The 144179-nt window shown below is 41.9% G+C and overlaps 3 protein-coding genes across 3 annotated transcripts; 1 reads left to right on the top strand and 2 right to left on the bottom strand.

Moving 5' to 3' along the window:
* Positions 1 to 22298: 22298 nt before the first annotated feature.
* rfx6 (regulatory factor X, 6) lies at positions 22299 to 35761 on the bottom strand (the record flags this gene model as incomplete). The annotated part of the gene is made up of 20 exons (XM_079215934.1): positions 22299 to 22477; positions 22614 to 22814; positions 24473 to 24828; positions 25648 to 25954; positions 26259 to 26465; positions 27071 to 27193; positions 28291 to 28408; positions 28517 to 28626; positions 29401 to 29545; positions 29641 to 29800; positions 30108 to 30157; positions 30672 to 30785; positions 30865 to 30942; positions 31240 to 31347; positions 31925 to 31952; positions 32179 to 32256; positions 32384 to 32445; positions 32796 to 32919; positions 33669 to 33828; positions 35605 to 35761. 20 exons carry the CDS (start codon positions 35759 to 35761, stop codon positions 22299 to 22301), a joined length of 2865 nt encoding a protein of 954 aa, XP_079072060.1.
* A 3219-nt stretch (positions 35762 to 38980) lies between these two features.
* tdrd15 (tudor domain containing 15) lies at positions 38981 to 46858 on the top strand (the record flags this gene model as incomplete). The annotated part of the gene is made up of 4 exons (XM_079215784.1): positions 38981 to 39090; positions 39758 to 45412; positions 46033 to 46190; positions 46845 to 46858. The coding sequence occupies 4 exons, from the start codon at positions 38981 to 38983 to the stop codon at positions 46856 to 46858; spliced, it is 5937 nt and encodes a 1978-aa protein (XP_079071910.1).
* A 3265-nt stretch (positions 46859 to 50123) lies between these two features.
* Positions 50124 to 111451, bottom strand: afdna (afadin, adherens junction formation factor a). The gene is given in 39 exon segments (XM_079215304.1): positions 50124 to 51968; positions 52757 to 52841; positions 58017 to 58390; positions 58392 to 58564; positions 61915 to 62043; positions 63729 to 63767; positions 65720 to 65899; positions 66003 to 66214; positions 66313 to 66557; positions 66728 to 67145; positions 67828 to 67978; positions 68346 to 68543; positions 68697 to 68788; positions 69740 to 69934; positions 71465 to 71583; positions 73120 to 73193; positions 73326 to 73391; positions 83252 to 83332; positions 86281 to 86387; positions 87122 to 87320; positions 87505 to 87648; positions 88003 to 88268; positions 89250 to 89344; positions 90100 to 90245; positions 92889 to 92909; positions 95563 to 95768; positions 96836 to 96903; positions 97012 to 97082; positions 97576 to 97645; positions 99939 to 100189; positions 100889 to 100983; positions 102607 to 102651; positions 105761 to 105910; positions 106131 to 106215; positions 107712 to 107869; positions 109971 to 110131; positions 110361 to 110518; positions 110963 to 111075; positions 111262 to 111451. Coding segments are annotated over 39 exon segments (5769 nt in total). The 5' UTR covers positions 111437 to 111451; the 3' UTR covers positions 50124 to 51814.
* Between the last annotated feature and the right edge of the window lie 32728 nt (positions 111452 to 144179).

The following is a 144179-nucleotide window of genomic DNA, read 5'->3' as shown; positions in this document are numbered from 1 at the left end:
TACTCTTATTTGTTTTGTATTACTGTTTTTTTTACTGTTCATTTATATTACTTGTTTTTATTTTTGCTATGTGTCTCTTGTGTGCACTTTACCCATCTGCTGCTGTAATCTTGTAAATGTCCTTACTGCGGGACTAATAAAGGAATATCTTATCTTATCTCAAATACTGTTTTATCAAGACCCATCATCGTTATTGATGTGATTGCAATTGAATGTGTCTCCCCAATCTGTAATAACGTATAACACATTTAGGTCCTCATAGCTGAATATAGAGTAGTAATAGAATACAGCAAAGATAAACAATATACATTCTTGGTATGACAATCAAACACAGATGACCCTTTTAACACAATTTAACTAAAAAGAGGAGAATACAATGGGTTTATATTGGGGTCCACATTTAAAGCACCAGAGCCCACCACTAAGAAATGTTTTATTTACAAAAGGGAAATAAATAAATAATAAATATGCTGCAGGCAATAAGTGAAAAACTTACCACCAGTCTTATTGACTAGATTCTTCAAAAGTCTTGGCGGACTTTTGACCCAGGTGGATCATGGCTGTCCTTGCTCTTGTAACCACTCGAAACTGTCCAATGTGTGCTTATTTTAACACCTACTCCATGCAAAGCCATTAGCAGCAACACAGAAACAGACGCACAACTTAAGTGGGTCTCTTTCTCTCCTTAATTCAACCTTCCATCTTTCTCTTTGTTCCTCCTTTTTACATTTCACATTCATATTTTCTCCTCTCTCCCCTCCTTATGTCTTTATAGCTCAGTGCAGTTAACATTCAACACAACTTTGAAAACACTTACTGTGCCCTAAGGGTGGAGAAAACAACTTTGCCTTCATAGAAACCATTACCAGCCCACGAGAGAGAGAGAGCTCTCTGACACAAGGCTATGGAAATGTTCTCATGAAAAGACGTGCGGTTTAGATGATTGCACACAATGCAAAAAGGCCAATTAGGTACAAACAACCTTTGGCTAATGCATAAAAAATAATGAAGAATTATTAAATAGAAATCAACTGAATAAAAACATTCAAGGAATATTGACAGCAGAGACAGTGACTGGTTGAGCGTCTGCAGCGTGCTGGGAAGTGTTGAAATGTAGCTAAGTACAGTCGTGCGGCAAGAAAATAATCACACTCCTTATGCCACATCACCTGGCTCACAATTACATGGATTACATTCAAATGAATTGCGTGCGTTATGAATCATATGGTGCATTACTTTATCCTTTTAGGAAAAGCTACAGTTCATGAGCCTGCACTCATGGGTTGATTAATGTTTAATTGTGTGTGTCATTTGGATTTTGAGTGATTGACCATAACATTTCTTGCAATGTTTAATTGAAGTTTTTTATATTATAGTAGTGTTTACATCAAGACCATACACTTGCATTATTCTCATTTAATATTGTATTTTCTGATGTATTTCTCTTCAAGAATAAAATTTAAAAAAGAGTACATTTTTTAAATTCCCCACCCAGATCAATACAGCTCATGTAAGTGCTACCCATTCTCCACATGTCTGCTTATGCTGAGGGTCCTCTCTCCTCTCACTCCGCTCCCTCGCCTCCACGTCAGGCCCCTGGGTGCTTTGCTGCTCCTGTTCTGGGTGCTGACAGGCCCAGCTGTCTCCTCTTTTTTGCCCTTGGCTGTCGCTCATTAATTTCCACCAAAAGCCCCTCAGCGACAGCTCTGCTTCATAGTGACCATACTTGGAAAAGAGGTGCTCAGAGGACAAATAGACACACATACCACACACAAGTGTACACAAACACACATGGAAAATAAGGGTACACTGGGGATACAAATGGATAGACATGCGCATGACAAAACTGGACTTTTGTGCACAGATATAACTAAAATGAACAAAATTACCAGAATATCTATCTTGTAAATCTACAAGCGAAAGACATTTTCTGTTAATGCTGTAATAAACATGAAATGTGCTTCTTTTTGACCACCTGACGCAAGTTATACAGACATAAACAATACCTGTAAGCACCTACAGTGCTGTAATATATTTCAGTACAAGATATGAGTGCATACATGGGGTACAAATTGTCCGCAGCTGTAAATTCCAAATATAATGTTGTTAAGCTATCCTTGATATTATTTGCAGCAGTCAAAACCATCCACAACGCAAGAGTGTCGAACTCTACCAATATATTGTTTCAAACTACTGTGTGTGTGTGTGTGTGTGTGTGTGTGTGTGTGTGTGTGTGTGTGTGTGTGTGTGTGTGTGTGTGTGTGTGTGTGTGTGTGTGTGTGCGTTGGTGTTAATCACAGACCCTCTGCACAGACACGCGCCCCTCACTGCCTCCTCGAGCAATGTAAATTAGATCTCTTAATGAATGTTTTCTTTCATCACATACAAGTGCAAAGTAAGTATGCCATCTATGCCCACCTTGCCTCTCCGTTTACCGCCCCAGTGTGCCAGGCATTCAGACTAAATGAAAATATACACAGGCACAACCATGCCCGGCATCCCCTTTTAACAAGCTGCAGAAACCCTGCAAAGCACGGCTGCTATGCTGCAGGGAATCTTAAGAATCTCCCTGCTTAGACCGGCGAGCTTCTCCCTCGGCTTTTGCTGTTATCGAGCTGATCGCCTGGTTTCTATCAAGCAGCAATTTCAGTAAAATGTGAAAACAAAAAACTGACGTAAATGACCTTTTCAATCAGCTTCATTAACATCAAGAGACACCTGTAAACTTGACAACTGAGTATTCCAATATTGAATCATAGACAGCAATTGTTCAGCTGATGTTGGCTTCATATCATGATTTCTGAGAACAAATGATGTTCATACAAAATGCATCAGAAGCAGACAACTTGAGATAGTATTTCAAATTATGCTAAATTTGGTCCCGGGACAGAGGATGTTGTATGTGTACATATTGTACAACACAACAGGAAGGTTTACAGGAAGAAGGAAGAAGAAGAGTCGAAGGTGAGAGAAACAAACCTCCCTGATGAAGACGCAGTGGAAGTTTATTCATCAATATACCGGCAACATTGACTGATGTGTACACATTTTTGTTTTGTTGGCCCTATATTGTATTGTGTTAAGTTTTGGAACAACAATCTCCCAGGGACTGGTCTGGGTTTGAGGACGGGATAAGCTGAATGGATGGGTTTGTTTCTGAAAACGTAAAGATAGTCCAATAATAATAGCAGAACCAATAAACCCCAAAGTGTACTTTTTATTAATACTTTAACAGACAATTCCAACCACCAAACAGTTTCATTTTTATGTATTTGTTGTTTTTAAACAAAATATTAAGTAGTAGTGCTTTTTTTTATTAATCAAATAGAACAATTAGAAACACACACAAAAAAGAACCCACATGACCTGACAACTATAAATCAGGTAGTACAAACAGGACAATATTAAACCAATTGATCTAACCAAACAACGTAGAAAAAGAAAAGACAAAAAACGGGTTAAGTACTGTAAAGCCAACAGTCAGACCGGAGGTTCCAAATAACATATTAACATGCTATAATATGAGAAACCCTGCACTGTTCTGGAGGAAATATAGATAATCCATTACTCACAGAGATCATTCAGATCATAGGTAGTTATGTGGTCCTAGAAGAACAGAATCATCTATACCTTCTAATCAAGATGAGGCCAGTTTTGTTTCGGTGTCTAAAATACGTTTTGTTAATCGTTTGTCAATAGTTAGTTTTGAAGCTTGCTGTTGTGTGCAGTCTCTCCCTCGGCCTCTTGCAGTGGCACAGTCCATATCCCTGAAACGGTCACAGCTTAGCATTGATTTAGCAGCAGTTGGTGTAAACTGCAGCAGAATGCAGACGTGCGTTGGGCTGGACAGGAACCTCAGCAGCAGTGTTAAAACTGTGCCGCATTCATCGGATTGTGTCCCGCGTGACACGGATTCCTGACACAAATCCTCCGTTGGTGTCTCCATAAAAAGTGAACAGCGTGGTCCGCAAACGAGGAATTCTGATGTAGCAGCGAGCGCGAGGAATTCACGGCTTGTCACATTTCATTTCTGCACGAGAATACGAGACACTGAATATTCCACGCTCACTTGTTCCAGATCAGTTTGATTGTGTGGAGAGATGCAGCAATGCTGTGGAAATGTCCCCCTCGTATGCACTCATGTCCAAACATTGCCACACATACCGATACTTAATCATACGATTTGGAGAACTTCACTATCTGTCAAAAATGAATTGTATTCTATTATGTTGCTGTTTAGTTAATTCTGTATTTTATGCTTTTATTTGTCATATTTTTCTTATTTAATGCTGCAGCAGCCAGATTTACTGACGCTGATCCAAATGGTTTAAGTAGAATTAAACTGTAATACTATGTACAATACTGTATGATACTACTGTACTGTATGTCAATACTGTTTACAAAGAATATATAATATCCACATGCTTATTTAAGTAAATTAAGGTAAACTAAATACAGTTGAAGTTCAAACACAGACACCATTTAAAGAGATTTACATAAACCACAAAAACACATTTAAACACAATCAAAATAAAAATCAATTAAAGGTGAAGCTATTAACATAATATACAATCATCGCACGTCATTCAGGATCCGTCTTGTCTTTGGGGGTTACTTGTCTCTGAACTCAGGGCTTCTATTATTACCGACAGCCTATCGTTTATGTAACCCCACCTCCTGCTCTTCAAGACCAACACTTTATAAATAATCTCCTCATCCGCATAATCCTTTTCACTAAACAGAGACACGCTCCCTCTGGCTTGCAAAATCAAAGCACAACAATGTATTTTTTTCAATCTTTTATTTGTGTAATACTCATTCTTATTTAGCTACTTTTGGTGTCTCCAAGCTGGGGCATTTTGTGTTTGTTGTACTTTGTTCGCCACTGCTGTGAAACAGCTTTGTTGTTCTTGCTGTTCGGGTGTCAATAACAAATGTAAGAGTTACAATCATGTGATGTTGGTCAAATTACCTGTCAATAGACTGAATCTTTTTGACCTTCCTTCATGTGTCTGTAGCAGTGAAAGCTGTAATGGTAAATTGCAGCACCCATGGGCGCTGATGGGTGCCAGTGAGTAAATGGTTGTAACAGAGAAAACAGAGGAGGCATCCATCAACAGGACGAGTCATAACTTTTAATATGATATTGTAGCTTCGCCAGCTCGATCAGGTTTCAACTCAGTCTTTAGAAAAGACCTTCTATATCAGTGTGTGTGTGTGTGTGTGTGTGTGTGTGTGTGTGTGTGTGTGTGTGTGTGTGTGTGTGTGTGTGTGTGTGTAACGCTTGGGTCCTGTGACTCTTCTGCTAGTCATCCAACCACCATCTTGCAACGTTTAAGGATGAGGTCAGAATCCCTTTTTCTCTATTGTGTGTGTGTGTGTGTGTGTGAGAGAGAGAGAGAGAGAGAGAGAGAGAGAGAGAGAGAGACACCTGCCTCCAGTGTGACAGCTCTATGAGCGTCCTCATGAATCACGAGTCATGTGGTTGCCCTCATCTCATGTAGCCGAGTTAGAAATGTTCCTGAAATCCGGCCCTCTGTGCGTGCATGTGTGTGTGTGTGTAAGAGAAAGAGAGAGAGAGACTGAGAGAGAGAGAGAGAGAGAGAAAGAGAGAGAGAGAAAGAGAGAGAGAGAGAGAGAGGGAGGGAGACAAGCACTAAGTTAGAAGCAGGATTGAAACCTTAGTAGGGCAGCAGAGGAGCACGGAGGAAAAAGGAAGTGGAGGTTGGAGGAGAGTTGTGCGTGTGTGTGTGTGTGTGTGAGAGAGAGAGAGAGAGAGAGAGGCTGAGGTCATGTGAAGGTTGACAGTGAAAAAGGGAAGATCAATGGTTGACTCAGGAAGTCACTATGCACAGTTACTGTCCTTGTTTACCGAAAACAGAACGATGAAGGGAAGTTCAGCTTGAGTACAATTTGATGTCCATTAATTAATTCAATTATTGGAAAAAACTAGAAAGGTGCAGAGAGCTGATCTCCGTCGAGTGCGTCTGCAACAACCATTGCTGTATTGTTTGATACAGACTGAAAAACAAGTGGAGACGTTACACAAGCAATGGGCTCAAAGTTGTCATTTCATACACTTATTCCAAAGCCCGAGCTGCCTGCCCGCTAGTGGTAGAGCAGTGGGCTCACTGGTAGCTCAGTTAGCTATAAATATTGTGCGCTTTGCTGCAGCAGAATGCGACCAAAACACATAACCTCTCCCAAAGTTTTACGGCTGAAGACTGCGGCATTAAACCCAAAGTCATGTTTTATTCAATTATATTAAGTAGCTTGAATGGTGGTCAAAATACCGTTTTTTTAGTTGAGTTTAGCTGTGTGTTCAACATGTTCTTTTAGCTAAAAATTAAATTAATATTGGATGAGTTTGCACCGAACAATTTACATCCAGTGTCAACAGCCAGTGCATTACAAACTGTGTGGAGGTGAGGATGGTGGGTAAGCAGTGTGTCTTGACTTTCATTCACAAGGGACGAGAGTTCATTGTTGTCTTATTGCCTGTTTTACAGTCAAACACCTAAAGAAATGATGTTTACTATCATATCGGATAAAGAAATGCATCAGATTCTGACATTTGAGAAGCTGGAACCAATAAATGTTTTGCTTGAGAAAATTACAAAAACGAATAATCGATTATCAGAATAGATGCCGATTCATTCTCTGTCAATGAATTCATCTGCGTAGCTCTAGTTGAAACAACTAATTAGTTGGATTGCGGTGAGGCTACTGACTTAGCCAGAGAGGAACATTGTACTGTGTCAGGGCCATAAAAACCTCCTTGGTTGTTTTAGATTATTTTCCTGCTGCATCGTCCAAAAAACACCCAGTTCACAAAATATGAACGTGAGCGCCTTGTTTTTATCTCTCTGTGATTATTTTATTATTTTATCTGACTTTTAATGCTTTGCCTTCATCCAAATTAATATATAACTTTATGTTCGAACATTGCTATTTTTTGTCATCATAAAGTGACATCTATATAACTATAAGCTGTTACAGCAAAACGGGGAAAAAAGATACGCCGTGAACACATTAAACAAACTAATTAGGCTAATGAGGATGCTCTTTATTTTTATTTTTTTGTAGATTCCTGATTGCATGAATGTTAAGTATTCCTCCTGCTCTACATCTCCTCAGCCCGCCCCTGTCTTTTCTTGCTTTCATACCCTTCTACCTGTCGTTGATTAGCTGAAAGGGTCTGGAGGATAAAGGCAGAAGGGGCAGCGGCTACATTCTTGTTCCTAGGTGTCAGGAACACCTTTGGCGCTAGAAGAAACGGGCTCAACACTTGTTGGGGGAAATATATTCCATCACCCGGGAGTCCTGCTCTGGCAACCGGCGCTAAGAAGTCATCCAAACCATTCAAACGGCACAAAACTGGTAATTATGCAAAGCACACACAAAGCATTTGATAAACATTTCTCGCATTTCATCTTTGCTTCCTTCTGCAGTCTGGCATGCTTAACTGAAGAAAACATTTTTTGTTTCCCCCAAGTCCCGCTTCTCAGCATCACCTCGTCACCTTGCAGGATGCTTTTAATTAGAACCGCCTTGTTAGCTATATCTTCATGGCTCCTTCATTAAGAAGAATCATCTTCACCCTCTTTTCATTGTCCAGCTTTGAAGAAAAGCAGCGTTGCCTTTCTTGTCATTTACTCGTTTTTTCTTTATGATAAGATTCTTTCTTTTTCTGTTGAAGGTTTTCTTTGAATTGGCAGATAAAGAGGGAGAGGAGAAGAGGGAGAGGCTGGGTAATGAAAAGACCTCCGTCACCAAGGACCTAGGAGCCACCTGATAAATTGGCTTGTTAAGAGGAGAAAGATCACCATGTGGCATATTCCTCCCATTCACTCCCAGCAACACAGGTGCAAAACAGACAACAGGCAAATGGGAATCAATCAAAACGCGCTATAGCTGGTGCTTGTATTGGTTTACAAACGCCGACGGCCGCTCAGGTGGGGGGTTGTTCAATTCGATTTTTAGTTGTATAGATTCAATTCAAGTGATTGTCGCATGTGCATAAACACATGTAGGCAGAGGGCAGACGGTAAAAATCCAATGTTTTATAGGGCAAAGAGGGCCTAACTCGCATCCATCCCAAGGCCAACGTCTCGCACCGTGTGAATGAGAGAATGGGGACAATGAAAAGCTGTGAATAAAGAGTGTGTGTGTGTGTGTGTGTGTGCACGCCCTATTACCCAGACACCACCAACATTGTATGGGAGGACGACTCGGTGCTGTGAATACTAGAGGACAGTGAGAGCATGTCTGATATCTGAAGGGACAGACAGAAACAAAGACGGGTTTGAGAAATGGAGGTAAATTGGGGGGATGGATGATGGGTGTATGGAGGGGGAGGAGGGCGGGGGGAGTATATAAAGGGTCGGACAGCGCTTCCTTTCTGTCAGTCTCCAAGCAACTCACAATAGAAGGTCAGAGAAGAAGAAGGGGAGGGAGACGACAGTACGGAAATACAGAATACTCCTTTATTCATCCACAGACGGACAGGTAGGCACAACAAACACACACACACATACTCAACGTGTGTGTGTGTGTTAGACCCTGGCATTGACCAGAAAGTTGAATAAAATAGTAAAAATTCACATCCAGAATTTGTAATTGGGGTTTTTCCTGTGTCTGTCGATGACTATTTCACAAGACTGATACTTACAGTAATGATCTGAAGATGGGGTTAACTTTAATATAGGAAACATGAAATAATACTGTCAACCACAGTAAAAGTACCAAACATCATTTTATATATGTCGTTCTTTTCACAGTATCTGTTATATCAATGGAGCATCCAACCTGTAATTGTTTTTTAGATGCCGCTGAAATTACACGGAATTTAATCATTCTATTTTTATTATGTATTTGTTTGAGCTGTTTATCTAAAAACAAATCCCCCTGTACTCAGCAAAACCAACAATGCGCTGTTAGTCTCATGGTGCGCTGCATTTAATTTAGAGCCTGCGCTTCCTTCATGATGATGGGGAAATTCACAAAGGGCATTCATTAAAAAGACAAAAAATATACTCAAGGACCTTAGCCAAGGAGTGCAAAGGTGTGCAATTATGGAGATAAAGGACACCCAACACAGTTATTAAAAAAAGTATGAATCTTTACAATCAAATCAGAGGTGCACTGCACTGGTGGAAAGTCACCAAGTAAATGTACCCAAGTATTGTACATAAAGGCTCTTTATAAGAGATGAACATGAATATAGCAGCAAACAACGATTAGCAATGTAAAGATATAGTGGAGTAATGTCTACCTGAGCGGAGAATGAAGCCTCTCTCCCTCTGTGTGTGTTGCTATCTGAGTTCCTCTGTGCTTTGTTGACGTAGCAGGGCCGGCACACACTTTTTAATGCGTGTTTCTCTTTCTGTGGTGCCCATGGCCGCCGCTCTGCACTGAGATCATATGACCAACCCACGGGGTCATTGTGGAAGCGTGGCACCCACCCTCAGGTAAAACCTATTAGCTTGGTTAGCGCTGTTGACGTTGTTTGCGCTGTCAGCATTATTAGCTGCAAGCTGCTGGCTTCGCATGAAATGTCCCTTTAAGTATGAATTGGAGGTACTTTCCTTGAATCTTTTAAGGTCACTTGTTCCATCTACTCCCACGACGGTTCAAGGGGAAATATTGTGCTTGTTATTACATTACATTTATCTAACAGCTTTAGTTGCTTTTTCTAATTAAGACACATGGACAGCTTATAAAACAGGACGTTTTGTTATAAATTAAAGTAGACACAAAAATGATTAGTCGACTATTCAAAGCACTTCAGTTGCAGCTTCACTTGTGAAGATTTGCAGCTGACTGGACCACATTCAATTGTTTTCATCAGCTTCTTTTAAATAAAAAATTATGAATTTAAAATACAGTTAAAAACTCGTCTCTGCTGTAAAAAGTCCTTTGTTGTAGAAGAGCGCATGGTTTTCAGATCTTTCTTCAGTGAAACTCAGAGATGATGCTTCTCCCTTTAAGTATCTGGCAACAAGTGCCCTATTCCTCTCAATCACGAGGGAAACATGGCTGTTACTCCATCAAGGACATACTGTATATTGGAAAAAACATACCTTTTCCCTCTGTGACTGAGTTGTAGTCAAAGGGAATCCTTTCTATGGGATATAGGTTTTTGAAAAAGTTGCATTTTTTATATTTCCTTCCACCTGGCTGGTTAAATGTCCATTAGCAGGGCAAAGCTGAAATGTATTCTGATGCATTTGGTGGCATTCAGAATTGGAAACGATTTGCTCAAGGTTCAAGGGACAAGGTTTCACCAAAATGATTGTCTGTCATTCATGTAAAAGTCCAGTAAACAACAGGACTCTGTGCCCTTGGACGGAATATTCTCTAAAGTGAATTTGCTTTCATTTTTCATTATTGCATTCATATGATCATAACGCTGTGTGTCACATCAGTCCTTCAGTTACTTTTAGCTTTTGTGGTGGATCATCTTTAAAGGATCACTTTGCATTTTCAGAGCCTGGCCTAGTTGACCTATCTGTTAGGTGATGAACGAAAAGAGACCCCCAAACTTCAAGAGGTCTCAAATGTGTTTGATCTCATTTCTATTCGAAAACATGAATCACATTTCAATACATCAGTTTTACACACATCAAGCAACTGAGAAAATGAGTAGAGGTGGTCACCAACTATTTTTTTAAGTTTATTTTTTGTTGTTGTTAATGGGTGTATACATCTGTTCAGCTGTGTCTCCTAGAAATTATATTTCTGCAACAAGAAATATGTTCTGGGAGAAAAGTAACGCTGCCCAGAATATGTTGTTTATCAATGTAATTTGTGAGACATTTTCATGAACGTGGTAAGTAACAATATGCTGACACTGAACTGCAGCCATTATCCCTGATAACTGATCTCATTCCTTAAATAACTTGAAACTAAAGAATGATGTTATGTGTTGTGTCTGGGTATGTTACGGCTCTAAAAGAACTTTGGGAAGTTGTTGCTCTCTTTGTTAAATACAAAATAAATGTTGACCTGAGGTACAGTAAGCCAACATGATTCAACCCGAAACCCTGATCCTTCCTGAAGCAAAGTATTTTTGTTTCTTCAATCTAACCAAAAAACAAACAAACATAGGACTTGCGTCATTCGAAAAACTTTTAACACTTTGAACTGAACATAATCTAATGAGCAGTTATAAAAGTGCACACAAATCTCTGCAACGTGGGTCTGCAACAACCACTGCTGTAATGTATGATTGAATGAATATATAACGAGAAGGATGTGAAATATAGAAATAAGAATACAAATACAATCTGACAAGAGCAATACAAGTCAAAATTATAAGGCAGAAATGACAAAAGGGATGGAATATAATTAGCATTAAAGTCAGCAAGGTATAATGTAAACCGTGTAAACCAGAATAATACCATTATGATGATGACATATGATATTAAGTAAGATACTATACTGTTAATCTACATTATAATATAACATATAGTAGAATGTATGGTATTGATAATAAATATAGGATATTGTAGAAGATAAGTATTCTGCAGAAAAATGTATCTTGTAAATGGACCCGTACTTGTATAGCACTTTTCTAGTCTTCCGACCACTCAAAGCACTTTAACACTACATGACATCATTCACCCATTCACACACTCATGAGAGGAGCAACCATGGAAGGTACCGTTCATACACCGTAGGCGCAGCAATTTAAGGTTAAGTGTCTTGCTCAAGGACACATCGACGTGGGCTAGCAGAGCCGGGGGATCGAACCACCGATACTCTGATTGAAGGACGACCCTACTTTGTAACCAACTAAAAAACCCTCTGCTCACGCCTTGCTTTTCAGTGTGTTGGAGAATTGCGGTGGCGTTCAGGCAGGGATGGGTATCTTAAAGATTTTATTACGACAAGGAGCTACTCTTATCACTATACTTTTTTTTTCATAACAAAAAAATTGCTTTTCCGCTAAAGAAAGGAGATGCGCCCTGCAGCATGATAATAAAGGATACTTAAACATTAAAAAGTACTAATAAATCGCACTAGTATGTCTAACACTGGCCTCGTGTTTGAGAGTCCTGTGTTTGTTTGACCCGTCCACTTCCCTTTCTCGCTGTTTACTCCGTGCGTTGAATATTCACGTTATGTCCGTGTTTCCACCTCGGAAAAGAATCGTACTTGACGTTTCTTTGGCATTGTCTCCAGTGCCGTCATTCTACTGTCAATCTAGCACATTACGTGTTACCCCCACAGAACAGGTCATAGTCTTTTCACGTATTTCCGTGAGACCAGGTTCTGCTTTCTGCTCCGTTCGATGCGCACACTCCAGCTGACGGCTTCTCCCGAGCTTTAGTTTCTCCGGCAAAAATCGCAGCACATTTTTACTTTTGTTGTTGTTGATTGCCTGGATGTTTTCCCTCATCATGAATGTTCTGCTGCCTACTTATTGCAGGCAACCAGCTGTTTTGCTTTGGCGGATTTCAGGTCATCCGTTTCCATCTGGTTGTCTGAAATACTTGTTAAGAGGTCTTGTAAGTCCTTCAACATGTCATCCATCCTTTTGTTTGGAGAATCCAATATGTTTTGATCTGATGAAAAATAAAAACAAAAAACAATCTCAGTATATGTCTCCATTTATTGTTGTTATACATGAGTTATAGTAACCATATTCTAGCAGTGATTCGGTTCTTTCTAAGCACATAAATGTTAGTATTTAAGGAAATTGAGCTCTCAGGGCCACCACAGAGTTAACTATTGTCCTATCAGATTGTATAGGAGAAGTCAGACTTTCAGCGAGTAGTTTTTACAGTGTTTTCCATGAATAGGTTTGCGACGTGACACTTACTGACCCATGAATACACTGGCGGAACAAAGTTCTGACACGTGTAGCAAAGACTTCCCAGCTTCATTCAGACGACTGAAGAAAAGAAGCATTACGTCCACAAAGAAACGCTGGTGCTTTTACCTTGGATGTTTTAAGTGCTGAGTACACAGGGTATAAATGGCACAAAGAATAATTCCTTTCCTTTCTTTCTGTAACTTTTACTTCTCACTGTCTCAGAGAGAGTTTTTTTTACCTCAAGGTGGTATTCATGTCCTTTCTATTTTGTGCCATGTGAGAGAATGAAAAAATCCATTCACTTTAGAAACTGCATTAAATGAAGTGCAAGCTGTTGCATTATTATATTACTTCTGCTGGCCGCTGTGTATCTGCCTGGCATGATGTATGCACTGTTTTAAGTTAACAAGGACATTTGTCTTCAATTCAATATTGTATCTCCTATTGAGTTAGAATATGCTGAATTTTATCAATAGCAGCTCTAAGCATTAAAAAGCTAAATGCACACTTGAAAATGTGAAAGAGCAAGGCCAAAACTGAGAAAGTCTCCCACTTTAAACTTGAATATTAAATTCAACTTTGATGTAATGAAGCCGCTATTAGGAGTCTTTTTAATGTATGTTGGTCTCGCCAAGGTGAGCCAAGTCAGGGAAGAGTCTTATAGGAGCAGAAGCCACTAAAGTCTTTTATGTTGTCTTTTCTATATCTGAAGTGAATCATAGGGCTTTTATCTGGTAAATAGTTTGTTTCTTTTATACTGTGAGAATGTATTTTGTGTGAGTGAGAGATGAACATTTTTATTTGAGTTTGCACTCACACTCGAGTGCATCTTCTATCTCTGTCGAACTCAAGCCCTCATTGCTTCAACTCAAATTATGAGAAAACGGTTTGTCAGACTTTCAAAAACCAAACATGTCACTTCATGAAGATAAATGATGAAATTAAACTATGCTTTTTTTGTATATGGATAATACAAAAGCACTATTCAGGGCAGTCATCGACCTGGAGATTAAGTTTTGTAAATTACTTTAATTTGTGAGTTAGTGTGAGTGTATGTTTGTGAGTGTAATACAACCATTGGCGTTTCTTCCTGGAGTCCACACACATGCAGTAAAACACACTTATACACACTAAAGCAAGTTGTGAACACAACATTGACAAGTTATGTCTTCATAAAGCGACATGGAGCAACATGATCATTCATCTGGACTCGTGTTCATGTAAAACTCATGAATGTAAGTCAAAACTCTCTTTTAGCTCTGATTTTGGTCTCTACCCACTCCTGAGGGAAATATCCGGCTCTCTGGCTGCTCAATGCCCCAATATGTTCACCAGCTAGTTGCTAAGCACATTGAAGAGCTTTTTCTCTGAATATGATACTAAGAGAGCAGTGAGACTGAACCAACTGTAAAGTTACAGGCCAAACAGCTAGAAATTGAGTAGACTCACTATAATTGATATAATTAATAATTGTTATAAATATATTGGTTATAACCACTTTATGCCTTTAACATTGAAATTTGACCTCATATATTGAAAAGTAAAACGAATTGATTGATTTTAATCCCACATCATCCCACATGACTCAACTTTGTAATGACCAACTCTTTAAATATTTGTTTTGTTTTTGTTTTTGGACCATAAACTAACTAATTACCTACTCTTCAATTAAGCTCATCTTTTTTGAAAATGGTATATAATTCAATAGATATAATTTGACCAAGACATAGAATAAAAGTGTATCAGATGTGGCCCTGAAAATGCATGTATACACTCTCCTGTACACACAATCTCAAACACACACACACACACACACACACACACACACACACACACACAGTCGTGAGGACATTACATTGACTTACATTCATTTCCCGGAGACTTACACTAACCATAACTGCAAATGAATTATCTGAACCCATATCCTTACCTCAACCGTAACCTTACCCTGAATTTAAACCAAGTCCTCTTCCTAAAATGTAATGATTTACTTTATGGAGACTCTCATTTAGTCCCCCAAAGTAAAGTGAGTCCCCACAATCAAACATATCACTATGTAATCAAATGTATGTCCCCACAACATGAGCTATACACACACACACACACACACACACACACACACACACACACACACACACACACACACACACACACACACACACACACACACACACACACACATACTGTGGACACACACACTGAGTGTTTGCATAGTCCTCCCAGATATTCACCACCAGGGAGAGAAATACCTGTGGCACTGGCCACACACACACACACACACACACACACACACACACACACACACGCACACACACTGTTGAGAAATATGTGTAAGAAGACTATAGTTCTCCTTCACAAAGTAAAGCTCTGGGACAGTCTAAAAAAGCATTTAAACTATATTTTCATTATTGTCAAAAATCTAATGAAAAGACCAAATCCAACAATATGTTCACCTGTAATACTTTCTGACCTCCCTTCAATGTCTGTTTCTATTTAATTTGGGAAGATTCTTCGCTCTGTTGTGTTATATGAAATAGATAAAGGATTTCAGCAGAGGGGCACGCGGGTCATGTTTTAACTGAGTACTTTTTATGTAGAATGGTACCAACTTCTGAGTGCCTCTCAAACAACGATTCATTCATGCTCGCTCGTACTATATCAGACAATTACACTAACAAGTGCTGCACTTGATCAAAATACAAGCTGCAGTTTATCTAACTATCCTCAATCATACGCTACATTCTGGGAGATTATTTTACTTTGCTAAACTAGTGCAGACTCTGTCTCAACAACTCGCTTTAGTAATACAAAGTATTTTTTAAATTCAAAGCTTTATTTAATGAAAATGTTGATCTTTGGCTGAAAATTCCAGTTGAAATTTCTGCCTGATTGTGGAGACGAATAATGGAAGCTCCCTGGTTTTAAAGCAATATCCCACCAGTGAATACACTAATGGAGCGTTGATATCGTTGGTTGTCGTGAACAAAGCAAACAAAGCTGCAGCTGGAATTACAGCAGCGTACAGAGAAGAGATGACTGAGGTAGGACGGGGGAATTTATTTTTGATTCGTGATAATTAAGTGAGAATTACTCAAGCAATGCACATTCTTGCAATTTTGAGGTATTTATGCACAGTACATTTACTTCATTACAATTATCTGAACAGCTATATAGCTATAAATAACGGCTTATTAGTTTGCACACAAACCACATCATCTTTATAAAATACATTGTGATAGACTGAACGACCCAACAGTATATATAGTATAGTAAAATAGTTAAAGTGTTAAAATGTACCTCGTTGATCAGCTGCAAAACTGAAGTGCCGTTTACTTATTAATATGATAATAATCATAACTCATCAATATAATGTCACACTGCAGGATGTGCTCATACACTGTTGTTAGCTATACCTACGAAAAGTATTGTACGATAATTTGCATATAACGCATAAACAATACATAATCCACGTAATCGTTGGCCAGGCCGGGTGACGTAATATAAAGAGGTGCAACGTTCGCGATGGGCAGCGGCGTGGAACCGTCCACGTGGCTGTGTTGTTACCTTGTCACCTGGCGGTCCACCCGGTTTACCTTTTGTTTTGTTGTTTCTGTGGTTTCCTGTGGCGGAGACGGAGGGGATGTTGGGTCATCTGTAGTTGCTGCAGTTATCAAAGCCGATTTAAGACAGCCTGCGGTATTTAGGGTTGTTCTGAAAAGAGTCAGGAGATGTGTTGAAGTTGCGCAGCTCTCAGTTAAGTGTGTGAGCTGGAGCTGCTGCCTGCAAGTCATGACTTCACTTTAAGTAACGCGAGCTCCGTAGTTATTGTAACCCAAACGTTGACTTGTATCTTCCGTACTTGTCACTTCTGTACTTATTTGAACCCAAACGATAATCTTTTCCTAAACCTCCCCAATAGTTGAGTTGCCTCAACACTTCACAGACATTGTGCAGGTGCGGCTCACATATCACTCATGTTAAATCTGTAAGGAAAAGTACAAATGTTATGACACTTTATATAGACTAATATTGTACCAGAGAGGTGCAGCTTCATCAGCTGAGTCGCACTGCATGAATTTATGTGAATAATGTATTAAAAGATTGAGGGAATGAATTTCTGAAACGTTATCTTTTTTAAATGAATTTGAGCTCATATGTTGTTTTATTTTGCCTTAATGTCTTTTTAGTCTTATCCCTTAATGTTTTACTGATGTTTATTTAAAGAAAGGCTGAAAAGACTTTTCAGAGACAGAAACAATCGTGTTTAACACAGATGTATGACTCGCATTCAATGTAAAGTGAAATGCATTGTATTCTGAGCTTTTCTAAATTTCTTTGCTAAAAACATCCTCAACATTATTTTCATTGCCTTAAGTTGTGTATCGTTATTGTTGTTTTCTTATATGTATTCTTATGATTTATAGTTTTAGGGGTTCAGAGAGCAGAGGGCATATCTATACTTTGAATGTATATCGATAAACTAGACCTTGAACTTCAACTGAACCCAATATATAAAACAATATATTCACATTTGTAAAAGCCCATAGTCATATTATGCTATACGTACAGCGAGAGCTATGGATTCTTTGGACTGTTATTATTACTTAAGATTGAATAATCTTTTGATGTAATTAGTAAGTTAGAGTCAGATTCATGAGACATCTCCTTGCAGGAAGCCTTTACAGTGTAAACCTCAGCAAACCAGATGACCTTAAACTGCATGTCTTTGGACTGTGGGAGGAACCTGGAGAGACCCACACTGGGGGCAGAGCATGTATTGTTCCTCTTGCTGTGAGGCGACAGTGGAGGCACGACATCACCGTGCAGCCATTATGATTTCAGCTTATTTTTTTTTTTTTTGTGGATGGAGACCTTGGATTTTCTGCACTGAAAGACATTTTCAGAGACGTTTCTTGAAAAAAAATCAATGAACTTTTGTTTGAATCTGCTGCTCCCTCTTTCTCTTCTGAGTAAACACAGATGCCTTCAGCACTGGTACAACTAGAACAGTTAAATGTGTGAGTGTGTTGCCCTCTAGTGGAACCTTGGAGAACTACATCTAACGCTTCCCCCATGGAAAAGACGCATAGGAAACTAGAGAGAGAGAAGTCCACTGGAACCTCTTTACTGTTGCACTTCAGGTAAATTACCTGCATTAACTGTTCCTTTCAGTATATGTCGGTTTTAGCCTTTCACTATTTATGCTTATCCTTATATTTAACATTATTCGGTCAGATAAAGCAGCATGTGTAATAACTGTACCAACTCCTCTTTAACCTCTTAAATAAATATACAGTCAATATTGTTTATACAGATAGGGTTGACTGATGTTACATAGTATATATTATGTCGTGTTGTCCATCACCTAGATCAAAACAAAATAATTTAACATGTAAATAGCCTAAACAGTGCAGATCATTGAGTCTGGAGTGAACCAATTGAATAATTACAGACCTGTGTAGTTTTGTAGGTTTTATTCAATAATATAAAAGCCTAAAAAATAAATGAAATAATAATGAAATGTAAACATTTAATCCAAACGGTCAATTAATGATTCTATTTCCGTTATATGGTCTTTTAAATTGAAATTTTCTGAGTTAAATTAAAAACACTAAATTAATTGCAAAATGCTTTCAGTCATTACTTTCTTTTGTTCCATTTTCTGATTCTTGATTATATTAGTACCTATGTATTCCATCAAAAAACAAACAGACTTTTCCATTTGTAGGCTATTAAAAATAAAAAATATATCAAAAAATATATAACTGAAAAAGTGAGAATTAAATGTAACATCCATGAGGACTGAGTCTCTTGGAACAGTACAATAAAAAATAATTATTTTTAATAATAATTACACATTAATCTCTCTTATTTTGTATGTTTTATTTTTAGGGTTGAAACTATTAAACATTGTGCATAATGTTGTTCCTCATTGCAGACACACCAGGTTTTAACTGCACTACAGTCTGTGTGAGGTGTAGAGGCTGTCTGGATCGCTCTAATGCAAAGTTCTGGTTAAACATTGGCCCAAAGTTTGCCTTCTGCCTTCTGTTGTTTTTACACTAAAGGTCCAGCAATTGTTGCAGCCATTATTGACTTAGTAATTAAAGTATTTTAACGTGGGGATTCTGTAATCATTACATATGCCACCATCTGTCCCTGCGCCGCTGCATGAGCACCTGACATGGATTTTTCCTCCTGAGTAGATAACATATAAAAACCAATCAAGGAGGGAGGAGGGAGCGCGGCCACGTCATGCCATTCATCTAAAACATCTGTCTGTGTGGATTTTATTGAGTTGTAATTAGATATTCAACAGTGATCTCTCATTTGTTATTATTTACTTTCTGATAACCCATTGTCTAAGAAAGTAAAACACGTTTTCACACATAAACTAAATAAAACTACAATTAAAAAGAAGCAATTAATTATATAGAACATCTCTAAATAAAATGCGAACACTTTTTTTTTTAAAGGCAACAACCATCCCTATTAATTTGATTAAATAACCTCTTCTTGAGCTTTTAACTCTATTTCTTTTAGCTCACATAAACAGAACATGTTTGTTAACGCTAAATTGAATGAAAAGAACAATGTAGTTAGGTACAAAATATAGTGAACAAAGAAAGTCAATCATACAATGCAAAATATGTGGAGAATAAAGTGTACAATCATAAATGGTCAATACATGAATTGTTTTAAAGGTCTCTTCTTTTGAGGAAATCAAGATTTCCACTATAATTAGTACTAGAATATGTTTTTCTTTCCAGGGAAATTATTAGTAAATTCCAACCCCATGAACCCAATACATACAAGTACTGTATCCACAGGTCAATTTCCAATAGTTTTTTGGCATTTTATTAGTCTGAAAATCATCAATTATAAAAACGCAGTAAAATTCCATCTCCATTTCATGACTTCAAAAGATGAATGCTGAGTTTTTTTCTTTCTTTGCTGAAGTATGTTTTGGCAGCGGAAACAACCGGTCCTGTGTCAGCCTCCTTTGATCTCCTGGTTTTACGACGTCCCATCTGCTCAAACTCAAGAGGAGACATGTTTCCATGTTCTAGTGAGGTCACCACGGTGTGATATTAACAGCTTTGCTCTCATCCCCCGGCCCTCCCTCTCTCCGTGTTGGTTCTCGTAACATTTTGGTAAACACTTTTATCTGACCCCGTATCTCCTCTCCATTGTGCCGCAGAGAAAGCAAATAAAAAGCTCCCAACTTTGATCCGCAGTCTTCCATTGTGATCCCGTCCTGTAATCTCAGCATTCAGCCATTAAAGAGTCATGCGTTTGCAGCTTTGACACACGGCCTTTGAAGCAGAGGAGATAAGACCTCTATTGGGGTCTATTATTGGCTGGAAGTCAATCTGCTGCAGAAGCAGACAAAAGCAAGAACACAAACTGTTCTGTTCTGCTCAGTATCTCCATTATTACGGCTGATGAATAAATGGACAAACATGCAACCAGAAGCAACGCGGTAATATTTAATTTGGCCAGTAGAGCTGCAGCTGTATGTTTACAATCAATGTCCAGATTGAAATATCTCAGAAATTACTGATTGTCATAAAATGTTGTCCAGACATTCGTGATTCCCAGCTGATGTGGCTAACTGACTTTGGTGATTGTCTGACTTTTCCCTCCAGTTCCACCATGATATTGACATGTTTGCCTTAAAGTGAAATCTCTCAACAACTATTGTCTTGGATGGGTTGCCCTGACATTTGTATTAGACATTCATTGTAATAACTGTAGTGATCCTTTTCATTTTTCATTGAGCACAACCACCTGGGCAAATGTTAAAGGCACAGAGAATAGGATTTGTCGGTTGCAGTTTGTAAACCCATCATTTAAAGTCAATTTAAAGCCAACCCCAGACTCATTCTTGCTTTGTAACAAGCTTTGCCCGCTTGGTCTTTCACCGACTTTTATTAGCGGTTATTTTCGCCGCTGTGTCCGGGTCCTCATCATCAATCATTTCCTGTGGAAACACACAACCACTCCAGAGGATCATCTTGCAAACCAGCCGTTGATCAGCACCATGGACAGCGGCCCAAGCCTTAAACTTATCACTGCTCATTCAACAGCCTGGCCTGGACTCAGGGGCCAAATATCATCACAGTCACAGATTACAGTCGGTGTGAACTCTATAACATGCGAGGCGCAACAACTGCATTGCCATAGATTCAAATCCCTGATACCACTCCATAATAACAAAGAGAAACCTCTACTCACGCTTAAGAAGTATGCTGAGCAAAGTCATAAACAAAACTTCACAAGGTGTCCTTTTCTATTGGAAAGTCTTGGCTGCTCAATGGCTTTACACCATTGCCTGGTCGCTACGTTTTTATAGAGGTTGACACCCAGAAACGCCCCGAAAACAGCAAAATAAGAAAATGCAGGCAGAGGACTGGGTCTCTGCAGATACGTAAAACAATTATAATAACAATAGTTAAATAAAGTCATATGTCAAAGTGCTATGATTGTATTAACCCGTCTGTCGTCCCGACCTACATGAACTTCTTTTTACTAAGTCACCTGACGCTTTGCTCCAGTTATAAATACAACAGCCGAACAATAAATGTAAATATTGGTCGTAATAAACTGCTTGTACGAATGAAGGAAAGTTATGAATCGCAAATATTTGTTTAATATTTAATACAAATTTAAGATTGTGTTTCTAAATCCCCTCAAAAATGAATAGTTTCATCACCAAACACAAGCAAAGCAGAGCGTTAACCCTCTGAAGGCTCAATAGATTGTGATCATTCTCAGATCTTTATTCTCAGATAAAAAACACTCGGTTCAGTGACAGCAGGCTTTCTGAATGGACAAACTCCAGACAACGTATACAAAAATGTGCCATGAGGATACGTTTCACTTGCCAAAAATATAGAACACCATTTTGACTAACAAAGATTTATTTACAACAATTTGCACACAGAAGAGGTGGAAGCCCTCAGGCTTCATTCATATTGGAACAACATTTCATGTTTTTAATGTATTATTTCCAAACTGGAAAGAAATACTGATTGAAAAATACAGCTGTGGATAAATATCTGTATCAGAGTGACTGTTATATTAGTTTTATTTTTAAAAGGTATACTCCACATTTTCACACAAATAAATATCTTTCCTTTGCTCCTCTCTAACTGGTTTATAACACAGTCGGGGATACAAACACGTAGGACATGTAGGTCTTTCTCAGTCTTTCTGCACATCTCTTGATGGAGGACTGCATCGCTCCATGTTCATACAGCACCTTACAGTTTGGATATTCTGGGTTGGATTTTGGCTGAGGGCTCACTCGCTGCACTGCACTTGATTTCATCCAAGCCCCTTCATATCGTAGTGCACGTGTATGGACCTGTACTTGTATATTTATTGCATATTGTGTACATTCTGGATCTGGGCCGCTATGATGGGGACTGGACTCCAAACACCAGGACACTTCTCTCGTTTGTGTTTTCTGCCGTCATTGTACTCCTCCTGTTCCCATGAAGACGGTATTGATGGGAGGAAGCGAAGACACCAGGTCCTGCACCTCTGATGATGACGGCACGCGCTGCTGAGAGAGCAATGCATCCTGGGAGGAGAACGGAGAGGCAACTCCAAACATGCAGGGAGCAGATCCTGACGAGGGGTGAGAATGATCTGTGGAGAATCAACAGAAATGGATGAGATTTAATTGCTTTTCAACAATTCAAGATGGAATTCACATCTCTGGTCCTCTCTTTCTTACTTTTTGCCGTTATTAATGTGCTAAATAATAAATAAATGTAAACCAGACCTGCTCCGGTGTCGGCCTCAGTAAAATATGCTCCCGTTGTTTTCCTTCCGGGTTCGTCCAGGATGTTGAGCGGATCGTGGACTTCGGAGTACGTTGACGGGAACGGCCGCAGGCTGCTGATGGTGCTGATGACGGACACGTGCTGGTCCACCAGTGACGTCATGCGCTGGCTGTCCAGGTAAGTGCTGTTGCCGTAGTAGCCTGCCACAGGACGAAAGTCTTGCATTGAGTTCCAGTTTTGCACGAACCGTGTTAACAATTTGACTTGAGCACCGAACAGTGGTCAGGACCCCTCCACAAGACAGGGTCGTGAAGGAATCGCCGGATGATTAAATGAATAAAAAATGTATTTTTCACCTCTGCCCATTTTTAAAAGCCCTCAAGTGAGACTGTCAGAAGAAAAAAAAAATCACCTTGACATTCATTTCAAGGGGTCACACGCCAAAAAAGGTTTTACTTTCCTTTTTTATTTGTACCTTTTATACTTGAAGAATATCGTGTCAACACGAAAGCCAAGGTTGGGAACTACGGAGGATATCAGTATCAGCGGGCTAAGGGTGGCTTTCGTATGCATAGAAATATTGCACAAACACAGTTTACTTTTGTATGATTCAAAGTGTGTTTTTCTTCCTTTCAGGAGCACAACAGCAATAATAGTGATTTGTTTATTCATGAAAACTTCTGTTCTAAACACCTCCTCAGGTCAAAAATAGTGACACAAAGTGCAGTGTGTTATAAATAAGATTACAATTAATTTAATTTTACAATTGTAAACGTTTAGTTCAAAGATGAATGTGTTCTGAGTTTGTCACACCTCAGAAACTTTTATCACCCAGCCAAATTAATTAAGTGATTAAGTTTTAATTGATATCTCATATTCCTGGTCTACGTTATTGCCTTTACACAAGCCTTGTGAAGAAAGAAGCCAAGTATTAAATGCACTATAACAAATACAAAGGTTGAATAGCCTTTAAAATGTTGACTAAAATGTAGATTGAGTAATCTCCAGTTTCTAAAGCATTTAAAAAGGAATTGGCCTTCTTTCTTTAACCCTCGAAATAAAGGTTAATTAATAGTGCTTCTACCAATTAAATACTTGTGACAGTCATGTTTGGACCAGAGCGCACGCAGCATAATTAACATTATGAATTTTATGACGGCCCACCGGCTCACGGACGTGGAGGCCCAAGGGGATTTGTCCGGTAAGCCAGATGGTCAGTTCACCGCTGCCAGCTAGCAAACTGGAGGCTGTGGTTGTCGCTGCCACTGAGCAGCAGACCACTGACTTCTCTATCGGGTAAGGGGGAGGGGTTATTTTAGGATGGCTCCCGTGCGTCATCAGACCATGATTTCAGGTCTGGCCAAGTATCCTGAAAAACAGTGGAACGCTCTAATTCCACTATTTAGCACTTTTTAGTTCGCTGTCTTTTCACATGTTTTCAGACATTTTTTCTTAGATGTAAAATATCAGATTTTTCTTTCCCCGGACTTTTAAGTCTAATGTGTCAATTTGATTTCAGAAGAAGTTGACTATATGCGGATATTTGCAGCTTAAAGCCTGCGTAAAATGTCATTAAGTTTCATTTGATTAAAAAAATACTTCTTCCCTCCTGTTAAGTTTCTTTTTTTCTTTTTTACAATTTGTAGAACATCATCACATTGAGTAAATATTCTGTATCTGCTTCTTCAGACTCTTCACTGAGGCCAAATAAGACACTGAGTAAAATATTTAAAGATAAGACCTTCATCAAATGGAAATATTCCAGCGGTCTCGAATTTCACATTTATTTTCCTGTGTTAAAAAATAAAGTTCTGCGAGATCCACCAGATGCTGCACATTAGTACTGCTTCGTCCTTACCGCTGTGTCCGGCAGCAGAGTACGTCTGTCCCTGGCACCCGCCGCCCGCAGAGTTAAGTCCAGATCCCACAAAGCCGAACCCCTCCCCCGAGTCCAGAATCTGAGCCGCCGTCTGAGCATCCAGTCCCTGCTCCGTCTGAACCGCATTTGATCCTGAAGCGTAGTTGGATGCGGGTCGGACCCCGGAGCCGTACGGCGCCAGGGAGCAGTTGGTGCTGTTAGACGGGTGATGGAGGCCGTAGAGGACGTCTTTGGTCAGGTGTTGGTCGTTAAAGGAAGGGTACCGGGAGAGATGGTAGGCCAGGGATGAAGCCTGAGACTGAACCGAGGCCAGACACTGACTCTGATGCTGAGGCCTGAAACACAGATTAAACAAATCCTCCATGATGGACGGCCATGTCCATATTTGCCAGAACCACAGAATAAAACCAATTGAATGCGGTCAGTTTTTAATCAATAACATTTTTGTATAGACTTGAAGATAAAAGCTCAAGGTAGCTTTTACATGTAAAAAGAAGCGTTTACCGTATGTTAATAATCAATATTCTAAAATTAATAACATTAAAATTTGTTTTTTTTTTACAGTGGAGAAAAGCCTATAAAACAATACTTACAACCACATACTATATTTATCTCCTGCACAAATATTTTTTTTATTATTATGCAAACTACAATTTTAGTTTTTTTTTAATCTAAATCACACAGAACTACTTGTAACATAATATTACCATATTTTACTGAATTCATGCTAAAATGGAAATCTCCAATATTAACCATCTCACGACAATGTGACAAAATGAACCAACGAAGATAACAATAAGAGTTGTATATATACATACTGAGACTCTAATAAATAAATATGGCAGTAGAATAATATCAGAGCTATCTATTAAACAGCAATGAAATAATTATGAAATCAATGGTCAGTTCAGGGTCATAGGACACACTGTATATGGTCAGTTCAGGGTCATAGGTCACACTGTAGATGGTCAGTTCAGGGTCATAGGTCACACTGTAGATGGTCAGTTCAGGGTCATAGGACACACTGTATATGGTCAGTTCAGGGTCATAGGACACACTGTATATGGTCAGTTCAGGGTCATAGGACACACTGTAGATGGTCAGTTCAGGGTCATAGGTCACACTGTAGATGCGCAGCACTAAAGGAAGCTGACCTGAGGGCAGGCTGGTAGTTTGAGGCCGAGGAGTTGCCCGTTTGGGGGAAGTAACCGGGGCTGGTCTGAGGTAAGCAGTGGTACAGGGTCTCTGGGTATGAAGAGCAGGGGCTGGGTTGCGTCATGGTGCTGAGCGAGGACAGGCAGGAGGAAGAGGAGGAGGAGCAGGTGGAGGAGGAAGAGGTAGTCAGGGGTCTCCCCGTCATGGGCCCCTGGTTGATGACGGAGCCTCGGTGCACTAACGCAGCTGGAGAGATGGGGGGCGTCATGAGGGGGCCGCTGACCTGAGAGTAGTGCATCTGACCACCTGTGAAGAGGGCAAACACACACAGGGACAGGAAGTGATCCCATGACAGGATGGTTTATTTAAAGCTGCGCTAGTCAATATTCTCTGCAGCTCTTTGAAGCATTTTAGCATCTTTCTGCTCATAGTTTCAGTTGTAAGGCCCTCAAATGAACCGTTTTGTTTCCCACCCTTCCGCTTCATTTCCAGCAGCTTACATTCATCGGTTCATTCGGTGCTATAATTTTATATGGTTATAATATGTCAGTGTTTTGTTTTGTTCTCCTTGGTTATCGAGCAATAACCCGGTGCATTAACTCTGTTTTACCTGACACTGTAAACCCAGCAGACTCCGCCCCCTGGTAGATGGCAGCGCTTGTTTCCAGACTTTGCTGCTGATTGGTGGACAGAGACATGTAGGCGTGTTCTCCCAGAGACTCATTCTTCACTGATTGGTCGATGGGAGCGCTGGCTTTGTTGCGATTTGCCAGGAAGCAGGAACTAGGAGAGGCCATGAACGCCGCTTTACTCGCATCTGAAAGTGCCAAAGTTGACATCACATCACTAACAACGACATCTGGTGAAACTCACTAAACCAGTTTTTACGTATCATTATTGTAGCATCCATTGTGTTGACCATGGCGGATGTATTTTTTTTTTTTTTAAATCTATCATTCTTTCACATTATGTGGGGTTTTACATTTTTTTCTTATATCTTTCTTTATATGTAATAAAACTGCACTCATCATTAATTATTCATCAACACAACATCTGCTCTGTATATTGTTTAACAAAAGAATAGTGCTGATACCTTTACTATAACGTGAAAGAAGAATTTCTGTTCCAAAAAATTATAGTTTATTCTATTTTTTATAATCCTTTTTTTAATTTATATTTCATTTACGCATCATTTTTGCTTTTATGTCTTTTTGCAAAGCAGGTCACGACATGTCAAATTGAAAAGTGCCGTCTTAATATAATCATTATCCTCCTACAACGTTGGTAACGTCTGTAGACCGGTGTTAGCATGCCCCTGATAATAAAAGGAAGCTCTTACACAGACTGTAGACCTGCCGTCGCTTAACTTGAGTTCATGTTCGTCAGCAGCTGAACCTCAGTGTCTGTTTTGATGCTTGATACCTGCATTTTTCATGTATTTGTCCAGCAGGTTCTGCAGGTCCTGCTCCTTGTCGTTGTTGAACTGCGTCTCCAGGGCCAACAGGATGTATTCGTCTAACAGCATCCGGATCAGATGGAAGGAACCTGGCAATGAACAAAAGAGAGAGAATGAAACCTAAAAATACAGAGTAAGAAGCTATTCCACAAATCACATTTCCAGAGACATTTGACTGGTATTTTCTTCTTTATCCACAGTTTGACCTTTAGGATCAAGCTGCTCTTTGTTTGACCTGCTGGCTCGCAGCTTTAAAACCTTCTGTGTGTGTTTGAGCTCCACCGGGACTCTTCAGACCAAATGGTTAGTGTTTATTCACGTACACGTAGTCTGTGTGTGTGCATGTGTTTGAACAGAGAGCACGCGACCCGCAGATAAGACTTTGTTTAATCAAGGCGAGCCTGGCCATTACAATTTATAGCGCTATTGTAGCAATCTGCTCTGAGCTGGCTTGTACTGTGTGTTAGCCTTACACGCGTGTGCGTGTGTGTGTGTGTGCGTGTGTGTGTGTGCGTGTGTGTGTGTGTAGACTAAATGATGGAGAATAAAGGAACACAAAAGTGAATTAGCTGAGTGACAGTTATTAATTTCACAAACAGTAATCACCATGTTGCCATTATGTCCATATACGTAGCTTTTATAAATAGTTTTTTAATGTTCCCTGACTAACAGCTTTGTTGGCACCAGCGAGACCACATGTCCCATAACCTTTGTGGCTTCCTGTCTCCCTTTCTGGTATCTTTGAGTTGAACATCACACATCAAATCTCAATATCTGATTTATATTAGTTTTAGCTCTGTTTGTTCTGAAAGAAAAAACTAATGTTAGCAGTTTACACAGAATCTGACCTGATGGCAAACAAGATGAAATATAAAGAATATATTTGATCCTACCAGTCTTCTCATTGATGGTCATGTATAATCATATAACTTTTTGAATGAGACTAATAGTTTGTTATTTTACTTAAATAATATGTTGTGTGCAGGACTTTCAGTTGCATAAGAGTATTTTTACAGAGTTTAATGGGTACTTTTAATTAAGTAAAAGACCTGAGGACTTATTTTACTGCTTATAGGTGTATAACTGTGGGAGTGTGATCATGGTGTTCCTGCAAAAGACAGCATCTCTCTCAATGAAATGTACCTTAATAAAACAAATTAAAAAGTTAATAATTTGTAACTTTTACCAAAGCTTGAGGCATTGTTGAGAGTGAGGTTGTGCATCACTCTGGCACCGAAGAAACTCCACCTGAGGAGGAAATCCTGAGCTCGCTTCTTCACTGACCGGCCGCTCTGCTTACCGGGCTGATCAGGGGCGGGGAAGACAGAGAAGAAAAGAAAAGCGTGGTTGCACAACAGGACCCCTTAAGGACAAATATGAGTCCACACAGCAGCAGGTGGAACAGCTGTTACCTTGATGACTTTATGCTCCACGACAGAGTCCAGCCACTCGATGAAGGACTCCACTGTGGCGTTCTTCCTCAGCAGCTCCTTCAGCTCCTGGAAGACTGTGATGGAGTCATCTGGAAAAAAGAGAAGAAGATAATAAACATCAGTTTATGGATCTACTGGTGTGAATCATCTTATAGTATTATATACTCTAATTATAAATTTAATATAATGTTGTTTTCTATCTCATTTTCTATTCTATTCATGTAAATATGTATATATTTCCTTTTCTTCGGGTTGATTTGAGAACATATGAGTAAATGATCAGTGAGCAATGATGAAATTAGTTAGAAGTACTTCACTCAAGTAAAATGTTGAGGTACTTCTACTTTACTTGAGTATTTCCATTCCATGTTCTTTCATACTTCTACTCTACATTTATACTTTTTACTCCACTACAATTATTTTACATTAGTTTCCAGCTATTTTTTAATTATTACAAAAATACAAAATGAATCAACTAATAAATCATGGTGTATCATTATGGATTGAGATAGTAGTATATCAAATATTTTAATTAAAAAAAAAAAAATAAAAAAAAAAAAAAAAAATATATATATATATATATATATATATATATATATATATATATATATATATATATATATATGTTTATATATATTTTTTATTCATGTGTCATATATGATTCCGAAATGGACCATTCTGCAAAATGTTGGTACTATAAGTATATAGTATAAGTATACTTAGATGCTAATACTTTTGTACTTTTATGCAAGTAACATTTTAATTGCAGGACTTCTACTTGAAACAGAGTATTTTTTACATGCAGTAATTCTCCTTTGCCCTCAGTAAAGGTTCTGCGTCATTCTCCCACCACGTTTCCTTACACTCAGAGTAGATGTCTGTGTCCTGGTCTCCAGTAGAGCTGATGCTGAGCAGAGGCTGCGAGCTGATGCTGCTGAGGTCCACATTGTCGATATCCAGCACCATGCTGCTCACGACGGCCTGGTCGAACAGCGCCGGACGGGCTATCTGAACAAAGGAAAAAATAATTCAGAAATCATGACTGTGTTTATTTTGAGACATTAGAGTATAATGTAATCGGCTCTGTCCTTCAGTCAACGTACCTGTGCCAGGTGTAAGAACGACGTCTGTCTCTTCAGGGAGGAAACAAAGTGCCGCGCTATGGGGAGCTTCTTGGCTGCAAGGCATTCTGGGAGGTTCTCCAGGGAGGAAGCTAGCCAGTGCTCCCAGTGTTTGGCAAAGTTACGGATATCTGCCAAAAGACTGATGAAAACAATATTTTAATGAATGACTGTGAAGATTTGCTTTAAATATCTTCACACCCCATTGTAGTTCCAAATAACAGCTTTTGAGTTACACTAGACTTCTTAAAACCTCGTCTCGACAGTAAAGAAAGAGAGTAAAATGGTGCTATATCTGATGGAAGGTTTTTAGGGGAAACATAGTTCTAACTTTTTAGCAACAGCAACATGGATTCCACCAGTGTCACAAAGAGCCTCAGATTGCCTCATAGCTTTGTTTGTTTTATTACGTAAATTGGACAATAACACATGAGGATAAAGTGACAAACCTTTCAGGCATTTCCTGCATCGTGGCAGGAATCAGAACATCTGTTAAAACCTGACAAAAAGGAAAAGTATACACTGTTAATCCACTGTTATCTTATCAGTGATTCAGAGAGAGAACAGGATTGTGTAAGTGCATCCTTAAAAGACAAGCTGCAAGGCAGCAGTGCATCATCGGTTGTTTTATTTTCATTATTTTGTGCGGCATGATACTCTCTTCCACCAGTTCAATTGAGGTGTATCTTTCCCTTTCCATGAGTTACTGGCAGGAATTTAAGTTTCTCCGACTTAAAAGACACTTGGCAACTTATAAGAATGTGTCTTCAACTACTCAGGCAGCCTGCATGAAAACATTTGTATTAATATGATGAAGCAAACTTCACTATTAAGTAAGAGATGCCAGGGGATGAATGGAAAAAGTGAAAGACTTTAAAGTTTTTCCATTAACAAGCGCTAGTGCAAATATTTGGAGTAATTTACGACGTAAATATCTGACTTCGGGGCATTTTTAGACCGGCGCCCTCCTGCTGTTATTCTGTAGAAATGAAAATCAAGTATTTCATAACAACCTTATAGAGGATGGAGTCACAGACGCAGAAGATGTCGACTATAACAGGGTTCTCCAGCAGCGGCAGCAGGTGGTCGGGCATTCCCTGCCAGAAATGGAGCAGAAAGTTCTGGATCTGAAACAAAGCATTTGAAGAGTTACATCTAGTTTGCATAAGAACAATAAAATGTTCTTGGTTTGTCAGTAATAATCACCTCCTCAAAGCTGATGTTAATGGCATTGTCCAGGATGCACTGGCAGTGAGTTTTATACATCATGATCAGCGTGTCGACCTGCGAGGAACGAATGAAGATCTGACATTAACTTAAACAAACTATAATGTAACGACTCACAGCCCATTAAAGAACTGCTGCTAATGTGATTGTGTTAAGAGTTAATACATCTGCACCATGTAGCATTTAATGTTTGGATGTAAAAAAATCACATTATTCATATATACCATTAGTTTAAAAATGATCATGTGTTTTCCAATCAGCAGGTCTGTTCTCTTTTGTACAACAATGTGGCAACACACTGCCAAGCCTTCATGCTGAACTGTGATTTCTCAATAATAATTATAAGTGTTTCACCTTTTCTCTGGAGATGTTTCCCTGCAGCAGAAGGTGCTGAGCGTTGGGGAAGTCTGGGAGCAATGTTCCAGTTTTAGAGCTCAAAGAATATTTCCTGGTGAAACCTCCCTGAAAAAGAAAACAGTGAGGACCCTTTCTCCTTTAGTTGATCTTAACTCTATTGATTTTATTTAAAGAGTAACTTATCACCCTCAGAACATTTTTTTTTCTGACCTCCAATTAACTACAGTTTGATAACGCATTATGTGTTAAAATTTAAAAAGCATTATACTCGGCAAAATGCCATACATTTTCTTTACATGATGTAATAACACCAGCATTTTATGAAGCTTGAATGCAATGTTGAATATTTTTTTTTATAAATGATAAATGCAGAAGTTGCCATTTTTATGAAACTGCAATCACATTATAACCAAACAAAATAGATATTTTCATATTGATGTGGTCAATGAAAGATAATCTAGTAATCTAGTGAACTGCTTGTATTTTTTTTAATTAATTTGAGTAGTTAATGAAGTAAAAATGTATTACATCTTGTCTAGTTATCACATTATGCCGTGTTATAACTCTATATGTGTTGTCAGAAGCAGTGACGTAGAAGTGTCCTCTCGGACTCTGGGACATCACTGCTGGGTGTGGTTACAGGTGCAACAGAACGTAATCCACAAAGTATTTCATAACTAACCTCATTCTTTAGCTTGCTCCCTGAAAATCTGTGATCAAAGACAAACAGATTTGATATTTTTAAATATAAATACATCAAGGAACAAAACATCAGTCATCTGCAAAGACATAGCACCAGATCAATACAATTGTGCCGCACAAACAATACAAACAATCCCACATAAGGATCACAAGGACCCACATAAAAAACAAGGTATATATTGTATTATATTGTATAATATGCAAGAATACAAATCATGATAAATGTTTTGTTACCTTGTCAAACCTTTCCCAGAATACACAGAGTGATAGTAAGCGCTGCTCTCTTTGATGCCAATCCCATAGTAATGATATCTGTATGTTGCAAAGGTATTAACATCCAATAAGTACGACAACATTTTGAAGCTTGAGGTTACATGACAACTTCTATGCAAAAATTGAAAATCTGAGAGAATGAGGGAAGTTTTTTTGTTGTATTTACTTGGAGTGTCCTCGGGTTCCCAGTCTTCTTGTTGTTAAAAGAGGAAACTTCTGTCGAATTGTCTGGTGAGAAAAGGTTGTATCAAGTGTTATCAATTAGTCATCATTATCATTGCCAATGGATCAGTATTATGAATATACAGTACAATGTGTGATATTTACATTCAGGTTTTACACAGAAAGTAAAAACTTTGGAAGACCTTTTAAGACTTCCTGAAATAAACTCATTAATAAACTCACTAATAACAACAAAGAGACATGCAACTGAGCACTGTACCCTTAACTGGCGAGGAATAAATTATATAAAGAAGTAAATTACATCTGCAGACATATACCCTTTTCAGATTTTAAAGAACACATTTTCTGACATAAATTAAACACACACACACACACACACGCACGCACACACACACCTTTCCAAATGTAGCAGCACAGGCCGGCTCTAGTTTCTCCTTCCTGCAGAAGTCCAGGTAGTGAGCGTAGAGGATGCATCGAGGAAGACACACTCCTTCACACACGATATAATTCTCCTCCAGCCTGATGAGGCACATCAGTGAGAAAAACATGAATAAAGGAAATCCATATACCCACATCAAAGATAAAACTAATGGATAGATTTACTTTATTTTAAAAGAAAAAACAAACAAAATAGAAAAGTGATTTACATAAAAGCAAATAAAAAAACTCAGCAATAACAAGTTCTAAAAGTGCAATACACAAATCACAATAATAACACCAATAAAACTGAATAAAAACTAGAATCGAGTGAAATCAGGGAAGGCAGGGCGATAACAGTACGTTTGAACCGTAGATTTAAAAGAAGCCTCTGAGTGTCGAGACAGAAATACAGATGTGGAAAGGCGTCGAAAATAATCGTCAAGTTGCACAAAAATCATGTAAAGTTTAAAAGAGGAGGAAGACGTCACTTCCGTTGCCATTTTTGCTTGTTATAAGAATCAGTAACGAGTTGAAAAAAATATCGTTTTTTATCTTTTTGGAGTCTGGAAAATATACCCATCAAATATAAGCGTTAACAAGGGACTTGCAGGGTTTGTGTAAAGTGTTTATGTCACCATGTATCCAAAAGTTATTTCACAGCAGTTTTTATATTTCTCTTAGTCATGTTTTCACTCTCTAGCATCTTGTGGGTTGGAGACAGCAAGGTATCTGTGATGCAAAACAATGCTGTGGAGACATTACATGCAAGTCCCCCCACACACACCTGTCAATATGGGTACTACTGTCCCTCTACCGGTGCAGTAAACAGCACATCTTTGAGCTCTTACCACTGCAGCGTGAGTTGTGTCTGTTTCTTCTTGTCCTTGATGATCTGGCTGATGGTCTTCCTGGAGGACGAGATGCTCTGTTTGGTGGTCAGGTCCGAGTTCAGGTCCACCAGGTCCTGGTCTTCCTCAGAGGACGGCGTCTCATTACTGTCCTCTGCTTCTGAGAAAACACACAGACAAATATACTACATAGCTCACGAGAGGTTTACTTTCAAAATAACTTTCAGGTTGACACAGATACTGGTCTTTTCATATCACGGTCTAAGAGAGAGACAGCTTCTTCTTCTCTCGCAGAATTTCAACTAATACTGTCTTCATCTTGGATTAGTTCTGCACTGCGCTGATCTTTCTTTACCAATGGAACATCTTGGATGTCATTTTTAACATGTATTTCTGTTTCAGTATTTCCAGTGATTTCAGCAATCACCATGACATAACCATGTGCCTCAAGCATTGCCAAGATCGGCAGCTTAACTTGTTTCATCAAACATTTGCTTTGAGGAGTTTGTGAGTGACTTTCTTTTCTCACTTAGATTGTTCAGTAGTCTCAGTAAACAAAAAGAAGTATGATTAATTAATAAGAGGATATGGTATCTGATATACAGTATATGAAACTGCAATAGCACAGTATATATATACAGCTATTCAGAGACATACTGTAATGCAATTTGAATGATCCTGTGTTCAAAGGGAATGTTTTAATAGTTTTTTATGCAACAACTGCAAACTAAATTAAAGGACACCCCACAGTGAGAAAAGAGACAAACCTGAACACTATTAATGTCATGTCATGATGACAACAACTAAGAAGAAAATTACTGCAATTATTAATCAAAACAGGGCAATTGTGAGCTATCAAAAAGACCAAATTAATATGTGATAGTGCTCACTTACAAATAACACAGAAGTATATATATAATATATATATAACAATAAATGATATAAATGGTAACATTTTGTGTTGTTTTCAAGAGCTCATATGCCCCAAAATCAATCCACTAAAATAATATAAAATATTGGAGCTGAAAACAGAGTTTGTAAACGTATTATTCAAACTACAAAAGAAATACAACATTGCATGTGACTCTTGGCAGCTGAACAATATTTTTGCATATCTTTCCAAACTTTGGGCAACAATTTTAAAATGTATCAGCTGAACTGAACAAAGACCCAATTGGGGGCATGGAGGGTGAAAGTACAACTGAATATATATAAGTTTCACATCTTTAAGTTGTAACAATTTTGCTGAAATGCCTGAAATTAGAAAAACAGCCCTTTGTGATAATCCCAAATAGTGTGTGCCTGATATTTAATATCTCAAACAATAACAATATTCTGTATGTCTGCCTTTGACTTTCCTTTTTTTGCATGTCAAAATATGTTGTTGACAATCGTGAAAACCTTGCAGAGGAAAAGTCATTTTTTATTTCATTTATATTAAGCTATATAATTTATGAAAGAAAAAAAAACAGGTATCTTTCTGAATGTAAAGCTACATTTCAGAATCAGAACAAGACCACAATTCTGACTGACTTCATTTAATTCATTAACTCTTTTTCCCCTGACTGATCCCTTTCACTCATGTCATGTACAAATCACATCTTCCATCCTGTGTTTGTGGCTTCATCATCATCATCATCATCATCATCCTTATTCTCATGTGTGGGGCCTAAAAGGTTTGTGGAAAAAAATAATGGCACCTTTTTGTTGTAGCACCACCATGTGGTCAGTTTGTGTCACTTATTTTACAGTCATTTTACCGGCGCAGGTTTAAAATGTAAACAAAACGTTCAGATTAAAAGACGTTGAGTGAAGATTAATTCAAGAAAACAGGAGATGATGATGACGACTACAGAAGGATATTAATATAAAACAGTGACACTTCATCTTTAATGAACTAAACTCCCAACAGCAACAGAGAAAGCTTGTTGCATACCTGATTTAATCCCGGAATCCTCTTCCTGATGAAAGTGTGTCCGTCCGTTAAAGTCTGTGCGTGTGTCCTCTGGTGAGCTGCACAAAGTCTTGGTCAGAGAGTGTATAAGAAACACTCCCTCTCTGGCTGAACTCTCACTGCTGCGTTTCATTGGCATAGTCAAGTGAAATAAATGTTAATAAACAAATTAACCAAAGACAAAGAAAACTGAAATAAGCTTGTTGTAAAAAACACACACAACAACACTCCACTGCAACTCATTTGTCCTTAAGAATGAATCTTCAAGCACTGTTGGTCAATCCCAAATTCACTCAAATCCAGAAAAAGATGAAAATGATCACAAGACACCACGTCCAGCATTATTTTTTTTGGTCCAACCAACGATTCTGAAGCTAAAGAAAAGTGGAAACAACCTGCCAGAGCAACCTCAGACTAATAAAGCCGTGCTGTGGAAAGCAGAGCTAATGAACCCGTGGATGCATTCATCATATTTACAGAGGACTGGGGCTAATCCAGGTTATTAATGATTAACAGACAAACCCTCATCCATCTGTCCATCCATCCATCCTGCCTCCGCACACTCAGCTGGCCCTTTACACAAAGTTCCTCATGTATAGAAAGCTTTATTTTTGTAATATTTAAAATACTTACAGGAGGCTATAGCTCTAAGACAATGTTATCTACTTAAATAAAGGAAGCTGCATCCGCCACACTATAAGTGATTAACGATAACTAATTATTTTCATCATCAATTAATTAAATTATCAATTTTGTGTGGGGTATTCATTATGCAGAATGGCCACTTTCAGAATGTCATATATCATACAGTTGGATGAGAATTATTGATGAATTAATGTATAATCCTCATTATAACGTTTCAGCTGGTAAATGAGGAGCTAATTTGTAAACTACTTTAGTGCCACGGGTAGCTGGTGGCAGGTCAATAACGTTTTATCGTATCTTGACCGATAATAATATCATCATCATTTATCTGTTGAATATAGTTTGTGTGTTATTAATCCGAATCCTCAAAGTAACAAACGTTGTCAAATAAATGCAGTGTGGAAAAGAGTACAATCAATAACTTCTTCTTAAATGGTGTGTAGCAGAAGTATAAACTGCTGCAGAAAATGGAAATATTCGAATTAATTACCTCAAAATTGTTAATGTAATTAGTCACTTTCCACCGCTGTGTGCAAACCTGTAATGGGACGCAAATAGTGTTTTAATTAAAATGTTATACAAAGCTGAAATTCAGATTTAAATCAAACATCAATATTTAAAACATTAAAATACATGTCAAATGAGCCACAGTGTCAGTCAGCGTCATATTTGCATGTCAGATCATTTCGGGATTGTCAACTTTATCATGAAGAAATACATTTCTGACCGTTGTTATTCGAGCAGAACCCGGAAGTGAGGTCAGACACGTGCCGCTGCAGCGTCTGCAGGAGGTTAACTGACAGGTCGCACACCTGTTGCTGTACAGCAGGTAGGGATGCGAGCGAGGTGAAATATGTCGGTATTTCCATTCATTGACGGTTATCTGAGATATAAAACCGACCGTGATGTAAACTAACCGTTGGGCCAAACTATGACGTTAGCTTCAGCGCGCGCAGCGTTCGCATAGCAATAGCTGTTCTTTGCTAGTTTTTGCCGCTAACTGGAGCTTGCCACATTTCTAAGTTTTATAATTGTGTTTTTGGCTCAGTAAGTTACTTTAATGCGAGCTAGCTGACGTTACATTAGCAGCTAACGTTGAAGTCAAAACTGAATAATCTCCTCGCCAACAGAACAATAAAATAGCCGCACATTTCTGTGGTATTTAATTTAAGCCAGCCGACCAAATTTAACTGACCTAAACTAAACAGTAAAGTCACAGACTGATCCACCACAAGCAGTCCTTTTCAGGTGAATGTTTTGCAGAAATGTTCCTGATATTGCTGCTAAATTAACATCACTTTGTGGTAATCCTAAATACAGTGTGTTATATAATAATAGCTCCAACAATGATAATAAGTATTCTAGTATGTCTGCCTTCCTAACAATAACTATCTTAAATCAAACATTACCGTAACATTATATACTAATTTAAGAAACATTTCTTAGATGCTTAACTTAAAGGGAAAATCTGCCACTTTTATATGTGGATCTCCAATCAGTGCTGATGGTCTATAATGAAATAAATGCCCTAGCGCATGCTGTATTGGCAGAGAAAGCTTATCTTTCCTGCTGTGCCTGCATGGACCAGGATGTATTGCTACAGTTGATAAATGAACAAAGATAACTCGCAAAATGTAAATGTAGGAAATGAATACAACAACAAAATACAACTGCACGTCCTCTGAATAAAAGCTTGTCCCTTACACCTAACGGGCTTAATGAGTGTGTTTTGAACTCATCGTAAAACGCATGTCTGTCAAACTGGACAGAAACCAAATGAAACTCCCCCCAGCACGTTTTGGATCTGGATTGGTTGATGTAAATATCAACAGTAGCATCTCTCTGGCTGAATAAGGCTGAATATTCGAGGCAGCCGAAACACTGTAAATTCTACCCTGTGAAATGCAAACATTACACTTTTAATAATCGTCCATAACATCCTGTGCACTTGCATATATATTTTTTTGACATACTATGACATACTGGTGATATTAAACCAAATTTGCCTCAAAGGAATCTCTTTATTATATGACACACTCATAGACCCTCAATTTGGAAAGGAAGAACTTTTCAAAGATACCATCTTTTAAAGGGATAAAATAAATAATCTATAAAAGTTCAACCTTGTTTTAAATTGATAAAGGCATAGTATGTAAGAGTCAACATCAGTACTATTTTAAATTCTGTCTGTTTATTGATGATCACCAAAATGTCTCTTTCAGGTTCTGTTTAGGATGTGACCATTACTGATTCTGTAGCTATGCTGTCAGTGCTGGGCTCCAAACAACAAAAGTAAGTAGATCAATGTGGGGAAAAAAAGTGTGTGTTAGATATCATTATTTATGTATCTTTACTCCACACCGGTGATGATTCATGTGTCCAAAATCTCAAATTACTGCTCACTATAGAGCAGGGGTGGGCAAACCTTTTGGCTCAGGGGCCACGATGAGTTTTAAAATGTGACAGACGGGCCGGGACAGAATCAGATGGATGGAGAGTGTTTGTGTGAACTAATATAAAGTTGAGCTTCTCCTTTAAGACAGAGTCACATTGAACAGCTCCAACTCCTGCGGCGCTGTTTCATAGTCTTATGACAGCCCAGGTAGCCAAAATGACCCGGGCCAGATCCGGTTTAAGCTCGGCACGCCAGAGGAAACACGTTGGGTCGGGTCGGGCCGAGTCCGGTTGCTGACTTGGCTGAGATTCGGGATGAATGACGCCCCAGAATCGGGCCGATTACACTTGCCCGATTCTGGCGTCAACACCCGGGGAAGGCATCGGCCCGAACCCGGCACGCAAGAAGAAACACGTCAGCCCGGTCCAGTTCCCGACTCGGAATGAACGATGCCCCAGAATCGGGCCGATTAATTTCTATAATGCCAGATTTGGCCCAGATTCGGCAGCAATCAACGGGCCAGAACCTGCTTTAGGTATGGCAACAATTAAATGAGCCAAAGCTGGCTCACCTCTGGCCGCATCGAGCCGGAACACAACCGATCAGCCGACACTCAGCGGAGGGGACATGACACCAGCTGAAGATACTTTTTTTTTAGCAGCAGAGAACCGACGGAAGAATTCTCCGTGCAGGTCGTCGAGCGATTTGCTGTATTTTTTCACATATCGAGCGAGGGGCTGAGGGAAGGAAGCTAAGGCAGAACCCGATGTGACACATGAGCGCGCAGGTTGGCGCAGTCTTGCGGGCCGTAGTTTGCCCAACCCTACTATAGAGTATGCAGTTGAGTGTTATTAATAAAGGGGATGGTTTTGTAGGGTTAGACACAGCATGTGCTTCATTTGGCTCCACACACCAGGCTCTGAAAAATGGCTGCTCCTGGTGCTTAATTAATGACGATCTTTATTTTTCACAAATGTGGACATTTGCGTTGTTTTTCAAATGTTGGTTAAAACACAATGAATGTATGAAGTCGTAAACTCACCAAATGATTAACACTTTTTCTATGTTAATAATACAAGTCACTTTAATTTGCAGATCTGGTCCATCTGCATCATGTGCCCTTTGGCCAGTGGACCTCAAGTTAACTCACTTGGACTGGAACCCTGAAGCAACCTTGATACACTTCCAGGGACGGTACCTTACCATATGCGATCTTGACTATAACATCTTGCAAGGGGAAATACAGAACATACCAAAGACTGAAGCTGCAGTGGATATCGGAGAGTTTTGCCTTGTGGAAGATTTGGATTCAGGCCGCTGGTACAGAGGAAGAGTTCAGAACCGGAAAAAGGACTTGTTCGATGTTTTCCTCATAGATCACGGTAACCTTTTGAGTGTCGACATCAGCCACATATCTTCCTGTTCAAACGACCTGTTCATCCTGCCTCCCAAGCTAGTTTGTGGCTTTCTTGCAAATGTTCTGCTGCTTCAGGGTTGTTCTCATTCTGGAGTGGATAAGTACTTCTCAAACCTGATTGAACGACATGTCACTGGTTACATCCAAGCCCTCCTGCCCCACAAGGTGCTCTTGTTGGAAGCCATTGACATTAACAATGACCTCGTTAGAAATGGGTTTGGGAGGCATGTGGACACAGATACTTTCCTCCTCTTGGTTGGGATGCTCACAGAGATGCCGCTCAAACAAAACATGAAACCAGTTCCTGACTTACTCATTGAAAAGCCATGGGGGCAAGAATTCTGCTTCAAACCAACCAGTTTGCAGGGATACAAAGACATTCTGTCTCTCTGTGGGCCTAGATTGATTTGTGGGACACGTACTAAAGTGCGTGTAACTGCTGCTGTTAACCCTGGGCTGTTTTACTGTCAGAAGACCAGTATGGAAACAAATCTTTTGGAAATGTCAAAGATGCTGGCTACAGTTAATGAATGCCGAATCAAAGAACGCAACCAGAAGACTCCAGAAAACCTGGGTTTACTGTGCTCTGTCAAAAGCAAAGATGGGAAATGGTACAGAGGCTATGTGCAGTTTCTCCCAGTTAACTCTCAACTTCGAGTTTTGTTCATTGACTATGGATTCTTTGAATCTGTCAAAGTTGAGAACGTCCATGGGTTGCCACCTGACTTATTTTCAAGAACAATCATGGCGTTCCCGTGCTCGCTCTCCTCTCTGAGTGATCAGGATGAGGCGGTCAAAGCTCAGCAGTTGAATTTTCTCAAGGCAGGCTTGCTTGGAAGAGTGTTAAATGTGGAGATCAGAGATTTTGACAAAGAACTGCACTTGTACTCCATCACAGTAATTGGTGTTGAAGATAATAATGTGAAGGAACCAGAGCCCATTCAAGAGCTTCCTAGCATGATGATTGAAGCAGTTTCAAAGGAAGACTTGTCACCTCAGTGTGGCTATTCATACTATGATACAATCATGGGCAAAGCCATGTGTAAAACTCTGGAAGCAGAAGGGGTCCATGCAAACTCTGTCTTTGAGGGCTATGTCGTGCATGTCCAGAATCCAAGCCACTTCTGGATCAGAACGCAAAAACGTAATGATGAGTTTGAAAAAATGACGATGGAAATGGCAGATTACTTTAGTCAAGTGAAGTTGGATGAAGACGTGCTGTCGAAGCCTGAGCTTGGGACACTGTGTTGTGCATTGTATGAGGAAGACATGCATTTCTACAGAGGTGTAGTGACAGACACTCTTAAGCATGGATCTGAAGTTCTCTTCATTGATTTTGGCAACATTGAGAAAGTGCCACACAAGTTGATCAAGAAGATGCCAGAGACATTTGCAAACAAATCAGCATATGCCTTCTGTTGCACTCTTGTTAATGTTTTTCCATCGGATGAGGTCTGGACCTGCACCACCTCTGACTTTTTCAGAAGAGCTGTGTCAAACAAACGCCTGCAAGTCCATGTGGTCCAAATGACAAAAAACAAATATGTTGTTGATCTCCATGACATGGAAAGTGAAGACAATCAAAGCATCACTGAGCTCCTGATCTCTTCCAAACAAGCGCAATATTGGAACAATGTTGCCATAGAGCCCGTGGTGCAAAACGACACAGATTTGACAGGAAAAACCCGGTCCCCAAGATATGGTGTGACATCAGACATCAATGGGTATACAGAGCAAGTGAACTGTGAGAAAGAAGAGAAAACATTCCAAATTCCAACTGAGAAGGCCAAAGCACCTGCTAGCTTCAAAGCCTTAAGCATTGAGCCGGGGTGTAATTTGGCTGTGATTTGCTCTTCCATCAAGTCTCCATCAGAAATCTGGTGCCAGCCTCGAGATAATCATCAAGCTTTGAAGGAACTGATGGACAAAATTGATGAATATTACTCAACGCACAACGTTCCCCTCAATTCAGGGGATTCGTGTTGTATCACCAGGTCACCTCATGATGGTAGATGGTACAGGGCCTTCATCACAGAGATACAGAACAGTTATGCCAGAGTGGCGTTAGTTGACTATGGCTTTACCATCCAAACCAAGGAGCACAATCTTCAGGCAATAATGCCTGAAGATCTTTATTTGGAAGCACAAGCTTTCAGGTGCAGCCTTAGAAACCTGATGGAACCCGCTGACCTTAAGAACAGTGAGGATTGGAGTCCGGAGGTGTGTAAGGCGCTGAAAGATTCAGTCTTCAAAAGCGGCAGTGGTTTAAGATGTGAAGTTGTCTCACAGTTGCATGTGAAAAACAAAGGGATCTACAATGTCGTGGAACTCTACAACACCCACAACCAACAGAGCCTAACAAATTGGCTCTTTGAGCGGGTTGTGCCAAGAGAAGGGACAATCTCAGCAAAGCAACCGTCACCCGTGATTCCTGAGTCTTTTGTCTACTCTTCACATGATCTAAGTGCTGGAAATGAGGAACAAGTCTACGTCACTCACATTAGCAGTCAGTGGGAGATCTACTGCCACCTTGAGAGAAACACTGAAATGATTGAAGAGCTCCAAAAAAAAATCTCAGATGTGAGTGAGAAACTGATGCAAAACAGTACGACAGCAGTTGTTAGGAAGCTGTCCCTGGCAAAATACTTTGATGGCAAATGGTACAGGGGCTTGGCATATCCTGTTCAGTCCCCTCTGCATCTCGGTGTGTTTTTTGTGGATTTTGGAAACACAAACATATCTGAGAAGACTCATGTCGTGTGTATCCCCAGAGACTCTGCTGACTTGTTGTACACACCCATGCAGGCTGTGAAATGCCACCTTGCTTCAGTGCCCAAGGAAAGGTTCTGTTCAGATGTAAAAGAATGGCTTGATGGCTCATTCCTCAACAAGCAATTGAGAGTCGTTGTAGTTGGAAAGAGAGAAGACGGTTCATTTGATGTTGAACTGTTTGATGGAGACGTTCACATCAATAAGAAGGTAAAGGAGCTTGTTCTCAAGTTTTCACCAGAACTAAATACGGCTGTGAGCTTAAACACGAGCGATACAAAGACGAAACCTAAAGCTCTCCATACAGAACACACAAAGCCTTCAGTTGAGTGCAGGAATCGATGTAAAGAGGGGCCTTCAAAGTCCTCGACATTGAACGCCTACAGATGCATTCAATTTGGGAGTGCATCTCCCAAAAAGAAAACTCTCACAAAAGAACAGGTTCGCGGTGAACAACCTCAAAATACAGAGGACACGGAGATCCCTCAGCTCTCGTGTTTGCCGGACATGAAGGTGAGCTCAGGTTTCAGGGCGGTGTGCTTCGTCTCCCACATTAACTCTGTCAACAGTTTTTTTCTTCAACTGTCAGATGATGAACCGGCCATCTTGAAATTGGGAGAAACTCTCAACTCGAGTATCTTCAGAGATTCCTTGAAGACTGCTACATCTTTGAGAATAAATGACCTTGTTCTGGCTGAGTATGAGGAGGACGGATCTCTGTACCGATCTGCCGTGAAGGACTGTGAAGGAAGTTCCCGTTTCAAAGTTGAGTTTGTGGACTATGGAAACTCGGCAGTCATGGGCAAGGAGAAGATCTACTCTATACCAAAGGAGTATCTCTCTCTCCCAAGATTCAGCATAGCATGCTCCCTGTTGGACACAAGCATGTACAAAAGTGATGTTTCTTTCACCGATGCTGTAATGGAGAAACCACTCATGGTTGATTTTGTCCGTCACGAAGTTCATTGGGAAGTCCAGGTTGAGATTTTTGATGGAGCCGTTTGTGTTCCAGCAGCACTGGAAACAGCCGTTGAAAGTGAAAAGGGAGAAAAGTCTCCTGCAGGGCCATTTGAAAGAGACGAGAAAGCGAGATCCTGTGAGCAGAACGTCCTTACAAAAGAAGGGAGTGAGAACAAAACTGCAGAATACAAAGAAACTACAGTTGATGATAACTTGGAGCTGAAGCCAACAGCTGCCACACTGTTACCTAAACTTGAAGAACATAGAGGAGCACCCACCATAAACAAAGGAGATTCTAAGGAGAATCAAAGAATGATCGCAAAATCCTCAGTCAAAGTGAAAAGTGATTGTGCCGATGCAAACATACCTCCTTCTATTCAGGTTAAAGACACAGAGGATAGTACAGTTCTGTCGGTCCTGAGCAACGGCACTTTTTACGCCAGACTAAATAGGACCAGTGAACCGCTTACTGCAGTGGAAAGTCGCATTGCTGACAACCTATACAACTGCAAGATGGTGGCAGACGAGGATGTCAGACGAGGCCTTCAGTGCTTAGTTCAGGTGGATAAGCGGTGGCACAGGGCGGTTGTTCAAGATGTAGGCTTGGAAACATGCCAGGTGCTCCTCATGGATCATGGAACAACTGTAAAAATCCCAATAGGCTCAACTCAACACCAGTGTAGCGAGCTGACAAAAATCCCGCACCTTGCCGTTTTGTGCAAGGGGAACTGCTTTGGGTTCAGTGAGGGAGAGGCTGCCCCTGAACTGTGGTGTGAAACACTCAAACCAATGATTGGCAAAGAAGTCAAACTGGTGTTTGTGTGTTATTCAGAAACTGAAAAATTTTGGAAGGTTGAAGTAGTCAAGGATGTACTGTTCGTCTTACGTCCAATCACAACCTCACTGCAGCAGAATGAAGACATGGTCCCATCAACTGCCAAAACCCAAAATGAGGAAGGGGAATTCAACTTGGACACATGCCCCCCTCAGCAGCTCTTCTTTGCTCCTATTGATATAGATAAATCGTATTATGGGCTTGCTGCTGCAGTGACGACTCCCTTTGAGTTTTGCGTCGTTCTGAAGGACTTACTTCTTGTCATGAACAAAGTGTCCTTAATATTGGACGACCTCCCTGAGGAAATGTCTCCTCTTCCTGAAGCCCACCTCGTCCCTGGCACCTGCTGCCTGTTTAAGTCTTGCACAAAGAATAAGTGGTGCCGGGCTGAAATCGCAGACGCCGAAATCGCAGACGCCGACACCACAGCGGTCCTAAACCTGGTGGATTACGGCCATTACGAAGGCATCCTGTACGAAGACTGCTCCAAGCTCAAGAGGTGTCCTGAGGAAATAAGGAATCTCCCAAAGGTGACGTACCCTTGCATTCTTAGAGGGGTGAAGCCAGTTGAAGCAGATGGACAATGGACCGATGGAGCAGCAGTCTTCTTCCAGCAGTGTTTGTACCAGAAGAGCCTCCAGATCTTCTTTAGGGAGTTCGTATCAAACACACACTGGAAGGTGGACATTCTGGCGGATGGCGTCAATGTTGCCAAGGAGCTGGTGGATGCTGGACATGCCAATTATATAGACGTCATGCTCGGACTGAGGTATGCTCTCATCACTTTGTATTCACTTTTTCTTTTTTACATTTTCACAATCAATGTTAATATACACCCTACTGTGGGACAAGTGAAGCAGTACAACAATAATAGACATTGTTTGCGCTCATTGTTTAGAAGAAGAAAAAAAGTCTTGAAATCTGTAATCAATGTTGAATAAAACAAGTAAGAGAAAATTACAAATTGGTTCTGATTAATAAATAATGAATGAATAATTAACTTTAGTTCTTAAGCATGTGACCCTCTATTTTCACAAATTAATATTTCTCATTACAATTAACACTTGATATTATGAAGGCACTTACCAATGGCAAGATAGTACAAAATATAAATCCCACATTTTTGTTTTTTTTACATCTTTACATAAGATTTAATTAAACTCTCATATCTTCAACGTCTGGACACCATCGACTGTAAACTTGACCAATGACTACTTGCAACAGAAAATTATTGTTAATGCTTTGGAAATCAGTTTGAACTCACTCAATCTGTAATATCAGAAAAGAAACGCATAAACGTTGCTGCCAAAAAAGGAAAAACAGAAACTTTTGCAAACCTTTTTTTTAAGCTTAATACATAAATCTTGACGTTATTTCTGATGCATTCAGGTTCCAGGAACGGCGCCCCTGTAGAGCAGCTCCTCGTTGCCCTGACAGTGAAGAAGAGTGTGGCCAGGAAGATGAAAGCTTCAACGGGACGACGGATCTCTTCGTTGAGTCTGCTGATGAAGCCGAGGGGAAGATGCCTCTGTCTGAATCTCATCAATGTAGGGGAATACTTTAAATATATTTTGTTATTCAAGTCAAGTGAAAGTATATGTTGATCGATGCAGATTGCCAGAAGAACGTTTAGCCTTTGACTTCAATTTCAAATTTGAGGATCGGATTCCTTGATAGTGAGTATTTAGTCTTATTTCATTTGTTGTAAATGTAGTATTATTGTTGCATGGATATGCAGATGAAAACATGGTTTGTTTTGAAAAATGTCCAAGGTGCTACTTCCACTTGCTGGTCAGAGGAAGGGAGGGGGATTGACTAAGTCGGCAAGAAACAATGACCAAATCAGCTGTTGACGTTCGCAGGTGATGTCATCGCTGGCTTATTGTAGTGACAGCGCCGGGTGAAGTGAACTCGCTCTGACCCCATCCTGTGTGATTTAAACAGCTGTCTGCGTTTGGACATCTCTCCCATCTGTTAGCATTAGCTCCTTATAGGCCTGGTCCTAATATTCTGTAATTCTCCATTACTAAAAGGGCTGCAGCCATAACATCAAACCAACACTTTTGAACAGTAACACTTCTCCATCACACATGTAGGAATGATGTTTTCTATTAAATGTGTATTTCTAGCGAGTCCTGGTAAATGCTTAGTTATGCACATTAACCTTACAGTAACTTTGTTTTGTTTCCTTCTGCCAACAGGTTCTCTGATGTGAAGGCAGTCTGGTTGGATGTCGTCACTAAAATGAGCTGCGACTTCACTTCGTTCTACTTAATATTCATTCAAGTGAGACAATACTTGTTGGCTAAACGTTAAGCCTTAGCACTTTATGTATTATGTAAACCTATTTATGGTGTAAAATGTTTATTTTGTTTTGTTGAATTTGTATCTACTTCTAACTGTTCAAAGAGCATTTGTATTATTTGAAAAAAATATCGGACCGTAAAGAACTGCAGTGTTGCTTTTGGCAAGTTGAACAAAATATAAAAAAGTAGCCAAGCAGACATTTAGTGTAATTCATTCTAAATTACACATTTCTATAGGACATTTTTATATTTGTCTTCTTTGTTCATTTTGAGTTTTGTAGACCTTTGACAGGAAATATTTTTCCCAGATTAATAAAAAAAGTTTGGTTTGAACTTGCCTGCTGTTAAATGAATATGGTTTGATTGGGAAAATACTTTTCAGGTGCAAAATCAACCTTAGTTGATACTTATTTTGCTCTCTGTTCTAGTAAGGTTCATTTAGTTGTGTGGAAAAACTGAAAAGTCCTGATATTTCCCTTGATAAAAGTCCAGTTTGTTTTACCACTAGGGGGCGATGTTGAGCCATGGCTGGTTGTTCATGGTAAGTCTTGGCACTTGGCACCGGCTGCTGTTGGACGCTATAACATGCACCCGTTAGTGCTGTCTATTTACATTAGAGTTTTAGTGAGTGCAAACGTACATCACAGGATGTGAGGTACTGCAATGATTAACCCAAAGCTATGAAAAAGGGTACATTACATGACTCCTTCAATTTCACAAATTGTTTAAATTATAAGAAAAATATTACCAGGTATGACGATTTTGGCAATTGCATTTACATATAAGCCTACAGCAGCACAAACTATATTTGTGCTGCTGTAGACTTATATGTAAATGCATACAGACCGAACATGCAAAAAAGTAACTAAACAACAGAGTGTAGGTGGGCTACTAAAAGGAAATGGTTATAGGAAAACAGTTTGAACAATGCATGCTCCTCGTTGACCCATTCACACACACATATGGTAGCAGTTTTCAGTATCTAAGGGGCATTGAACCGCAACCTGTTCTACAACAGGTTCCACTTAATGTGTATCAGAATGTCATAACGTCAGACAATGTATTGAGAATTTTTGGTAGTATATTGCCACTATCGGTCTTTGTTAACTTAAAATGGGTTCATGAAAAGATTGTCAGAAGTGGGATTCAAACCCACACCTCCAGGGGAGACTGCAACCTGAAAGCAGCGCCTCAGACCGCTCAGCCATCCTGACCTATGTGCTAACTTTATTATCCATTTGTGACACATGACACCTAGATTTAATCTTTTGGAGAAGTTGTCCATGTGCAGAAGCAACCCAATGAACATCTAAAAAGTTTGATGCTGGTGGCTGTGGGTGTAGTTGGGCTTGGAGGGCACGAGACCTCTTTGCTGGCGGTGGTGACCGGGTGGCAGAGAAGGATGGTCTTGCTGCTGCAGAGATGCTGCATGTTGTCCACTGGACCCTGGCAGCTGTGAATCCTCTCTGTAAAATACACTACTCATTACTAAGTTCACTGAAAGTTCGGTGACCGTTACGCACGCTAATATTTTCATATTCATTTTTGACAGCAGCATTGATGGCTGATTGGAAAAAGGCTGATGATAAAAAAAGTCAATAAGTAAGACTGAACAATAAGGATGAAATGTGCAAAAGGTTATACAGTATAGCCAGAATGCCTTACGATAGCCCATGTAAAAAAAGTTTTCAAAAACAAAACATGTAAAAACCAAAACCCATTATGTTCTTCACTTTCTGTTTAGGAAGGTAAATGACAAATTCCAACAGGTGCTTCGCATCTATGGTACAGTAGAAACATCCCCTTAATAGTAAATTAAATAAATTATCATTTATTTATTACACTTTATCTTTGGAATAGTGTTTTTCAAAGTTGAATTATGATCAGACAAAAAAAAGGCAGGTTAGTACAAGCAGGAGGAGATGCAAACATATGTGCAGTTTACATCTCAAAACAATGGTTCTCTCGTTTCCCTATGTTGTGTCTCCTCGGTTCCTTTCCTCGCATCTTCAGGTACACAAACTCCTCAAGTCTCCAGCTGTTAAAGCCGACTGCCAGCTGTGATCAGCTGATCTGCTGTCATCAGAAACAGACTTCGCTCCACGTGATGCTTTCCAGAACACTTGTTTCCTCTCTCCTCGCATTGTTTCCTTGCGTCTCTCCATGCATCCTTGATGGAAGGGACTAAGACGCAAGGAAAAGACGCAAGTGAGGGAAAAAGGATGCACTTAGGAGTAGGGTTGGGTACCGAGAACCAACACGTCCGGTACCTACCGGACCGAAAAGCAACGCAGATTTCGGTGCTTCCTTGCGGTGCCTGAACCGATTTAAATACTTGTTTTTTTACACTACTCTGTAAAGTTGCACGGTATATAGATACTAAAAAGGTAGCGCGGTACCCGCACGCAAAAAACGATTATTAAAATAGCGCGGATCAGAGCACACTTACTGCTCTGCTCGCCTGCATGCAGAGCTCGGCTCAAGGGGGCGGGGCTTCCAGCGCGCGCGCGCACACACACACACACACACACACACACACACACACACACACACACACACACACACACACACACACACACACACACACACACACACACACACACACACACACACACACACACACACACACACTTTTGAACGCCCGTCCTCGGCTTGCTGGAACAAATCTCTCCAGTTGATATTAATGATGACGTGTAGTCCAGTAAAGCATATATATATTTTTATAGTTTGAAGTTAAAAGGTTTGAAGCTGTAGTTTGAAGTGTGTTTTGTATGTACTTATTTATTTATTTACATCTATAGTATACTTTAAACAGTTAATAATATTGTTCAATTTGAAGAAAAAAAATTGCACGGTGCAGGCACCGTTTAGGCACCAGTATCGTTTTAAAAGTATCGGTTTAGCATCGGGATCGGAAAAAACCCAAACGATGCCCATCCCTACTTAGGAGACTTGGGAAGCTGTAAAGTATTGTGTCCATTAAATCTCCATCTAAAGTCAACTTAAGTATAGGAGTCAGAAAGAATGTAGTGCAGTAACAATAGTGTTATCTAATTAGACACAAAGTGGAAGTAAGAAGTATTACAAAATGGAGATATTCAATCAATTACCAGAGAAACAATATCAATATCACGCCATAGACAAAATACCACACTTTCAGCCTGCACTGTTGAAAACTCTGTATTTATTAATGATTTACAAAAAGGCTAAACATGAAACCATTAAGATGATTCAGTTCATTTCAAACTTAAAAAGGAGTTGTTGTTGTTGTTGTGGGTGGAGAGGAGAGTGTGTAGTCTGTAGTTTTACAGGTCAGTTATTTTAACAGCATCTTATCTCATCATGGAGAATGCTTTTCTTTTTAGTGGAGGCTCCCAGAGAGAAAACAAATTAAATAAATCCACACAGGATGGAGTCAAACTGCAGACGGGATACATTTGAAACCGTTTTCTATCTCTTTTTTTTTCATTTTAGAACTCGGGGTCTGAAGGCTCTTTTCCTACTTTAGTGTTGTGTACAATCACAGTTCTGTCACTTTGACTCCAGTCCTAAAATAAACCATCTGGATCTCCTGAACTACAGCTGGCGAAAAGAACAAACAACCTTCCGTAACGCAGAAAAAACACAGATTATCATCACCACGGTACGAGAGGTCCCAACTGTAATCCGCTTCTCAAAACAGTTTGGAGATACATCGTTAATATTAAGTATGTTTAGGTTTTTTTCCCTTTCCCACAACGTTTGAAATAAATATCTCTAAAGCAAAAGAGGACTTAAAGAGTAATTCCTTTGTTTTTTTATTGTGAAAACCAACAATCACATTGTGAGTAGAAGAAATCCTTTTTCTGGCTTGAATTTCAGGTACAATCAATCAAATGAATCACACACAACTCTGCAAAACAAAAAAAGACTATTAGATTAAAAATAAAATTAGAGTGACCTCAGATTGGGGCGGAACATTTAAAACGTTAACTCCACTGACGGTAAGATGCAGCACGGAGACAGTCCAGTTTTAGAAGTTTGTCCTGAGACCAAAATGCTGTTCAATCACGTTAGTGTTGCACTTTTTAGTCGCCTGGCAGGTTTCTACAGTAGTAAAAGAGTGAGACAGTTGTGGACCCAAATATTTACAGTAATGTTGTGCACTTAAAGATCTTTTTCCGGACTGTATGATCCTTCAGAGTTTATCTAAAACATCACAGAAGAAACAAAACAAATCCCAATGCTTTCTTGCTACGGAATGAATGAACAGTGTCTCCACTTACTAAGAATTTAATTTAATTAAAAAAATCTAAAAAAAGAGAAGCAAATACAGATTGGTCTGGAGCTCAACCCGGCATTTCTGCTGCCAATTAAAAGTGTGAAAACAACAATGCAGAAAAAGAGCATGAAGATAATAACACCATAAAATTGTTCATATTTCAGTGAGCTATTTAAAAAAAAAAAAAGAATCAAAATGAGAACAAACCTTTCTCCATCCCCTCGCCCCAAGAACCATTTTATAAACAAAAATATATCACCCTTTGTCGTGTGATTCTCAAATTCTCACTACATACAATTAAAACTTTTTTTTACAGTGCTTTATCATTATAGAACTCCAACAGACCTCAACAGGGGGAAGAAAAATGTTTTAAGCCACGAATGTCTCTCCTATTGCAACAATGAAGCTACGTCGGAAAAAAAAAAGTGGATGGTCCAGTTATTGAGTGATTAAAATAAAAAAAATAAAAAGGGGGCGGGGCAACACAAACAGGAAGAGACGGTCGGTGGTGGGAAGCGAGCGCCGGCTCTCTGGACCGGGTCGCGTCCCGCCCGCGCCTTAACGTGAGCGGAGAGGTCGCAGTGGAGGGGAAGGCTCGGGGCGACTACTTGGTGTTGAGCTCGTTCTCCAGCTCCATGAGTTTGCGTGAAGCTTTGACCTTGTTGGAAACCTCCTTCCCCTGAGAGAAGAGACGCTGGCGCTCCTTGAAGGTCATACTCTCGGGAGCGCCGCTGGGGATCGAGTTCTCCTGCTCCTGACTGCGGAGGAAGACATTTTTTTCACGCAAAAGGAGTTTCATTACATCATTCGTTATTGTTGAAATGGTCGACGTTGGTTTTTAATGGGCGGGTTAATATACGGTGAAAGTAATCCTTTGTTAGGAGCCACTTCAGCACTACAACAGAAAACACATTGCCAATGTTTTGTTTGGACAGCAGAAAAGGAGAACCCATTTTCCCCTTCGTCAAGATTATTATTCCCAGCCATTTTCACAGCTGGATGGCAGAATTTGTGACGTTGTTCCTTTTCTGCTCTCCATATAAAATAATAAAGAAATCCTAACAGTTTTCTTTTGTCTCGACCGTATTTGCATGTTTTTTATTAAAGTGATCCAAAATTAATGGAATCGAGTTGTCGGGCTACATTTCTTTAACAGGAACTTGGTAACTGTATAGGAAGACATTTTTTAAAGTACCCCCCTCCCCCTGACTAAGTCAATTTTCCTGATCATACATATACTGTATTTTACAGTACGACGCATTGCATCCAACACTATATTTAAAGAGCCATAAAGCTGAATTATAATATTACAGAATTATAAACATTGGACAAAAGCAAAAAGTTCCTCTATTTTTATGAAGAATTTGCCTTTGACTCTTTCCCTGCATTATGGAGACAGCGGTCTAGAAACATTTCAGCTGCAGCGACACCCGATAACATTTTGCTGTTAAAATGTTTACCAACTTGTATCACGATGCATCAGCCCTTCAGATCTGAAACCAGGGAACAGAACAGAAGAAGGTAAAAAAAAAAAAAAGTGTCTCACCCTTTCGTCCATTTGTCTCGCGGGTCGTTGTAGACTTCTCCCGATCCTACAACTCCTGCTGAGTTTCCAGTGTACGAGTTAAATCCTGTCCGAGGTTCAGGAGCCACACAGCAGACAGACAGACAGAGCAGTGAGACACGAGTCAGCATCCTTCATACAACAGCTTTTATCATCACAAAAGGCATATCTGAAATAGAAGCTGCTGGCTGCTAGATGTCGAGGTCTCCGTCTCCCTCTTACTCCCGTCACCAACACCGAATTACGGGCGTTTGCGCATTTCAAAAACGTCACAGACGACGTATTCATTTTCCCTTTTATAGTGTTGAACATCGAGCAGAGACCCGGGGTCTCCGGCAGCCAGCAGCTTCCTCTGTCGTCATCACTTAATTTCCCACAGACCAGCCGCAGCGGCGGGAAGAAAGAGAGGGAACTGGAGGAGCATTAAGGCAGAAACCATTAGATGTCATCAAAAGAAGAGCGGCAAGCCACGAAAAGAGAAAGAGGGAGTTAGAAAGCTGTTAAAGGGCCATTCCAAAGCAGCAGAAATGGTCTGTGGAAGAGTCGATGGGATCTGAGGCCACGGTCACCGTCACGCATGTCATGATCTGGAGCCCTGAATCATCCAAAAAAAACACCCGTGTTCACCATTTTATTTCCAACCGTTTGACTTTTCATTGAATGAATGAAAACCGTTAAATTGATCGGTTACAGTAGGACGTATATACTATTTGGATTGAATGTTTAACATTGAAATCAAGCCAAGGTGTGAAGAAAAAGCTCCTGTATGAACGTAAGAACAAATATAACCCGCGCTAAACAAGGAGGGTGACCCGCGACCTTTGACCCCAAAAGAAGAACATTGATCAGTCGTCTCATCGTGAGTCCCAGTGTCTTTTCCAAACCACAAGCAACGTCCAGCCTAAAGCCGAGTGGATCACAACTACGTGGCCCAGCGTTGCAGAGTTTACTTTCCAAATAAATTTTCTTCAGCATACTTCGATTGTCAGAAACACAAAACCATGAAAAGACCAAACCTACAATGAACCTATAAGGATAATAACTGGATGCATTAAGAAACCAGAAACCTGTTTGGGTCCATAGAGCATTACTTAGAGTCCTCCAGCTGAGCCGGTCCAGAACATGAGAAATATAACGTTGATAATATAAAAAGCTCAGAAAACCAGCTCTTTTTGTCATTCTTCTATCAAGAAGACAGTACATTTTGGGGCCGGTTTGTGTCACATGGTCCTGCAATACAGCAGGTGGCCACTAGGCCAAAACACACATCCTAGCTGTGTGTGTGTGTAAACTGAGACCGAAACACTTCCAATGGCAAAACCTTGTCCAGTTTGCAGATTCTACACGTGAAAGCAGAATCTGTGTTTATAGATTAGTCGCTTGGTAAACACTCAACTCAAGCCGGTAGATGTGTATTAATCTGCAGTTGAAAATATTCCCCAACACACTAAACTATTTCATCTTCTAGTTTGAGTGATGCACAGCTTAACCTTTTAAAAAAAAAAAAAAACTTATTTGTAAATCTTTTATATATATTTATATCTTTGAATGATCGTTATTATTTTGGTCTTTTCATGGCATTAGTTGGCAGACAGAAGAAAAAAGGATAATGCCAGCGAGCAGGAACTAAGCAAAATGATGCGTTTAGCTTTAGAATAAAACGGAGACTGTGGATTGTGTCCATGGCACAATATGTCACACCACAGGCTGAGAGGAAATACTGGATCCAAACAGCTAATTGAAGATCTTCTCCATTGTTGTGCAAATTGTTAAAAAGCAGTGGTTGAATCCTGCCAGATGAGTGACCCGGGACTTGAGCCATTAAACTTCTCAACTCCACTTTGCGTTTCTAAACAACACAACTTGGGAGTCCAAAGGCATGTTGGGTCTGGTGTTTCAGATGAAATGGAAGTTGGTACAGTTGGGATGCAGACACAGTGACAGGGTGTACACCCAGATGGATTCCTCCAGCTGGCAGCTCCTAAGCCCTTTACTTTGGGTTTCACAGCACGAAAACAGGGAGAGATCTGAGGTTGTAGTTTGGGCCGGGGATCAAGCCGGGTCCCACTTCAGCCCCAAAACCACATGGACACAAACTGGCGGAGAACAAAGTAACCACAGAGAAACAACCCTCCATCGGGGCCAGTAACATTCCTCCGTGGAGCCAAAAGAGATGGAAATTATACTTCTGGCACTGCAATGGAAAAAAATCTCCAGATTCTTTTCACAGATTCTTAAAAAGTTGTGAATGTTTTTCTTAGATTGAGTTGAACAAAACTCACTTTTCTTCTGCACCAACGGGCAGTTTTTGATGATTTGAGTTTCATTTTATTTTGCAGCCGTCTCCATTCCGTGTGTCCTTTCAGCCACATTGTTTTCTCTCGTGGTTTTATTCAGATTACAAAAACATCTTTGCTTCAAGAAGAGCCCACTTGTTTTTGCTTTGGGAGCTGCCAGCTCAAGTCACACTCATTTCAATACATTTTGAAAGATTCATATGTCAGGGGAGCCAGAGACTCAGGTGCCGTTTGGTCACCTGAACCTGCCGCAATGCCCTTTGGGAGTTGTAGTAAGGTTTAGTAAAGCTGCAGCGTTAGACAGCGGAGACACAGACTGACAGGCCAAATGATCAGCCGAGAGCCGAAACAGGCCGACAACAAAGCACAGACAAGGATTCAAAATATTGGAAAGGCAGGTTAACAGACAGACCGACACAGAGACAGGCAACAGTGGGGAAAAGGAAGCACAAACGCATAAATAGAGAATAAATAAAAGGAGGCAGCGGCCTGGTGGAAGCTACGCACAGGCAGTAAAAGCAATAGACTTCAAGCCGGTTACTGGGATGAGCTGCTGGCAGCCAGAGTGCAGTGTGTGTGTGTTTATGCTGCATGAGTGTGTGGTGTGATGGTCGGGGGTTGGGACATGCAGATTTTATTTCTGAGGGAGGTTGGGTGGGTGGGATGGGTAGTGGCGCATTAGTAAGATCTTTTTTTTTGAGGGGGGTTGGGGGGGATTCGAGTGAATATGCAACACGAAGTTCTCCATGAGGCCTTGGATGTGTTTTAGTGTTCAATAAGCAGCAGGGATGGAGGAGCTTTATTTTGAAGGTCGCTTCCTGGACCCCAGGGGGGCGGTAACCTTCAGGCTGTGCGGTGTCGGTCGCTCCGTTTGTCTGTGAATGCTCAAATGGCTTCAGTCGCGTCTGCTTTTGAGCGTCTGTAACTCATCTTATGGGCGCCTGTAACTCAGCTTATGGGCGCCTGTAACTCAGCTTATGGGCGCCTGTAACTCAGCTTTTGGGCGCCTGTAACTCAGCTTTTGGGCGCCTGTAACTCAGCTTTCGGGCGCCTGTAACTCAGCTTTCGGGCGCCTGTAACTCAGCTTTCGGGCGCCTGTAACTCAGCTTAAGGGCGCCTGTAACTCAGCTTAAGGGCGCCTGTAACTCAGCTTAAGGGCGCCTGTAACTCAGCTTAAGGGCGCCTGTAACTCAGCTTAAGGGCGCCTGTAACTCAGCTTATGGGCGCCTGTAACTCAGCTTTTGGGTGCCTGTAACTCAGCTTTTGGGTGCCTGTAACTCAGCTTTTGGGTGCCTGTAACTCAGCTTTTGGGCGCCTGTAACTCAGCTTATGGGCGCCTGTAACTCAGCTTTTGGGCGTCTGTAACTTTTTTGGGGTTGATAGCAAGAGCTTTGAGGCTCAACATCTGGCTTTAAGTTGTGTATTTATCAACTGTGAGAGTTCATTTAAAGAGTAACTTTTTAGAAGAAAAAAAGCAGCACAATGTCACAAGAAAATGTTTGGGGCATATACCTTAAATGTTGGAGAAATATACATTACTTTGTGTAATTTTCCTTGTTTTATTTAAATAATGTGATAGACCCCTAAAAAGGTCAAATCATTTAATAATTTACAAATAAAAATCTTACAGAAAAGCTTGAAAAAAAGCAACATTTAGTATATTAGAAATATGTTTTTACTGATGGTCTCTTCAGTTATTCATTAACTCCTCCTTAGATTTATCTTATGACCCCCATGTTAATAACTAATTAGTTTGTCTAAAGAACTGAAATACAACATGAATTGTCTTACATTTTTGGGGCATATACCTTAAAAGAAAAAAACTAAATATAATAAAACCAGTTCGCTTAGAAATTGTATCTCAGATAAAATCAGAGGAGGAAAGAATTCAGACAGCTGGCTCCACTGTGAGATATCGCTTTCCAACAATGAAGAAAAGTAATGATAGTTATCTTGACATAACATTCAACAAGGATAAACCAAGAAAAACATCTGTTTAATATTTGATCTGTTAAGATGAACACGTGTCTTTTAGAGTGACCTGTATCCCCAGCATGACCTTTAAAGTCTTGAATAAACTGCCACTAGGAGGCGCTGCAGTCTGAGCAGACTGAGTTACACAGAAGCTCAGAGTTTGGCAACACGAAGATTTAGACCTCTTAGAAACAGCCACAGACAAAGCAAGAGGCCTTCCACTCTACACACTGCTGCTGTGTGCATGTTGGCATGTTAATAATGAAAGAGAGCCGAGTCCTTTAGGTGAGTGATGGTTGTGTGAAGCCAATGGTTGTGTCTCCTTCCCTTTAAAGCCAACACCGCTAAGCAGAGCCACGGGGCAGGAAGGGGGCAGGCGGACTGACGGCTGGCCCCGCCCCCTCGTCCCAAGCAGCGACAGACCAGACACAAAGGAGACGGCGAGCGACAACACCAACAGTACTATGATTGGCTTTGATGGGTCCCAATCTGCATCAAATAAGTGGTGGCGTGATTATCGATTGCTTTTTCTGTTCGCTAGTGCTGATTGAGGAGCGGGGGAGAGGGGTTGTGTAGAGGGACATGTGGAGGGGAGATAATTACTGGATGAGGTGTTCAAACAAATCAACATCAAAAAATTACAGATACAATCTGATTTGTTCGCAGAGAGCGAGGGAAATTTCCACACATAAATATATATATAAAATAACGAACAAAGTGATGAGCGGAGGGGACTGAGGGACGACAAAAAAATAATTTGGACAAACACGTAAAGAAGGAAAAAGTAGACGGTGGAAATGAAAAAGGCAGAACTTTTCTCTACTGAAGGGGAAACAAATTAAGACAAAAAGTAGCACTAAACTATGAAGGAGTGGGTAGTAAATGAAGAGATGAGCGAATGAGAGGGAGGTATGGGAGCTGCGGAGGGCGCTGTGGCGAGCCTGACTCCTCCCTCCTCTCTCCGGGTCTACCTTTAAAGCCTCCTGGGGGCACGGAGCTGGGTTTGGCAGGAAGGGGGGGGCCTGTACTGTTGGAGTTGTTGTATGGCGGCTGGAACGAGCCAGACAGGAAGATGCCGTCAGAAAGAGGGCGGGGCTTGCGCGCAGTGGGCGGCGGCTGAGGCCTGCTGTGATTGGGCGAGGCGGAGGCCGGGAGGTCGCCGTACGACTTCCTGGTCGCCGACAGCTTCACCTGACCTGATTGACTGCCGCCGCCGCCACTCCCTGCTTTGGTGGCTTCCTCCTCGTCCTCCTCATCTCCCGCGTAGGAGACAAACTTGGCGGTGTAGAGCGTGTCGGGGGAGGCGATCTGGGTTTTGAGGTAGGAGGTGTTTCTCTGTGGGGGGGGGCGGGGGGGTGTTAGTAGGGTTGTGGGGGGCGGGGGGTTGGTAATCCCGGGGCAGCGGGGGCCGATACAGACCGGCCGGGTCGTCGGGAGTCAGCAGCTTTCTCTCGGCCTCGTCCTGCTTCCGCCGCCGCTCGGCCTCCAGGCGAGTGTAGTACTCCTCCTCCTGTCTCCTCTAAGGGAGGGACAACCTGTTAGTAAGCTCCACCCTGATTGGCTCTCACCTCAGCGTAGGACACTTACTGACTGATCAGCGACAGCTGGGGGAATATTCAACTAGTCCAAAAAGCTCCACGACCCTGCTTCTACCGCGGGGAAAACCAGATCCGGCTACCAGTCCAGATTCTTCTGGGTCTAACTACAGCTGCTCTGCCGTACAAACACCAAGTGCACTATATGTCTACCAGTCCAGATTATTCTGGGTCTACAGTTTCTCTAACTGGGCTGCCGTACAACAATCTGTTACAGGACAAACACCAAGTGCACTTTGTCTACCAGTTCGACACCAATGAATCATACCAGTCCAAGATCAGGGGCCTCATTTATAAAAAGGTCCAACAATCAAATTCCATATAAAAGCAATGACTTTAAGCAGAAAGATATAGATTCATATAAAATGTCTGGAGCATGCATTTCCTGTTGATAATATTAAGGTTTGGAAGCAGCAGAGTATTCTCAGTTCTTGAACTAGAAACATACAGTCAAGTAGCTTTATTATAGAACTTACTAAATTATTTAATATTTCACAAAACCTGTGTATCGGTCACATGAATTACTACATACACTAAGCATTTCCAGCTGGTTCATGTTGAGGTTTGGAGGAGCTTTTCTTCATTGGTATGTCAGGGCTCGGCTTGAACTTCAATCAATATATAAAGCTTACATTATTAGTTATAGGTTGGAGGAATTATTGGTCCAATTCAATTTCCGTTCAAGCAAAAAACAGAATGAGATCTCGTGTGGAATAAACTGTTTGAAAACACAGCTGCTTTGGCGATATTGGAAGATGTTATACGGGGATGCATTACTTTACTGAAAGTCTGTTGATCATTTATTTCATGAAAACAACTTAATTATTTTCATCAACTTGATCTTCAAAGAGTATAAAATTCACTTCAGCGGTTTTAGCCTCCTAAAACTATTTGATACCACTCTTTTATGAGTATGTTTCAGATTAATCCAAGGACAGTTCTATAAATGTTGCCCCTGAACTGGATTCGACCTCACCGGTTTGCCACCGATACAATCTGGTCCTCCTGCACGACCCGATCATCTGTAAACACCTGGGACCGCTATGTAAATAAGGCCTTCATCACTTCATTCCTGACAAAGTCTAATATGTATATAAATAGCATATTGTCAATCAACCGGACCAATCTACTCTGACTCTACCAGTCTGACACAATACTGGAAGAAGAACCCACAACATCTAAAAACTTGATCTGACATTTGGCAACTCTTTCTGGCTGTTCAGTAAACCGTCTCCCTGGACCACCCTGTCTACCGCCATCTCCCGTTTCCATCAACACAGCTCGAGTGTATGTGTGTGTGTCCATATGTGCCTGTGTATCCTCAATGTATACTATTGGGTTGTGGGTAGGCCCACCCTGTCTTCACTGGCCTGTGATGATGTTACACATGAATCTACTGCTGGAGGAATGTGTTTAGATTTCTGGGTTTGGAGCTCGACCAGCTGCTCCGGGTCACATGTGCTCAATCTGGATGCTTCTGATGTCAGATTATCTTTTTTTCTGGGTTCGTTTCATGTAGTTCAGATGGTATAATTCTTCAAAAACATAACCTCTAGTGCTGTGGATGTATCCGAGCTGCTTTTGGTGGTTGAATCTGCCCAGTTGGAATCTGAAGAAACTGGGAGGGATTAGTGGGTGTGTGGGTTTGAATGACTGGCTGGGTTTCTGAATATGTACAGTATGGATGGCTGAGGGTGGGAATGAGGCACATGGATGGTATAGATGTCTCTGTATGTGTGTGTGAACCGAATATAAAGCATGTGTTTGTCTTTAGTTTTTTAGGGAAAGTGGGCGGCATTCCCTGAACATAGTTTCTGAAACAATGATGAATGGAAATGATAACAAAAATCAATAAATTAAAAACTCACAAAATCATAACTGCTTCCCCTTAAAACAACTAAAATAACTGAACTCCCTGAAACACCGACAACAACAACAACGAGATGGGAGTCCCATGCTTGAGGTGGGTGGGAGCACGTCACATGACAGCAACACGTCACATAGGGTGGGGGGTGCATAAGATGAGGTCATGCAGTTGGACATCTTTACAATAAATAAACAGCATCAGATTAACAGTTATAACATCTTAAAAACAACATATCATTCTCAAAGACAGTAGTTTGAAATGGATTAACAAATAAACTGACTTAATAATTAAACAAATATCTCGGAGATACTTCTGATTTTCTAAATTACATCATAATGTTATTAGAGCTACACATATGACTAATATCATAATGTACATTTTAATTGCATATGAGGTTTTTAAAAGACCAGTGTTGTGATCAGTGGTCTGCAGTTCACAGGACAAATATGTCATAGGACCAGACACAATGATAAAAAACAAAACACTGAATATGTTTGATTTAACACACAAGACAAGAATGGGCGGGTGGACACCAGATCAGACAACTGGTTATTTAAAAACACAACATAATGTCAAATTTAACATATCTAAATATTGTTTTATTAAGTCTATAACACAATAAAGTGTGCACAAGGTGAATGGGTCTGAATGCCCAACAAAGTCACTGTAGAGCCTAACATTGGACTGATACTTTGGGCTGATATATTGCCATTGTTACATATTTTATTCCACATGAGCCAGTAAATCTCATCCAACTCTGATACAGTGGATGTGTACAATGTGCACCTCATTTCCCTGACAAGGAAGTAATTAACACCATTTCCTTTTAAGGGAATAACACAGCATTTTTAGAAATACGCTTATTTGCTTCCTAGTCAGATGAGAAGATCGATGGCACTCTACTGTCTCTACTGTAAATATAAAGCTAAGCAACCGGTTAGCTTAGCTTAGCACAAAGACTGGAAACGGCTAGCCTGACTTTGTCAACAAACATCTAACAGCTCCTCTAAAACCAACTAATACACACATTATATTTAGTTTGTTTCATCTGTACAAAACACTAAATGTGGTGTTAATAAGTAGATTTCCCAAAATATTTAACTATTCCATTTAACGTAATTTCTTGCTTATTTTTAACTTCACACAGATATCCTAACTTCCTAACTGCAGTGTTCCATGATGGTCTGAATAATACTTTAAGGGTTTTCCCTGCTGACAAAAAGGAAAATAATTGAGGACATTTTGAAGATGCTGAAAGATGCAAAAACTCATCGTGGTCCAACCGTGGACTGTCCTATTTTGTGGATTGGTTAACTCACAGAATCATAGCAAAACATCCTGAGCATTCTGCAGACGAATGAACATTAATTCATTAAATCCTGTAGTTTCACAGATAAACAAACCGACCTTCTCTCCGGCCTCTCGTTTGGCCTCCTCCCTCCACCTCCTCTCCTCCTCCTGCTTTGCTCGCTCCTCTGCCTCCCGCTTACGAATCTCCTCCAGCTGCTGCTTACGCCGTCGCTCTTCGTCCTGCAACTGATCCCACACACACACAGAGATGAAGATACACACACACGCACATACAGAGCAACATGCCAAAAGGCACACATGCAAACAAGGAATTAATTAGTACAACATGAATGGCGTGTCATTCATACACAAACTCTGAAAGCCTTTCCACATCAAATGACTGTTTAACAGCTTGGACACTAATGGACACCAACATGTGTAACGTGAGGTAGGTTGGATTTGTCTCACAGGACCGCTCCAAAAGGGTAGGAGCAGTGTGCACTGCAAACACAGCATAAGCAGGGAGACACACGCGCACACGCACACACACACACACACACACAGCGGAACATGCGGACAGCAACAACATGCAATAAAAGCAAAATACAGCTACTTGAGGTGCGTTTGATTTAGTTTCATCATAAAACATTAAAAGGCCCTTCTGAAGAGGAAGAATGAATCAAGCGTACCTGAAGTAACTGCAAGCCAAATGGGCTGCTGCAGAAATGTTCTGATAACCATCCCAACACAAACCCAGTGGGATACGCTGACACAGAAAACAAACAGACCCTCACTCTGGGCTGGATGGTGGCTAAAAGGTCAGTTCAACATCATTACAAAACAACATATTTTGCCACCTACTCCGAGAGGAGAGGATAAATATATAATATTATATATGATCAAGTCATAGCCAGTACACATTTTTTTTATGCATATTACTTTATCTATAATACCTATGTGATGGTTTGTTTTATTTTTCATTATTTTCAAATAAATACAATTATTTTATTCTAAATTTCAGTTTGAGTTAATTTGTATATATATTTTATTTGACTTTTATCCATATTTGTTTAATTTCTAATTTTCATTTTTTTATTTCAATTTGTAATAATGTTGTTTTATTTTCTATTGAATTTGTATATATTTTGTTTAACTTTTTCATTTGAATTAATGTTATTAAGTAATTGTGCAATTATCATCATCATCATAATTACCATTATCATCATTACCATTACTACTTAATATTATATACAAATCATTTCATTCATTTGATGGATAAAGATAAAAAAAATAACTAAGTGAGGAAAATATGTGTTTATGTTTTGGTTGAACAGACCCTTTAAAAAGAGAACATAAAGAGGCTCAGCTGGTCACACACACACACACGGATGGATGAATAAAAGGATTCAAGGACAACACAACGTCTTGATGTGGCCCTGCGCTCACAGGACTATCATGCATGGGTCTCCATCTGGACGGCCTCTTGTGATGCGTTCAGCCATGCAGGCACCACCTCCATATGCACTCAAAACGTCACTGCTCATAAGAACCGCAGCAGCCTCAGCTCTGCTACTCGGGAAGCAAGTAAAGGTTTGTTTTTAGGATTTGGAAACACCAGTATTTCGTCATTTATAAGCTGCAGCTTCACTTGCCCACCCCAGCAGTTGTTTTGAGTGGACAAAGAGATGGACAGCTTCCCCCCAGCCAAACAACATCAAGCGTCCCAGGACGGCCTCTCCATGACCGGTGGCTCTCAGACTAATTTTGGCACAAGCCCTGCCTCCAACCCCCAAACCCAACACGACAACAGTACTCCAGATGGGTAGGGAGAGACAGATAGGAAACACGGGGCAGGTGGACAGCCCAGACAGGAAACAGGAAGTGATGTTAGGGCAGGGAGAGGATACTCGTCATTAACAGGAAGAACATACCAAGTCTAGAACAGAGATAGCTGGGACAGCATTCTGCTGCTGCTGAAGAAGAAGACAATAAGAGTGTGAAACGGGGGACATACAGGGAGGGTAGAGGGAAAATACCATGTACTGAAAAAGGAAGGTGGAGATACCAATTTGACTTAAGTTAGAAAAAAAGAGGAGGAGTAAAAAGGAGGAAGAAGGAGAAACTGAGGAGCAAAATAGGAATTAAAAGAAGGGAGGGGAAGGAAATACAGTAAAGTGAAAACATTGTTTTTCTCCACTGTGCTGGTTAGTGACTGAATCCACCACCGTCCAAATCCACATAACCACCGCAACACCTCAGCACTAATTCAATATAACTCACTAATATATGTAATTATGTCAAGGGACTCTGGCAGCTTTCTTCCACTACTTCGCCATTTGAAGTTTCTACTTTTTTTTTTTTAAATCAAGTGCCATTGCATTTGGTTTTCTGCAGCTACTTGATCAACTTTATTGTTTGTATCTTGTTCTATTTGCACTGCAACAATTTCCAGCAAGATAAACAGTCCTGTCCGATCTTATAATAAAAGGGTCTTGGCCGGAGCAACCTCTTGCCCCAGGGGCAAATTTGGGCCTCTTCTTACCTTCAGTTTGTAGGGATTTAATGAAACACAAATATTCAGCAAAAGGGGCTGTCTGAATATAAATATAAACTAAATAATTAAGAAGGTCCAAATTTGTATTAACCCAATCATGTAAACCAAGGACTCTGTCAAGGACTGCATGGTGTACAGATGTTGAAGCCCTGCTCTGGGACAGTTAGGATTTTGAGTTATACAAATAAACGCAATTTTCGTATTTAGAATAAACAAATGCTCGTTTTTGTTACAGCAGCACACGAAATCCAGAAGATCTGTTCAAAAGTACGTTATTATTACTGGAAAAAACTGGACCGACCGACCGACCCAACCACACGAACCAACATAGAATCACACACACTCAGCCACACGGGCAGCTGCATCCTCCAGCACCCTCCCACGTCTATCACAGCCAGTCACACAGAACGATTAAGGAAATAATGCTGCACAAGGATACAAAATCAAAAAAAGTAGGAGGAATTTGCCTGCTTTTGGACATTTGACAGCCATTTTAGTGCCGGAGCAGTGACCGTAAAGGCTGCCGTAATGATAGCCATGATAACTTCATTAGAAGCGATACGGCTTCAGCTTGTTCCCTCACAGCTTCTGTGTGATACAGAATACATCAAGATGGAACGTAATTATCACACAATTCTTCCTTGATATTTTCCAGAATTATTTCATAATGAAATCTAAATCCAATCCGGGGGATGCCAGATACAAGTAAGTAAAGTAATATCCCCTTTAAACTAGCTGTGACACTAGTTGTTGTGTCTTTTTGCAACAGGACGCAGCTGGTGGCTATAAATCATGAACCAAGTGCTGAGCGAAGGAACCAGAATCTACAGGAAATGTAAATCACCACATGTTCAGACACACCACCTGTCACACTGAAAGTCACAGTTGGATCCACATGATGTGGACGCCGCATTAACAACACCCTCACCTGCCCGAAGCCCCCGTACCCCTCCAGCAAATCAGGTTTAAGCAGCTCAGCATGGCAAAGCGATGACAGAAGCATGTTGCAGATGCACACTGCAGAACATTCATAGTGGGAGCCACAGAGGAATCCATTTCCCACTCAACATTTGAAAGCTGGTCCCTTCTTCTCCCTGCATTAGCCTGACTTCCTGTGGCTTGCCCTTCCATGTCTGCTGAGTTTCAGATTTCTTTTCTAAACTGTGAGCTGATTATTACTGAATGTCTAAGTGTTTAATTCCACCCAAAACAGACAATGTTCCCTTTACTCTCCTCTGCTGCATATTGGTCTCTTAAGCTTCATCCCTCCCTCCACTTCATTCAGCATTTTCTTTTTTTACTCTCTCTTTCCTCTACTCTCTCTATCCCTTTCCTTCGCCACCACCACCACCACCAACCCCATCTTACCCTGGCTCTCTTCTCAGCTTCCAGCCTCTGCATGATCATCATGGTGTCCACGTCCTCGTCGTCCTCTTCCTCCTCGTCCTCGTCGCTGTGCTTGGACTCCTGCAGTCGTTTCTGGAACTGCCACTCCAGCATCAGCTTCCTCAAACGGTCGCTTTCCTCCGCCGTTCGCTCCGGCTTCGACTGGGGAAACAAACGTGTGCACCGGTTATTTGCAAATCCAATCCAATGTGCGCATGTATGAAAAGTCCTTCCTTCCTCTGAATGGAGCTGAAATTGAGTCTACCTGGAGCTCCTGGATCTCTTTGTCCAGCAGGTCGACGATGTGAAGCTGCTGCTGCTTCTCGGCCTTCTCGCGGGCGTCTCGTTTCCAGGGGTCTGGAGACAGACTGTCGCTGGTGAGCTCCTCCTTGCTGATGGTGATGTACTGCAAGTCTCGCCTCTCGATGGTCCGTGGCTGCTGCTGCGGTAACAGGTCCCTGATCACCGTGTCCATGCCTAAGTAAAATACATTATTATTATTTTGTAATAATTTAAATAGGATTCTTGTCTGCATATACAAAACAGCGATAACACATGACATTAAAAGGAGTTACCAGGGTTGGAGGCAGGCGGAGGAACAGCTGATCGCGGCAGGCTGGACAGCTTCTCCGGTCTGGCCGGGGGAGGCGGGGGCTGAGGCTGTGGGGGGATGTAGGGCTGGGGCGGGGCCGCAGAGGGCAAAGGGGGCTGGTGGTGCGGAGGAGGCATCGAGCCGCCGTTGTTGTGAGGTTGGACGGGCATGACGGGGTTGGCCCGGATCTGACCCAGCTTCCTCTCTTGCTCTCTCCTCTTCCTCTCCCTGGGAAATCATCATCAACATTTTTGTTGGTTGTTATTATCAATTTGATTGTGCAATCAAATACAATTGTATGTTATATTCTGTCAAATCAAATGTTCTTTTGTGTGGGACAATCATTTTGATAAATCTAATAAAACATGAATAAAAAACAAAAATAAACGAACCCGCACCTCTCTTCCTCTAGTCGAGCCTTCTCCTTCTCATACCAGCGTTGCTGCTCCTCGCGTTTCTTGCGGTCCGCAGCCTGCTGGGCTGTGACGGGATTAATGGCAGCGGGAGGCGGCGGAAGCGGTAACTCGGGTTGGGGTTCATAGGGCTCAAAGGCGTCGGGGTAAGGGGCCGGGGGCGGGGGCGGAGGAGGGGGCAGGTCGGAGCGGGATGGCGCCTGGGCCGAATGCGGCGGCGGCGGCGGCCCGGCGTGCGGAGCGTTGGGCGTCTTCCATCGGCCTGGCCCGGTCTTCTGGTTCGGGCCCTTGTTGGAGGAGGACGAGGAAGCCGAAAAGTTGAGGTGCTCCTGGCTCGACGTGGATGACTCCAACGAAGAGGACACCTGCGGCTGTGGGGCCCAGTGGTCAGGACCCCCGACACCTAGAGACACGCAGAAACAGTGTCAGCGCTCGGCCTCGGATGTAAATCTGGGATTTTGTCACGAGGTGTTCCCTGTTATAGATGAGTAGTAGAAAGTATTAAAAGTATTTTTTGTGATGCCACAAATGTCTGAAGCAAGACAGACTGTGACTGGCTCTGCCACGGCCTGCACAGCAGAGACCACGGAGTGCTGTGGTCACGGATAGGACTCGAGTCCACGATGAAGGAAGACAGCGGTTTGAAAGATGGATTTCCCATCAGAGCTGCAGAGTTGCGGTTGTTTCATTTTTCCTCAGTTGGCTTCACCCGCCTAACCTCAGCACTCAAGGTCGTAGCGTTTTATTGAAATCAACTAAACCCATTAGATACTCGGAAAGAGGCAAACACTTTAATGGGCTGTCAATCCGAAGTAATGAAGGTCAACTGACTGCAACAACCAAGTGAACAAGTGACAGTGTGCAGGATTACTCATCTCACAGATTCATTTTCAAATGTCACAATTTATAATTGTGTCACTGAATGAAATACTGGGAGTATTACATAAGCGTAAACAATGATATCACATTTTAGAGGAACATTTTGGGTGCTGAAAACCACTAAACTGTTCCATAATCTTGCAGTTGATACACTATCGGTTGCTACAGCCCCATTTTTTGTCATCCTCACTGATCTTTTTTCCTACCTCCTGGTGGACCTCTCTGGTAGTCAAGCTCTCTGTGTTGGTAGTCCATGTCCCGGTGCTGGTAGTCCTGCTGGTAGTGCTGCTGCATGCGCTCGTCTGGCCTCAGACCTCCTGGTGGAGGGTACAACTCCTCCTGGGAGTGGTTTATGCGCTGGGAAGAGATGAAGACATCGAGTAAGAGACGGCAGAAAAAGGGGCAGACTATGAGATGAAAGAGAAGGAAAAATGGGGTGGAGACTTGGGCGGGAAATAATGAGAGAGAAAGGGACAAGACATCTGGACCATCGGACATGTTTAGTTGAAGAATTCAAACATTCCTTTTGTGTGAACATCTATTGACTTGCATAACAGATGGAGCAAACTAATTGTAGAATACAGTTCTGTATGCCTGCTACTTTCAGATGGTACATTCATAAAATACTCCCAGTGAAGGTACTGAATTATTGATCAACTTAAACATTTATGAGGCTATTTTAGGTATTCTGATAATGAAGTGGGGGTATGCTGCTGCTCCACACCTGCATGCTGTTGTTGTGAATGTTCTCCACCACAGGGAGGCGTTCTCGGTCCTCCATGCCCTGCCAGTGCTGTGAGGGCCCTTGCCCGGGAACCACAACCCGATCCTGGCTCTTGGAGGCCGGGATGGTGAAGTACTCCCTGGGATATGACTGGGTGGGGATGGGGTAGGCCTCTTGGCGGGGAGGGGATGGCTCATCCTGATGAAGTCACACAAAAAAAAAGAAGCTATTTGGGACACCTTCCCAACACTAAACAGGCAACACTTTGTCGGGGGGAAATAATCCCTCATCTCTGTCAGGTGGCACATTCAACATAAAGATGCCAGCGCCTTCATTCTGTGATTTACTTACGTCTGCACACAGGTTGCCGGTGGAGACGGAGGTGATCTTAGTGCCAGGTCCTCCGGGGTACACCACTTTTCCTGCAGGACTCTGGCCCTGATCTGATGATGGAGCAGGAGAGACAGTCTTTTTAGTAAAAGGTACAAAAAACTAGCCTTTTAACCGTTAACTGAGTCAAGGGGGTACAGATGCAAATTAGCTGAAGCTATAATCTGGTACAGTGCATCAAATGCTGACATTTATGTTTGAACTTTTAAATAAAGAAAAAAAATCACTACTTTCAGTTAAAAGAAATAATATTTGTTTACATTAAAAAAGAAATTAAAAAACTACTGGTGAAGAGGTTACCAGACCGTTCCTCGGTACTATCTGAGAGGATATTTTGCGCACCAGACTAATTCCACAGCATGTCAACATGTTGCTAAATACAAATATATATAAAAACCAGTAGACACGTCGTCTGCTTTTACGGTTTAACGGTTGAAAAAACACAGCAATGAAGCAGAGGTGCAAAGGAGTCATCAACAAATCCCAAATTACCCCAAAAGGTTACTGAAAGTGGTTTCTGAGGTTGTTGTTGTTTTTTGCAGACTTTTGCAGACAGTGTTTCCGTATCAGAGTGGAGTACTTTAAGAAAAACACCAGCATTTTTTCCCCATTTCCAAAGAAAAAGCAGTGTTTTTTTTTGTTTTGCAATAGATGCTTTTTTTTTTATCCAAACAACGTTTTTTCATTAGGATTTTCGGCTAAATTTACTACCAATGTGATGTGTTATCACACTCACTGTCCAATTCATTAAACATGTGACGTTCAGTCAAAAAGCAGTAAGAGAAAATCTGAATCCTACATAGTTTGACATTCAAATTGTGAGGAACAGACGTAATAAGGGAACACACATACTTTAGCTGGTTATCTTAACTAGGTACAATTCAAGTTGGCTTTAAAGCCATTTCATGCTCAGTGGATGCATGTAGTGAAACAGAATAGAGCTGCAAGCAAAAGACAGACTAGACACTGTCAGCAGTTCCACAAGCAGAAGTAATGGGGCTTACTGGCGACGTTGGGGCTGGAGCGGTGGTCGGCTCGGTTCTTGAGAAGTCGTTCTTCTCCGCTCATCTTCTTTGGTTCGGGGTAAGAATCCCAGCCAGCCTGCGGACTCTCTGGTGAGCCGTTCTGCACAGAGTTGTTGTACAACTCAAAGCCTTCACTCTTTGGTCGCAGTTTCCCGTTCTTGTCGCGGCTCGATGCTGAAGAAAGAAAGAAAGAAAGAAAGAAAGAAAGAAAGAGAATGGTTGACAGGTTTAAAATAAATGTTGTTTTAGTTGGTGGCTAAAAAACATTTAGCCGCTCCCATCTTCCACAGGAGTGCATTGCTTTGCTCCCGTCTGTTTCTCCGGTCTGTTTCTCCAAACTGGGGGCGTGTCAACTGTGATCCGCTGTACTGACGGTAATACACAGACTATGGATAAGTACCTCATACAACCCCATTTCAAAACATCCGGCCTATATATCCCTTTAAGTGCACCAATTTATTCCTCTTCTGCGTATCTTGTTTGGTTTCCTCGGGTCTGTGAGAATCTACACTTTGCCCTGTCCAGTTTCCTACCATTAAGTTCACGACAGAATGACCAGCGTCCTTGGCGGCCCTGCGGTCAGATTTCACTGTCGGCTCTGGAAAACCCACTGTGGTCGAGGGAATTCGGGAGGAGAAACACCCATTTAGCGTCATCCTGGACCGCTGGCCGCGCCGGCCAGAAGACTTCCTTAATGAATCTCGGGTCACATTCCATCAGACAAAGACCAGCACACAGCCAGACAACCCAGTAAACTGTGTGTGTGTGTGTGTGTGTGTGTGTGTGTGTGTGTGTGTGTGTGTGTGTGTGTGTGTGTGTGTGTGTGTGTGTGTGTGTGTGTGTGTGTACACACATGCAGCTTGTCTCAGACACTCACACATATCTGGCTCTGGCCACAAACACTCATTATATCCCCTCAGTCTGCAAGCTGTTTTTTTTTTTTTTTTTCTTTAACAGCACTAGAGAGAAGACAACAAGGACACACTGTCTGGACAAGTCTGCTTCTCCTCCACATCGCTGCCATTAACTAAATGGCGGAACTGACTGTAGTCCATTCATTTCAACAACTAAACAGCAAGTCAAACGTATGACTTGTGCTCTTTTTAAGTGGCTTTACTTGAGACTTTATAATGTTCCTGATTGTTCAAGAATGGGAAAAAAATAACTGTACATTAAAAAGTGGAATTACAATAATGTACGCATGTCAAAGTGGAAGTAAAGTCAAATTATGTGTTACTTTTTATTATTTAGGCTAGAAAACATCCCAAACAGCAGGAAATGCACATTATCATTTGTTTTAAGCAGAGATTGACATCAACAGTTTTGTCAGACCAACAACAACCAAAAATATTATATATATAAGGCTTGAAATTACTAAAACAGTTGCTTGATTATCAAAGTTATTGCAGGTGAATGTTCAGTCCTAATTATAGATTTCAAGCTTTTCAATGTATCATTAAGCATCATTCAAAGAAAAAGATGAGAAAGATCCTTAGAAATGACCAAAAAAAAGACAAATGAATTGGAAAAAATAATAGCAATAATTTTGCCGTTTCCTAAATGAAGGCAATCTAATGTATTTTTGGACTCAAGGGAACCCTTAAGTTTCTACTCATTTTAGAGTTGCATAATGTTCCGTATATTTAAGTGAACTCAACTCTTTTAGAAGCCTCTCTAAACATCTTGCGTGTGGTTATGGCTCACCTCTTGGCATCAAGGGGCTGGGCTGGTTGAGGAGAGTCGCCAGGCCGTGGTAAATGGCTCCCTGCTTGGCGACCTCCAGAGTCACAACTGAGCCCGTCCTCGTCATCAGCTCCGCTGCCCTGAAACAGAGAGAGAGAAAAAAAGAGAGAGAGAGAGAGAGAGAGAGAGAGAAACTTGTAACAACTTCAACATAGATAAATAATACTCCATCAATATTTAAATCTTCCGTTTAGCTGCAATAAGATCTGTGTAAGGTATCACAATACTAGTTACTGATGTGACAAGTAAGAGTTGCAACTAAGAAGAATTTTCATAATTGACTAATTCAGCGCTTTCTCTATAAAATGTCAAATAATGTCCATCACAATGGTACAAAGGGATTTCTTCTTATTACCTAATTTGTCCCACATATTTAATTTACAATTAAATAAAACAGAGAAAAGCTTAAAAAGTGACTAAAACAATGAATCGATCATCAAAAGAGTCGATCAACTCATCAATTAGGCTCCATTATAATTTGTAGTATGGAACTTTTCTTTCTTTCTTTTCAATATAGGAGAACACTATAAGTTTCAGTCTACTGGCATCCCAAAAAGGCAGAAAAATGTATTGGAACACCTTTAATAAGAGCCAGAGGAGACAGGGATTATATTTTCCATTGCCAGAGACTCACTTCCCTCTAATTCGGGTACAATTCAGCTGTGACTCTCACACACACACACACACACACACTACCCATGCTATTTGCTGTATCTGCAACATGTGCACAGGGCTTTAACCAAGCACTAAAATAGATGAAGTTCAGATCGCACACTAGGTAACGAGCTACGTGTGTTTGATTGGATGGAACTCTGGGAAGCAACGTCAACTCAGTTTGATGCCGAGCTGAGAACCGAGTATGAACCTCCGTTTGGAGACATCACAGGATGTAACGCGTGTCAGATCTAAAGGCTGCAAATCATACTTAGTCCTAACCTGCAGGAAAGGAGATGACCGCAGGATGATGAACGAAAAGGTCAGACATTTACAGGAAACCTTAAATGGCCTGATTAAAGGAATCCCTGCCCACTCCCACCTGCACGCTAAAGCAAGCAATCAAGCAAATGATTTGTAAATCCAGCTTGGCTTTGGGGGGGATGAACGATAAGAGACGACAGCGAGCCTGTTCATGCCGAGGGAGAGAGGAATAACTGGTTTCATCTGGGTGGGGCGTTAGCCACCGAGCGCCTCACAGCTGTTTCCAAAACATACACACCCTTTTTCTGCATGATGTTTGGGAGAAGAAAAAAAAAAAAGCAAGAACCTCAAGACGTCTCACCCCTGAGGTTTCTGCGACGATGTACTCGGTATCTGACGTCAAGTCAACAGTTTATTTTACTCTTTCAAATGTTTTCAATCCTCAAAATAGAAATACATTAAAGTTTCATCAGCATGACCGTAAATACGTCAATACGGTGCGGTAGGTGGTTGAGCATAAAAAAAAAGGAAAATACTATGTGCACCAACTCCTCCTCCTCCTCTCTGGTGTGTCATGAGGGTTTGATAATAATTTAAGCACGTCAGCTGGGTTTTTCGATGATGTGGTGGCACGATGTCTGAAGCCAACGAACAACACGTTAAAACATCAGCACTGATTAGTGGAGCACTGTCCTTACCTCTCTTGCGATAGGCCAACCAGGCTGCGCCCATCTACGCTCAACAGCTGGTCACCTGCAGCCAACCGGCCGTCCTGTATGAACACACACACACACACACACACACACACACACACACACACACACACACACACACCACAGCATGAGTCACAGAGTTTTTACTCAAACTTTTCTGTGACGTTTCCAGTTTCTGTGTGTACACTAACCACATCAGCGGCTCCTCCTTTGACAACGGACTTGATGTAGATGCCCAGCTTCTCCTGACCAGCGCCCTACAGGGAGAGAGAGAGACAGAGATTAACTAATGACACAACAAAAAACATACATCTGGAACAAAAAACACAAGTGGACCATAGGCTGTATTATAGACTGTATCATAACAGACAGTTATGAGGCACTAAGCTTGGATCATGTTCTCATAACCAAGATAATGAAAATAAAACACTTGATATCAAAAGGATTCTTTTTTTTCATGGCTTCTTCAACAAGCCCTTGAGCAAGGCACTGACGCCTTGAATAGCAGAAAACTACACTAGTTTGAACACAAACACAATGATTCTACCTAAAAAAAAGACCAATCCCACACATGTAGAGCAGTGGGAAACACAATGGTGTGTGTGTGTGTGTGTGTGTGTGTGTGTGTGTGTGTCTCATTGTGGATGCCAATCATTTCTGCACATTATAGCTGCAAGAATTCAAATTAAATCGATTAAACTATTTTGAGAATTGATCAGTTTCAGAGTATTAGATGAACTTGATCCTACAGGTGTGTCTTCTTCAGCCAGACAAAGTGAAAGCAACCAATCTGACGTAATGAAAAGATAAAACATAAAACAAAAAGAAAGACAAAACAAATTAAAAAAAGGTGTGTGTGTGTGCGTGTGGTTTTCTTGTGAAGTGGGGAGGTGGTTTGCAGTGCAGCAAAGTGCTGGCATGTTTTCTGACAAATCACACGCTTTTGTTGCCATCTTGCCATGTTTATCCTCAGAGTTTGGGACACAGCAGAACCAGATAAAAAATAATATTTTCTTTATGAACACACTGCTGTGCTGAATGTGAAACCATCGTTTCGCTCCAACACTTCCAACACTGAAAATAAACGAGTTGGCTTAAAGACTGAACCGAAAAAAACATCTCTTGATTACTTTCAGATGTGTTTTTATTTTTAAAGCAGCGTTCAACAGTGTAAAGGTTTACAGGGTAAACACCACAGGATCAGGTGCAACACACACACACACACACACACACACACACACACACACACACACACACACACACACACACACACACACCATTACCAATCACAGCATGTCTATAAACTCACTCATAAAACTGTGGATTGGATTAAAAACACTTCTAATTGCTGCCATTCGTCAGACCTGGCAACGAGGCTCAGAGTGTGTGTGCGTGTGCGTGTGCGTGTGCGCGTGGGTGTGTGTGCAGAAGCCGGGGTTACACTCAGGTTAATAGCTCTTACTTTTTGCAGGGCACATGTATTAACTGTTTTATCAGCGGTGGTGCAGAAGATGAGGATGTCGGTACAAAATGCAGGTTTCTGCAGAGCTCTCCAGAGTTCAATTTTTTTTTAAAGAGTTTGTTTACTGTCACATAGCATGGCATGTTTCCACTCTACACTGGTCAAAGAGAAAACCAGTAGGGACTGGTTCAGGCCCCATTACATCAGGCCTATGATTATACATACAATTATATCACATTTATTATACACAGTATTTCTCAGCTGTAAATAACAAATGTTCTTCGAAATGCATCAAGTAATAATTCATCAAGTAATACCACATGAGCCCAATTTAAGTGGCAGAAAATTGTCATATAGATGAATTCATTTCAAAATAATCTAGTATGAGCTTCCCAGCTACTGAGGCTAACAGTAATAATACAACAATAGTAATGATAATATGAATAATGTATGAATATTAATAAATATTTAAGACCTTTGTAAATTTAACAATCTGTGTTTTCTCAATATCTTTCAGTTTTCATCTACAATGCAGATTACTGGCTGTGTTGCATGAGAACTTTGGATGTTTGCTTTCCTGCAGCAGAAAACAACTTTTGAATACACATTTGGGTTCAAAAAGGTTCAAACCGATCAGTTTGTTTAAAAACAACAATGAGCTTTGTGTTGCCCTCATCCAAATGAGACGAATGCATTCCTGAGCTTTCCCTTTGGAGGCACACACTCCTGACAAATGGGTTTTGATCTCTTGCATTTTTATTGCCGCTACGATATAATTTAACTGCTCTGAACCGATTTACAATTATCAGTCAAAATGATCCAAACAAATAGTTAACTTTCTGTTTCTCTCTGCCTTATACTCCAAACCACTCATTCATTTTTGTAACTATAGTGAATTGAGTGAATAGAGACACATTCTGCATTTGTCACCTCCTCCATCATCCACAGAGTCCTAGTTTCACAGCACAAAAAAACAGCAGACACCCGGCCTTCAAAACTATTTGACCCAGTGTTTCGGCTCTCTGTCCGCATGGAGTAATGAGGCCGGATTCATGCAGGGACCAAATTCCTGCGAGTGACATTAAGATGAGAAAAGAACAGTGAATCATTCTGACTGTTTAAAGTCTGTTGTACATTACAGAAGACCTTAAAGAGCCCCTTGTTTCAGATGGAGCCACAGCTTCCTGCACTTATCCAGGATGGGGGATCGGGGCGCCAAGTCAGGCTCCAAAGACACTCGGGGGGAATTTCCTAGAATACCCTGAGGACGTTCAGAGGGGCTTTTAGCAAGTTTAAGGGGTCCCAAAGGGGGGCTCAGAGGGGCCCCGTGTGCATATGGGCATGTCTGCTGCATCGGTTTGCGTTCACCTGAGTTTGTAGAGCTCAAGACTCATGTAGCACTCAGCAGACATGGTAGACAAGGTACAATAGCTTTAAGTTTAACAGCGCTAACACTTTATCAAAAGCTGTGTGTATACACACACACAGCTTGAGATAACATTTAAAAAAAGACTAATTTAAAGTAATTGTCTTGCCTATGAGATGGGATGTCTGCATGAGGCAGAAACATATGTTTTAAAGAACCTTTTTAAGAAAAGAAAAAGGTGAATAGTAGAAATACGGCTTCGGTGCAGTTTACATCCACGTCTGCCTAAAGAGTCATCATTACCATATATGAGTTCTTGAGTTACGGACAATAACGTGTTTTGTCAGGTCGGAGTGACCTTTGACCACCAAATTCGAATCGCTGCATCCTCGTGGACGTTTGCGCCAGAGGCGATGACATTTCCTCCAGGTGCTTCTGAGGGATCGTGTTGTAATCGAGATATCACAAGAATTGAGACGGACGGACGTACAGATGGACCTAAAACCTAATGCCTCCGGTCACGGTTGTCGCTGGTGTGGGAAGCATAAAAAAGATCATCTGGTCTCGTGTAGAGATGCTGCTGAAACATGAATGTGGTAGAGGTCCTCCTCGCTGCTTTACAAACGCCTGCCGTAATGAAACTGAATGCTCTTTACTGCTTCCAGGTGCGATGCCACAATCAGGTTCGTCCAGGGGTCAAGAAAGAGGTCGAGCGAAACAATCAGTGTTGTGGATCAGGACTTAGTAACTTACTTACTACTAACCTTTACGTGAAAGCTAAAGCCCGTGGAACTAGAACTGGGTGTGAAGCTCAATAGTCAATAGTACACATACCAAAAACTAAAATCTGATCTATATGTACCTGCGTTATTTAGCATGTTCTACATTTCTTCGTGCCTATAAGCAGCAACAAAGTGCAAAGACATGCAGATTGACCTAATCAGGACAAGCACAATCTAACTCTCGATAAGTATTGTAAAATGTACAGACTTTTCTGCCATGTAAACCCAGAAGAGGATGTATAGTGCACCTTAAGGCTGTTGGGCATGTTGAAACGTGTGCAACGTGGAGAGACACAGCAGGTTTGTCACGATAATGAAGCTTTAAAACTCGTAGCTGAGGTTGGAGTCTATTAGAATAGCTGGAATACCTGAGGGAGCGCTTTACTCTTTGATTTATTGTGTTTTAATGGACTGCTCTGCTTCTCCAAAAGTGCCGCGACACAACAAATCAAGTGCGCCTTAAAGCTGCCAGGTCTGGAGGAAGAGAAGGGATGGCCCGAAGGAGCCGGCTGCCTTAAAAGCTGAGGACCAAGGCTCCGTGTAGGGGGCTTGCTTAAGAAACAAATCCAGCACAGCTCCTCTCACGTCAGGATCCCCGTACTGTCAGACCCTTATGCTTGCTGGTCAAATCTCGCTCACGTCCTGAAGCGGTTGAGCTTGAATTATTTTTGGATATAATGTTGGTGTGGACACAATTGTACCAATTTCCTGAGGTAAGCCCTGCTGGCTGCACTCTCAAAACCTCCCTCTGAGCACAAAAAAGTAAAGACATCAATCATAAAGTCTTTTTTACTGTCTTCACCAACTCTACAGAGAAAAAAACTGTATGACTCTGGCTTTGAAGAATTATGTTATTCCTTCTCTGTTGGTGTTTTCCAGCTCAGGAACGTTCCTAATAATGTAACATGACAAATAATTCCAGTGACCCTGATATGACATCTTTAAAGCCAGTTTATATATGAAAGAGGGCCACAATACCTCCATGTGCCTTCAGATGTATACAAGAAGGTTAAGTCAGGAGAAAGTAAATGTTTTCCTGGAACCACCTTCTCATAACGTGCAGGGCTGCCGATTATTTTCTTGATTAATTGTGTTATAAAATGTCAGAAAATAGTGAAAAACATCCATCAGTTTCCCCCGAGTCCAAAGTGACGTCCGCCAATAACGAATAATATCCAGGTTGTAATGACACAAAACAGAGGGGAAAATGCAAATATTTATTGATAGCGTCAGAAAAGTCGCTATGTAAATACCTGATCGACGAATCGACTAATTGTTTCACTATTTTGGTTTTTAAATCAAATATTTATCACAAACTGTCTCCAACCAAGTGAGGAACCGCTGTAGTCTCTCTGCACAGTCCCTGAGACACAGGCCATGTCAGTAAATGAACCAGAATGCTGAGAAGTATGAATTATACAACAGAGTGTTTCTGTCCAGACAGCAGAGTCAGAGTGATGTGACACTTTTCTTCTGCGGCCGAGACAAATGACCTCTGAAGCGCATCAAGAAACCGCCGCCGAGATTACAGCGTTAATACATGCCCACCTGCTTTCTGTGGTCATAAACCACTCATCCAGAGAGGCCGTTTAAAAGCCAGAGGCGTTCAAAGACCTCCCCTCAGGTTCTGTAGAGGCTTTGGTGCATCAACAGCTTCTTAGTCCTCCCATTTTTATCTTGTTGCACCTTCATGATGCTTAGTAAATACAATTTCACGACTTGCAGTTCATAACCACACGCAGCTTTAACCTGAGAAGACGCCGTATCAGCCAAAATACTACAAACTGACAACACCCGTGTGTGTGTGTGTGTGTGTGTGTAGTGTTCTGACGGTACCAAAAGAAAACAGCCAAGATGACGATACACAGGTCCCTTCAAAAAGGGAATGAAAATGGGACAGTGTGGGATTCACTTGTTTGTTTTTGTACACACAGATATGACTGTAAAATGTATTTTGGTCGCAATTCATCAAAGACAAAATAAAGCATTTGTATCAGGATCTCCATGGCTGAGATATCTTTTAACTCCCAAATATTGATATCAGCATCAGCTTAAAAAAGTAAAATCCACTCGGCTGTAGATTGCTATATTTGAGTATCGCCTTTGTGTGGGAAAAAACTACGGCACTGCAGGAGTCAAACGCCGTTTCATCATGTCCTCTGATAACCTCGGAGGCCATTCAGATTGCAGCGGTGACAACCAGTGATGAGTTCAAAATGAGGCGGAAGTTGCTGCGTTATGTGCGCGACTACTTTCCCACAAGTATGTCGCCGTTTGTCCCCGACGATCCTGCCAAAATGTGATCCGACCACAAGACAAAAAGTGACCGTCATAATGAGCGACCAAGATTTACAAATGTTCTCTTCCACAAACCTTGTAAACACCTCCTGCCTGCCGCTCTACAGGAAAGTGAGTGTGTGTGTGAGTGTGTGTGTGTGTGTGTGTGACATCCTCCCATTGTGTCAGCCCTCACAGGGGGTAACCCTCTCATACTGTTGTTCCACTTCTTGTACAATTCATTTAGCTAACAAACAAACTCGCACACAGACAATACTTCAAACACGCAGTGGAAATAAACAGACCAACTTTCCAAAAGGCATTCATGTCTTGGTGCTTCGGCTCCAGATTTTATTCCCATGTTAGCCATGGTTGCATAAAGCAAACAAACCTCCTCTATGAATTTCAGCAGCATCACACTATATTGTCTGTAAATGCACACAAAGGCACCGCAATTACCTCTACAAAATTATTGTTTAATAACTTTATCTTAATAATCACACTGTGCAGTTATTTCCTTTCAAGGTGCTTTTGGTGAAGTACATTGTTGAAAAAGCAATTTCACTCAATTAAGAGCTTCTTGTACTTAAACTAAAGCGGCACTGAAGATGTTAATGAGTTAAACAGTACGGAGTGAATGTTCTGCTCTCTGCTGCGATGGATAAATGAGTTAACGCACCAACACAGGAGGAGGAGGAGCTTTGTCCTCCAGACAGCTGGGAGCTGAGCAACAAAATACTATGAAAAACACACACACACACACACACACACACACACACACACAGGTTTAATTGATATATACTTTGTAAGGATACAAATCTTGTTTTAACTCGTAGCAAACTCCGCTCATTTGTTCCAGAGAGAGACTAAACAACTAGAATATAATGTATCAAGTGTCATGTTTAATACGGCGCTACAGATCAATCACTGCAACACCGGCTTGACAAACCGGATTTGCTACTGTGTGTTAATAGCCCGTTAATAGTTGATTACAAAGCAGACAGTTTAATGGAGTGGTTTTGTTCCCTAATTTTGATAATAGTAGTCGGATGTTGTCAAAACGTAAAACGCCTCTCTCCAACCACCCTTACTCTGAGACCAGAATAAGAAGACTAAGAGCTATAAAACACGACTCATTAGATTAAACACACCTTAAATGGCCCAAAACAGGCCAATGAAAAACAATGACTAATCAGTTTTTTTTTAAGATATCAATAATGTGATGAAATAGCTCAACCCTTACTGAGCACATTGACCCAAATGTGTGCGAGGTTTTACCACTGGTGTCTCGTGTGTGTACTTTAGTTTAAACATTATCAGAACGCCCCTGAAAGCAAACAGTGACAAGGGACGAACCCGGAGGCCATCTCAGCGGTGGGTGCACGAGAAACCCACATGGAGTCTGTTATTCACGGTGTGCTTTTCAATAAAAAGTCAGTGTTCGTGGAGCCACAACAACAAAGACAAGAGAACAATAATATGAAAGAGACGCAAAAGGAAGCTGGATTTACCTGGTCTTTCTTGCCCACCACAGAAAACCACATGTTGCAGCCGCTCGTCAGCGCAGTCCAGACCAGCTCACTGGGACACAAACTCTCACACACACACACCGATTTCCTTTACGGCGAGCGCACGCGCTTCAGCTTGCTAACGTGCACCAACAAGTTCAAAAGCTCTCAATTACACCGGCTGGGAGTAATCCATTCAGCTGAGCGTCCACGTTTAAAATCACTACTTACGGCTGGGAAGGAGGGACAACAATGGTAAAGTGGATGAAAAGAAAAGTAGTAGAAGAAGTTTAGTGCAGGTCATTTTCTTTTTTCTTTTTAAAGTTAAGTGGGGGGGAAAATATTTAAAAACAAGTTGCGAGAAAAAAAGAAAAAAAATCTCATTGCGGCGTGTTTGTTAGGAAACGGTGAATCCAGGTGGCAATCCAGAGGTGAAGTGTCGGCTGGGACGCCGGCTGGTCAGACTGATGTGGAGCGCTGCTGCAGCTCCAGCAGGCAGATACACACACACACACACTCAGTTATATAACAGGACAGAGCTCAGCCCAGTTTACCGAGAATTCAAGCAGCTGTTTGACAAAATCCTCTCTACCTGACTTTCCCATCCCACCAACACACACACACACACATTTCGCTGCCTGCTCTTGTCCTCGTACGTCCACACAGCTTTGACAATAAACAGAGCAAGGAGGTTTCCTCAGTACATCCTTCCCACACACACACACACACACACACACACACACACACACACACACACACACACACACACACACACACACACAGGAAAGCTCTCGCCTTCGGCAGGAATGTCACTCTACTCTAAAAAGAGAGAGAGAGACCTTATGTTTAATACTATCAGTCTTGCCTCTATCGGTACAAAAAGTAGCGGCAAAGCACACAAAAAACGGGATGCGACACAACAAGACTCATGCTGGCGACAAACTTAAACGCCGACATCCATCTGTTCTTTGATAAAAGAGCAGACAGGTCCGATCCAGTTATTTGAGTCAATGTTGGCCCGATATCCAAAAATCAGTTTCTAAAAATAAGAAACCTGCGTCTTCAAGAGTAGGCAGTAAATCGGCTTCTTGAGCCTTTTGCAATAGAATGTAGATATATATAGATTTAATCAATCAATGAACAACCTGCGCAAGCTGCAGAATAATCGCATTGAAACACAAAAGGTGCAGATAAGACGTCACTGATACGTCACTGTGCGGGACTCCATCTGGGCCTCAGCGCAGTGTTGCGTAAAGCGCCCGGCTTGCAAGTGCAGGATTTCCCCCCCACAGGAAATGTGTTAGTCAAAGCGGACACCCAACTGTGCTGCATGTTTCCGTCATATTTTTTTGTATTCAAATCCGAGCAATATGGAACATCACCTCCCCACGCACCTTTATGACTCCACACAGAACGCTCCCAGCTCCCAGCAAATGTCAAACACGACTGAAACACCAGGTGGTCCGCATTGACAAGTTTTTTTTAATGAATGTTATACAAGAACCAGAGCGATGGTGATTAACGAATCCTCCGTGGCGCAGTCGTACTGCTAAGAGCTCCGGAAGAGTCGGCAGACGCCCGCAGCTTCCTAATAAAATTGGAGGGTGATGACGGGATGTTTGTTTTAACCCCCGATCATTAGGATGGAGGCTGACAGCTGGATTTATGCAGGTTTCATGCTCTCTCACTCGGGGGACATTGTTTGGCTTTCAGCGTTTGTTTGACAAGTTTTCATTATGTATGTATATGTATATATGTGTGTGTGTGTGTGTGTGTGTGTGTGTGTGTGTGTGTGTGTTCACACGACTGCAATACCATAATTGGTGATAATAAAGTTACGTAGAGCTGAAACAACTAATCGATTCATCAATTAGTCGAGTCAGAAAATGTATCGGCAACCGTTTTGATAATTGATCACTGTTTACGGCTTCTAAATCATGAGGATGTGCTCTTTTTCTTTCCAAAAAACAAAGATGGCTTTACAGTTTGCCGTCCTCGGCGATCTGTGAACAGCCATATAGATTTTATCCAGTAGATGCCGGTGGTGTGCACATCTGTCGTCTCTTTAGACTCCAATTATTTTGTTAGTATTTGTTGCAACTCTTGTTTTATATAAAACTTCTTGAGTTGCAGAAATTTAAACGACTGAAGTCCTCACTTCACTTGAGGTGAAGAACTTTCTTTTAACATAAAAAAAAAAACGTCATTTCCTTGTGTTTTGTCGATACATGAACAAATAAACAACATGGACAGACAGCGGCACATTGTCCCGCCCTCGACGCCCACTCCCATACAAGAGAAGACTGAATGGTCTGGGATTAATCCAGAACTTTCTTTGCAATGTCACTGTTTAGTCTCTGCACTGCTGTCAGACTCAACAATGAAAGCCGTCTATTTAAAACTGCAGCCTTTGCTGCCAGCACTGTGTCGCTCAGACACACACACACACACACACACACACAACGCACTCCGTCTCGACAGCCAAGATGAAAACAGCTATTTTTGGATTTCCTGTCAAATTCGTGCAAATCCTTCACACTTCACACAAGGTATTTGAAAAATATATGACTTCTGCCTTCAAAGAGAAGTTCTCCAGCAAAAGAAAAGTTTCCTGAAAAGCTCAGACACATCTCAGATCTGCCTGAGTTTGGATTCAACACACACACACACACACACACACACACACACACACTTCAACGCACTTCCAGGTGGTGTTTCCTACCTTCGCAGCAACGATGCTGAGGCCCATGCCGTTGTGCTTCTTCAGGGTCACCGTGACAACCTCCGGATCTTTCCTCATTGGCTGAAAAGAGAGATGAACAGGAAGGACAAAGGTTGAGTGAGGATGAAACCTCTTAAGTTGTTGTCTGTAAAAGCCTCGGGGGCTCGGGGGGATTTTAGTGACTGTCCTCTAGTGTTCCCTGCGTCTGCCACTGAAGCCAGAATGTGGAGTAAAAAGAGGGAGGGATGCGAAAAGGGAGGGAAGGAACGAGGGAGGGTTAAAAGGGGAAAAAGGAAAAGACCACAAAGGAACCAGTGGTCGCTGGATTCAAGTCCAGAATGAAAACCACATCATTGCTGCACACACACACCAGGGCTGGGTGGGGAGACAGACAGAAACAAAGAAAGCGAGGGAGCTGCAGAGGTTTCCCACATCATGAAGGAAAATATTCTGACAAAGGTTAGTGTGTGTGTGTCTACACTAAAAACTAAACAGAGCACAATCAAAACAACACCGCTCCATCAGTACAAGTACACTCCAGTGACATCACAGCTATGACTATGACACCCAGAGTAAAAACTGTGTATTTTATCGCTTGACCAGATTACTGCTGTTTATAAACCGTTTGATCAGATGTTGATGTCCATCAACATTTAGGTAACACCCCTGAGGCGTAGCAAAAAAAAGAGTACTTTTATGCAACAGAGAAACGGTTCTGCTGAAGGTCTGAAGCTGAACCTGCTTTAAAGTAGAAGCCTTACATAAGTCGGCCAGTAGGAAACTTAAAACAGCATTGAAATGAACATTTAAAAAGGGTTATTGTTGTCATCCTGTTGTCCGTACTGGACTTAAAGAAATCTCTTCATAATATGATTTCTATGTAAATAATTAAAAGTTCTCTCTCTTTGCAAACATCTCCAGTCCATCTGGAGATATTGGAGACATCGTAAAGCTTTCTACGGGCCGCCTTATGTAAGGCTTTTACTGTGAAGCAGGTACAGCTTCACGCCTGCAGCAGTGTCAGTGACCCCTCTGTTGCGTAAAAGGAGGTAGTCTACATAAAGACGTGGACATTTTCAGACATTTTGTCTCTCAGCAGGTCAGTTTTCCATCATGCAGGGAGAGGAACGGTGAAAGAAGACAGACGTGAGCAGTCATGTGGACGCTAGCTGGTCAAACATCCAACATGTCACCAAGGTTAAGTGACACCTTTAGCCTTTATAGTGCAGGAACCCCAACCATCTGGAAATCTATAGTATAGGAGGGGTATCCCGTGGTAGTTAACCAGATAACTGGTGGGCAGGCCCTGTTCGCAGTGAGAAAGATGCTACAGCCCAAATGACCAACATCATTTATTGCTACAGTCGACCAATGCACAAAAGACAGTCAATGAAAACGGCGACCCACAGACTAAAGGGTGTTGGTGAAGATCCGGCGCCCTCCACAGACACAAACTTTGACACCAGTTTGTTTTTCTCCACGCTTTATAAAACTGTATTTCTGTCCACGATACGCCAACAATTCTACCAATCAAGAAATGGACATTTTTCTAACTGAAGTTTGGACAAAAGGAACCAAACTATTTACATCCTCAGGACTGCGGTCTACTTGTGTCTGCATTTGTCGCTTTTTGCTTGTATCTTAAGTCGTCAATAATCCTGTGAAAACTAATTCCTTGGGTGTCGTTTATCTGCAAGCTAACTTTTTGATGAAGATCATTACATTATGTTCGTATTCTAAATTCTCTGCTTGCAACGCTGATCCCATCTAAATGATGTAAACACGCTACGTCACATCACCACATAAACCCACGCCCCGCCCCCTCCAGTTTGCTTGAACACACACCATTAACCAAATCCTCTGTGTGTGTGTGAGAAAAACGGCTGCATTATGTTGAGACTACAGTTATGAAATAGTAGAGCAGGGATAAACAGACCAATTACAGAGGAAGTGGCTGTGTGTGTAGGCTGTTATGAAAAGTTAATTGCCCCTTCTGAAGTGACTGTAATCAATGCCTTCCAACTGGGAGACCACACACGTGTGCATGCTCTCTCACTCCCCCTTCCCCCCCCCCCCCCCCCCCCCCCCCCCACAAACTTCCAGGTTTAAACCTTTCTAAAAATAGTCAAACTATGTGAGCTGTGCCGTCATATCGTCTCGCGCTCAGTTTCTGTTCCGAGTTTTTACCTTTTTTAGTCTTAAATTCAGCTGGAACTGATCTACGAGTTAATGTAGTCTTGCCTACTGAATCTCCTGTCCAATCTCCCTTAAACCCAGTAAATCCAGTATAATTTACCTGAATTATCCAGTACTGTGGAAATATGAGTTTAGCCAGAAAAGGTCAACAAAAGCACCTGAAGACAGCTTATATAATGTTGATGCATGCCATCAGTTTGTTATCCATGTGAGCCAACACTGGAGACTTCAGCTATGTTTGAACTACAAATCAACCACTCAATGCCAGTACCATTTATCGTAAATATGTCAACAAAAGAGCAGTAGCAAATTACATTTTTACATTCAAAGCTTCTGTTGACGTTTTCAAATTAAACGTATTATTCACTCAGTCATAGCGCCACCTACTGGCAACAGGAAGTCAGTGTTAAGTGACAAACACCGTGGAGATACTTAAAAATGACGAGTTGGAAACAATCTTACTGCTAGAATCTAATCCTACAAATATTAGTGAAGCCTGATCTTTATTTCTCAATTGTAATTATTTTGGAGCAGTTTGAACACAATTCTGCTAATTGATTGAGCAATCTCAAAAAAAAGTCATCGCATGATGACTTGATTGTTTTGAAAAAGCAAAGCAGCTGGAAGTTGGCCGTCCTCAAGTTACTTTTAGTCTCCGTCTTAGCTGTCAGATCTACTGTACACTTATTCTCCACAGCTTCTATGCGTCAGCATTACTAACCCTCGAAAGCTCAAAGTCCTCTGTGGTCCCACTTTACCTGAGCTGCCCCAATGCCCTGACACACACCCACACACTTTCTAAACCACTCTGTGTATGTGTGTTAATGTCCTACCATCTCAGAACTGTCAGCAGCAGAGAAGTGGCTGTCGCAGTCAGCTCCTTCAAAGTGGACGGTCCAGGTACCCGGCGATCGGGCGTGAGGCACTAACCTACAGAAACCTGTGAGAAGAAACACACACATTTAACAGCACATTTTCACCGAGTCGTACATCTAAATTATGTGTGTTCAAATGACAGCTACAGAACATTAATAACCGCGATAGAAACAAAATTGTTTTACCAAATCAATTCTTCAAGTTCATGAACAACTGTTTTTTTAAAGATCGTGAAAAATATACTGAAAATGTGTTTGATATTGGTCCAGTATTAAGGAAGTACAGACGGCAGCCACTAAACGGAATGTAACGTAATCGGTCAATACCTCACCGTAGCTTTACCTCCACTCAAAGTGCTTGATTTTGCCAGTTCAGCAAAAACAAGCACTTTGAGTGAACCTACTAACAATACTGATGGTGGGCATTTGCGCCGGAAAAATTACTATGCACCCCGTTTAGCAGCTGCTGTCCCCATTCGTCACTTAGACATAAATACCAGGATAAAAAATACCAAAGGTCCCCCTTTATCTGGTCCTTCTCCTTTGCTAGTGTCAAACTCATTGAAGGTCAAACATCCACGTTAATGGAAAATGACTTCAAACATCAACTTGTTGGACGATTATTATCGGAGCCCATAATCAACTCAACCCCCAATTTAACTAAATGTATAGTATAAGATACTGCACACTCTTGCACAAAAAGCTTGGGCATACCAACTCGTTGATAACTTCACCGCATTACATGAAACGTAGAACAGAATCTCTTGTTATTATTAAATATTGGTCCCGGTGACTCTACCTCTCTGCAGCAGCGGCTCCAGGAAGTCCTGCAAGCCGTTTGGGAGGCTGCGCACCACGTCGCAGGAGTAGCCGTCCTCAGGAAGGAGGAAGGGCAGCTGGAGGTCCGGATCCTCCTCCAGCTGAACCTCTCTCCCATCACTCCTCGCCAGCTCATCTGCTGTGTTCTCTGCCACTGCCACCACATGGTCTATCAGCTCCTGTACGCAAACACACACAAAAAACAGGTCAACGGGCCGGTTCATTACATCTAAAATCTCCAGAAAATGTCACTTAAGAGTAACGGCTATTTTCAACATCTATGATTTACATAAAGCTGACATTATCAAACAGAAAACTGTGTGTGCATCATCATTAATGCTCTCTAGTGCGCTTCTGGCTTACAGGCGGGATGTAAGGCTCGTCCGGAGCACAATGGTAGTTGGTCATGAGAGCGTGGAGCTGCAGGGAGTTGAGCTTAAAGCAGGTGTTGTGGATGTTCTGCACATCCTGCATGGAGTACTTGTCCATGGTCAGCAGGGTGGTGGCCTGGAGGACACACAGAAACAAACACGTATATTGTATCCATGCTGTCTGTATACTCCTGGGCTTCTCTAACACACGTTACCGTTTGGCCAATTTACTTCATCTCTACTAGCCTTCGCCACTTCACTTTAGTCAATTCTTGCACCTTTACAAGTACATCATCTTGATATATCTTTGCTTTTTAACTAAAGAACAAAATATCTGGTGATTTAAACAGCAAAGAAAAAAGGCAAAGAAACTGTCAGGAGAACCAACCGGCAGTAATTCACAAAAAAGCAGGAAAAACAAAACTCGTGAAAACAACGAACTCCATGACCCTCTCAGTCTGAGCATCATCGTGTGTCTCCGCCCCCTTACCTGAACGATTCGACTGAGGTGGCAGTCGGCGGCGAGCTCCAGACCTTGTTTCTCTGCCCAGGCCTCGATGTGGCTGAGCTGCTGCCGGAGGATTGCCCCCCAGTAGTGGCAGCACAGCCCCGAGTCGGTGTCCGTCACCAGCTTGTTGAAGAGCCACATGTTGATGAAGTGGAAGAGCTGCGAGAAGAGCTGGATGGTCAGGGCGGCGTTGACCCGACACCGCCGCAGCAACGACATCGCCCCCGTCAGTGTGTGCAGGACGTCCTCTGGAAAGAAGGAGAGACATCAGATCATACGCTCAATGACTGACAACCCTTAAACAAAGCCATTTATATCTACATGAGGAGCGGCACATCTTCCACAGTATATTTTAATGTTTCGGTGTCATGTATTATCTGCTGCCACACTCAATTACTGTCACGCACGGGTGGAGACAGTGAACCAGGTGAAGTGGAGAATACGCAACAATTACTACGTTACCGTTAGTGTAATAAAACATTTGAGAGTAAAAAAAAAATAAATAAATACTTTATCAACACATCTGTTCAACAAGCACCAACATGTCAACAAAGGTGAAACAATCGGCTCTGTCTCAGTCTCTCATCCATCGCTGCTTTATTTACACAAGCGCATGAAAAGATGAAAGATTGGCCAAAAGCTTTCTTTTTCCTTTTACAAACAAGCTGAAACAGAAGCTGTCTGTCTGTAGTCTGTTTATCTTAGTTTGTTCTTGTAAACTTCTCCGCTGGCTGAGACAACGGAGTATTTAGTTGGTTGCAATCTGCAACTCACCACTGGATGCCACTAAATCTTACAACACTGTTCCTTTAAGCAACATTGTTGCAAGTCACTGACATGAGGTTGCTTCACATTAAAACCATTGGAAACAAAAGAGACACATGAAGCTGAAAACAACTCTTCTTGTCCTCGTCCGGTGCCCTGAAGTCTGGGTTACTGTCATGTCCCCTTTTGTAAAAGGTACAGATATAACATCATTCTGGCCGAAACTCATGGACGGCTGGTCAGATTAGACATCACAATGTTTGCGTTGACTCAAAGAAGGCACTGGAAGTAAAGCTTCTCAAGAACAGTTTCCCACCATGAGTTTTGGGATGCATCACAGCAACAATAAGATCTTCAGACTTTTCTCAAATGTTTTCTACCTCTTTAGACCCTTAAATATGATTCAGGTCGGAGCTCAGACACATGAACAACCTGAAGAGGGTCTGTGTCTGTCTCTCTCTTACCGATCTTGGGTCTCTGCGGATTATGTTCCTCGGGGTCGTCCAGGAATGCGGGCATGTAGTTGTTGAGATCAGCCTGGAGACAGTGGACCAAGTACCTGAACGCACACATTACGGCGCGTTAGAGACATCAAGACATCCCCACCAAGCTCTTCTTCAATCGTCTGTCTTAAACAGAATGTTTTCATCTTGAGTAACTTTTTCAAACGAGTCATGAAAAAAAACCTTCTGACAGAAAACCCCAGGGAGAAAATAGCTGCACACTGCTGTCATGTTCCCAGTTCTTATTTTATTATGCATGGACATAACGTTTCAAGGTTTCCTTCTGTGAGTATTTTTAAATGTTTTTGCTCTGCATTTAATTCTAAAAATAAACCTACAAATATAGCACAGCTCCATGAGAATATATTTAAATGTTTTCCCCCCCGTGTGTGCATGCTAGTAATCTTGAGCTTTTTATGCAATGTTAATTTTAAACAAACATGGTTATTATGAGATGATGTTTTACTGTAAATACACAGGTGTGTTCACAGCCTCACATCTACCTGAGGGAGACTACCAACTAATGCTGTCAATGCCGGGAAAAAGAAGAGCATGGAAAAAGATAGCGATGTGTAGGTATTTTCTCATTTTTTGGAAATAACATTTTAACGCATTCCAGTTGAGTGACTCATTCGCAAACTCATATTTCTTGATCTCCGCAGAGAACCGACCAAATCCCCTGCCTTTCCTCGGTCTGGAACACATCCCTGAAGCGTCCATGACATTCCCGATTCCCACCCCACATCCACACACACACACACACACACACACACACACACACACACACACACAACCGCACACACAGACTGACTTGAATGCCATCTGGACCAGATGGGCGAGGACGTCCTGGGCGTCCAGCGTGACGCGGCTCAGGTCTCGGTCCTGCTTGATGAAGTTGAGCAGCTCTGAAGCGTTGGCCATCCAGAAAGCCAGCGCGCCGGCAATGTTCTTCTGCTTCTGTAACGGACCAACCACAGCCATACACACAAACACAGAGAGAGAAAAAAAAAAAAGCACATAAGGAGGAAGTTGTTAGAGCAGCAGGATCAAGGACAGACTGGAGAGTTAGAACAGAAGGTAGTAGAGGGGTTTCTGTTTGAGCGGCAGCCAGAAGGAGCAGTTGTTGCCTCAGGGATAGACTCATGCCCCGCCCACCCCTCCCTCCAAGCCAACCCAGTGCCGAGAGGAAGAGCGGTCACCACTGTCACTCTGAAGACGACGCTCAATTAAACGGTCTTTATTTCTTTCCCATTTGAATGTGAGCTCGAAAACATTTTCCTCTCTTTTCCACTTTATGAGGGACATTAGTGACCACTCCTTTTAGACACACACTCCATTTACCAGGTCACCAGACACCAGCCTCCTCGACTAACCAGTTGGTTTCTACAGGTTTCTTTTTGACCAAACTAAAGACCGTTAGACCGTAGACTTACACTAAAGAAAACATCCGAGCAAGAGGATCAAAAGTGACAAGAAGTCCATCAGGAAACGGGGCCAGAGATAGCCTGGCTCTGTTCAACGCTGCTGTGAAGCCCACTACACACTATATCTATTTTGTTTCCTAGATTAAATAAGATATGCAAGTGTATGAGGATTACTGCAACATTTGGGCAGAGATATATTAGCCGTTTCCAGCTGGCTTAACTGCTCACTTCAACATATTTATCCTATACGGATATGAGCGGATACGAATGTCTCATCTAATTCTTCATGAGTGTATTTCCTAAAATGTTGTTTTCAATGTGTCATGTAAAAACAATGGATATATATGCATATGTCTGCAATTTTTTTTGGCAGAGCCTCTAGCATTGTAAAGTGGGCTATCAATCAAGTAGCTTGCAGCAGCAACCCGGTAAACCAGGATAACAATATGGCCAACACCGAGTGGAAGACGCTCCACGTGTCAGCCTACAGTCTAACGGTTTGTTTTCTGGTCCAGAGGTTCAACTGGGAGGACAGAGCTCAGTGTGTGAGGAGCTGATTGGTTAATATCTCCGCCACTCGGAGCAGGAGGAATGTGCGAGGCTCGCTCCCCTGCACTCATCTATCCCCACCTTGAAAAACGCAAATCAAACAAAACAAAGAAAATTTAAATAAAAAATCCCTTCATTCAGAACAGCCAGAGAATGAGAGATGGAGCAAAGTGCATCCAAAACGAGACACTAAAACATTTAGGAAACACTTAAAACACAGACAGATGGTTGAACATGTTAAATGAACTTCCAAATAGACAAATGAAGCAGAGGAGGTGGAGGAGGTCGGAGGGACTCGTCTCTCATCCACACGGCTGAGTAGTACAAGCAAGACGTGACGTCACACAAGATGGATGCCAGAATTAGGTGGCGCAACGGTGGAAGAGTGGTTGCTTAGGTTTTGCCATTTGTTTGGGGTTTTGTTTGTTTGTTTTTTAGTACCAGGCAGGTCCAGCAGGAAGCTGAATGGAATTAGTTGGGTAGGATGTTGCTGTTGTTGCTTAGTTTTCCAGCTGTGGGAGGACGCATTATTACGGCTGTATTTTACATTTCTGTTAAAAATGGAGAAAAAGAAGCAGCAGCAACAATGAAGGGCTGGTCAAAAAACAAAAAAGCAGACAAAAGTCGAGAGAAAGGTACAGATTGAGGAGAGAGGCAGAGATGAGAGGAGCCAAGAGGTTGATGAGGTTGGGCGACATGGTTTTACATTTTAAATCGTTAACGTGGGATCTGGTTTGCCTTTAAAAGGAGCGTATTGATGCTGATGAAACTATTTACGACCAGAAATCTCAGTGGGGGTCAAAGTGTTCAGATGAAAATGTGCTCAAAGCAACCAAATGGTCCAAATGTTTAAGGATTCAAGGATATAATATACAAAGAGAATAGGAATGCCTTCGATAACAATGGTTTAAATAATGGTTCTATATGTTTTTTGTCTTATATGATATAATATAAAGGATAATATATTATCCAATACATTATTTTGCTTTAAAGTCACATTTGTATGGCAGCAAACTAAAAGCATTTTAATTATAAGTTAATGTTTTGATTTATCAATTAACTGTTTACTTCATAAAATGTCAGAAAGAAATAACAAAAATGTGCATCACAATTTCCAAAAGCTGAAAGAGAGAATAGAAATTGCTTTTTTGTTCTGTAATTTTCTGTCAATCAAGTAACCAATTAATTGCTTCAGCTCTAGCTGTAAGTAACACCTCTTTCGAAGACAAACTGGTTTTTCATCCGTTTTTCAAATCCATATTTTACTCTATTCACATTAATTCAGTCATTCTTTATTTCTTAAGGTGGGTGATCTGTTTGACCCTTTCCACTGAAACAGAGAAGAAGAAAAGCTCAAATCACTATTTCATAACAGTCTTTTATATATATTATTTTAAGTTTCTTTAAAAGGCAGAACATTTAGTTCCAACATCTACTAGCTGGGTTACAGATTTTGAGTTACATGAAAGACATTGAGATGCATTATCGAGCTTGAGATATTTTATCTATGTCGCCCACACCGTGAGAGAGAGAGAGAGAGAGAGAGAGAGAAGGAAAGATGAAGAAGGAGAGGGAGCGAGTGAGGTAGACGAGCCTGTAGCAGCCGTATCATGGTGTGCTATCCTACCTGATCCCCTTCAGGAATCTCCTGGATGGAAGGAAGAGGAAGGAGGAGGAAGAGGAGGACACGTTCACAGGACAGAGAGAAAACACGTCAACAGCTACAGTATGGACACAGCCATGTAACACACATACTACACACACACACACACACACACACACACACTTTGACACAGACATGGTCATGGTTCCCACACATGAAGACATCTTGATTCCGTTAAAGAACATAACTGAAGGAGGTCAGTGAAAACCACATCTGGTCCAGAAAACATCGCACAGGGTGTTTGTGAAATATATCACATTCGGTTTGAGGCTTTTAGAGATCTTTATAATGTCCGCTTAAAAGGGAGAGTTCCAATGATTTTGCGGTGGGATTGTATGAGGTACTTGCATCAGTCCAGTCGGTTCAAGTGTACGCTGCATTTACAGTAGTTTCACCGCTTTACCGTCATCGGAGTGAATCCGAACTAACCCATTAAAAACAGCAAGATCACACAATAACACTAACTAACTGATCGAGGCAGCGGTCGGTTCAGAAAGGAAAAAGTACCTTTTTTGTCAGCGGAGTCTGACTTTGAGAGAGCGTATAGACGGCAGTTCAGCTCCCTGTTGGAAAGGCCCGAAGGTTAAGTGGTGAAAACCTTCAAAATATAGCGCACGCGTCTATAACACGTCTTGCTGAGGCCCCGTCCACAGCAGTGCTTTGCTCCCGCGCTCGTTTCTAAACCGGGGGCGTGCAGAGCGCCATCTATTGTGAGTAATACAGCGACTATTGATAAGTACCTCATACAATCCCACTTCAAAACATTCCAACTATCCCTGGAGAATGAAATTCATCATTAAAACGGGCAACAAAGTACACTTTGAAAAATGAACTGATTGCCCGACACCAACTGCATACGATGCTTCATGTTAAAACTGAATTAAAATTGCTTTTAAGAACTGGAGCGTCAATTCTTAAAAACACCAGCTGGAAGTAAATGAGCTCACGAGGAACTTAACGAGTGTGAAGGTGTTTAAATGTGCAGGCTGAATGAGAAAAAAAACAAAAAGGGAAAATGAATCATTGAATAAAGTCATTAGCATTTCAACTGGGAATTTTTGAGACCGTATAATTACCAGAAAGTGTGACCGACAACAAAGTCTTGGAGTGCTTCACAGCACAAAGCAGGAATGTTCTGGGAAAATCTGCCTAAACCTTTCAGTTTTTGAGTAACTGGTCGAGCTACGGAGTTTATTGGGAAATGAGGTCTCACTATAAAGAGGACCAACACTATCAGACAATGTTGTTCCTCGTTCTCTGTGATGATACAAAGTCAAACACTTAATTTGATAATCACACACTAATGTTTAAAAGACGCCGCTGCAATCCATTAGGGGAGACATTAACAAAGTAATGCAGTTAAGAGGTTTCAGGATGCAAAGCACTGGACGAGCACGCGTCCATCTCCAGCACATCGCACACTCAAGCTGGTCACAATAACTCTATTATTCAGGATTAAGTTCTCCAAGATCTCAACAGAAATAGCACATCTTAAAGCCTGAAGCAGGAAGGTTGAATGCTCCCATATTCCTCAGAAGCTAAAAATATTTCCCGAAACTCTCTAAGACTGAAATCCTCCTACATACAGACGGAAATAGATTAAGTCTGAGTGCGTTTTCTCTCACGACTTCGCTGCATACCAACGGCAATGAATAGATGGCTACCAGCTGAACAAATAGAAGTGAATTGTACTAATGCAAGAAGAATTGGCATTTACTGAGCCTTAAACTTAATAAGGAGTGTGTGAACATTTTTTTCAACAATCCTCTGATCGACAAAAGACCTTTTTTTTGTCTTACTGCTGGCATTCTTAGCAAGCACCATGTTAAATGGGGCTCTGTATCGGGCTTCAACTCTTATGAAAAAGAAAGAAAAATATCAAATATTGTACTTTTTACTCCAGATACTTTGCAAATTCTGATTTATAATACAAATTATAAATTAACAAATACATTACTGTATAATTATAATATTTATATAAAAATGTGATCCAACTTCGCCAGCTACAACATTGAAAATGATTATAATCTAGTCAAATAAAACATATTCTTCTGAAACATGCTACTTTCCATAATGAGTACTTTTGGTATATTCTGGTACTAATTCTGTGTAAAAGAATAATTATGCCACCACAGTTTGCTTCATATTCTCTGACAGGTTTGTTGTGTTCTATTAAGTTTGATTTCGTTCTGAAAGGTTTATGCATGGGTTGCCGTAAAAACGCAGCTATCCTATTAGCACCAGTGTCAACTAGGTTTTTTTAACTGATTTCTAACTAATGATCAATGACAGCGCCATGCTAACGGAAGTTTCGCAGAGACTATGTTGCTTCATAGCAGGCTTCACATCGCAAGCATTTCAAACGGACAGGTCGACAAACAGTGGAGAGAACGCTGCAAGAAACATACACGTATACACACTTGCACAACTACAGGTATAGTAGTTTGTAAGAAAACAGTGAGTTTTGGGGAATTAAGCGCACAAAATTTCAACAAAAGAGTATGAAATATAAAAATAACAGCACTAATTAAGGAGCAGACAGAGATAATGCACAAAATGAATATGCCAGATTACTTCCAAATATTACAGCACACACACACACTCACACAAATAAGATTTGAAAAGAAGTGTTACTGACCTGAATGACTCCCTCCATCATGCTCACCATCTTGTTTACGATGGCAATGACCTTGTGCGTCCTCTCGGACGGTGACATGTCGGGCCGGTAAGTGGGCGACAGGACGTAGCGGCAGGCCATGTACAGGACGTAGGTGGGCGAGAGTTTGAAGTGGACCGTGGAGCTGTTGGTGTAGTTGATGATGGCGGACAGGAAGGTGTCTTCAGCTGGACGGGCACACAAGAGGATCAGACCATCAGACCACCAACATCAACATACGATGCTCTCAGACACTAAATAACCAGTTGTCTGACAATCAACTTTTGGAGAAACAGCACCTGGCCTCGCGCCGGCCAATCCCGTAATTGGCGATCGGAACCGGGAAGAGGAACGGCCGAAATGCAACGAAGCGTACAAGTTATGTTGCACTTGTAGTCCCTAGATTTAGCCTCGTGCACCAGTTTTAAACTGTTTTCGATAGGCCTCGCATCCTGTTAAATGAAAGGTCTTTTTTAAATCTGACGACGCAAACAGTCCATCACTCGTAGGACCCGTCATACATGCGGTGAGACGTCACACAAATGGGCCATTTCAGTGACACTCCCACACGTCCGGATTCGGTGTGAATGCAGCCCAGGAATAAGAAACGTCGACACTAGCTTTAGCCGTTTATCCCCCAAAACATCTCTTCTGAAACCAAGCAAGTGTCAAATTGAGCATGGGTGCATAATAGCTCTAAGTGCATAATTTATCATCTTTAAAAAAGAAACTATTCACCGTGTTATCACTGTGCAATTACAGGAAACAAAAGCCTTGAGGCTTTAAAGTGATCCAGCTGATTTACTGCCAAATACGACTGGCACATTTTACAACGTAAAATATAATCTAGACACTGAGACAAGTTGCTCATTTTCTCTCCGTCTGTTTATGGAAGTCGTATTAATGTCTCAAAATGAATAATTTCTTCCTGAAGTCATCAGGCAGTGCTGTGAGAAGGAACAAAACACTAACTCTGTATTGGAAATGTAGACAGTCAGCAGGGTGAGGGGAAATGTGACCCACATTTACGACATTATTATTTTGACCACACACACACACACACACACACACACACACACACACACACACACACACACACACACACACACACACACACACACACACACACACACACACCACTGCAGAAGAGCAGTCAGGTTAGCAGAATCAGTCAAGTGCATTGTAAAGAGGGTTCAATAGTTTCCAGCTATTGACTGTTTCACTAACACGGCGGAACAGAAACACTAATACTTACAGTTGTCTCTGAACTCGATGCCGGCTGGCAGAGTCAGCTCGGTTCTGTCTACTGAAATGTCTTGAGACCTAATGAGACAAAATAACACCATGAGAAGGGAATAGAACACGAAACGCAGAGACTGAGGAGAAGAGGACTGGAGCGAGGATAAAGATGGACGAAGAAGAGCGTCTCACCTGCTGTCCTGCTGCTCTCCTCTGATCATGGGTTTGACCATGCCGCGCTCCATCTCCAGCTTCCCTGAGCTCTGCACACATACACACACGCAACACAGTGTCAAGTAGCTTCATTTCATTTCCCTGTACAGATGTAAATAAGATGTAAACGACTTGTGTTATGAAGCTTCAGTCTCACTCTTATAACTACTAACAAACAGCTTACACAACATGCAAAGGACATTGTTTTGACAGTTTCCTGGTTCTCTAGTGGATCAAATATCTCTATTTGCTCTATAAAATCAACAATAGTATGTATAAAATGGCATTCAACACATTGCAAACCTACATAGAGGCGACAAACAGTGAACTGATTAATCAGGAAAGTAATCAAAAGATTAGTCAATATGGTAAATATTTAAGGGAATTGCTATTCTAAGCGCTCGATTTATTACTAAAAATACACAATTTTCACAACTAGGGATGCACCTTCTTTTTCTCTCCTGATTTTGACCCTTCAACTAAAAAGGTACAATACAATACCAATCTGTTATCGACTGTAACACGTGTGCGTGTGTGTGTTACCTTGCTGGTGGGCAGTGCAGCTCCACTGTGGACGTCTCCGTGAAGGTCAAAAGTGGTTTCTGGCACGCTGCTGCAGCAGAGACACAGACATGCAGCGGTTTAGTTGAGGAGCTGTGCTCTCCACATCTGACTTTTCATTACTGACAACGACAAGAGCTCAGACTTAATCCAGACAGACACACACACACACACACACACACACACACACATACCCTCACTTATCTAACTTTTCGTCTGGGAGGAGTGAACTGAATCAGAGATGCAGAGAATGAACGGCTCACTAATACGCAGATAGAAGCGTTTGCTTTATACATATGCACACACACACACACACACACACACACACACACACACTTACATAACAGTCTAATTAGATGTCGAGAGGCCACGTCGGCAGACCTGACGAGCACTATTTGCAGCAAAGCTAGCACGGCGAGTGTGTGTGTGTGTGTGTGTGTGTGTGTGTGTGCGTCTGTGCGCTCGTGCGTGTGTGTGAGTTTAAGTGACAGTAATTGAGTTTGACAGCGTCCGGGTTAAAAAGACAGGCTTCGGCTTTTCACGCCCCACATGCCAGGAGGTCATCAATGTCAGATAAACAGTACAACACCAACACACAAAGCGTTTGTTCTGATTGCTAAAGTCTGATTGTTCTGTCAATCACAGCCAAGTCAAACCAACAGGCAAACCGAAGCACCATGTTTATCGAGTGGACTTTAGAATGTTTGGGAAATATTTAGCTTAAAAAAACATCCCAGATAAGGGATTGCTGGCAATGTCCAATCAAAACAAACGCGGTTGGCAGATTATGTTTCTTTCCAGACATCTGGTAGATTAAAGTCCGGAACGCTCAGATGCTACAAGATCATCTGTTCCACTGCCAGCAGCACCTGGTGCCAAATAGCTCCGTTCTTACAACAAAAAAATGAAAACAAATCTGCCGTTTGCGCCAAATCGTGGCTCTAATCGTTCCACACATCATGATGTGTCTCCGGCTCACGTGCAATCGGTATCCTTGTAAGTTTGCACAGCAGAACATTGGAAAGCAGCCCAGAAAACCACAGGGATCCACTTCCACCACATCAGGCTTGACAAACGGCGGCCAGCGTTAATGTTACTCGCCAGATATATACTTTTTTATATAGAGACTTTTATAGGGAATTGTAAAATCCCTCTCACTTAAACAGGAAAAACTCATAAATGCCTCAACTCATAGAGGTCTGCGACAGTAAGAGCAGCTCCTCTCTGAAATTGCTGAGTATGCCGAAGTTGCCAATTTGACATTATTGACAAATCCACTTCTCGTTTATGTAAAGCAGCAATCATTCATATTTTAGCCATGAGCTAAACCAGCCATTTCACATACATTAATTAAATAAGCTATAAAGTTAAGAGCTAACTATTTAAAATCAAATTAGAGTAGTAACCTATCAGATCACATTCTACGTAGACTGCCAGCCTTAGAGAGGCCCAAGGGCCAATCAGCACCTCGTGCCAAAACAGAAAAAAAAGGTGATGTGTACCTGAAATTGATGGCCTGAATATAACATATTAGTAACAAAAGACGACTAAACACAAAAAGTAAGTCCATGAATGAAAACCCGTAGAAGAGACTCTCAGACCCTCTGAGGACCCCTGAGGGAGGCGGGCCCCCGTTACAGACCGCACGGCTAAATATGTGAATAACTTCATGTCGCTATTCAATTTGTGGTTAAAAAAAAAATAAGTCAAAGACTCTCTCGATGTGAACGCAACAATGTTGTGTCAAGAGAAACCAGAATACTTCTCATCGTCATTTGAAAGAACCAATTCATGCAGAAACAGAGCTACTTACAGTACACACCTCTCTCTTTCTTGCGGTGTTAGTCATACATTGAGTCATTAAAGGGCCATTCACTTCTAATTCAAAACCCCTTTCTTGTCTTTCACTCATCCCCAGCCACCTCACGTAGTCTCTTCTCCGCTTATCTGGTGTGCTCCCTCTTTCCTTCTCCTGTGAAGTGTGTGAAACGACAGCGAGCAGGAGGCCACACCCAACGCCATGCTGATCAGATTAGAGGGCAGCCCGCCTGCCATAACTCTAGACCTCCGCTCTTCCTCTCCTCTCATTTCCTCATTCGCCCCTGTCAGTCCAACCCAAAGACTTCCCTCCTCCCTCTTTTTCTTCCCTTCATCTCTCTCGCTCTGCCCGCCAACTCCAAACCTCATCCTCTCCTCCCTTCATCTGCAACAACACCCTCTTCTTTTTTTATGTTGAGGGAAACAGTGAGTTGGAAGGATGAGAAGCAGAATAAAAAGGGGGTTGAAAGAACAAGAGTGGCGGTGCGTTAGAGGTGAAGACCGCCTCGCCTCCCGCTCCTTCTCACCCAGACTTGTGTCGGCTCCTCATCATGGCGGCTGGCTCTCTCTTCCCTCCCTGGTCGAACATGGGGTCCACAAACTTAAAGACGTGCGCCGAACCAAACTGGAGGGTGGAGCCCGAACGCAGCACCGTGGTCTCGTTGACTCGTTGCCCGTCGACAAAGGTGTCGGCGTCCGGGCCGTGAGGCGTCACGGTCACCATGCCTTCACTGTGCATGAGGTTGCAGTGGTGGGGCAGGATCCCCGGGCCGAGCAGCTGGAGACAAAAAAACAAACAAACAATGGAAGGTACGTCACCAGGAAGAAGCTCACGCTTTAACAGCAGCTACAGTACACCAAGGGCTTCACTTTAGTCAAACTGAAATTGTAAGTTTAGTTTGCTGAGAAATGTGATTACATCTCCCCTGTGTTTGTTTTGACTTGTGTACTTACCAAAAAGATTAAATGTAAGCAGTGTATATTTTTTTTCTCCAGTGACGGCGACTCCGTCCACTTCTTAGTTGAATGGTGGTTAGCATCGCATATACAATTGACGAGCATATTGCAGACTAATTTGAGCTTTCTACGGGGATCTAACATTATCATTTATTAAAAGTATGGCGTTTGTTGTTTGGTTGTCTTACCCATGTGCCATCTGGGGTGGGGGAAAGGAGGAGGGGTTTTTTCAAAGACTGGAAGGGCAAATAAGAGCCCTTTGTCAGGCAGATGATGAAAGTCACAATATACATGGATAAACAAGAATACTTTGTAAACTGATGTTAATTTGATCCATGTCCAGTAATACATGTCTGTAAATGCTGATGATTTGCTTGTATAATCAATCTAACCGCCATTATTAAGAAATGTAAATTTGAACACAAAAAAGTGTTTGTATTTCCCCACTCAAAAAGTGAGACAAAATGCACTCTTTATTCACTCACATTGACTGAACAAGCGTTTTGTGTGATGTGGTTACCTGGATGGCTCCGTCCTCTGTGCAGTCCGAGCCGACCTCGGTGATGCTGTGCTGAAGCCGGTACAGCTTTGGTTTGTCCCGGGAGTCGGACCCGTCTAGACGCGCGCACAAAAAACATTCAAACATTTAGCACATCTCCTCAGGTCAACGAGAAAACTGTGGTACACACAATCAGCCTTGAACACTCGCGTCAACTTTCCTCACACAGCTGACAGGAAAGAGCCAATACCAGATCGGAGTACAGTGGGCTATACACTGCTAATGTGGCAAAATAAACAGGGGGTGGCTGGTTGGGCTGCAGAGCAATTATTGATTATTAGTAAACAGGAGTTTAGTAAAAAAGCGGCATATTAGTTCACCAAAGAAAAAAGGGGAAGCATTGGCTGCTCTGGGGGAAGGAAAAAATAAAAGGGTATCAGAAAAACATACCATAATAGCATCTAAAAATATAATATAACAAGGCTACCAGGACAGCGTGGCCTTCACAGTGATTTAATGAGGTTTGAGGAAAAATCATGGCTACCAGCATCTGTGAGAGCACCGTTGAGGTTCAATAATAATACGCTTCATGTTCACACTCAAGTGTAATACTCCAAAAGCAATGCTTGATTTGTAGCTTTCTACATCAAATCTTGTGACTTTGTTTAAGAATGCACTGTACAGAGTATTTACTAGCAGAGACAGTTGAGTGCAAGGTCCGAAATCTTAAAAGCATTTGAAAATGATTTATGTTTCAGTATAACTGTCAATACAAATGCAATAGTCTTCCAATGACTACTTTAGAATGTCTTAAAAACGTTTTTTTAGCAAACTGCTAAGTATACATTTTATTCAAATCTAATTTGGGGAAATTCACTAATTTATTTTCTCGCTGTGAGTTAGACGGCGACATTGATACAACTCTCATGTCCGTACGGTAAACATAAAGCTAAAACCGGCAGCCGGTTGGCTAGTTCTAGCTTAGACTAGGTGGATGTAGTTACCCTTGGACAGAGCCAGGCTAGCTTTTTCCCCCCGTTTCCAGTATTTTGGCTAAGCTAAGCTAGGCTAAGCTAATTAACAGAGATTTCATATTTATCATCCTCTCATCTAACTCAGCACATTTATTCCAAAATGTCAAATAATTACTTTAAACTGATGTAATAAAGAAACTGAAAACTCTAGATTGCTAATAGCTGTACATATAGACTGCTACAGGAATGAGTCCCAAAACCCAGCAAGGAGTCAGCTTTTTCTTTTTTTACACTTTAGGTTCCCTCGTCTCAATGTCAATGTGTTTTCTTGAATGTGTTTTTGGTTTGATGCCTGAAATAAGCTCTGTAGTTAACACACGCTTAAGAAATACTAACTTTTTGTACTATGACAGTAAATACCCATCTTGGGAGTGTACGTGTCTCAAAGAAGGCATGGCCAAATTTGACTACTAAAAGTCTGCCTTTATCGTAGCGGTGGTGACATTATGTCAGGTTACCGTGGTGTAGTCACTTATAGCCCAACGTTAGCTTTGTATTTCTGGCAATTGTATTCACGCTTCCAAAAAACAAAATGATGCTCGTGCCACAGAGCTTGTTTCAAATCCAAAAGGAAAAACCCCATTGGCTTTTTGTCGAGGGAACTAGGGCGGTGCCAACTTCCAACTGGGGAGTCACTGCACCCCCTCGCAATAATCCCATCAGCCATTGCAACAGACACAGAGGAGGTGTGGTGGAGGTTTTTACCTTCGTGGTGCCGATAGGCGTAGTAGGCATAGTGATTCCCTCGCCCTAGGCAAACAGGCAGGCAGGTGCGGAGGTAGAAGGACACATGCACAAGACCCCACACGCACACACACACGCAAACATACAAACCATGCCATAAGAAGGTGGGAAAGAAAACAGACACATAGCAGAGGGTGAAAATGCAGCAAGGAAGAAAAATGCAGCATTACCTTGTTAACCCATTAATTGGATGGAGGCATACAAGCACGCACGCACACACAAAATGTTTCTGAGCACCTTTCACTGTCTACTTTTGCGATGTAATGCAATACTATGTTACCAGACAGTATGTTCTAACCCTAAATTAACTTTAAAGGATGAGCATTCATTTCAGCTGCAGGTAACCGTAGCTACAGTCATTCCTTTACAGCCTCATACACACACGAATCAAAGCCGTTTGGTTTTGATCTAAATTGGTTATCAAGGACGCAGGACACACACTCACTCACTCACTCACTCACATACACACAGTCTCAGCACCCATTATTTATTAGAGCCACCAAATAAATTTTCCATCTTTTCCACAGACTGCGACCCTCCCCATCAGCCTGACAGGGAATGATGTAGATGTGTTAGTATATTCTTGGACTGGACTGAGAAGTGTTTGGGTCGCCATCAGCCCAGATAAGTGAATGATATGAGGCACATGACAAACAAAGAGGAAGCTAAAGAGAGAGGGATCAGTAGCAAGAAACAAGCTGTTAGGGCTGGTCACATTTAGGAAGGTTAAGCTGTCGTTTCCCCAAGATGCCGCTTCCCAACCGCCTTTTCTATAAGCATCACAGTGCTGTTTCCACGCCGGGATTTCTTCACTACATTCCAGGAGTTTGTTGTTGTTGCGACTTACCTTTTGTCGTACTCCAAGCCTCTGACCCTACCCAGTCTGCTTCTAATTCAGACATCGATATTCCTCCTTTTCTCACAGGGACGCATGGGCGTACAATTAACACAAACCTAATGTTTGTGTTAAGATCACTGAAACTAAATGAATCACTCTATTTTACATCTCTTAATTAAAATGTCACCATAAATAAATCAGGTACACTAACCAAAAAATTATAAATAAATAAATGATGCGGTCCTCAGGGGAACTGAATGAATTCTTACATTTTTGTAAAATAAATTATCAATGAAATTAAACTGAGTTATAATACCGTAAAGCAGGGGTGTCAAACATACGGCCCGCGGGCCGGATCCGGCCCGCCAGGGGATCCAGTCTGGCCCACAGAATAATTGCAGCCGGTATACGGTATGAATTGTTCACATACCGTCATACCGGTCACTGCTGTTTGGCAGCAACAATATTTAATGTTCACAGCTTGAAGCTGAAGGAGCAGCGGACCGAGCTACTTACGTCTCATGTTAACTCATTTGACTCAGGGTGTGCAAAAAATGACATCGCCAAAAGGCATGCTGGGTAAATGGCACCGCCCACACAGGAAGACTTTTCTTGTGAAGGAAGAAGTCTTTTCCTGTGCAGCACAGTGGGCGGGCTTTACCCATCATGCCTTTTGGCGATGTCATGTCTTGCACACCCTGAGTCAACTTATATCCGTGAGACGTAAGTAGCTCAGACCGCTGTACACGTATCTGAGACTGTAAACATTAAATGTTGCTGCCGGCTGAAGAATGACAATAGTCGTTACGGCTGCGCATGCGCCACTAGTATCAAGGTATTCCCCTGGGTCCTAAATCCCTCCAGGTTAGAACCCTATGTACCAATCAAAACAGCTGCTGGCCAGTTGCGAGCGAGTGGTGAATAACGATGGCGGTGACGGTCCTTTTCGACGTCAATAAATGAATGTGTTTATTTGGAAAAAAAATGCCGTGATGTACCGCGAAACCGCCAGAATCTTACAAAATACCGTGATATGAATTTTTGGCCATACCGCCCAGCCCTAGGGCACGCTATACATTGACCCAGAGTCAGAATTCATTAGACCACTGACATTACTATAAATATTGCTCAACTGAGAGGGAATCTGCAGAGGAGAGCCCAGGCAGGTAAACAGTGGGCTGATGTCTGAATTTTTGGTCTTTATGTTTCTAGTTTATTGTAAAAATACCTTAAAATAGGGTTTATCATCCAAAAACCTTCACCAATGATTTAAACATAGAGAAATATTGTCATTATGTATGCGTTAATATGCTGTGATTTTACTGGTCCGGCCCACTTGAGATCAAATTGGGCAGCATGCGGCCCCTTCACTAACATGAGTTTGACACCCCTGCCGTAAAGCATAAAAAATAAGAAAACAAAAAGACATGTTTTAGTTCTACCCACTTCTAGCCATGATTGTACCGACTTATATTTTGCAGAGAGGCCACTGAGTAAAATGTGACAGGAGTTTAATTTTTGCATTTTTTAAAACTCCTCAAACCTTCTTGCGGTTCAGAAGATGATTTTATTCAGTCAGTGTTCATAAAACAGTCTGATGTTAACTGTAGCTCCAGGATTCTGGCATATTCTTTTTGTTAAACTGGGTCACTACATTTACACGTCTGGTGCAGGATTTGTAATGCAGACTCAAATTCAGTTGAACTCTGTTTTGGATTGTTAATACAAATATATATGTCTGCAGATTGAGCTAAAAAAACATAACTGCATAGAGCTTGATCCATATCGCCTTTGTTACATTATTTAAATATTGAGGAACGGTCTAATATTTCCCTCACAATTGGGTGAGGTATAGGCTCACAATTGTATGTTAGATTATACTTAATATTAGTTGTGCTTGAGCATCAAGGACTCAGAATGTAGCTGCAGCTATTTTGAGCAGAGGTAGCACATCTAGAGGTGAATTGAGCTCATTTTAAGAGCTGCCTCCAAAATATACTGCAGCAAGTCTCAACCCCCTGCTGTCACCTTTATACAGTGAGTGGAAATCCCATGCTGGAGGGAACAGAAACCACAGAACACACGTGATTCACTCACATTAGCACATGTAACCTTTGAGTGACCCTGCATGTCATCTACTGCAGCTGCCCTGCTGCCTGCTGGCCACCACCTGTCACAGCAGCAGTGCTCATCCGAGTAGCGACGGATGGGGTACTAGACCCAAGACGTCACAGATGCAGCAGCAGGCATTGAGGGTGTTGTGTGTGGGGGTTTTACCTGGGCTCAGCTCCACCAAGTAAGGCAGTTTCTCTGGCGGCAGTGAGCTGGTGCTGCCGTCCTTCCCTCGCAGGCCTTTGTCGTCCGCTTTCCTTCCCTTCCTCCCTTGGTAGTCGGGGGGTCTCTTCTTCAGCTGGAACACCAGTGCTCCTGATACACGACATGATAAAAGCTTTAGCATGTCACACTGAAATGTCCTATAAGACTGAGGAGGTGAGAAGCCACGAACACAGCTGTAATGGCCGTAAGGCAGCAGGTGGGGGCGGTAGAGGCCAAGAGAAGAGCAACTGAGTCTCAGAGAACTACATTTAAAATATTTTTTGTGAGGTGTGTGTGAGAGAAAGCATGTTTCTAAGTGCGCGTGTGTTACCTCTGTCAGCAGGCCAGTCCCTGAAGATCTGCAGTGGACACTCAGAATCGTCCAGAATCACCTCCTTGCCCGACTTATCATCTTGCTGCGAAGAAAACACAGAAAACAAATCAGTCACTTAAGCAATTAAATACACCCAATTCTACCAGTGGCTCTATCTGAGTTGGCAAAAATTGTTTGCCTCATAAAACACAAACAAGGGAGCCAAAAAAGATTTGTGCGATCGTGTATGCAAATGTTCTCGGGGCTCTTTAACGAGTGCCAACTATGCAACAATGTAGATTGTCTCTCAGTGTATGAACAAACCTTTAAGTTACTAAACTTAATTTAACGCATTAGGTTGTCTGAAATATACAGTGTACACTGGATACAAATGGAGATGACTCCTTGATGGCAGAAGACACATTTTTAAGTTGGCATGAGTCATTACAAACAGTTTGAACAGGTTTTGAGAACAAAGAGCAGAGATGTAGGTTCTCCCTCCCTAATAAAATGATGCTGTAAATATAGCAGTTGTTCTGAAATTCTTTGCAGCGCTGACTGTAGTCTACACCCGTCCTACATCCAGTTCAGCCTCATCTCAGTTAACATCCTCCTCTCCCCAAAACCACACACACACATATACACTAACATGCTACTAGGTAGGAAACTAGTGCTTATTCCTCATGCTCACAAACCTAATGGACTTTCCCTGTGCTTTAGTCTCTTCAGCAAATTGCTACTGACTATCAACTGCGTGTGTGCGTGGGTGCGTTTTAAGAGTGAGAATGTGTGTGCGTGCGTGTAGTCCCAGGAGCGTCTTCCCCTGTATTGGCTGTGGGAGCAGCAGTTATTTCATATGATTGGCCATAGCCAGAGTCCATCCGAGAGGATAGATATGGGAGAGGCTGTTGAGAGGGCAGCCAAGTTCACAGTCACGGCCACATGCACACATACGCATACACTCACTCACAGCCCAAAAGACAGACACATACAAACACAGACCTAGAGCATCTGCTGCTGCTACAGCACTCAGTCTGAAAGCAATTGCATTCCTCCCAAAGGTTTTAGTGCCAAGCAGCATTCTGTTTCAATCTGAAGTGTGTGTGCGTGTGCGTGTGCGTGTGCGTGTGCGCGACCTTGGCTGTCCTCTGCAAAGATGCTCTCAAAAGGAAGATGGATGATGGAGATGTGTTTATTGATGATACAAGAAGATTGAGGTTGTGTTTAGCGGAGACTAAGAGGGTGTAGGTGTTAAGAAGTGGGCAGTGGTCGGCAGTACACTCCCTTTTGAATGTCAAATGCGTATGTTGAATCAGGACAAATAAGGTGCTGCGATCAAATATGTATACTCAATGGGACTCAACATCTGTTGAAGATATCCACTGCAGCTGGAGGAGCTTGTGAATCACAAACAAAACTTGCATATTACGGTACTAAAGCCAAGTTTTCCTAAAAGTAGTTTAACTCATAAAAGAACAGAACAAATGTGATGGTTTTGGTTTGTACTTTGATGGTGTTTTTTTTTAAGTTTCTTTTTAGATGAGGTCCTCAAAGTTAAAAAGGTGAAGGAGCGGCAGTGAGATGGATGAGCGTCGTTACCCGGGCGATGCAGTACTCTGCGGGGTTCTCCTTCTCCAGCCCGTACTTCTCCAGCGCCTCCACCACGGCAAAGTCAGCCGCGTCTCTCGTGGAGAGCAGGATGGTCTTATATGGGATGTTGGGCTTCAGACTGTCGGCGTATATACGCAAAGTGCCTCCTGCAGGAAAGAACGAAACACATATTTTGTTAGTAATTGCACCTTTCTGATAAAATGCCCGTGCTGCTTTAGGCTGTCTGACAGCAGGGTAAAGCGGTGAAAACATTGTAAATATAGCATACACTTGAACTGATATTGATTTATTTATTTTTTTTTGGTGGCTTGTATACTGATGCTGATGTTCCCCCTCCAAAGCAGTACATTGCTTTGCTCCCGTGTTGGTACTCATGGCTGCTTCTCCAAGCTGGCAGTCTGTCGACCGCCACGAGGTAATACACCGATGCTGGATAATAATACGTCTTCTTTAGCTCCAACACCATCCACGCCAATCAATAACGGTAATGATCGGTTCTTCAGGGACATAGAAACCACCATGTTTCTGTGCAGCCATACTGACTTGAACGTATGACATGAATACACAGAACAGGAAATTGAAAGTACTGAATTACATTTTCCTTCAAGGAAAATAGAACCTGCAGACGGAGGGGGGAGGGGGGGAGTCACTGTGGCGCTCGTAAAACATATTTAACGTACCGCACTTTCATACGGAGACACGCGTAGCCGTGTGACCGTGATGTGTCAACTAGAAATGATCGCCTTCGTAAAACCCACATGGGAGTCTTCAGCAAAGCAGAGCGGGGTTTTCGAGAAGCATTATATAAAACGAGCTTGTTTAAAATAGCAGTTACTGCTGGGACAACGTCATCGTCTAACCACAAGCCACCCTGTCCCACCGTGGGTCTGTGTGGACAGTGGTTAAAGCAGTTTTTAGAGTCGGGTTCACTTGTCCATCTGTCTGTCTGGCAGAATGATTGGGCAATGTGTGAGTCACCGGACCAGCCAGCGTGTTTGTTTCATTCATTCAACGTGTGCACGCTTCTTTTAGTGTGGGTCAACATGTCCATTTGGTCTTCTGTGGACCAGCCGAAACTGAATGATCGGTGAACGTACATATAAAAAAAGTGAATACCTAACTTCCCCATAAGCACTACTGGTGGCGATTACAGCTGCAGAACACTCTTTTCCGGCCCTCCTGGCAGATCTTTCGAGCTCCGTCACGCCGGACAAAGAGTGGCAGCGAACTGTGACCTTCGAGTCGCTCTGCAGACTTTGTCTGAGGTTCAAGGCCGCACGAGGACATCGGGACTCGTTTCCGAAGCCAAACCGACTCTGAATCTTTGCATGATGTCACAGTCACTCTGGGAGCAGGTTTTTAGATTTGGCCCCACTTGTCGTTCCCTAAATCCTGATCAGTCTTTTTGTCTCCTGCTTCTGTGAGGTATTCTGTAGTTTCCACCAATGCCGTGCTACATAGTAGGGATGTTATTACCTGGGTGCTACTTGTTTTTTTTAAACCAGGTTCAGCGTGGAGACTCCCTCCATTTTAGTTAGTCTTCTTACAACAGCATCAATCTCATCAAAGCATGTCTACATGTTTCTATTGCTACCTTTCATTAATGACATCCCTACTCTGGTCAACCTCCAACCCCTTGGCCATAACTGTCCGAGTGAGCACACCGCCAAATCTATCCGAGCTTATCTGCGCTGTGGGCGGTGATTCAAAAGGTCTGGAACCAGGCCAAAGAGTTACATTTTTAGCCTCATCTAACAAAATATTTGTACTCCCATTTTCTCAGAATGCTTAAGTGCTCTTTTGTCTTGGCAGGCCATTATATGTCTTTAACTAGGAGGCGATGCAGAGATGGTTGTCCTTATAACAAGTTCACCATCTCTTGCAGGAAGCTCTGGAGGAAAAGAATCATCGAGTTCTTCATCACTCCTTCGACTACGGCCGTGCCTGGGTGCTGCATCTGGGCACACAGCCAGCTGTAAGGGAAAGTGGTTTAAAACTCCCTCGATTTCATAATAAAAAAATCTAATCAAGCTCCAGCAAAAGTGTCTTCATACCCTTATCTGGATCTGTGCCTCGACGCGGTTCTGTCTCAGAGGCGTACGGTGAAGCTTGTTTGTTTATTCTCTGACAGACATGAATGATTGGCTGATCAGAGCTGTAGCTGGGTTTGGAAGGAAATTGTCTGGACACACGTCCACATTTTTTTTTAAAGGGGTCATGAGAAGCTCCACAAACAGGTTCAAGTACCTGAGTCGGGCCTCCCATCGCTGCTCATGAACTCCTGCATGCGTTTCTCCAGTTTCTGCTGGCGCCTCCTCTTCATCACCACCTCTGGGTTGGAGATCGTCCTGGTGAAGCTGGTCTCCGGCATGTCTTTGTAAACCTCAGCCGCCAGGCGACTGTTTTCCCTAAACCATGGAACGAGGGAGACGAATGACATGTTGGAAGTGACAGAATGAGTGAGGGGGAGGGGGAAAAAGAAGATAGATGGAGGAACAGAAAGGTCAAAGTTGATTCTTTCCTCTTTTGGAGCTTTCTGTGCATTTTTTGGGACAAAAAAAAAAACTAGATCCTCTCCAAGGACGGAGAGGATGTATAAGTGCAAGACAGAAAGATGGATGAGCGCGTGTATCCTACCCGTCCTCCCGGGGGAGCGCCTGCTCGTCTCCATCGGGGATCCGGGCGAACTCCTTCTCCCTCTTCTTTTCCTTCTTCTTCTCCTTCTTGGATAAAGTCCTCTTGAAGTTCTGGATCACACCATCCTTCTCCTTCTCCGGACCATTACTCTGACTCTTCTGGTAGAGAGGGGAAGAAGAGTCAATGAGGTGCTCCAAGCGACTCCGAGGAGAAGCCGGCTTCAGTTCGTAATGACGTTTCTGAATGTATAAAAGAGGGAACAAACTGGAGGAGGACAAGCTGGGTTTTCCCATCAATCATCTCACAAAATGACATCTTATTAAGTCAAGTGTAATGAAGCGTTTTGATTTGGTTTTAAACCATATTTATATACGTATACAGTTAGTCATGATAGAAACAGGCTTTTTGACAGACTTGAGATCAAAATACAGACGAAATAAGATTAAAATGGGGGAATCTGTATAATAGAAATACATATAGCTTGTCATATCTTCTACAATGGACAGGAAGCATCTCAACATGATGCGTTTGTTCAATCATCCTGATGAAGTACACAAAAACGTCTCCAAATACCAACGACAACAACAGAGAGAGCAGCCGACCTTAAGAAGGATGTCGTTCTCGTTCTTCAGGACGAAGCGCCCTTCCCTGTCGTCTTTGTTCCAGTTCAGCTGAACAACAAGAGGCTTCTCGTCCAGGTCCAGCTGACGCTCTTCTAACACACACAATCACAGAGACACACACACACACACACACACACACACACACACACACACGCACACGCACACACACACGCACAGACAAACTAGTTAATCTCAGAGTCAACTATGTCATATTATTATTACTCCTAACATTGAATTGGTAAGATAGCTCCGTCTTATCCCGAGTTTGCGGGACTCACCGCCACTGACGTGGACCTCATACAGGGAGTATTTCGGCGAGGACAGCATCCTCATGTCGGGTCTGAACTTCTCGGCTAGAGTCTCGATGACGTCCTGCGTTGTCGCCGTGCTGGACACTCGGATGCACTTGGTGGCAAAGTTGCCGGCAACGCGGTCCTGGAAGTAGAACCGCATCACGCCGTGGAACTCCAAGTCCTGTTCAAGAGAGAGAGATGGATAATGAGTCCATCATGTGTGTTTTACAAACCGTTAACCCGAGGTGGGTGGTTGCAGTGCAGAAGTATATTCTACGGTCAGTTTGTTAATGTTTACATGTGTACAAAAACCTGCTCACTGTGAATATATTTGGCATTAAAGAAAACAGCTTATTCATGTCGAGCCAGCTCCTTGACGATTATTCTTAGATTGTAAAAAAATGAAAGCAGTCGTCAGCAACCAAGAACTGTGCAGGTGACTGTTCAGCAGCCTTGACTGTCACGGGAGAACAGAAGCGACATTGGCTGAGAACCAGGAAGTGCAGTGTGTCAGCAGGTTGTGTGACGACAAGAAAAGAGGGCCGTTTTGTCATTCAGGGACCTGGCGTTCAAACCTCTTTCTCTTAGTTTTGTGCACTGCTGCCGACTTCAATAAACACAGTTTCCTAGAAACGTTTGTTGAAAGATCTGTGTGCGGTGTTAATTCTCATTCATAAACTTCCGGGTAATTATTTTTCATTTACTTGGTTTTAAATGCAGTTTATTTTAGAGGAAGTTCTTATTTTTCCCGATAATAATGACCAAAAGACATATGTTCTTTCCAGGAAACGTCCCTACTTCCTGGCTCATAAATAACGCACTACCCCTTATTGTGTTTTAGGCTTCTCTCACGGTGCTGGCCTAAGGAAACCACTCTCTCGTGCACAAACACACAATGCACAGGCTCAAGCACAGCCAGTGCTGGATGTGAAACAGCAGGCTGAAATAGACGCCCACGGCTATCGACACTGTACGCGCATGTAGGTGCAAATTTATTGCCGACATGTTGACGGCAATAACGGCTTTGCACAGACTTCTACCACGGAACAAGAATGTCTTAACAAATATAAACGCACCCAGTCCTGATATAATCATATGTAACACGGTGTGCATTCGTTAAGGTCCAGCCGTAAAACTGGCCTCTTATTTCATTGTTACTGCCATTAGAACCGTCTCAGAAAGCCTTAGATCTCTGAGGGAGCTTGTGGACATTAGAAAGTGAGCATGTGCTCAAAACTAATAGGCGATATATTCTTGCTCTCAGCGATAAAAAAAAAAAAAAGAAAACGAGAAAAACCACTGAACTGGGACGGAAATGATCCTGTGCCAAACTCAATGGCAAAGTATCGCAGTAATATGGGAGCAACCGTGAGCAAAATAACGTAAACACAATAAAAAGACGAGTGGAGACACGAAAACCACAATATGCAGCCTTGAAACGTGCATACAAATCTGTACAATAATCACGGAGGATTGTGTAGATGGTATTCCCCTGAAAGATATCAAAGTTATACTATGATTTTAGGAGGAGTGTTTTTCTTTAAGCTTTACGTTTCTTTAAGGTTTTATTGCTTGCAAACTTAATGAAATCCCTATTCATGATGTGAGAAGAGGATGCTGTGCCTTTGGAAGTGGAAATCCCCCGACTGTAGTTCCTCTACAACGAAGGTATCTTTCCTGTCAGGATGCCAACAAAGCAATTTTGAAAGAGCGTCCTTTTCAGGATTACAGCAAATTAGACAAACGAGTGTGTGTGAGGCGTGATTTGAGGCAATGATTTACACAATTGAACTAGATTCATTTCACACTGTTACTTTCCGTTTGTGGCCTCCCTCTGGCATATAGTAACACAGTTAGTAGAAGACTGTAAGAGGATGTGTTGTCTTCTTCTTCTTCTTCTTCTTCTTCTTCTTCTTCTTCTTCTTCTTCTTCTTCTTCTTCTTCTTCTTCTTCTTCTTCTTCTTCTTCTTCTTCTTCTTCTTCTTCTTCTTCTTCTTCTTCTTCTTCTTCTTCTTCTTCTTCTTCTTCTTCTTCTTCTTCTTCTTCTTCTTCTTCTTCTTCCCCTCTCACCATCTTTCTCACCCGTTACCTCCCCCCCATTTTCTCTCCCATGTCTGATAGGGACACAGCCAGGCAGCGTGGAAACACTGAGCATAGTTTCGATAGGCAAGGGTGGAGTTGGGAATGTGTGTGTGTGCGAGTGTGTTGTGATTTACTGCTGGAATGTGGGTCATTGATGGTTGCCGTTGTTAAGCTTGTGCAACCGTTGGTAACTGTGGAGACACTAGTCCACTTGGGTTCAAACAAAGCCCAGCTAAGAGACAGCGGTGGATAATTAAACACACTGGTACAACCACTGGGAATGGACCACTGCAACATGTCCTTCTGCCCCCTTCCTCAAGGAGATGGTACAGTCCGACGGACCCGTGCCTCCAGGTTATTGTCTATATCAACACCCCCATGTTCACGGCCATGTTCCAGTTTTGCGCGCACATATTTGCAGACCACCGCAGGCCAACTCCTGAGATCGCACACCTCAACACAAATGGTACAATCCTATCCCTCTAGAAAAATGGTCCGGTCTGACTTTCCTGCATGTCTAGGCCAAAGTCCAGGGCTAAACCACCATGTATCAAGGTCATGGTCCACCAACACTCCCATACCTCAAGACGTCAATGCAATTGTCCGGTAGAAAAAGAAATGCAAACTCATTTGCTGGAGCTCAAGTCAGAACCGCAGCCATACCTTCAAGAATCATCAAACTGCAGTAGCGTTCCTGAAGATCTACATTACACTTTCAAACTCACTATACGCTCCAAATAACAATACATCACTATTACACTGAATAGGTCAAACTTCTCAGTCTATGCCACTATGATAATGTCATCCGACAAGGCTGCTTGGGTGAATCATGGGAGGTGTAGTCGTGAAGTAGTAGTGGTGTGTAGTGGATAGATTATAAATGAACGACTAACTACAACAACCGCTTACATGCTGACTCCACGCCGTATTTTGATGAAGGCCACACAAACGAAACCTAATAACAAATATGATTGTGAAAGGTGTGGCGTGTGCTATAAAAAGACAATTCACTGAATGATACATGAGGTGCTGGGTCCTGCACAAACATGACTATAGAGCTTTTATTTTTTCTTAAATAGATGTTGGCTTCATTTCACAAATGAAAACCTTAATGTTTCATAGTTTTTCAAAACATTTTTTAAATGGGGCACAAGCCCGACCTCAGATGCCACATTCCTTCAAACTTATTTGAGCGTCTCAGCGAAATGTTAAAAATTTCAAAATGTCATGTGGCAAAAACAAGAACAAACTGTTCAGTGTATCCTTTCTGCAGCTTTCACTCTAATAATCCCTAACAGCTTTTATTATTTCGCAAACGGCACACAGGCTGACAGGAAATGCTAATGCAGCAGTATGTCACCGAACACAACAGCAGCCCGGATAAGGCTCCGCTACTCGCCGTCTGTCACACACACACGGTTCAGGGAAGCATTTGATGTTGGACTACTTCCGTCACTGTGGGAATGTGTTTATATAATGGGTAAACAGGCGGTGCACGTACACACCTCTAAATGAAATGCAAATTAACTCATGCGTAATTACACCTATATGGTATTGGGCGTGTGTGTGTGTTGTAATCTTCCTTTGTCACTATGCCATGCAGAGACATCAGCAAAGGAATTATCACACACACACACACACACACACACACACACACACACACACACACACACACACACACACACACACACACACACACACACACACACACACACACACACACGATTGAGACCAGGGATGGAGAAGGTGTGTGTTTCTTTAAGTGTTTGTATTCATGCCGGTTGGAGTCACACTGTACATATTAGCGGTAAACCGATTATACATTTATAGATACATTTGACAAATCAACCTCCGGCAATAAAAGTTTCAGCGATTTACTCTTTTTACAACCCTGAATGGAAACGATTGTTATCCTGGACAGTCAGTGAATCAGCCGAGCCGATATGACAGCTATTGTTTGCTTAATAAAGTTATTTTATATCTGCGAAAATTGTGTAATAATTATAAGCACCAAGTAATTAGAGTACAGAAATGCAAAAAGATATGTTTGAGGTGGTTTTAGTCTCCATTACTCCAAACAGTTTGTCCATCTGAGAGCAGTGGCAGGTATATTTTTCATCAGTCCCACTTAGTATGTTAGTCACAACTCTTTAAAATACAAATATGAGGGTTCCTTCAATAAAAGTATTATTGGCAAATATACCTTTATCTATTTCAAACACTGAAATATCAATATTGACATCATCCTCAAAATCCAGTATTGCTAGAGTAGGGTTTTTGTATTTTTTGTCACTTTACTCCAAGTCCTCCCTATTTGGCATTTATAAGCACAATATACCCACGTAATAAGTGGTTTATAACATACTGCAACAGAGGCTGTAAGCAGATATAAGCGTTCATGTATTTGTCAACAGCTAAAGCTCCTAATGTTGGCACTAATGAGGCTGCTGTATACACAGGTGATGACAACATACTACAATAAAGTACTGTTACACAGTATGCAGTTTCAGAAAGGTATCGCAATACCCGGTCTGATATCCCCTTTTTTTTTTTTTACTACCAGTACAAGAATGACAGTTTAATTAAGAGACGTGCACTATTTATTTTTAAGTTATATAAATGTGCGACAGCTGGACAGTGTGTGCGCGTGTGTCGTTTAATTAAAGCAAACTGTAGGACTTAAAGTAAAGTGTTTTTTCAGTGTTGTGTGTTTCTATTACTCGTTCCAAAAAAGACTCTTTGCAAACTAAATCAAAAAATATGATCTATGATGATGAAAAGATAAGATAATATGGTACATCGAAGCAGACACTTCCCACGTTCCCTTTTATGGTCTCAAAAAGAAAACCCTTTGATCTCGCACATGCCATTTTATCTGTAGAAGTGCATGTGAATGTGCGCGAGACTCAGTGTAGAGAAAGTGCACCGCGTGAGAGATAACCCGACTTCCAAATCCAGCCAGCGTGTTCTCTGACTTACGCCTCAGAGTCAAAAGTCACCCAGAGGAGAGGTCAAAGGTCACGCCTGTGTTCGTATGAGAAAGTGAGTTAACTTCAACCTTTGGCTGTAAAAAAAAACAAAAAACAGATCCCACCTGGTGCCTGTCTCTCTCACACGTGCGTGCGTGCGTGCAAAATGGATTAGTCTTTAAGGAGTCTTTAGCTTTCCTGCTTGTCGCAGCAAATTATGTCAGACCGGATGGAATTTGAGATTAACAAATATATAATTTAAAATTTAAAATCTGAAAGAGTAAGTTTGTTAAAATATTAAAACTCTGTCATTAAAACCTCTTCTAGGGTTTTAAGTCAGTAACTTCACACGTCTTTACGGTAGATTGCATGTATGAAAATAGGCATAGGAAGGAGCTGGAACCTACCATTAAAAAGGTGCTGGTTATGAAATAATAACACTTTTTAATACTTTCCACATGACCCACATGAGTAAAAGTGTTAACTGTGAGATATATCTACGGATGCATTCGGTTGTGTTATAAGTAACCTAATCTGTTAGGAATTCAACAACTGGATAAGCCAAAGAAACACAGACAGTTCAGTCAGGTTATTTTATCTAACGGGGTCGTGACACGAGGGAGATTATGGTCGTTAGTGGCCACACACGTGAGACTTCTCTCCGGGGCGATTCACAAAGGAAGACTCGGGGACCGGAGAAATTGGGGCAACATTGTTGCCCAGCCCTGCAACCCCGTCTCCAACCAAGAGGAGAGCCTGGCAGTTGTCAAAGACAGTGGTTGCACAACAAGGTGCCAGCATATGTTTCTTAACAACCGCCCCAGGAGGGCCTACTTTGATTTGACTATTTATTAATACAAAATAAAAAAAGTTTGTAATGGGAACGTGTCTATAACTTTCATACTGACTGCCATAATTGATGGTTGTTTTATCAAATAAACAGCTCAACAATATCACAGCCCGTCGTGAGCTACTAAACACGTGCATGTCTATCAACATGACATAACATTACATACATAAGCTGTGTGTTTTACCACTCCAATGCAGTCCCTATTCATGAACGTCGAGTCCACCTTTGTCAAATGCAGCGAGGAAAAGGGAACTGGGAGAAACAACATTAGGAAGCTGCTTGCTTTCAAAAAGGAAAAATATTTATTTAAGCTTCAGATATGCACACACGAGAAGGACATTGTGCCCGAGGAGCACTGAGCTCAAAACACGTCGCCTGCCTCTCGTCAGCCTGTTGTGTTGGATCCTTCCTAATGTTTGTCTTTTGCTCTGTGCGCACTTCTGTTGACGCATCCTCCTCCAAGAAATGTTTTTCGCGAGCGAGGAGTTTCTCCCGATTGCGCCGTTTGTCCAGGTTGGTACTTATGGCGATTACAAAAAAGAAGAGGTATAATTTGCTCCTGAAAAAAAAAATATTCCAAGCAGAGAGAGACAAAGTTCCAACGGCACCACAGTCACTGACCTCCACACTCTCAGCGTTTGGCTGGAATCTCTCTTTTTTTGGAACCGAACAAACCACAAACAGCGACATTCTGTAAAAACCCAACCTTTATATAATCGCTTTTATGATAAAAAATGTTTTTAAAACTACTTGGAAGGAGCGTCTACTTGACCGACCAGAGCACTTCATCACACACAGTTATCGCTTCAGAGTTATCCCTCACCATCTCCACACCCACGTCTGCTTTTCACTCTGCGTCTCACGAGTAAAAGCAGTAGCGCCTCCAGAGCCGCAGACACACAGCGTGGGTATATCTGTGTGTGTGTGTGTGTGTCAGAAAGTCAGAGAGTGCTTGAAGGGGGGGTTATCAGATGTGTCAGGAAACTAACCAGAGCTCCATTTCCGAGCACGTAAACCACTTTCGGCCTCTGGTGTGCGGAGACCGAGCATCGCTGCGTGTCTTGAGTGCTTTCTGGTCCAGAAATAAGACGCCGTTCAGTATTCAGGATGAGGTTTAAACAACTGGGCCGGACAATAACTCAACAGCCTAATACTGTGATGAATCAATCAGCTGGAGACAAACTCTGACATCTAAATGAGATGGTCAATGGTATTAACTTTCTCAATCAAGTGCTGTTGCCGTGAAATAAAACGTGGAACGAATCTCTTAATGTTTAATCCTGGTGTGGCTTTGAATGCATGTGCTATATGTGCAGCGCCTGAGTGTTCTGTGTACAGAACTAGGTTAATCAAATAAAATCCTATTTGATGTAGTTACTGTACATAACTAAATCAAATAGCACAGCTTTTTTTGTAGGTTAAAGATTTAATAATAATGTAGTTATGTTCTAAGTGCTAAAGAAAAATACAGTTATTTAAACGTCTGAAATGCTAGTATTAAGAAGTGCTGCTCTGACAAACACTTCATGCAAATATGCAGCTTTTTGGCAGCATTTATCATTATAGAGATTGACAGGAAATGAAGGGACAGAGAGACATGCAACAAAGATCCCCAGCTGGAATCAAACCGTGGGCAGCCCAACAAACGGACACTTTAAACTCAAGTGTATCCCCGGTTACAATCTGAAGGCCTCTTCAATGTGGACGATGTAAGCACACCATTAGTTTGGGCAACTTTTACCATTTTTGCATGAAAAAAAAGTCTTGGGTTTCAGATAATAAGAGCTGGATTTTGAAACACTAGTGGTTCTTTGTTACACGTCTGCAACAGTAAGCAGGGTCTCGTTTCTGCTGCGGATGGGCATTTCCAGCAGAAATACTATTCATTGACCCCTGGGAACCATTCAATCATTGTTATACGAAGATCATAGTTCAATTGTGTGTGTGTGTGTGTGTGTGTGTGTGTGTGTGTGTGTGTGTGTGTGTGTGTATACATACAATGGAGAAAAACTGTGAAACGCAGCATTTCACCACAACAGGAATGTCACCACAGACAGTTTGTACTATTTCACACTCTCTAAATATTGCAGTAATTTCAACAGTGGACCACAGTCTCCATCACGCTGGGGTCAACGCCTTCAGCAATAGACTCGAGACATTTATTTGAGTAATAATTTTTGGATTGCCACTTGTGCATGTGGCATCAATTGAACGGATACCGCAGCCCCGGGTTTCATTAAAGACAAATACTGGCAAACCCAAAAAAAGGTTACACCCTAGTTTCCATGGAGACACTGAATACTTGAATTTGGATTTGTTTTTTTGCATTGAAAAGATGAAGGGAGGAGAGGGGCTTTCTGGATGATGGCTGTTTGAAAATGAGAATAGATTCCAGCTGCTGTGCGTCATCTTAGTCTCATCCACACACACACACACACACACACACACACACACACAGGAACATGAGCCTAATAAAATGAACTGAGTTCCTGAGTCAATATTGTTGCAGCCCCACCTGCAGTAACATGGGGGGATTCCTCCCTAAGCCTGTGTCCAAGGTCAGCTGGGCCGAGGTTTTGAACTCAGATGTTGGGAGATCAGATCCCAGCGAAGGTGTTTCATAGACATCAGACACACCAGAAAAAAATAAAAGAGGAGGAGGACACCGGCGAAGACAAAGAATCCCAATGCATGAAGCGGGATAATTACTTTACCTTTTGCTTTAAATAGCCAACGGATGCCAGGCTTACGGCACATTATCCACAGTATTGGATGTCTTGGTGGAAGGATTGCAGATGCATCATCAGAATCTCAAGTCTGCTTCCCGTCTTTGATTTTAAAAAGGGTTGATGACATCGTCTCAAGTAAAACAAAAGGCTGGAAACAAAAGCTATAGAAAAGTGTGGAAACGCAGTTCAGTCTATCGACAGGTTCTAGAATGTCCTTAAAATCCACAAAAGACTTGTATTTATAATGGTGAAGAAATTACTACAAGATATGAATGATTATGACATCTTAGTGTTTCGTCAAATCGGGTGGGGTAACTTCTACTTTCATCTAAGAACAAACAAGCTGTGCTACTTTTGAGCACGCACACCAGAGACTTCCATTTATCATCGTTTCTATGGACGTCTACCAGGAGATGCATACAGCTGGAATGAAACTGATGATCGTACTACAGCCACTACCAGTCAGCCTAGACACTTTGACCAAGGAAAGGGGCCAAATATGAAAAATGTTACAACAAAGCAGTCCAGTCTTCTAACAACATCTTTAAAGTTAGTACTGAACATGGTGACAGTGCCAATCTGTTGTTTCACTGAATATCCCGGCGAACAAAAACAACCTGAGCCACCAGCAAAAACAAAAAGGGAGGCAGCGGAGGCCTGTTGTCCGGCCTGAATGAAATGACTAAATGCACACATTTCCTCTGTGGCTGCAAAGAAAAGCCTCTTTGTTTCAGGTGAGTTTCTGCTTCGGTATCGAGCCGTCCAGTCACCAGCCACCTCCCCTCTTCCATCCAGCGCACCTCGTCATCCTGACAGAGCAAGGCATTGTGGGAAGGCATGGTATAAATCGTCTGGACTCAGTGATGACGCCTGGCCACAAATCAGAACCTGCTCGCTGCCTCAACGCCTCCATAAGCAACCCACAGGGATCAAGGCTAGCAGCTAACTGCATGGAAGGAAATCAATGTGTGTGTGCGTGTGTGAGGTGACTGCCCACCACAAGGACTAAGAGCTGATCTTGTGTCGTCTTACATACACAGACGCAGAGTAAACCCCACAGCTCATACGAGACATGATGTGTAGTCGTCATGGCCGCCAACTTCAGCAACAGAGACGCCCAAGATGTTTCAATCCTAAAAACGTGTCATCTTAAGAGACACCATGAGAGACTCCTCTTCTCAGTCATATCATCTCAAGAATATTCAAATAATGCACTGTGTTTATCCACATCCTTTATGCCACTGAAACTAAACCATGAGTTATAAAAAACACACAAAATGTCTAATATTGGACCAATATATCATCTTAAGATGGACTCAAGAGACAAAAATCAAGTATGTAAAAAAAAGTTTAAAATCTTCAAATCTCTTGATTTGTCCAACCAAAGATATTCAAGTTACAATGAAATAAAAAACACAGAAAAACACCACGTTTTTATTTGCTTGTTTTTTCCCGCTTGAATGCTGAATTAAACATCTATTTGATCATCCAAGATATGTCAATTAATGTTAACTGATCGTTCAGCTCAAGATCAAAACATTATTCAAACTCCCGATGGCTCCTGATATATTAATAAACAATAAACTTTGCAGTTGCGCTGAAGGAGCCAGCGGCGTTAATTATCATCACAGCAGCAGCGGCAATGTGCGATCTCCAGGCTACATAAACGTAGTAAATGTTTTTGTCTGTTTTGAAGAGATGCACTGAAACAAATTCCCATTAACCATGTTGACCTGGCACACAAACAACTCGTTAAGTAGAGGCCCAGGCTGCTGCCCATCACAGAGCGGCCACTGTTCTCCAAAGAACATCACTGGTTCGGCTCAAAGTTAAGAGACAAAAAAAACCCACTGTGTATTCCGTCAGTTGGATTGTGCAGAAATACAGAATGTGCAACTGTCTTTGTTGTAGCTTTAGGAGCACTTAGCAGAATCTAGACTTCCAATGACGCAACCACAAACTGTAGAAGAAACGGAAGAAGTCACAGCGACGGCTTCGGAGCCTCGAGTTTGACGTTTTGGCCTTCGTCATCTTCGTGTGTGGCTGTCGCCATCCGAATACCGAGCCAGACATGTTTTAGGCAACCGAAATGTTACAATCAACTTTCGCCTGAAAACACACTGTGAAAGGGGTTAAAGTTCTCAGATGAAACGCGGAGAAATCCCCACACTGACAACCCAGTAGAAGCAACCCGTGAATCACAATGTAGCCACGTCCCAAAGCCCACCCTGCTTTATCATCTTACTGTCAATGGGCCATAACCTACAAAACAAAGAGGGCTTTCCCCTCTTCGTCGATTAATTTACTACCTGGTTGTTTTGGTCTTATTCGAATAAGATCTTTTCAGTTGGTCAGTGGCTTTTATGCTTCTTTGGCGCTCCAAGAAAGAGTTTCATTGATAACAGCTTAACACCGGTAAAAAAAAACAACAACAGTGCACGGCATAACTATGTTCGCATGGAAATTAAATTAGTCGTGTGGAAATGCAATGTATCCTGATTTTATGACAAGACCGACAAGTGTGTGCAATAACAGTAAACATCATCAACAGGGAGAAATCTTCCTAAAATATGATGGTACTCCAATAATCTAAAAATATCAACATAGGTATTTGTATCAGCCGGTTGAATGAACACTGGTTGAAACATTCAAAAGCAAGAGTCAGAAAATAACTGGATAAGAGAGGAAGCATTCACTTCTGCTCCATTTACTGATATTTTCGCTCTCATTCTCAGTAACTACAAAAGGGAAGGGGAAGAGCGAGCGAGAAAGAGAGGGAGAAAGAGAGAACATAGAGACCAGAAAGGTCACACATGCTCCTGGGCGTGTTTGTGTGTATCCGAGTGTGTATGTATGTACAAGAAAGATCAATAACGGTCTGCAGTGGTTTACGGGGGCGGGGGTTGGTTAAACACGGCACCTTGTGATCAGGGCTATGGAGTTACATACAAGACATGTGCGTGCGCACACACACATACAAACGTGAGCATGACTGTGACCTTACCAGGCGTTTTTCAAGGTCCCAACTAACGTGCATGGAATAGAGAAGCGCCCATCGGAGGGCGGCGTGCACACACATGCACAAACAGACACAGCCACACACACACACACACACAGAGACACACCCACCCACACATACATACATACATGCGCAAGCTCGCTTGGGACGAGGCGTTGAATTATGCAGGTTGGCCCACATCTCTCTCACAGCCTTGGAGTGACTTTGGGTGAAAAGGGGGGGGGGGGATGCCAAACTATGAGGCTGACCACCAGACCAAACATCATATAGTGAACCCGTCTGATATACTGTGGACATCAGGATATCAAAGACCTGGAGAGTAATTAATTGCCATGTGTGCCTTTAAAGCCATATTCACACAGGACCCGTACTATCTGGAGTCCTCTCAACATTCTTAATAACCACAGAGGTCATCTGCGCGCTTAATCCTGGGGGAATCTGCTGCGTCGGTAATCTGCAAAGTCAAAATTCCGCCGCAAATTCGATCAAATTTGGAGGTCATCTGATAATGTTTGTCTCGTGTGAAAGTGTATCTCAGTAAAATGGGTCATTTGTAAGGAGTTTTTTTTGTATTCTCACACTGAGATTGAGGGTTATTTAGGCTGCCGTGGAAATTGATGAGGTTTTGTGCACAAATTCTGTATAATTATTTAGCTGCTCAGCATTAGGACCAATTTGGAGAAGGTGCAATCTAAATCCGTTAAATTACTTTCCTCCACTTAAGTTTTTCCATTATTCTATGAAGCTTTTGATTAAAGCAATCTCATAACTGACACTTAAAGTTCCTTAACAACCAGAGAACTCCATCTGCTGAAGCCTGGTTGATACGACTGACAGTCCTGGAAGAAGAGAGTAATCAGACTATGAGTTGTAATACTTATTTTTAATCATGATTTAGTGGGGATGCAACCATAATGCTGCTAGGTAATGTCCCGTGCTTTTGTACTCATACAACTACTCTGATAAAACCGTAGCCGATACCACAATGGCAACAGGGCGTTACCCTCTCGTCAGTTGCGCCTAATGACCCCATTGCAGCCATAACCGATGCACAAACCAGTTGAATCCATCATTTGACGCCAGCTGAAGTTCATTCCCAAAACCGGCCGTCCCCAAGTTCACCCGTCCGGGACATTTAGTGGCCGTGCTGTTGGGTGCTTTGGCCACTTTCCCAGTAGGTCTCCGCCACATCAATTAGTTTAGCTGCAAAGTTGTCTGCTGTGTCTGCCTGACGTACCCTGCGTTTCCACCGGTGTATAGTAGGCCAGCTGTAATGTCAGCGAGGGTCCAGGTTGAGCGTGTGTGCGGGATGATGGGTGTGAAGTCGGCAGTAACGTTATAGCGGTGGGCGCCGTAGTGCATTCTGGATGTTCTTTTAGCCGTTGAAAGTGTTTAGCATGTCAAAGTGTCCTTGAGCAAGACACTGAACCCCTAGTTGCTTCCCGGGCGCTTCTCAGCAGCAGCCCACTGCTCCTGCTAAGGATGGGTTAAATGCAAAGAACCTGTGACATGTATGTATGTAAAAAAGCATGTAATATGACAAACAAAAAAAACTTTATTTCCAAGTGTCAGAGTCTTTTTAAAGTCTTGAAATTCTTCTCGTCTAGGATACGCATGAGACTGAGGTACGAATCCTATTGCACCAATGGTTGCCTGTCCACGAACAGCTGACACCCCTGTAGCCACCGACGGAACCCAACACTGAAAAAGGTACCGAACGCTGCTATGGCAACCACCTCGCAGCTGGGGTGTCATGTTGCCATGGCGCTGGTATGCGGGCCATGCCCTGTTCTCAGGTGACATGTGGACAAACAAAGACAGGAGGGTGCCAAATGTGCTGCCGCAGCAAAAATTGGTCCAAGTGGAACAAGATAAACCAAAAGAGCAGACCTCAACAAGCAGAAAGAATGTCAGTCCTGTACATCAAGACTGAAAATTTCCGCTAATACAGGAAAACAATTCAAACTCAGTGAGATAGAAGCAAAGTAAGCCCTCCGCATCTTCCTGACCTGGATCTCACAGCCCTGATTATAAAAATGGGATCCAAACGAGGATCAGTGTGTGGCTCCGTTATCACATCCACACTTTTTCCACTGATGGGTTTCAAACCATTTCCACCTGGGCGTCGCCGCAATCCGTAATGCGGAGGTCTACCCATTAAGGCCTCATTTGGAATCAGAATCAGAATTACAGGCCACTGCTAAAGAGAAAACGTTAAGGATCACAGTTGTGCCACAAAGAAAACCCGACGTAAGCGACGCCTCACATGAAGTGCCGTTCTTGTAACACAAGTTGTATTGCCTCGGGGAAAATGTTATAACAAACAATTGTTTTCACGAATCTGATGGTTAATCCATTAGTCTGTTGATATTTGCAAATAGTGAAAAATTCTGACTGAAAACAACCCGAAACCAAAACGTACAAAACAGAAAGATATTACATTTACAGTGACATGAAACAGAGAAAATCTGTAGCTGGATCTAATGAGCTGGAAGCAGCCAACTTTTGCTTAATGTATGATTGATGAAAATAGATAGACACTGACTAAACGTTTCATCATTTGTGTGGGCAGTCCTGTACGGATGACTATATTCCTACATGTCACCAGACCTATAGATTTTTCAAACAACTTTGCACTATAACACAACAAATACAACGTCATCTGTATATAGATAAAAACTCGTTTACAGGTTCTGAAATGGATCATCATAAGGCACGGGGCACATTTTAACTGGCATTAGAAATGTTGATGAAAGCTGCAGATATGCTGAAACTGATGTAATTGATGCCGCAAGTATTCAAATTAATAGATGACATCATCTGGCCTTCACCAGAGACCCGGTTCAAAGCAGCAGAAGCTCTGGTTTGAGCGCAATTCCCCACATGTGCAGGATTTAGTGCACCAGCAAGGTCTGGCAGTCACGTCGCAGGAAAGTTTCAAATACTTTCCACTGGTTGGTTCAATAAAATGCCCGGTATCAACTCTGCCACTGCGCTGATGGGTGATGTAATGCATTTGCATATGGGCTCTGCCTCCTTAGACAAACAACTGACCGAGAACAGTAGCTTTGACTGCAGCCTCTCCCATTCCACACACACACACACACACACACAATAATAACGTCCAGACAGACCTGCATATTAACGCAAAACACATTTTGCGAAGGAAGTTAGACAAATTATGTTTGTTCTTTCACTTCCCCGAGAGAGATTCACACCCAAATCCTAAACTCCCAGGTACACACAGATACAAGAGCCCACGCACACACATTCTGGGCTTGCTTCAGCGATGGTCACGCATCCCCACTGTCCTACTGCACTGCTGTGTGTTTGTGAAAGTGGGTGGACAGCTAAGAACAACAAATATGAGCGGGTGGAGCAGCGTGGAGGAAAGTCCCCAGCACACTGAGCGCAATAACACAGTATTATTGTATTTTTCTCATCAAATTCTCCACCAGGCAGGCGGCTGGGTGGGTGGGGCTGTGCTGAGATAGGGTGAGGACGGGGTGCAGCACCATTGGGGGGGGGGGGGGGTGTCTAACAACCAGCAGATGAGGAGTGGAATTAGAACAAACACATCAGGGACGCAGTTGGTATGTTACTTCAGGCCGCCTGTCTTGGCTGACCGCGCATCCCTTCCCGTCCTCGTGGCCGATTTTGCTGCCAAACGGTCAATAAAAGTTACATTCCATCGACAATATTGTCATCATCCGTTTGTCAGCTCAACTTAATACTGTTTAATACTGCTGTGCTTTCATTTAACCAGAATAATTTATGTTCAGGTTGGGTAAGCGATGTAGGAAATGCATGTTAAAAATAAAATTTAAAAAACACACCGTTATCTGATAAGACACTGAACCCGTAAGTGCTTGCTTGGACAAATGCCATGAAGTTGACGAAGCATTAGTTGTTATCTGTGGTCACTTGGGGACAGCAGAACAAGTTGAAAACACATCTGATGCACAGCGGAAACGACTTATAGTGACCAACTGCTTATGTGGATCCAAAAGCTCGGGGGTAGAAGTGGTAGAGTAGTAGCCAGGAAGTCTTTTCATCCATGACAGCGTAGAGAAAAACATTTTAAATCTACGGTATCGCCAACGTTAACGATCTTTTTCCTGTTGCTTACTTTATCCCTCGATACTTTGCTTCACGTTACCCGCCTGCTTCCTCGCTGGCTACCTGAGGCTGCTGGTGCTGCCTGCACATTGAAATCATGCAAGAAAAAGGGTTTTTTTCTCTCAACGATGTGGAAAGCTCCAGTGGTTGAATGGATGCCGATCGTCTGCATCCACCCCTGCTGTAGTGAAATAAAGGCAAAAGGAAATAGCGACGGTGTCCACTCATAACTTTGTCATGTATCAAATACGCAAAGTTCAATCGGATGGTAATCTGCATGGCAAGTAGAGAAATACATTGTTATGTTTTATAACCATTCACTTATAGTCATCAATTTGACCCGGAAAGATGCAGTTTCATCTTATAAAGTTTAGATGAATGTGAGCAAACTATTTACATGTCAAGCAGACACCATTTGAAATTATGAATTCTGCTGAAAGCTACGCTGATGAGAGCGATTGGACTGGACCAAAAGAGTAAAGTTGTGGGTCATTAAATCAAAGAAATTAGCTGAAAGACACTAAAATGCCTAGTAAAGCTGTGGGGACTGGCAAACAAAACAACAACAAAAAAGAACAAAATGCTGTTGTGAACACAATGCCACAAGAAAGCAATCCAGTTGGGTCCATTTGGACCATCTGCAGTCACAAGTGTGTTGTCGCGGACACTTTTCACAGGGCCAACAGCCAAACCAGCAAACATTTCAGCTCACAGACACAGCGCCAGAAATGTTGTGGTCCCCGTCTTAAGCATTGTGAAACGTCACGTGTTCTGTGTTGTTGTTTGTCGTAGCTCCGTGTGGAGTGTGTATTTGTGAGGGTTTGGTATGGTGGTAATTAAGTTGAACCAATCAATAACTATTTCACACCCGAATGCAGATTCTCATTTCACCATTGAAACTCTGGGTCATCACAATTTTTGATTTTAACAGCTACACGCGTTTGGCCAATTTGTAAAATGCTGAAACTACAGCCACACTGAGATCATATCATATATATTACTCGCAGAACGTTTAAAATGTGACCATTCGTGTCTGCATGACATATAATCTTCAAATATTATTTTTCAAGTAGCCCTTCAGATCATCCTAATAGGATTGCAACTGATCATTTTCAACGTGACTTTGCAGAACACCGCCCCTAATTCATAGGCGGAATTTAAATCTCTTGTTTTGTATGACCAACTGCCCAAAAACCTACAAGGGTTGAGTTTACAGTCACATATAAGATACATAAGAAATGCAGCAAATCATCACAACTGAGAAGATGAACCATTTGACATTTTTGCTTTAAAAACGACTTCCCCGTTTGATTGTCAAAATACGCAACATGATTTTAACACATGAAAGTTGTTTTTATTTCGCCTTTGTTTTCAATGTGGATTTATATTTACCAGCCAAATCTATATTTTGGTTGCAGCCCTGCTGCCACCTCAATTTTAAACTGCCAACATGCAGCAAACAATAGATTTTACTCCCGGTCATGCCACTGGGCCGGTCCTCCTCGTTTTCCCTCCTTCTGGGCCACGACTTAGACATTGATCTGCAGCAAAGCACCATGGGAGTTGGTAGCGAGCGGTGCTACAAAACACTCACAGTCATTGGTCCCTGATTGCTGTCTTATCCTGTGAGGTCAACCAGGGGGGGGTTACCTCCCATGTGATTGGCCCACAGTGAGGCAGACGGCCTCTGACTGACAGGTAGGGGGAGCATATCAGCTGGCTGAGAGGACAGCAAGGACCAAACGGAGGCACGGAGGAGAGAAAAAAAAATAAGGGGCAAGGCGGGAGGTGGTGAGCCAGGCCTCTGAGGGGGATTAACACGGTCTGACAGGCTGGCTGGGACACACACACACACACACACACACACACACACACACACACACACACACAGCTTTTAGGGCGGGCTGCTCTGCTGAGCACACACAATACACTGCTTGTTTTAGAACAAGAGGAAAGAGAGAAAAGATAGATAAGAGAGAGGCCAAATCACAGTGAAGGAATGTGTGTTTGACAGAGGGAGAGAGGGCAAAGCGAGAGTGAGATTATGAACCACAGGTGCTTCCATGGAGAGAAACTCCCTCAGTGGATGCAAATTCCATGACTTTCCCAATTTTTCCTTCTTCTCCGGTTTATTAAGGAGTGAGAAACGTCTGAACTCAAACCAGGTTTCACTGGAAGCCGTCTGAAACTAGCCGAGGGATACATTCATTTCGGTTTGGAAAATCCCCCCCTCACATTCTTCAGTGTCCACAGAGAGTCTATCCTCTGTTACCTGACCTTCCTCGTCTGGAATTCACCGCTCAAAGAACCCCGATTGCATTCCAGGAATTCCAGGACCAGCAGGATCCCTGAAAACGATGACATATCACCCATTTGGATCCCCACACGACTCCTCAACCACTCGCACAGAGGCCATGCTGATGTGTTATCCTGGGCTGCTTAGTAAGCCTCTTTAAGGAGCGCTTCACATATATTGATCAGAGTTCCCATCAGGGAGAATTAACGGCCTCCAAAGTAGAGCGGGGTTTCTGCAAGATTGGCCAGGTGTAAATTAAGGCTTAAAGAACCTGTGCATTAAAGTAAGAATTGATTATCTGATGTATTTTGAAACCTAAACAAATGTGTAAATAAAAACACAGTGGAATGTAACTGGGATGACTTCTCATTGGAAACTCTGCACAGTATAAAGATTGTATAATTTCTTTGAGCTTGCAATCTAAATCTTATGTTGTTGTTTTCTCTAAATACAAAGTAACTGAGGTAGCTAAAGTTGGGCTTGATGGCACATGCTGCAAAAGGAAAATGACCTGTAATTAGTTGTACATTTGCCTGCTACAGCTTCTAGTCTATAAAGAGCCTCACCGTTTTAAAACTGAAAGCACAGACTGCAGTGCTTCGTATAAAGACACTTTACCAAAGGCTGCAATTGGATTCATTTTTTTTATCATTTTTTAACCTCTCCTCGTTTTGAATAAGTTTTCATGAACACGTCTCGATTGAAACCCTTTTAGCCCGTAACCCTCACGCAGCCTAAATCCCTCCACGGGAGGCTGAAGTGGACCTAACGTGCTGAAAATAAACAGCGGTGATAAATATCCCGGCTGTCCCGTGTGACCCCCATCCTTCTTTTTTAACGCGCAGCAGCCAATAGGCCGAGGCCAGCTGCATTAATTACAGCTGCTATGGTGAGCGATGTGGCCGGACAACGATCGGGTACTAAACTAACGAAGTCACACGCAACAGCAGGAATATCAAGGGGAGTAGGATTTTTTATTTTTTTTTAAATGGGAATTTATGAATAAAGACATTCATGCTGTCAGATTTAAGTGCACCACAGCGACGTTCTAGGCTGAGCGAATATGACAACTTGCAACCAGTGGAATTACAGCCAACCTAATGTTTAAACCTCAAAACAACCAAACCGTTGAGAAACACCACAGAACCGAACTCAACATGAATGAGCAGCGGTTGGCTTATGGGAGTGAGTTGCAAGGTTACTCATCCAATCATGACAGTCCTTCCGCCCGTGCGTGTATTTATGTGTGCACTCGTACGTATGCGTGTGCGTGAGAGATTGAGACGGCCATAACTCTGCTGGACAGGCCATAAGACTCGCGGTCGTGATCTTTTGCCCGGCTTCGTAATGAAGCGCTGCGTAGCGATTACGCTCACACACGCACCACGGACACACCGGTTGGCCACGGAATGGGACATTTGAAGCTGCAGCTGGTTGGACCGGCGAGCCGGACACTTGTGGACATGGCCTCTCAGACACAAGCGGTCAAGTTATCTGAAGCCTGCAGAGTGTTAGGGAGGCTGGAACTGCAGCGACGAGGAGAAAACTGGGGCCACAGCATCCGGGAGTCTAGAGGGTCAAATTAAGGGTAAATACGAGTCATTCCATAACAACGCACCAAGACCAGCTCATGTCTTGGATTTCCTTGAAATAAAAAACAAGTGAAAACTTCTATTGAATTCACAGGGGCCCTAAGATAATTGATTGGCAGTAGAGCTACTGCTAATCAATCAATATGATGATTTTTTGGAAGTTTGTGTGTTCTCTGCCCTTTTCCCACAGGACTGGGATGGAATTTGTACTCCACATGCAAGAAACCCTTTTTAATTTGCAACATGTATTCACGTAAATAGCTAGTTATTGAATGTTTTACAGGAATCAAATCAATAAAACTGAATATAATTTTACCCCCCCAAAAAAAGAACTTGATATGCACTAGTTTCTTGCGACCAAAATTTCTAATCTGTGTACTAATATAGATTGATCCCGATCATCCTGCACAAAAAATTTGTGCCATAGATCTTGCTAAACTTGGCTTGAAATAGAAACACCACTTTTTAAAGATATTTTGTCTGTAATTTTACACAAGAAGGCTCATTTTAATGTCTTTAAACCATTAAGCAAAACTGTCGATATTCATAGCTGATATATATACAATGTTTATGTTAGATGTTATATTAACCCATCATCATTTAATACATTGATGTAAATGATAATTTCTGAATGAATTCAATGGAGGTTTTAACGTGAACTGGGAGGTCGTGGTGAATTGGATTAGAAAAGCAAAGCATTGCAATGAAACAGTGAAGGATTGTTCAAACAAGTAGAAATAGGGGATGGTTAAATGAAGCAGGAAAAAGGCTAGCTTTCACACCTGCCACTGTGTGTGTTTACATTTATCCAGAGAGCTGATAAGGGTCCATGCTCCCTTAAGCCTTCACGCCTTTTCACTTCACACAGCGAGTTGTTGTTCGTTCACCTTTTCAGACTACATTTATCAGTGCAGAGATTCTGTTCCCTGGTCATGTCAGACCCTATTTGCACTTGTTGCATCTCAGGAGGTGATTTGTTCTTGCAAGATGTCGCCAAGACGCAAACGTAATCTTTACTGCTCCCGAGTGGAACTACATCAGTAAGCGTTCAGTAGTAGTAATAGCCACTCAATGAAATTACACCGAAATCAGCCATCTCCCTTGCACAGAGCTGTTGCAGCGTTTATCTGATCTCTGATCAGTTCAAGCCGAATGATCTAGATGGGTGAGCGAGAGCCTGTGAAGACGATTTAAAATGTTGCTTAGCTCGTAGTCAAAAGATGTTTGTGTTAGTTAATAGACTTTCTCGCATTGACCAGACCCATTGCCACAACGCTGGGTCAGCAGTAAAGAAAGGTCCGAGCCCACAGCACGTAATACAGCGACGGTGCACTTGCTAAATAGATTGTGCAGATAGTGGCAAAGAGGAGGAGAATGCGGGCTGAAATAGGCGGCCGATGGCAGTCTACATCCGGTGAGTGGTTATTACTGGAACTGAACTGTTCTTCTTCTGGCATTTCTTTTTGCAGTGAACAAAGAGCTTCCGGTGCCTCTTACCAGCGCCCTCTGGACTACAGTAGGACGGTGCCTAATTTGTACACAGGCCAGGAAAACCAAGAGGGACTGCAATTTTAAATTTGTGATTTGGCCAATGCATTTATGATGATAATGTACAAACAGAAGTGTCTTAAATCGCACGGTTGTTATCAGGATATAAATGGGGCCTTAGCTTTAGTGCGATCCTCCACTGCAGCAGCTTTGAGGAAGACGCATAGTTTAGCTTTTGGCTCACACACACAGCCAACCCGCCCACCTGCGACTCAAACAGCAGCAAACTGAGCAGATTACTGCGTGTTCACTCCAGGTCTGTTAAGCCCAACCATGACGCTAACTGATGAGGGCCTCTTTGCCCTGTATTAGGAATACCTTAAACCGGAATAAAAAAAATGACACAATTTTTTTTCATAAGCTTGTCAACTACAGAATATGTGTGGTTGAGAGAAAGGCCTCTTTTGGTGAGCTCATCACAGCCACTGCGTTACCGTGGTGACACAGCCAGCTAGCGGCTACATGACATGATGAGAGAGAGAGACAGAAAAAGGGAGGGAGTGAGTGAGGGCATGGTCGATGAACACACAGAGGGACAATGCAAATAGAGATAAATGCACAGAGCAGCCAGCTCCTGTGTGCATGTCTGTGACCTCATGGTATTGTAGTTGTGGCTGAGGCCAGCAAATATGTTAACTAAGCCTCCACTGAGATGCTGCCAAACATGCAGCTACTATCACCAGCTGGTTGCTAACAGGTACACGCCAGGCCGACACTGACCTTTTAGTCAAAGTCAAACACCAGCCGTGGACTTGTTCTCCAATAACATAAACCAACAGCAGAAGAGCTATCAGTATAGAAAAGCTCACTAGCTGCTAGACAAGCGTAAAATGCCAGAGGTGTTCAGGAAGTGCCTTGTCTCAGAGCTGCCACGTGAAAACCTTATTATTACCCTACATTTTTGTAGATTACAAGGCACTTGCAGAGGACTTGGTGGGCCACACAGACACTGGTATTGAAAAGATACAGCCTCTTATATTATATAGACTGTAGTCTGCTTTTCTTAAAAGCACTTTCTAGTTCAAGAATTCAGATTTATCAGACAACTTGTCTTAATTGATGCCAAAGTAGCCATGTCCAGTAATATGGAAATTTGAGGATGCGATACATTGAGATGCATCAAAGATCTAATTTCAAATTGTTTATAGGGGAACCGTAATCGAAGATTGATCGTCTCTTATGATGGTCTCGTGCCAAGTCATTTTTCCAGGCAAAAATTCCAAACAATGGTTGATTGATGCTTCTCAAATGTGAGGATGCACTGCTTCTTCTGGTCATACATTCAAGTACACTGAATCTTGGCGTTTTGTCCTGTCGGTCAGGCAAAACGAGATCTTTAAAGATTTAATTGTCACTGTGACAGACATTGTTCAAACATTATACACTCGTTAGTTGCAGCCCTACCATCAAAGACTTTGCCATACCGTTCATATTGAACTATCAATTTTGCAAATCAATGCACAGGTTGGCTTTATATAAATTTTTGATTTTTATGTTACTTTGGCGCCGAAGAAATAACCCAAGCTTCTATGAACAATGTCAAACAAAAACTAAATATAGATCAGTAATGTCAATAAATATCTAGAAACACAACATAGGCTGCTGAACCAAAACATAGCCGTCTGAAGAGTTATTCCTGAACTCTGGAAATAGCTGATAAAATAAAATCTGATCACGCATCCCTCTGAAAACAACCCAGTCATTCTAACCAGACCACAGGAAACCCACTATCTCCACGCACCACACACTTCCTGTCGGCTTCCTGCTTCCTGTGCAACAGGGGAAAAGGGAGGGAGTGGCCACTGATGTCACGGCGAGTCTGCCTCCATGCCGCATTCACATCCCAAAAGGAAAGAAGGTGGACCACGAGCTAAGCTGCTTGTTAATGCCTTTGACCCCAAACTCAGCCAGTCAGCGCGATCAGCAAATACTATTTATCAAAATGTTCATTTGGTGTCAGAGGTAACCGTGTCTTCGGTTCGTGGTTCAGTATGTCATGACAACTTAAGCACACAAGGAACCAATAGCCTGTATATGGTCCAATACACTAATGCTCCACTACTGGGCAAGTTTTTCAATTAAGCTGTGAGGAAACCATTGACCAGGTGTGTGGTTACTCTTGCCGTAAACCTGTACCCTTTAGTCTCCTGCAAATGTTACAAACCACTTCTGTTTCTCACTCTGTCCTCCTTGAGCCACAGTGAGGATGCTTCGCTGGATATCGCAGTACATTAACACATTGACATCCTATGCGGCCATGCAATACACAGTGGAGCTGAGGAATATATTGCGAGCCATACTAAGACACACCGATTGTATTTTTAGCCACAGTGTTCTATCATACAAGGTTCTGCTGCTAAAGACTGTGTCTTTTCAAGGCAGCTTTTCCTGAAATTTTTCAATCCGCCCTTTCCTCAAGATGAAGATATGATCGTCCTCCACGCCTGTCAGCGTGTTGTACAGCACAGTCATGTGCAAGGAGGTTACATGCGCTGCTACACTTCAATAATCACAAGTCCTTTGCCACACCAGGCAATTTCAACAAGAGGGAGAAAAACAAATGACAAACGGAAAAAAGAAACAAGCATATGTTTGCATATCGAAGGTTATAAATCTATTAATCAGCAACATACGGTTAAGGAATCATATCAGGACAGTGTACTTTTAAATACAAAACGTTTGGATCTGTTCAGCTGAGCAGACTTGATAAAATATCTGTCATACTGCGTCAACCCTGTAATGTTCGCCAAGATGTCCAGCTCTCCTACACCTTAAAAGTTCTATAAAGTCTATTATTTGTTTTAAAGTCTTACATTTAGATCCAATGCTTTTTCTAAGATCCGCTGTCTCTGTGATCTACATGCTGACAAGCAATCAAGCCACAGTGTCAACATAGGCAAAGCTAATAACTAAAAGTGTAATATCATATAATATGTGGCAGCCTAGAGAGGCCAGTGTTCAGTGGAGTTGATTTGGTGGTGAAGAAGGCCTTATTCCCAGGCAAGATCGACCGGGCACTGGACGGACAAAAAAGTTGCTGTTCCCGTTTTGAACCATAAGCCTCTCTTGAGTTGCTCAGAAAAGAAAGAAAATTCTTTAGGTCAGCACTCAGGACAAGTCCAGGAGCTTCACACAGTCTTACCTGCATCAAGCCAATAAAAAGGTAGAGGTCAACAGATCCGACTAAACTCAAACCTTTTCCTGATAAGAGGTGCAGATAGGTTTACATGAGGCAGCTCTTATCCCAGGCATATCACACTTTCATTCAGGAAGTATATGAACTCATTTAACTGCCCCGGTCAACATACTATAGGTCAGACCTGCCCGATAACAACGTCACATGTAATATCGGGCTCATATAGTGCTCCCTGCTTATTACCACACTGTCACAGCCACTTCATAATGCCCAATTGTATTGCTTAATTTACATACCGCCTGAGTGCACAGTGAGTGAATGCTGAAAGTACTTATGTATGGTGATATGAATTATCTACTCTAAACATTAATCTTGCTCTGTATACAAGGACTGCTTGTCCTGTACAATTTGATTCAGTATGGACTCTTACTGTTTCAGATATGTGCCTCAAACACTCTGGTTTAATGCTTGTTTGGGCTCAAGCTGCCAGTGCATTAGAGCTTGTAAATTAGAACAAACAAGTGCACACGTAGGGTTTGGCTATCAAGTACTTGTTCCAAATGTATTAAGTCAGACAACAACATTTCCCTTATAAACAGCTTTCTAAGCACAAGGAACATCCACATTACATTTTGGGGGAGGATTGCTGCAGACTGTGCTCACAATTATATATTTTTTATAAAACAGTACTGCAGTTATTCAATGCAACCATATTGTGAATAGCTAAGGTCTTAAACCAGAGGCTGCATTAGCGTTAAAGCATACGAGGACAACTATTAATGTGTTTTTATTCTGAACAACATCCATCACCCCAACAACAGAAACCTAGGAGAATTAACAACTCTCTGTGTTTACTCGCATTGACTTACAATTGTGCAGTGTGAACCTGGACAACCTAAATACAAAACTGCAGCAAAAAGTAAACATTCCCACAATCTTTTTTTATCCAAATAAAACAAACGGTTGGTGTGATTGCATCTGAATTCCTTGTGTTTATTTAATTCTGCAACAATAAGCCTCATGTCTCTGCCTATGGTGAGTCCCCACGTGACACGAGTACCTGCCATGTTATAACGAGCCCCGCCATAAGTCCCACAGCAGGATTTATTCAGTTTGGGTTGCAAGATTAAAAAGTTTGTGAACCTTTGCTCCAGACTAATCACCCATCCGTGGCTAATCTAATCACACGAATGATCTCACCGCTCTCCGAGGCAGTTTGGTCTGAACTGCAGAATTAAACATCGTCAAATTATCAGAAAACGCTAATTGCATGTGCAATAGTTTAAATCTAAACGCATTGTGAATCATAAATCACACTGTAAAATAGTATTACAAACTGTAATACTAGTATTACAAACTGTAATACTAGTACATTGTGGTGTGGTTCGTGCCCAGGTTCACTCTGGAGTAGGCTAGACGGTGTGAAGGACACTTTTGCGGCTTGTGCGGCACCCCCAGCTGACATGTGGGTTAGGGTGTGGCGTGGCAGGAAGGCCATGCATCTGCTTACATTTAATCATGTTCTGCTGGACTCAACTCTGAGCAGCAAGGCTCCTTGTGCAGCGAGAGAATTACAGCCTGGAGAACTTCTGGACTGGGTTAATCGTTCCTCGCAAGAATGGAGACGTTGTGTGTGTGTGTGTGTGTGTGTGTGTGTGTGTGTGTGTGTGTGTGTGTGTGTCAGTCACACAACCCTGGCCAACGGCTGGCCAGCTTCAATCCTGATAAAGTAATCGGCTCAAGAAGAGGGGACCCTGTGCCCCCCCTGCACCCTTATCCAAGATGAGGTGGGGGGTGGGGGGAGCTGCCCGCCTAAAAAAACGCTGCAGCTGAAGCAATCAGTCACAGCTATAAATCAAAACGACTTAGGCGTGAGACGCACCAGTGGAAGAGCAAGGATGGATTGTTATTGACTAACTCCTTTAAGACTAGAAACATCACCAAGCCCCCTTGTGCCTTCCTCTGGTTTTTGCTAGCTGTATCTGAATCATGCATTCTGCAGGGAGGAGTTTCTTATCCCGGCATGTTATTAGTAAACAACCCCAACCCTGAGTCTAGACTGGCCTTTTAATTATAGCACCGTCCCTCGATATGTTGCAGGGTCAAATCATTGCTGGTCAAGCGAGCAGCTCGCACCGAGCTAGCTAGTGTGAGGACAATGCAGAGCAACATGACATGATGGTCTGACAGGGAGATGGTGTGTAGGAGTAGCATCCGCACTTCGACTGCCCTACCTGGTGCAGTCATTTACCGCCCGGCGTGTTGCTAATACTTTAAGCTTTTATCTATTTTGCCCTGCGTATCAAACAACCTCGCCGTGTTTAACTGGGTTCGTCAGCCATTGCGGGCACCGCTGCTGAGCCCCCGCTACACGACCCGTGAACACTGGCACAGCCTCGAGACGTCACAAGTTTGGCTTTGCCATTTAAATAGCAATTATGTGCGTTGTACAAAATAACACTCATTCGTTTCCTCCGTTTGACACACCGGCTGGGTTCACGTTTGCTCTACAGGTAATTTGCTCGCTAACTAGCTAGCTAGCCCCCCCAATACGTGCCGTTCCCTCTTGTACTGGAGATAACAACACACCAAACTCCATTCAAAATCAGAGGCAATTCAGTGTTGCCACTCTTATCGCACTTGTACACATAGTCGAAAATATACCTGGAGATATTCAATAAATCGCAGGAATTCACTTTAAATTCGGTGTATTTATTAGGTACAAAGCAGGAACTGGTTCTCTCAACTGTCAACTTTGAGAATTAGTCCTACTATATAACGTTAGCCTGCTGTGGCTAAGTTACAAGCTAAACACAGTTGTGGGCGGTAGCTAGTCGCTAGCTCACGTTACGTTAGTGTGAAGTGTTTCTTAAAGAAGGACCTTTTACCGAAACATGGCGCTGATCTGTAGACACATATCCAATGTGTCGGTTTAATCGCCATGAACGGTGAAATGTGTATTTAATGTCAAAGGCCGTATGCTGTACATATGCCGATATAGTAAATCACCAGATTTTTCAATGGAGTTTGGCATTCATTCTCTCCATGCACGCACCACCGAGCAAACCACGCTGACCACTACAGCTCGGCTCTCAACACGTTCAAGCCAAGTCTTGGCAAGTGGACGCGTTCACGGTCTCCCAGGAGAGGGCCCGTGGGTCCGCGGTCTCTCGTGCCACTTCGGGGTGGTCTCCTACCTCTGTGGGCCGGCTGATCTCGAACAGGTCGAGCCGGTTGGCGTTCCAGTGGTTGATGATGTCGGCCAGTTTCCTCCTCTCCTCCTCTCTGCTCCCCGACATGGTGGACAGCTTTTCTGACCCTCTCCGTCCGTCCGAACTGTTGAATAAAACTTCCCGTAAGGTTAGTCCACAGGAGAAGCAACCGCCACAGAAACCGAACCGCTCAGGTCTGCCGTTTGAACGCCGGTACTTTCAGTGATCCGTCTCTCCCGACCGACCTGCTGCCTGGTCTGTTTCTGCTTCGCGTTCCCGGTGCGCCTCTGCGCGCTCCCGATACACTCTAGATGCGTGGCCGTGCACGCGCAAACCTGTTAACTGTTTGAAGCCCAGTAAACGTGATTCATGACGCTGCTCTGCTAAATGAGCTTTGGTATATAGGGTTAATGATAAGTACTTAGTGTAGTAAGAAGGATTACGTCAATATGTGTTAATTAAGGGCCTCGTTTTTTTTATTTAAGCTTCTACCCGATTTATTTTAATAATGTTACGATTAATGCTCAATAAACCAATGGTTTTATTTTAAGAAAATTATTTAAAAAAGGTATTTGTTTGCACATGAAACAGACAATTAATATGAAAATATATAATATGTACAGAAATATAATCTAAAAATATATATATATATACACACACACACATTTAATCAAATTAATTTAAGGTTAACACAAGCTTGTGCAGGAGAGGTATTCAGATACAAGCTTATATAAAGACTTCTAAAAGCTGAACAGAGATACATTACATTGTAAAATGAAAATGCGTAGAAATCAACCATCCAATAGTTATATGTAACTGTATTTGAATAGGTTGAAAAGCATATATACGGAGAAGGCTGGGGCTCAGAGGTCGAACCATACATTGTGCCATTGGTGTGTGAGTTTAAGTGAATCATAGACTGTATATAAGAAGGTGTGAATGTGAATTAGTTAAGATGGGCAGGTGGCACCTCTCTTTCAAACAGTGGGACAGGAGCATTCTTTGGGTTTTCTGTTGTCACATTGTCTCCTAATTCAGCCCTAGCCTGCAAGTGCTAAATACCACACAGCACTGCCAAGTCCCTCTGTCCAACACACACACACACACACACACACACACACACACACACACACACACACACACACACACACACACACACACACACACAAACCTGTGCACTGTATCCTGATAGGTTTAGGAAGTAAACACAGGCATCCATACACAGTGTTAGGAGTCGGTAGAGAACGACAAGGAGACAGTTTGTTTATAATATGGCCGTGTAAATAAAAATGTACCAGGGATCCATTCCGCAGTTTTATAAGGAAGACAAACCAACTCTACAAACTGCAATGGTGTGTGCGGAATCCCGAATTAGAGACTAATTGTGACACAGCATGGTAGGCTGAGTCCTACATTTTACCATGCAGAATTAGCAAAATAAATCAGCCAAATGGAATGAAATTAACCTTTCTTTTTTCCCACAACACAAATCAACTTCAATAAAGAGCTTTGGAAAATCAATCGATAATGTATCACTTTTCATGGTGCAAAAGCAGCAGTCTGGATGTTTTGCATTTTTGGGAAAATTAGTAAAACACAGGAAACTCTGTAATGATCAGCAGGAAGTTACTCACCCCAGTGACAGATTATGTTTTCCTTAATAAGGCAATATACCAAAATACAATAATAACCTTTTAAGGCAGTAACCAAACACACACACACACATCCTATCTATATGCATGGGTTGGATGAGCCATTGTCTGCAGTCCTACCAACTGATAACGTGTGTCGCTGCAGGATTTCTTCCTTCCTGTGGACACGACATAACATAATCAGCAAATGCTGGTTTCCTGTGTGTGGGTTGTTAGGGGTAATGGTGTGTGTGTGTGTGTGTGTGTGTGTGTGTGTGTGTGTGTGTGTGTGTGTGTGTGTGTGTGTGTGTGTGCGTGATTGTGTGTAAATGAGCGGCACAGTGCTCCATCTATGCAAACACCAGCTCTTTATTAACAAACAACTGTCAGTGACTCTGAAAGGTCACAAAATATCAGGCAGATACATGTGAAATGTCAGGAATACGGCGGTGATGTCATCTACAGAAATAGCTCTGGTACAGCAGGGTGGTTAGTCATGTAGGGTGAAGACCAGTAGCATCAGCTTCTTGTAACACATTAGTCACCGGGGCTGAATTTGTGGGTGTTGGTGTAAATGGATAAATGCAAGCGCTGACATCAGGTATGAGTAATGAATGAGAAATAAGCTTATTTTTTTATCAGAGCAAGTGATCTAATAGTGTTTTTTTTTAATTTTTACAAAACCTAAACAATAACAAATAAATAAACAAAATACTTCTTAATTCACCTTAAAATGCACCTCATATCTTACACATTAATATTTTAATGTTTTACAAAAACTGGTACAATTAGATTATAATTAGAGAAGCAGTGCTGGAAAGTACTTTACTTGCTGCTTTATGTCTAGTCCATTACATTTCAGGAAGGACATGTTTGTCTCCACTTCATTTATCTGACAGCTGTCGTTAATATACTTTACAGATTACTATTTTCAGATTAAGATAAAAACATATGATAACCTTGATAAAATACATTGTGAAATCTTTCCCCACATACCCATAAAAAAGCAGTATCTGGTTTCAGATGTTTATGATTTGTTAGCATCTTAGAAACTCTAGATGGTTCCATTTAAAGGGCACATATCATGTAAAACTCACTTGCAGTGCTTGTGTACATACTTTTGGGCATCTGGAGTACCTACCAACCCCGCAAAAAAAGATGAAATTATAGAACCAGTCAGTTTTTTTACCCTTAGGTTGGGAACCACTGGACTAAAATACCCCACTGTATAGAAAGAAAAAGTACAATTTCACTAACATTATCACTAACATTGCATTATTGGTAATAATCGAATAATATCACATATAGAAAAAAAAATAAAAAATAGATCAGAACAAACACTTTTAATCCATTAAGTACATGTTGCATACTTCTGCACTTGTATCTAAGTAAGATTTTTGAATGCAGGACTACTTATAGAGTATTTTTACATTGCTGTATTTGTACTTTCACGCGTCGAGAAGATGTGAGAGTTGTTGCAGAAGTCGTTTGACATCAGCAGCAGAAGTGAGAAACCACAACAGGAAACCAACCTCACCAGATATCCCTGCCACTTCCTGTATCTGTGATGTTGTCACTGCTTCAGTCACCGCACACACACACACACACACACACACACACACACACACACACACACACACACACACACACACTGAGAAAGGTCACGGATAGCATTCACACAGATTTTTGAGGAAAAAAGCACACCAATATTCCTCAATTTAGACATTTTTATGTCTATGTTTGTGTTTAAAACTGGAGTAGTGGTTCTGATAAGCAGCGACTGCTTTCATCATCCGATTCTTTGACTTCACACACTCGGAGAGGGGAATCACACGCTAGCTTGATGTCCTCGCCCGCCTGAATAAGCTACTTAGCCTATCAATTATTTTGTCTCCTACTCGGACCACAACAACCCTCCCTTATCTGTTAGTTTATTTAAATAAAAGGATGATAACATTTAGGAATGCAATGCAGTCAACTCCTAATCGTACTTACAGGAACAGTTTCAACCAAATATTTATGATTGTAAAAAGCACAAAAGTTAGATTGTAGTTGATGCAAACAAAGTCTAAAGACAAAACAGTGAGAGCCTTCAGCTCAAGAAAACATTTGATAGTGGACTTCTAAGGAAGCGGTTCGGCACCTAATCACGAAGATAGAGTATATGCTCGTGAGCCTCAGCTTAGGGACAAGCGTACGCGGAACAAAACAATGCGATTAGAAGAAGAGGAAGTTGCCTGCGGAGTGAACTCACCAAAACGAGGAAGCGGCAATGTGAGCTAAGAGCAGTTTGTTGAGGCTGAAAATATGTGGAGGAAAGAGATTTGTTCAAAAGAACTCAATAATCGACAACCTGACCCGAACCAAAGTGAGGACCCAGAGGGTTAAAGGGTCATGTTGTGTAACCATGCTGCTAGTATTTAGCCATGTGAGCATCGAGCAATCAGATTCACCACCTTGGTCCAGAGAGAAGTACCCCGACAACTATTAAATAGATTGTCATTAAATGTCATGTTGCCCAGAGGATAATCCTCTGACTTTTCCTCTAGCGCCACCACTAGATTGGCATTTGTTATTTTGAGTGAAAGGCCCCGACAACTACTGGATAGATCATCATGAAATTTGGTGAAGACATTCATGGTCCCCAAAGGATGCGCATGAGTTAAATATAAGAATTCTCACAATACTTTAATTTGTGACCAAATACCTGTGAAGCTAGCGGCATTGGGGATGTTAGCATGCTAGCTGACTAAACTAAGATGCTGAACATAGCCTCTAAACATCAGCACGTTGGCGTTGTGAGCATGCCAACGTTTTGCTCAAAGCACCACTGCACTAACCCCGGCACGTCAACTGTGATTTACGTGTGATCTCGTGATATCGCGAGACTCCAAAGATTACCTCTGCACAGCCTCACGTAGCCGTTCACATTGGCTGTGGATCTTTACTGGCGTTGCGTCTGTGTCTAATTCTGATTGTCTACTAGTGCGTCAGAGACACGCCATCAAAATGTTATTTATGCCAACGAGCCGAGAAGGGTGAGAAGCGACCTCCTCACTTTGTATTTTACCATGTGTTCATGTGAGTGTTGCTCAGTCTCTGGCCTCTCACCATCATTTATCATCTTCTGTCGTTTTTAATGGCGTTCAATTTATCGGCGTCATGGTGGACGGTCACCTTTTAATCATCAAGTCTATACTCTGCCGTGGTGTCGGCATTAAATAAATACAGTTTGGTCAAAGAGAGCCAGATCATAAATATGGATGGATCAAGATGATGAAGAAGAAGCAAATAGAGGTATGAAATAGCTCATCAGAAAAGCTGAGGAAAAGATCGAAACCGTATGGAGATGAGGGGATGAAGAGGGAGGGGGAGAATAAGGCTGAATGTGACCTAACGTGAAATGTCCTTTTGTGAATGATTGACTGAATGTTTGACCTGCGGCTCAAGGTCAGCACCGCCTCTCACTAACTGTTAATCTCTAACACAAAAGCACAGTTTTAACTCCAAAATTTGGACCGACATTTTCAGACCTTTGTTCTTTTAAACCAGTATCCCCGACATAATCTTTATCCCACTGATACCTCAGGGAAGTGAGGATATATAACCCAGGTTATCACGAGAAGGCCGTGCTTCTTAGAAAGATAAGAAAGCAAAAAAAGTTGCTCTTGAACGTCATAAATGCTCAGACAGTTACCGCATCAGCTTTTCCTCTCTAAA

Source organism: Taurulus bubalis (genome assembly GCF_910589615.1).
Source record: "Taurulus bubalis genome assembly, chromosome: 3".
Lineage (NCBI taxonomy): Eukaryota > Metazoa > Chordata > Actinopteri > Perciformes > Cottidae > Taurulus > Taurulus bubalis.
Note: the sequence above shows the minus strand (reverse complement) of the source record. Positions and strands in the feature narration are given on the sequence as shown.